General features: G+C 37.4%; 7 protein-coding genes across 15 annotated transcripts in view; 4 read left to right on the top strand and 3 right to left on the bottom strand.

Annotated features, from left to right (window-relative positions):
* Nucleotides 1–19,453, top strand: part of ttyh3b (tweety family member 3b) — a 51,045-nt gene extending 31,592 nt beyond the window's left edge. Inside the window, exons 6-15 of one of the 2 annotated variants that reach the window (XM_067442029.1) lie at nucleotides 646–741; nucleotides 4,088–4,160; nucleotides 4,898–4,973; nucleotides 8,255–8,310; nucleotides 8,588–8,680; nucleotides 9,349–9,441; nucleotides 10,497–10,633; nucleotides 12,711–12,890; nucleotides 14,231–14,306; nucleotides 16,758–19,453. In XM_067442029.1, the coding sequence (XP_067298130.1) occupies nucleotides 646–741; nucleotides 4,088–4,160; nucleotides 4,898–4,973; nucleotides 8,255–8,310; nucleotides 8,588–8,680; nucleotides 9,349–9,441; nucleotides 10,497–10,633; nucleotides 12,711–12,890; nucleotides 14,231–14,306; nucleotides 16,758–16,931 (1,054 nt within the window). In that variant the 3' untranslated portion in view covers nucleotides 16,932–19,453. The remainder of the gene's footprint in view (nucleotides 1–645; nucleotides 742–4,087; nucleotides 4,161–4,897; nucleotides 4,974–8,254; nucleotides 8,311–8,587; nucleotides 8,681–9,348; nucleotides 9,442–10,496; nucleotides 10,634–12,710; nucleotides 12,891–14,230; nucleotides 14,307–16,757) is intronic. The other variant, XM_067442030.1, reaches the window with a different exon arrangement.
* A 2,404-nt stretch (nucleotides 19,454–21,857) lies between these two features.
* zmp:0000001069 (neuropeptide FF receptor 1) lies at nucleotides 21,858–24,916 on the top strand. Its single transcript, XM_067442809.1, has 2 exons — nucleotides 21,858–21,995; nucleotides 22,636–24,916. The coding sequence occupies exon 2, from the start codon at nucleotides 23,016–23,018 to the stop codon at nucleotides 24,351–24,353; it is 1,338 nt and encodes a 445-aa protein (XP_067298910.1). The 5' UTR covers nucleotides 21,858–21,995; nucleotides 22,636–23,015; the 3' UTR covers nucleotides 24,354–24,916.
* A 35,209-nt stretch (nucleotides 24,917–60,125) lies between these two features.
* On the bottom strand, nucleotides 60,126–61,391 carry LOC137073806 (carbohydrate sulfotransferase 12-like). The gene has a single exon (XM_067442509.1). The coding sequence runs from the start codon at nucleotides 61,389–61,391 to the stop codon at nucleotides 60,303–60,305; it is 1,089 nt and encodes a 362-aa protein (XP_067298610.1). The 3' UTR covers nucleotides 60,126–60,302.
* Nucleotides 61,392–63,030: 1,639 nt separating this feature from the next.
* On the bottom strand, nucleotides 63,031–89,475 carry si:dkey-26i13.8 (kinesin-like protein KIF19). The gene is made up of 21 exons (XM_067442043.1): nucleotides 88,963–89,475; nucleotides 87,085–87,165; nucleotides 81,278–81,388; nucleotides 81,023–81,110; nucleotides 79,891–80,027; nucleotides 79,643–79,768; nucleotides 77,734–77,826; nucleotides 77,530–77,631; nucleotides 77,087–77,239; nucleotides 76,701–76,823; nucleotides 75,850–76,006; nucleotides 74,461–74,623; nucleotides 72,672–72,849; nucleotides 68,669–68,939; nucleotides 68,411–68,532; nucleotides 65,524–65,675; nucleotides 65,331–65,418; nucleotides 64,653–65,024; nucleotides 63,789–63,960; nucleotides 63,530–63,637; nucleotides 63,031–63,419 (listed from the first exon to the last, which is right to left on the bottom strand). The coding sequence occupies exons 1-21, from the start codon at nucleotides 89,002–89,004 to the stop codon at nucleotides 63,262–63,264; spliced, it is 2,997 nt and encodes a 998-aa protein (XP_067298144.1). The 5' UTR covers nucleotides 89,005–89,475; the 3' UTR covers nucleotides 63,031–63,261.
* A 906-nt stretch (nucleotides 89,476–90,381) lies between these two features.
* Nucleotides 90,382–106,488, bottom strand: LOC137073480 (eukaryotic translation initiation factor 3 subunit B-like). Of its 6 annotated transcripts, none has more exons than XM_067442034.1 (18): nucleotides 106,221–106,487; nucleotides 104,346–104,538; nucleotides 103,153–103,272; nucleotides 102,939–102,996; nucleotides 102,618–102,746; nucleotides 99,687–99,844; nucleotides 99,480–99,611; nucleotides 99,329–99,395; nucleotides 99,200–99,246; nucleotides 96,826–97,036; nucleotides 96,666–96,738; nucleotides 95,914–96,036; nucleotides 95,695–95,773; nucleotides 95,081–95,219; nucleotides 94,283–94,408; nucleotides 94,082–94,159; nucleotides 93,695–93,803; nucleotides 90,382–91,640 (listed from the first exon to the last, which is right to left on the bottom strand). In XM_067442034.1, exons 1-18 carry the CDS (start codon nucleotides 106,321–106,323, stop codon nucleotides 91,537–91,539), a joined length of 2,049 nt encoding a protein of 682 aa, XP_067298135.1. In that variant the 5' UTR covers nucleotides 106,324–106,487; the 3' UTR covers nucleotides 90,382–91,536. The 6 variants fall into 6 exon arrangements, with proteins under 6 accessions (XP_067298135.1, XP_067298139.1, XP_067298140.1 ...); XM_067442038.1 differs by having other exon boundaries at nucleotides 103,179–103,272; nucleotides 106,221–106,373; XM_067442039.1 differs by lacking the exon at nucleotides 106,221–106,487 and adding an exon at nucleotides 103,985–104,073 and having other exon boundaries at nucleotides 104,346–104,479.
* brat1 (BRCA1-associated ATM activator 1) lies at nucleotides 106,483–116,518 on the top strand. 3 transcript variants are annotated; one of them, XM_067442033.1, is made up of 14 exons: nucleotides 106,483–106,597; nucleotides 106,761–106,900; nucleotides 107,758–107,912; nucleotides 108,641–108,788; nucleotides 109,671–110,064; nucleotides 110,410–110,529; nucleotides 110,902–110,981; nucleotides 111,088–111,191; nucleotides 111,656–111,836; nucleotides 112,656–112,729; nucleotides 112,841–112,925; nucleotides 113,325–113,423; nucleotides 113,535–113,704; nucleotides 115,433–116,518. In XM_067442033.1, exons 2-14 carry the CDS (start codon nucleotides 106,774–106,776, stop codon nucleotides 116,147–116,149), a joined length of 2,454 nt encoding a protein of 817 aa, XP_067298134.1. In that variant the 5' UTR covers nucleotides 106,483–106,597; nucleotides 106,761–106,773; the 3' UTR covers nucleotides 116,150–116,518. The 3 variants fall into 3 exon arrangements, with proteins under 3 accessions (XP_067298134.1, XP_067298132.1, XP_067298133.1); XM_067442031.1 differs by having other exon boundaries at nucleotides 106,535–106,648; XM_067442032.1 differs by having other exon boundaries at nucleotides 106,586–106,636.
* Nucleotides 116,519–133,589: 17,071 nt separating this feature from the next.
* LOC137073807 (carbohydrate sulfotransferase 12-like) lies at nucleotides 133,590–134,630 on the top strand. The gene has a single exon (XM_067442510.1). It carries the CDS (start codon nucleotides 133,590–133,592, stop codon nucleotides 134,628–134,630), a length of 1,041 nt encoding a protein of 346 aa, XP_067298611.1.
* Nucleotides 134,631–142,696: the final 8,066 nt, after the last annotated feature.

A 142,696-nucleotide genomic window follows, 5' to 3' on the forward strand; every position in this document is an offset into this window, starting at 1 on the left:
ACAAATATATAAAAGAACATTTTGATAAATAAACCTAAAAAAATACCTGCCTAGAGAGGAAAAGAACACTTTGGGTGTGTTTATATGCACGTTCTTAAGCCGATTGTGCCTAAAGGGGGTCGCACACTGGACTGATGCTCAGCACCGTTTCTCAGGTATCTCACACCAGGCAGACGTGAACATTATATACGAGCAAGCTCAATTTTGAATCGACTTCTGACAGAAGAGCTGCACGATGAGTGTATCTTGTAGCAAAGGGTGAAATCAGTATGTACATTCATGATTTGAGGGAAATCTACATTTAATCACCGCGGACAGTCATCGAATGCCGGCGTCGGTGTATGTGTGTTCGAATTTTAAAGGCGCTTCTTTATAACACTAATATTGAGCACCCCCATATTGCCAAAATGGCATGATCCTCGTTTCATAACACCCGCGAAGATTCGACCATGAGATCAGTGGTCGAATCCGGTCCTGCATATCGATGCATCGAATCTTCGACTATTAGGGGTCACCCCTATAGAAGACACAATAGTTTTTCACTGATAAAGTCCAGAACTGTTCCAGAACTGTTCCTAATTTTGGGAAAGTATTAAACAAATTTCCAACCATCTGGAAGTGATCATGGGTATGTGTGTTTTGTAGGTGGTTGGGTTATCTGGGTCTGCTGCTCTTTGATGTTGTAATCTGCCTGCTCGTTTTGGTTGGTCTCATACGCAACTCTAGAAGCATCTTGATCAGGTGAGTGCAAAAATGATTAACAAATTATTAGTTAATATCACACACACACAATAGTTACTCATATAATCTATAACAAAGGAGTGCCTAACAAACCTTTTCTGTACCTTTAAAGGGTTAGTTCACCCAAAAATGAAAATTATTTCATTAATTACTCACCCTTGTGTCGTTGGATACCTGTAAGATCTTCGTTCATCTTTCGTTCAGATATTTTTGTTGAAAGCTGATGGCTGAGAAAGGCTTCAGAAAGGCCTTCATTGGCATTCAGTACATTTACACTCACAAGACCCATGAAGGCACTAAACACATCGATACAAAGTCCATCTCACTACAGTGGCTGTACAATAATGTGACGAAAATAATTGTTGTGCGCAAAAAAATCTAAATAATGACTTTATCTGCCAAGTTATTGTCTTCTGTGTAGGTCTCGGACGTGAACTCATGCGTTAGCGGCGCTCTTTTTTGCTTCCGGGTCATGTATCTGAACCATAGATCTGAACGGTGGAGCTGCGTCATATTCTCGCGCATGCGTCAAGTTCACGTCAATAACTTTGTGGATAAAGACGTTATTTTGATTTTTGTGCGCACAATAACTATTTTCGTCGCATTGTAAAATTATTGTACAGCCACTGTAGTGAGATGGACTTTGTATCGATGTGCTTAGTGCCTTCATGGGTCTTGTGAGTGCAAATGTACTGAATGCCAATAGAGGCCTTTTTGAAGCCTTTCTCAGCCATCAGCTTTCAACAAAAATATCTTCATTTGTGTTCCGAAGATGAATGAAGGTCTTCGGGGTGTCCAACGACACGAAGGTGAGTAATTAATGAAATAATTTTCATTTTTGGGTGAACTAACCCTTTAAGCTCTGTATTTAAACTGGGTAATTAATGTAGTAGAAATGTGAAGGAAGTTTTGAATTTGGTGCTTTCTAGACTGAGAAAAGACAGAAAATTTATTTTTGTCTAGTGTGGATGAAAGACAAGGCCACTCCCAAAGCCACCGCTACTGGATCACCGGATCACTTTCCCACAGCGTTCAGTTAGAGAACAGACACTACATTTAAAAACTGAACTTGTCTGTTCAATATGATGTGAGTGAGCCAACTGAGTGTCACAGCACAAACGCAGCAGGAGTCAGATTACGTTTGAGAGCTGAGGCAAGCGCGGCAGTCGTTCACAGCGTGTGTTCAGTCTGTCGTGTTTTCAGTTTATGCCTTTGGAAGCTTAACTTTCATAGGAATTGATTTGAAAAGTTGAAACACTCACTTTTTGCTCAACACAGCTCTGTTTACATAAATGCCCACAGTTGCCCGAGCTAAGTGCTGTAAACAGGCATTATTGAATTCAGCAGGGCAGTTGGAGACATGACTTTTCAATGTAGGGTAAAGAGCAGAATGAGATTGGAAAATTACCCAAAATTTAACATGTGTCAGAAGAATTTAAATAATCGACTTTGACTCACAACAAGGAAATATTGACGTGTAAGGAAAAAACAATGTCATTGTTACAATGTAAGATCACATTTTATTTCGGAATAAATTATATGGGCCTTTATCGTTTTCCTGGTGCATTGCAGAAGATGACTCAGGTTAAAATCCACTACTGAATTTACAGTTTTAGTTTGGAAATTTCCAGGTTTAAAATCGTTGTGTGAAAATGCCTATTTTTAGCCTGTAACTATGCAAAATTGAGATCCATTCTCTGAAAGCCTAGAAATGGAGAAAGAGAGAGAGAGAGAGAGAGAAAGGGAGAGCACGAATCAGAGAGAGTTGTCAGTGGAGAGATGGATTCAGGCGAAACAAAATCTATTTAGTATACAAGGAAGGGTGAAGATCTTCCCTTGATTCACTCTGACTCACTTTCTCACTCCTTCTGCTGCAATTAGACACCTCTTCTGCCGCATGTTGTGTACATGTTTGTGTTTGTAGTAGTGTTTGAGGGTGCATGTGTATCTAGAAGCACATTTGGTCAGTGGGAGTTTGTTTGAATCCCGAGAGATGTGTACTAACTGGGTTACTCACCATGAGCCTAAACAACAAAAATGAAACCAACCAGAAAATATCCATAAAAAGCAGAAACATTTAGTGTTTGTTTTACAGTAATAGCTCATTCGCCTTGTCCCAGCATTAAAACAAATCGAATAACATCCATTTTTGCACAGTTTTGTGCATTTAAGAAGGCCATTTTATGCTCTTGCTTTTGTTTTTGGGGTCTACTAGAATAGGTTTTCATGCTTAAAGGGTTACTTCAGCGATTAGCATATGGCTTTGTATCAGTAGAAACCCTGGAGTATATTCAAATTATTGTGCTTTCCCCCCTCATATCTCCCTGAGACAAGAGATTTATGCATTTTATTTCTGGAAAAATTCCTCCTATGATGCAAATTGACGATTTTTGCATCATAGGAGGAACGTTTGCCCAAAGGCTAAAGACTACAGCCAGCAGAGGGAGCCATTTCCGCATGTTTTGAACCCGCGCATGGGGGATGGGAGATTACACTCAGCTTGCAGGGAGAGCTCAGCTCAGCTACAGGCACTCATTTAAACGGACTATGGTACGCAATGTAAGTCTTTTAACTTCTCAAATTAATTTCTATGAAAGTTAAGCTTGTAAAGGCATGAACTGAAACGCGCCAGACTGAACTCGCGTTGTGAATGTATGCCGCGAGTGTAGTCGCGATTACCTCAGCTCTCATCACTCCTGCAGTTAGTGCTCAGCGCTGTGATACTGGCGCGGTGACTCACTCATTATATTGAACAGACACGTTCAGTTTTTAATTGTAGTGTCTCCTCTAACTCAGTCACTGTAATCAAGTTGGTGGCGTTGGGAATGGCACAGGGCAGCGAAGCATTCTGGGAATTGTAGTCTTTCATCCCCATGGGACAAAAATACATTTTCTGTCTTTTCTCAGTCTAGAAGACACCAAATTCAAAAATAATTTCACATTTCTACTGCATTGATGACCCAGTTTAAATACAGATTCATCTTCCCAGCGCTGAAGTACCCCTTTAAATGTTCAAAACATGTTTGCATTTGCATTTGACGGTCTGTTTAATTCCGGTCTCTATGAAGCCCCTCCTTCTGAAAAGTGCAAGGTGCTCTGATTGGTTGGCTGGACCAGTGTGTTGTGATTAGTCAACCATCTTCAAGCATGTTTTGGAAATTTCACGCCCCTTTACTATAACAGATTGTTTCAAATCACTACTGACATAACTTAATCAGGCCTTGCCCTTTTTTGGTGTATGCATTGTGTAGAAATTAAATGAGGGTATTGTGGACATACATAACAGGGATGAGTGCAAATTATTTTCTGTGGTAATTCTTAATCTTACTCTATTTCTCTCCTTCAGTGTTTGTTTGCTAGGTGTGCTGACACTTGTGATCAGCTGGGCTTCACTTGGGCTGGAGTTTTCTGTTGCCGTGGTGCGTAAATGATCAGAAACACATTTTAATTCTCGTCACCTTTATGCTGATATTTCGGGTTGTCTTTATAGCAGCCTAAAGAGAGTTTAAATTATAAACTCATGAAGTAGAGCCAAACTATGTGGAGCTTATTATTCAGGAAAATATCAAGTATGTACACTACTGTTCAAAAGTGTGGGCTCGGTAAGATTTTTTTATGTTTCTGAAAGTAGTCTATTACGCTAATAAGCAAGGCAGTATTTATGTTCAAAATCAAAAAATATAGTAAAAACAGTAATATTGTAAAATATTATTGCCTAAAATATCTTCTATTTTAATGTTAAACATAATGGCAAAATTCAGTGTCACATGATGATCCTTCAGAAATCATCCTAGTATGCTGATTTAGTGCTCAAAAAACATTTCTTATTATTAATCTTATTTCTTATTATTAAATGTTGAAAACTGTATACATTATTTTAAAATGTTTTGTGGAAAATCTTTAATGTTTTAATTGTCAGTTTTTGTCAATTTAATGCCTACTTGCTAAATAAAAATATAAATTGCTTAAAAAAAGTACTAACCCCAAACTTTTGAATGTAAGTGTATGTTTAATATGAGAATTATAGATAACTTAAACAAATATGTGGCATTTAGAGGTGCAAAAACATTTGAATGTTTGTGTCTTTGTGCCTGTATTTGAGTGTTTGTGTTTCGAGGGTGTCTAGCTGTGCTTCATGTCTTGTTCTCTTCCTTAGACTGCCAGTGATTTTTGTGTTGCCCCTGACTCTTACATCACCAAAGTGACACGTGAGAACGCCGTTATCAACCAAGGTATGTACTCCCAAGTCGAGTCCAGTTTATTAGCCTTTGTCAAAATTTACGCAGGGTTCACTGAGCATTTGAAATGCTTGTGACAAGGCTCACAAAAAGGCTCACATTTTTTTTCAGTAAAATATTAAAAAAAAACACCAGGCCTTTGTTATATATTTTGCTCGCTTGAGTACTTACAGTATCCCAAATGTTCCCAACTATTTGTAAATCGTGAAAAATTTGCTATTTTAACCAATGAACCTAGACGTGTGAGGGAGTCACAAGTCAGTTGCATCATATCTGCGTTACCCTCGGTTTCCGGTTTTACTATATTTTGCAGAAACATTTACTCAGTATTTCTTACTTTTTACTGCAGTGTGCAACTAGTATCATAGCAGCTGTCATAGCATTATTTTCAACACGCTCAAATGTATCTAATATGATGAACAGAGCTGCGTTACCTCATACTCATGATCGGAAAAGCGGAAATGGCGCAGTCGACTCTGGCATATTAAAAAAGTCCCGCGGCTCGCTAATCACAATCGCTCCAGCGACCTTACTCAGCTCCCACAACACTCTGCTCTGCTTCATACTACAGTAACGTAAATAATCACATCCATGAACATGATTTTTGCCCGAGTCCTATCCTGATGAGTAGAAGACCACATGTCCCAAGATTCTGCGCTCAAACTTGGCGTCATCAAAAGCCGACCACTAGCTGACGGAAAAGTTACATAGTGAACGTTTAACAAATATAGTATATAGTACAGATAAAAGCAAGTACTAAATGTTGGACTCATCAACACATTTCACAACACAAATTCACAACACATTTGTGGCATTATTTTTAAGCTGTATGTTTTATTTGCATTTTATTAGTTGCATTATAGACTGATAATTCAATACATATTAGGGGTGTAACGATTAATCTACTACATCAATGTATCGATTTATATTCCTATGATCCAACTACATCGAAAGGTAATCAACCGATTGTATTGAAAATAGGGAATAACACCTTTGATTTAAGCACATCAGACTTTATCTGGATGTTTTTTCTTAGCGCTTTTAACGATTAAGGCGTTAAACGTTATTCAGTCTGCCTATATGTGACGTTAGCCGCACGCGCCAGCAGCAGCCCAAAGAAAACAAAACATAACATGGCAGATGACAGAGGAGAAGCCAACGAGCGAGAAATTATCAAGCCACCATTGCGGTCCAAGGCGTGGATAGTTTGGAAACACTTTGGCTTTAGAAAAGACAGAGATGTTCTAAATAAGTCGCTCTCTGTTTGTAATTGTAACAGGTTCAGCCACTGCTCATTCAACCTGAAGAGATGTTGGTTGCACTTTATTTTTTTGATATTAATATTATATTTGTATTATTTTTATGTTGAAAACAACAGCAAAAGTAGCAGGTAAACCTACTGTTAATTAAACCTTTAAGAGATGTTAGTTGTACTTTATTTTTTGATATTAATATTGTAATATTTTTATTTTTAAAAACAAGCAAAAGTAGCAGTAGTAGTATGTTGGTTGTACTGTACTTTTATTGAAACTGACAGCAGAAACGGTTAACTTCCTGTTAATTCAACCTAAACTGTTGGTTGCACTTTATTCAAATAAAATGTGAACACATTTGCCATTAATTGTTTACTTGTTTTTTAATATTCATAATTAATTGATATCTGGTTCCCTTAAAAGAAACAACAGGAATCTAGGAAACTTCACCTGCACGTATTTATTTCAGTCACACTGATTCAAATTTTTGGCTAAAAAAATGACTGAATCGATTTCAAGTCACTGAATCGTTTCGGATTGTATAGTTCGAAATGAACCAATATTGTCCTTGAATCGTATAGACAACCTCAAATCGTGATACGAATCGAATTGTTGTTAAAACAAATCGTTACACCACTAATACAAATCATTATGTATCAAGTCTTGAACTCAAGGCTCCTCACAAAAAAAATGTGTATGCTTACAATCGCGCTCATTCATTCATTGCTTCAAAAGTTCTAAAGCATTGCTATGCAGAGGAGGCTTTCTTAAAGGGTGTTTATGTACAAAGCAGGTCTTGTATCCTGCTCTCAGACTGTGGCTTTCCTGAACAGACATGAATGTCATTTCTAATGAGTTCCCACAGGGGATACGATTCATGACCCTCTCAGCCCCTACACAGCACATTCACAATCAGCACTCATTCACACTTTACTGCTGAAGGCATTCACTTTTCCACTGTTGAAGGTAAAGGAATGGGAGGCATGTCTGCAGGCCAATATATCCTGTATTCTGTGCATTTACTCCATCCTGTATATTAATGTTTTAAATACTTTAATTCAGTAATGTGAAACTTAAAAAGAATAATAAACATAAAACATTTTATCACGGTTTGCACAAAAATATTAAACAGCACAGCCGTTTTCAACATTGATGTTGAACAAGAAATGTTTCTTGAGCACCAAATCATATTAGAATCATTTCTGAAGGATCATGTGACTCTGAAGATGAGTAATAATGCAGACAATTTAGCTTTGAATCACAGGAATAAATTGTATTTTAAAATATATTAAAATAGAAAATAGTTATTTTAAATATATAAATATTTCACAATATTTATTGCTATTTTTACTGTATTTTGATTATTTACAAATAAATGTGGCCTTGCTGAACTTAAGATTGTTCTTTTAAAAACGTATTAAACTGTTATTTTATTGCCAGTACATTTGGATTTCTCACAATGACTATTCATGATATATTTTTACATTCAAACCTACTAAGAGTGTGGTGATTTAGATAATACTGAGGTTAATTAATAATTCAACCTCTGCCACTTCCACTGCTGCTCCTCTTATTCTCTTTTTTTCTAGCACACAAACATGCAGTAATATGGTTCAGAACAATCCATTGTCGTTACAGTCATCTCTTTTGCATGCACACACTCACACAAAGACACAGAAAACAAACTTAATATCCTAACAAATGAAGCTAGTTGGCATTGTTTGTAATCTCAACCAGCTGGCTTAGTAAATAATGAACTGATGGGTCACAGTGACTCATGAGAGGCAGATTTATGTACTGCTACCAACAGATTCACTGCTGTGGTTTGTTAGTTTGGATCAGCTGTTTTCAATGCAGAGTGATTTCAAGAATAATTCAGTATCTAATTAAGAATGATCTGTTTGTTGACCAACGAAAGATGAGAGGACTAATGCAGAAACCGGTCATAATGTGAGGATGAGTAAAACAATGATCATATTTATTGGAATTCATATGCATTATTATTTATGCTTTATGTCTTAGATATCCTGCAGTATTATCTGAAGTGCAGCATGGGACAGACCAACCCATTTCAGCAGGTACATAATTCTCTCTCTCTCTCTCTCTCTCTCTCTCTCTCTCTCTCTCTCTCTTTCTCTCTTTCTCTCTCTCTCTCTCTCTCTCTCTCTCTCTCTCTCTCTCTCTCTCTCTCTCTCTCTCTCTCTCTCTCTCTCTCTCTCTCTCTCTCTCTCTCTCTCTCTCTCTCTCTCTCTCTCTCTCTCTCTCTCTCTCTCTCTCTCTCTCTCTCTCTCTCTCTCGTTTTCCACATGATCTTGTTTTCTTTCATGAATTATAAATTATTCTTCTGATTTGCAGAAACTCTCCGGGAGCCATAAATCTCTTGTGGAGATGCAAGATGATGTTTCTGAGCTCTTGCGTTCAGCTATCAGAGAATTCCCCAAGACAAAGGTGTGTGATTACGGATGTCTTTTAAATGGAGTTTCATTTAAAAAAAAAAAAACATTATCCCATAAATAACTCGCCCTCAAGCCATCCTAGGTGTATATGACATTCTCCTTTTCGAAGAAAAATATCCATATTTAACACGTTATGAAGTACAAAAGATTCAACTCGTACAGTGACGTGCCCCTTTCGATCGTAACGCAGTTCCCCTGCGAACGCCACTATAAGAAACTATAACGCCTATCACAGTTCAACTACGAGAGGAAGTTGAATACAGAAGGCGGTCTGCCGTAAGCTTGATATTTTACTTTATAACATGTTAAATATGGATATTTTTCTTACACAAACTCATCTATTCGCTTCAGAAGGCTGCTTTTTTTAACCCCCGGAGCCGTGTGGATTACTTTTATAATGGATGGATGCACTTTTTTTGCACTTCACATTTTGGCCTGCCATTCACTGCCATTATAATGCTTGGATTAGCCAGGGCATTTTTAAATATTACTCTGATTGTATTCGTCTGAAAGAAGAACATCATTTACACCTATGTTGGCTTGAGGGTGAGTAAATCATTCTGTAATTTTCACTTTAAGAGTAAAATTAAGTGTGGTTTTACATTGTATCTGGATGTTTATTGGTTAATCTTCTCTATCTCTCATTGGGTTGGTCATTAGAGTAACCTGGAGGAGATGCAGGGGGTGTTAAACTCCACTGAAGTCAGCCTCCACCACCTCACTGCCCTGGTCGATTGTCGGAGCCTGCACATGGTACATGTATTTTTTTTTGTAGGGCTTTTTTATGGCTCATCCCGATTAAAATATATTATTAGTATTAAAAAATATTTTGTTTACTTCACTTTAGATGTCTATACACTAGCAAGCTATTTCTGTGTAATGACAAAATATGATTGTAAAAGATAAAATACAGTTGCCTCTGACCCCTAGTCTTACAAAAAACTTTATTTAAGGCACAATTAATTTATTTCACTTTTATTATCTTTTGTTAAGAGCAGGGATGGGCAACTTGTCCTGGAGGGCCACTGTCCTGCAGAGTTTAGCTCTAACCCTAATCAAACACACCTGATCCAGCTAATTAATGTTTTAGGATTTCTAGAAATCTACAAGTGTGTGCGGGTTTTTGATTAGGGTTAGAGCTAAAATCTGCAGGACAGTGGCCCTCCAGGATCGAAGTTGCCCATCCCTGGTTTAGAGTATTATCATAGTTATTGTAAATGTGACTTTTATGATAGATTTTAAGTTTTACTCTTGTCTCAGACCCATATTTTAATTTCAAAATATGGGTCTGGGTTTAAATGCTTGCTGTAGCATTTAAAATAGCAAAAATAAATTATGTTAAATGTTTAAGACAAACTACCGTTCTTTTTTTTTTTAAGAGAGAGACAGAAATTAATACTTTTATTCAGCAAAGGCACATTAAATTATTCAAAAATGAGAGCAACCACATTTATAACTTAACAAAATAATTCCATTTCAAATAAATGCTGTTCTTTTAAACTTTCTACTCAAATTAATGCTTTTGTTTGCTTAAGGGACTTCTTCTTTGAAAACAATTAAAAAGTCTTGCCGACCCCAAACTTTTGATTGGTAGTGTATAAGCAAAAGAAAGACCATCTGTTCATTTTAATAAAAATCAACCCCAGGGAGAACCCGAAGTTGAAAGAACAGCCATATATTGCTTCCCATGATTGTTTGTGCTTTCTGTGCAAATAAATGTATGCTGCCTCCATTACTGTGTACAAAGACTTCTAGAACAAGACCAGATTGTTCATTTGACTGTTCATCTTTTTCTTTATGTCTCACAGGACTATGTCCAGGCTCTCACTGGACTGTGTTATGATGGAGTCGAGGGTCTCATTTATCTGGTCCTTTTCTCATTCGTCACTGCGCTAATGTTTAGCTCCATCGTTTGCAGTGTGCCTCACACCTGGCAGAGCAAGAGGTGAGAGTGCAGGGGTCAAAAGAGGGGGGGTGCAGGAGGGCAAAGTATCTTAAACGCAGCTTCAGTAGATAGACATGGACTTCATTTCATGGACAAGGAATTGACTGCCAGTCACGTATTTAATGCTTTTTTTCATATCTGCTCCTGTTTTCACATATTAATCATCTTCTCATGACTGTGTGTAGTTTCTGTTGTCTTGTCGTCCATTCCTCCGTGTCCTAGATTTGGAAAACCCACTGCCCCCTAGTATGTGTGAGCATAACGCTTGCTTTTGTAGTTCTCAATGGGTTACCCAAAAATAGCTTGCATATGAAAGAAAAATAGTAGTATATTTTGAAAGGAGTAATTTGAATTAAGGCGATGGCGGTATTTGCTATTTGACTCACGGTGTAGCATCTGTCTGCGTCAGTGCGTGTGTTTCTCTGTAAAGGGAAAGAACAAAGAAACCATATTCCAAATTCTGTGCAAAGGCAGACTGATATTTCTGTGGAAGACACTGCCTCCCCTTGGACTATCTTGAAACTGCAAGCAAGGCTGATATGCATTTGTAAAGTGTCATCATCATTTGAAACTATGCTGGTGATATGAAACTGTTCGTTTGCCTATATTACACATTTGGCAAGGTGGTTTGGAAAAGGTCTGTTAAGAGTTACCCGAACAAAAGCTATCTTGATCAAAGTGGCATCCAAATCTACACCTTCACTGATCCACTTGTGTTCTTTTTATTTATTCCTTTTCTTTAAATTGCCCCCAAACCCAACCCCCCCTCCCCTCCCCCCCACCCACCCCCACGCTTATCTTTCAAATCCAATTCATAGTTGGTGTTTGTTGATTTAATGCATGACCCGAATCACTGAGAGAAGGTTCAGTGGTTACTGAGGACAATCCATTGGACATGCAATGGACATCCACAGTAGTTTTTGTGAGATATTTGTTTTAAGTTCTCTTGAATTGATTTGACTAGCATCATTTTAGTACTTTAACGTTCTCTATGACTGTAGAATTGTTTTGCCTTTTATTTATTTACTTTATTTCATTTTTTTACATTGACTATGCACATGTATTAAAGCAAACACATATAAAAAAATTACATTGAGTTTCTGCCCCATTCTAAAATGACAGCATATTTTTTGGTTGGTTGTTTGTTTTGGCATCCCGACTGCCAATTTTACAGGTATTCTAAAAATGCACAGACTACTATATTTGGTTTAAAATGGATGTAATGAGCCTAGTTTTTCCATCAGTTGGCAGATAAACTGTTTCATAATTAGTTCAACCACAACATTCAGTCAACCATTAAAAATCATGAATATTAAAAGTGGCTTTTAAAATCAAAAGTTGAGAGCATCAAGATTTCATGCACATTGGATTTCCCAGTAAATAGTCAAAAAACTCAGAAGAGGTGAAATTATTTCATTTTAATTATTTTAATATAATATGTAATTTTATTTTATTATAAAAATGATCTAAAATATAATAACGTACACTATCACTCAAACGTTTGGGGTCAGTCATTTTATTTAAAAATGTTTTTGGAAGAAATTTTTGTTCACTAAGGCAGCAATTATTATTGTGAAATATTACTATTTAAACGAACTGATGTCGATTCAAATCTTTATTTTTTTTTTATTTTTTTACAGCTGTTACTAAAATATGATGCAGTATATCTCCAAAAGCGCATTGGTTGGCTAAAAGGTGTTGAGAGAATTGTATTTGTTGTACTCACTGTAAGTTGAGTAGAGTTGAATAAGATAAAAATTGTATCTGAATGCATTTAATTCATATATACATGCAATGACTATAGCTTAATTATTTTCATATCTCTAAAAAATAGGCCTACATATATATTTATACTTTCCCTTTTGTCATGTAAACCGACAGAGATGAAACTAGAAGAAAGAAAGCATTAAACGTCATTTTGACAGTAACCATCAGTATGCTGTTGAGTCAATATAAAGACGGCCTGAGAACTGGTTTTAAAGTGGTCTTCACCAAGTCTAGTGAGAGGAGAGAATTTTGCCCTGCCCTCCCCTCCGACCCAGGGGCACGTGTTTGACCTGTGCTACTTTGTCTGAAGGTCTGAGGAGGAGGATGGCGATGAGACTTCGGCCACACTCGGCCCGCGAGCACCGCACGATAACCTGTACCGCGTGCACATGCCTAGCCTGTACAGCTGTGGCAGCAGCACCTACGGCAGCGAGGCTAGTCTCCCCGCTGCGGCGCACACTGTCAGCAACGCACCAGTCACTGAGTACATGTGAGTGTAGCCATCCTAATGCATGGGCTGGAATTGAAGGACCGTACCGGTATTACAGGTCCTGTAGTATAGGTTCGCAAACATAGATTACTGCATGGGCTTTGCTGTATTTACCTTAGGTTTTCAGATTTCAGTTATTAATACTGCATGGGTTTTACTTCTTGATTGAAGTTATTATAAATATAGAGCCCGTAAACGGCGTGTAGATAAAAATATATTATGGCATGAGAAGTATAAGCAGATTAGGGCTGCACGATATTGGAAAAAAACACGGGGGAAAAAAATCTGCGGTGTATATATATTGCGCGATATGATAACTTGAATAGCTCTATTTGGAAGAAAAACTTGTAATTCTAGAATGATTGGAGTGATTTTGTAGGGGAGAGAAGCTACTTATAAAATAATCTAATTGCAAGCATACATAAATACAAAAGAAAATGGACAAATTAAATAACAGTGCTTTTGTGTTTTTCAGATAAGTCTAACAGTATTCAGGTACAGAAATATAATATATAAATATACTGCACTGTATAGTCTTTATAAATTAAGTATAATATTTTTTAAAGCTACAAAAGTGATTTTCTCTTTGTATTTTGTTGTTTGATTAACATTAATGACTCAGACAGCAGTGGATATATTAAGCTGTTGTCACTTTCAAAAAAGATGCACGGATCCAATATAATGATACGCATCTGTTCACATAAGCCATCCGTGAGTGTGTTTACGAGGACACATGTATGTACGTATCCGTGTATGTGTCTGTTCAAGCACAAATAGAGGTGAAAGGGAACTTATTTTGGTGTTCACGCGCTGTCTGCACTGCGCGCGTCCAGAAAACAGCTTGCAAGTTCCAAATTGAGTTCTCTTTTGCATTTTCTTGCGCCCGAATGGTTTAAAAAGGCTTGAACTGACAGGACCTAAACACGTGCAAATAATAAACTTTCGCTCTTAGATGGTTTCACTATGAAATTTAATCAGAGAATCACATGCGTTTTTGAAACTACAATCCCTATACTAAACTAAATAGAGATGCACACATTGCGATACCAATGCTAAAACACTATATTGTGCAGCCCTAAAGTAGATAATTCAGCTTGTTTAATGAGTTTTTCTCTGATTGATGATGTTTCACACATCCCAAGCGCAATCATGTACCTCTAAATATATAGTGGATATGACTCAATATAGTGCTTAGAGGTATCACTCAATGGCTTTGCGCATTACTCATACCCTGCAGTTTAAAGCTTTATGTCAGATTTGTAAAGTTTAGTGCTTCGCGGTGTGGAAATCCCTCCCATGAAGAGGGAGTCAGAGTAACTGGTGTCTCGTTTGTGACGCAGGAGCCAGAATGCTAACTTTCAGACCCCTCGGTGCGAGAACACGCCACTCATTGGCAGAGAATCCCCCCCGCCGTCAGTAAGTGCACAAGCACATTTACACAAACACACATGTCTGTAGATGTACAGTCGTTATTTAGCGCACTGTCACACATTCAGTTACTCTTTTATTAGATATCATGGATCTTCCTGCAACCCTGCCCCATGATTGACTTGTGATTTGTAGTTGCCCTAAATTGTTTAGATAATTTTAGATAATTCAGTAAACAGGATGTCACAGTGGTAGTATTTATGCCTGTCTCTTACTGATGGGTATGTAATTACCAGCTTTGACAAACTTCGATTTTAGCATAGTTATAGTATATTGATGAACACTGTCAACTCAAACACACACACAAAGAGTCTGGAAGGTCATTTTGGCAGCCTGTATGCGATGGTAATTACAAGTCGTCCTTGTAAAACCGCCACAAAAAAAGTCCTCACAAAAAAACAAAAAACAAGGTGAGATGGCACAAGCCAAATTTCAGTCATAATTTGCTTATTTTTTAAATAAAAGCTCTTTTCCATACAATAAATGTAAATGCCAATGGGAATGACGTGATCCAAACATAAAAACAACAACAAAAAGCTGTTTATACACCAGGAAAGTTTTACGATAGCTTTTTGTGAGGAACAGACCTAAATTGTAATTGTTATATGTAGTGTTACAATACTGGAGTTTCAAACGTCGGTACAGTACCATGAAAATATTGATATTCAATACCACTTTTAATAACATGGGGAATTATCATTAAGACAGAATTAAAATACTATTGTAATACATGCACTGTAAAAAAAAAAGCAAAAAAAACTTTACATTAAGTACATTTTACTCCACAAACGCAAATGGTTTACAAACGCTTCTCATTGCAAATCTGCTTGAAAGTATGAAATGCTATAATCATGTCCACAAAAATCTGAGAAGAGAGAGAGTGAGTACCAGTGTATCGGTGCTGTGGTAAAGGAGCATTAAAGCACTTTGAAATATTTACAATCAATTTGTATTGAAAAATCTATATTTATGATAACATTAGTGAGATGTAAAAAGGAAGATACTCTGCAAATAATGTGCATTTCAGTCTGTTCCTCACACAGTGCTTTTGTATGGCTTCAGGAGATTTGTAATATAATGCATGGTTTGTATAGACTATGTTTAGGGTATTTCTATGGTGCCTTTTTTGTCATTTTGGAGGTCCATTTCCATTCACATGCATTGATTGAAAAAAGGGCTGCATGAATATTTTGCTAACTTTCTCCTTTTGTGTTCTACGGAAGACGATTGTATGGGTTTGGAGTAAATGGTGGTAGATTATGCATTTTTGGGTAAACAATTCCTTTAAAGCAAATTCTGAAACGCATTCATTTTTTCCTCTTATTTTCCAAGTCAAGGCCCCTCATTGAGTGAAAGTGGGTTTTGCAATGTTTTACAAAATCTTGGAGTTTGCATGATTGCATGTATAGTCAATGACGAGACCAGAGAATGCTTCTCCTGGTTGAAGCGTGGTGAACAGGGGGGCATGGGTTTCTTTTTTTGAAGGAACAGGGCAGCTCTTTTAACCAGACTTGGCATGCAAGGGCATCCTTCATCCTCCTATTAGTGTGGGTTCAGAAAACAAGAACACTCTGAGTTCTAAGCATCGCTCTCACTCCGTCTTACTTTCTAGGTGTCTTTTTTTCCTTTTGATTCTGTGTTCATGGGCCCTGGACGTGACGCATGCGTATTCAAACTCCAGACTGGAGAGACCACCCAAGAAACCGTGTTTCTTTGAAAGGATGTTATCTGATTCTCAATAATGCCATGGTCCAGGATGCTGCTTTTTTGGTGCCTGTTCATGCTGGAATTGGAATAGCTGATATATTCTAAAATAGTCTCTCCTTCTCTGGATTTTATGATTCAAAATATGCATGAATTTTGTCTCTTTCTTACCCATCTGAAAAACATACCTCATGCATGTCTGTTTTGTCTCACATTATAACCCCACCCCTAAACAGCTATATATTCCCCCTCATATAGCTGTCATTCTCATTCACTGCTGTTTTCTTTTCCTATTTGTTATATGTCAAATTTTCTTCTTTTCTATTTATTTTCACAGTAATTGCACTCTTTTTAAAGGAATTTGCACTCAAAAGCCGATCTCGAGGTGTAAAGTATCTTATTGCATAATGTTAATATGCATCATCACAGTAATTTTTGGCTTTAAAAAAAACATCAGGCTGTCCAAATGACTGTCAGTTTGTCTGTAACGCTTGTGAGTGAGTTAGTGAGAGCGACAGAATGAGGTTCATATTTATATGTGCTTCATGTTTGCAAGACGCTATGGCTATACTCTGTCCTAATGGCCATGTAGACACTGTAACCTTTCCTTACTTTGACTAAATCATTTTATGAACCATATTCTGTTTTGCATTGTTTAGTAAAAAAAAACTCTTCAGAATGATGTGATGGTGTTTTCCCTCCCCTTTTTCCTTGTTTTCTCACCCTGTTTTACAGTACACCTCAAGCATGAGGGCCAAATATCTGGCAACCAGCCGTCCAGATCAGTCTAGGCCATCAGAATCCCAGAACGGTCTGGAGCCCAACATGCGACCAGACCTGATCAGCCGCTCCGCTCCCAATAGCCGACCAAATTCAGCTATCCACCGACCCCACTCGGCCATCCATTAACCATCATCGATTGCGTAACCAACATCGATCTACCTGTCAAGTCCACCAGTACAAAGTTTCTCCACCTCGATGTTCAGCCCTTTGCCAGTAAACAAATTCACCCTAAGATCTTTATCCGATTGGAATCAGCCATCCATGCTTATCTACTCTGGCTTTTTAAAGACTCCATTCAACCAAACTTTTGTTGAAACTGCCCTTTTTTACTCCTCTAATCGCACACAATGCATCACAGCAACTACACTGCCCTCTTCTGGAGGACTCCTCTCAGTCGTCTGCACAGTAACTCCCATACTACCCTCACAGAGAGTCTCTCAGGGCAGCCATATTGGCAAGGACTGCAGGACCACATTACCACAGCAGGATAATGGTTTATACCACTTCTTGCCGTGCTGTGCAAGAAATGTCACTATGACATTTGATTTTTTGATGGAGTTCTATTTTTAAGTATTTTGCAAAATTACACTGTTGTCGATATAGTTTAACAAGGTTTTAACAATGCAGCTTTTGCGCTTTCTCTGCAGTTCCTGACAATATGGCAGTGTTCTACTAGTACAGCCACAATCCAAGGTATCCATCATTGCAATTTAATGTAAACTGAGATGTTTACAAATGTTCACGAGTTCACTGCATACTTGTGACTCTGTGGATTGACAAATGTTCCTGTCATCGAAGGCCATTCTTTGTATTTACAGTACAGTGTAATCTATGGTGTACCACAGTGTGAATTGACAGCCATCAAGCCTTTGAGCCATTATGCACATTCAGTATCTTAATATAGAAGGGAAACTATTTCACAACACACTAACAATGTGTTTGTGTGCGTGGCATGTTTGCCTTGTGCATTAGTGAGTGTGTTTTAACACGGCACAACTCACAGCTTTGCTCTTTGTAAATAGTAAGTGTTTTTGTACTTTAAAAAATGTCTAAACGATCTACACTTGGTGCACTAATCTTCTGTGTAACAGTGCAGTGCGACATCTGCCGTGGCTTAAAGCTGCTGTGAAGAATACCTGTAAAAAAAAAAATGTCAATGAACTCCGTGATGAAATAATAGTACATGTTTTGTAGACATATCACTTGAATTTGTGAATACACTTGTGGGTGCTCGTGTGTATGTGCACACTTTAAATGTGAATATTTCTAACGGAGGAACATTTGCTCAGTGGGAAAGGAGAACAAGGGATACCCTGGACGGAAAGAGAAATGCCTCCCCGCTGCCCCACATGTAAATCTTTTTTTCTGTTCAAGCACGTTGTCCAGGCTTCACATTCTTTAGCAGGAGATTTTTCTTTGTCTTTGTCACCATGGTCAGCCTTTTTCTTTATTTCTGTTTTACATCAATGGGGAAACACTTCTCTGTGGTGTTGATGAATCTGCAATATGGACACTGGATGTGTGCCACCAACAGGACTTTTGTGGTTTCACCTCCTTTCCACCACAGATTTAAAACAAAATGGAAAGGAGGAAAAAAACTGATGGGACAATGAAACTGAGAAAAGTTCCTCCTTGTCATACAGTCACTAAGTAAGACTTGTGTGGATGTAGTGTAAGATAACCTAGCTGTCTTTACAAAGTGCAGTATTGTTGGTTTCATTTACTTGCATCCAGTGTCATAACGCTGACATAAGTGTTTAGACACTGACATGACACCGCCAATCAACGCCGCTAATGTTATCATGCGTAAAACATCGCAATTCTTGAACGTAGGTGTTTATGGATTCTTTTGATTTTAATAAATATCATCAATTACATTAGCAGGTAGAAATGTCGTTTTAAACTGGAAAATGCTATAATGCTGTATCTTCTCCGACTTTGTGACACCCTCAGTCAAATGAGGTTGCGTGTTGTTTGAAAAATTATTGTGTAACGATAGTGGGTGCTGTGTTTGGATGCAAACAGGAAAGGGCTTGTATCCCTAACCCTCAAAACTCATGCACAAATGTGCTTTGACCATGTAGTGTCAGGCAACCACAAAGTTACACTCATGCACAAAACACAACAATGCAACACTAGATGTTTCACATAAACACAGAAAATTACTGAAAAAGTCAAGCAATGTAGTGGATAAAGATGCACCTTACCACTCGGTAGACACCATGTAAAATTTCATATGTATTCAACCACTAACCATTATATAGAGACAATCCAAATGTTCGGATCTATGATTCTGTACCATATGATGCAGTTGCATGACTGAAGGAAATATGAGGAAGAAATATTCTGCCTTTCTTAACATTTTCATACAGTAACCTTTCTTTCTGTAAATGTACACATTTTTTCCCTAGTGTATTGTTAGCTTTCTATTGTATAGACCATAGCAAATGAGCCTACTCACTCCTTTCTAAATGTGAATAATGATTCGTCATAAATTGATGTTTTGATAACAATTCTTATGGATTTTTCATGTTTTTTTAATGTTTTTTTTTCATTTGTGATTTAAGATGTTGTACATGTCAAGAAAACTTGATTTTCTGAGCCTGGATTCAATGTTTTAATAATATATTAAAATGAACTTATCTGGTGCAGGGTGTTGAGCATCAGTGACTGAAGATGAAAAAAGAGAACAATTTCTCAAGGTATGCTCTACAAACAAAAAAACTTTAAAAAAAATTGATGTTTAAAATTGAAAGATAAGCTGAACGTATGCCAAAGTTCTTGAAGAGAATTTGTACACTTGTTTGTTTAAAAAGCTGCATGAAGTCTGTGAGGAGGTGTACATTTAAAAAAATAGATCATGTTGTAGTAGAACAACAAAATAAATGCAGTTGGGCTGTTAATAAACTGCTATATGTTTAAATGCCATAGAGATAAATAGTCTAAACTTGTGTGTTGTTCCTGGGATGCCATCTGTACAAAGCCAATATTATATAAAGCACTAAACACTAGAAAATACATTGGTATGGCTAGTATAAATATTGATTTGGTACTAAATGTATGGTGTGCCCAAAAAAAAAAAAAAAAAAAAATCATATTCACCCTCATGTCGTTAAAAGAATATATAGCGGATATTCCAGGGCCCAGGCTGCCTATCCTTTCAGGTACGTATATGTAAAACCAATTTAATTCTAAAAAAAAAAAATAACCTCTTTAAACCAGCTAATTATTGTATGTCAATGTTATATCCTTATATCGTTAATCATGCAGCTGAGGGAAAATCGTAGTGATTCCATGTTTATCTTAAGGCCACTAGGCCTACTACTCACCGTTCACACCATCTATAAAGATAAAGACATACTTCTAAAGATTGTTCTCAATATTTAAGAATAGCAGAGGTCACACCACAGAACGAAAACGGGTGTGACGTGAACGGGCCTTTTTAGTTGTGTGGAGTGCTATATTCTTTTATATTTATAACGATTTTTGGAACTCGTATTGTATTATCTGTATTCCCCACGTGCATATTTTTTTTAATCTTTGAAGCGAGAATGAGAGTAAATTCTTTGGATTAATAACCTTGATTTTATAATGAACTTTTGCTGCAGTTTTATTGCAGTTTGTATAGTTATCCTCAGAGAAGCCTTTGTTGACATTCGTGATGATTTAACGATAGCTATTGTTAGTCTGTTGTGTGTAGGCTCTAATGATGTTAATCGAGTCTTGGTTGTTTAAATTAAGATATGGTCCACCAACGCTGTGTATAATTTGCATCTTTAACACGGACGAATAATGCCCCAGAGAGATTGCAGTAGGCACAGACGGAGCACAGAAATTCCGCACAGATGGTGTTCCAGATAATGGAAACACTTCAGTATAACGAATTCAGAAAAAGGAGAAACCTCAAATGAAATGTGCTGACACTCAGGTGAAAGTAACATTGTCCAGAACAGAGTGGGAGGTTAATTAAAGGATACAGTCTGTGGGATGAACGGGTGCAGTCAGATCTAGCTATGTGAGCCCCATGCTTATTAATTAATAGGGCTATTTTTTTTTTAAATGGCCCATTAACATTTTGCAAGATGCAGTTATTTTCATGACAATATATGTTTTTTTTGTATGTGTGATGAGGAATTAGCTTACTGGATTTAACCACATAATTTTTTTGTGAATTTCTCTGACACCATTCCATGTCACAGTTTCAAGCCTAGATGTGATGCACATTCAGGGCTTTTGCAACTTATTGAATGGTCAAATGTAGCACTCATGAAAATATTATAGTATTTTGTAATTGTCATTTAAATCTGACAAATCAAACAGTTAAATCAACAGTATAAATCAAATAGTATAAATCAACATCTCAGGAAAATGTTATGGGGTTCTAATCAAAATATGACTCTGTTACGAAGCGGGGCATTAGAGGACTTAAATCATGTTTATCGGAAATTTTGGGTGACACAACAAAAGTGAATAGGGAAAGAAATTACATATCAATGTTCCTATAAAATAGATATAATTATGAAAAATGTTGCCAACTATTACTCTATTATTACACTTCTTTTTTCATTAGCTACATGTTGCTCAAAGAATACATTAATATGCAAATTAGATACATTGCATTGAATGGGAAAACCCATGTATGGCTACCGTATTTTACCCACATATTGCATAAAGTAAAATGTTATATCAATTAATTCTCTTCTTTATTTTCAAAACATAGTTGAGAATCATCTCCAAACTAAATTTGGTTACAAAAAAAAATCATGAAACCAAAAAATGTAAAAAACTTGGTTTTCCTGGGCCTTAGGAGGTTAAAATATGTAAAATGTTTTTAAATTATGTGTCTACAACTTAAGCATTTAAATGATTTTGCTAACCTAAGCATCTGGACACACTCTTAATTCTTGCCACAGGACATCACAGGTTAAATCATGAGGAAAGTATCAGTGAGTTCATGTTTCCGCGAGGGGGCGCATGTGCGCAGCGATCGAACACAGTTAAGACGAGGCTTGCCTTGAACCTCAGCAGATAACTCATCTTCTTTACCCAGAGGTCGTGAACAGGTAACTGACGGCTGACCGCGCGGGATTTAATGGAAGTCTTTTGGAAAATCTACGTTGATCCTTACATGGGGTACATATCTTAACTTTTGACCTATTGGAAGATACCTCAGAACACTTGATCGCTTGAGTAAGTATGATATCCATGCCAAATTCAACTGTGCCTAAAATTAGCTTTGTTCTGTGTCGACTGCTGAACTTCTCGTCATTTTACATGATATATATTTTATTTTGAAAATTATAATTGATAGCATTTAAATCGAGGGTGCAGTGTTTTAATAATCTATTCTAATCACTACATTTCTGCTTTAAATTATCTCTGTGATTTACCTTCATCAGCATAAACGTTATTATAAAAATTGTTATATTGTTGTATAATCCTAAAATAAAAATGGTTACCAATTGTACAAGAGTTTTTAAAATGAATGTATTTAATCATTATCAGCACCATTCATGACTATACCTCAGCATGACTGCATAACCATTTGACAGGTGAATTGGTGAAAATAATGATTTATACAAAGTAAAAACCTTTCTGTCTCATTTACTGCTGTTAGCACTTTAAATTGAGCACAATTTAATGAGGGAATCTCAATTCCCCAAATGCACACACACGATGCAGCGTGAGACTGAAGGTATGAATAAATGAAAGGATTTAGAAAGCTTTTACTTGTGAGTGTTTGCGGCTTTTCTACATTCTTTTCAGGGGTGTTTGAATAAATGTGTATGTCCGTGTACATCTGTGTGTAACTGCCTCTATCCTTTTTCAGGTCATACAAAGAAGATACAGATGACCTCAAGATGTGAAGGAAGAAATAAAGGGAATGAAGATGAGGTATACATATTAGTTAAAGAAGAGGATCTTATTTGTTTTTGTTGTCATCCATATTGTCTGGGGATGTAAAAGCAAATTGTGTATATAATACTGTGTGGAAGAAGAGATGCATTGGCTTTGAGTTAATGACACGACAAAGGAAAGAACAATGGATTTGAGATCATCTGCTTTGTTCCATCATGGCCTTCAAGCTTTTTTTGTGCATTTATGGCACCTGAAAAGTAAAGTAAACAATTCAAACTGTTACCATGTAGCTTTTTAGTCATTATGTAGTTCTGTTACAGTTTACCCACTCGATATCACGGGAAAACCATTATGAATCTGACCCCAGATCAGCCACCAATCCAGTTCTACGACCTTCCCAGGGCATTGGACCTTCGACGTGAACCTCAAAACAAGAGCAGGTCGACTCCAGCCAGCTTCTTCAACGGCTCCTTCTTCTTCCAGGATAATGCTGCTTTAGAATGGCAGCTGTTCCTCACCATCCGAGAGCCTGCCACCATTATATTAACTGTCCTTTACTCTATTTCCTTCCTTGTGGGTTTCTTTGGGAATGTCATGTCCATCAAAGTCCTACTTGGCCAGCATGGGAGTGTGCGTCTGTCTGGGGCGAGCGCCACCCGCTGCCTGCTGATAAACTTAGCGGTGTGCGACCTTGCGGTGGTTTGCGTGTGTATGCCCGTCACCTTGGGCCACCGCATCTACACGCCTTGGGTCTATGGTGACTTCCTGTGTCGCGCGGTGCCGTTCACACAAGCGGTGTCCGTTTCCGCCAGCGTCCTGAGCATCACGGTCATCAGTATCAGCCGGTACTATGCGGTTCACTCACCGCTACAGTCTCGAGCCTACTTCACTCGCCGACGCATTCTCGCCTCTGTCACAATCGTGTGGCTTATCTCCTCAGTGATCTGCATGCCAGTTGCAATAGTTACCAGGCGTGATGAAGTAGCTTTGATTGAAGGGCTGGCCATCGTGCTGCCTGTCTGCGGAGAGGTGTGGCCTCAGCCACTCTTGCGACAGGCCTACAACGTCCTGCTGTTCAGCGCACTCTACTGCCTACCTGTTGCGTTTAATCTCACCCTAGCCTTCCTCACATGTCGCCGGCTGCGCAGCACTGGCACCGAGGGTCGGTTCACAGAGCTGGACCCCCGTTCACAGGCCCTTCATGAAACGAGGTTACAGGGCCGCAGGCAGATCGCACGTATGGTCGCAGCTTTGGTGCTGCTGTTTGCTCTGTCATGGTTGCCTATGTATGTGACTGATATTTGGCTGGACCGCGAGCTGCGCCATCCACCGGACTGGCTCCTACACACAAGGCCCTTTGCACAATGGTTAGGCCTCACCAACTCTTCACTCAACCCCTTTTGCTACTGCTTTATTGGTGACCTCCACCGCTCAGCCAAGGCGTTGCGTTTGCGCCTCTGTGGCCCGTCTCCAGCCTCAGCTCTGGCTCTGGCCTCCCTCCCGAAAATATTCAGCCTGCAGAATCAAGACAAATCTCCAGGAGGAGCTACTGACAACACAACCAACTCCTGCGGGGAGGATGCTGGGAATCTGAATCTGTCGATGTGGTGGACTCAATCTCACACGTGTGAGTCAATGAACTTACCTTACCACTTAGGAATGACTGAGGCGATTGCACTGGATACATAGCAGACCTGATGCACCGCTGTGGACATTTGCTCACAGATGTGTTGTGCTTTGTCCTTCAACCCTTCGTTCTGAATCTGTCGACTGCCTTTCTTTTGGGGAATACAAAATATGATATTTTAAACTGGTTTTGTCCATGATGAAAGTCAGTGGGGTCCAAACCCTAACCTCATCAGACTGATCTCATGAAATGGCGTATGTATGACACGCCAATTCGTATGCCATTTTGGCGTGCTATAAAGACGCATAATCGCTTTTTACCGTGTTTATCAACGCCGTTTCTTTCTACCCCCCTACACTGCCCCTACCCCTAAACCTACCCATCACACACACACAGCCCCTAAACCTACCCATCACACACACACAGCCCCTAAACCTGCCCATCACACCAGGGGCGTAGCACCAAATTTTGGGCCCTGGGTACAAACCATCTTGCTGGGCCCCCGTACCATGTATGTGTATGTATAGAAAACTGACTTCTAAGGCCCCCCCCCTGCCTCGGGCCCTGGTTACTCAGTACCCTTTATCCCCCCAGTCCCACGCCCCTGCATCACACACACACAGCCCCTAAACCTACCCATCACAAGAAACATTCTGCATTTTTACATTTTCAAAAAAACATAATTTAGTATGTTTATAAATCCATTTACCTTGTGGACACATATATTCAGACACATTTTGAACGCGTAACTCAAACGCTTCCCTAAACCTACCCATTTGTGTATTATAAAAAACAGGATATAACAGGCAGATACGACTGCAGGCACAATTTATTCAGAAAGTACAAATATCCTAAGTGTTCCGAGGCCAAACGATTGATTTGTGTGAAGAAAATCCCCAAAAGCGATCAGTAACATCGAGTCCATCCACCAAAGATTAATACATTTCAAATATTGCCGCCGGAAGAACCGTCACGTCAGCTTTGACAGCATTGGCTGTCGTATGTCTCGTGACCAATTGCGTCATTACGTCAGCTTTGATTGTAAAATGCCATTGGCTCTCGTGTGTCTCGTGAACGATCACGTCATTCTCATCATTGTCGTCTCGTTTATCATTTGAATCAGAAATATTAACGAGTGTGTGTGTTCTGTTCACGAAGGGGCGCGATTATCATTTTAACGACTAAAACATTAAGATCAACTCTGTTCTTCACATGGAGATATCGTCTGACTTCCGTTTTTGCAATAAATACATGTGACTGTACATTTATTTGCCCGTTACGTGTTTTATATTGTTGAGAGTGGGTAGGTTTAGGGTAGGAGTGGAGTTAGTTGCTCCAAAATATAAAATTAGGCTCTAAATATTAATTCTGTCGGATCAGGTTGGCAGAATCACACGGCGTAGACATACACGTGGAGATGATTGTTCGTTTAGGCGTAGACATACACGCAGAATCACACGGCGTAGACATACACGTGGAGATGATGGTTCGTTTAGGCTTAGACATACACGCGGAATCACACGTTGTGCGTATACACGCGGATAGCTCAATGCGTATAGATAACACGCCACTTGCCTTTAGAAAGTGGCGTGTATGTTTACGCAAAGTCATGATGTCATGTTGACCTCATTGACTTTCATTATATGGACAAAAAAATTACTTTTCAGAATTTTGTGTTCCACAGAAAAAACAAAGTCACACTGTTTTGGCTATCCCCAATGACATTATGGTGAGTAAATGATGAATGAATGTTCAATGTTTTATGCTTAAAAAAAAATAGCTTTCACGGTTTGAGGAAAAAATTGAAAATCATTTTTTTGTGGAATATCCTCATGTGGGATTGGGTCATGTGTGAGCATTGAGCTTCTTTTCAAACACCACATGAATTGTTTGACTGCATAATGATTAAACATTTCAAATTCCATTTGGAGTAGATGTAACTCTCTTAGCAATGTTTAGATCTTCTGTAAATGTACTAATAATATGTAAAAAATGTCTTGCCATGTACAGCTTAAGTACCATGTAAGAAATCCATATTGTGAAGGAATAAAGTGGTTCAATGCAGAATGTATAAGGTTGTGCCTAGAGCAGTGTCTTAAAATAAACCACACGTCATTATATGCGTCTAGCAGAGCAGTAATTAAAATGATCATCTTAGCGAAACCGAGACATACGTGCATGTGCTCACACCTACAATCTCTGGTGTAAAAACGCTGTGTAAACGTCTTTCTGTGAACACACTCGCAGCTTCTCACCTTCTCTACTAAATGTGGAAACCATCTGCATCTCAAGTCATCACCCTCTTCTTAGTGTTACCTTACTTAAGTCAGAGCAGAAACTAAACCCTTCAAAAGTTTGGGGTCAGTAGGAAAGAAGTTAATACTTTTGTTCAGAAAGGGCGCATTATATTCATTAAAAGTGACAGTAAAGAAATGTATAATGTCAAAAAAGATTTATATTTTTGAAACAATATTCATCAAAGAATCCAAAAAAAGGTAAGCATCACAACTGTACTCAAAATGGACAATAATAAGAAGAAATGTTTCTTGAGCACCAAATCATCATATTAGAATGATTTCTGAAGGAACGTGACACTGAAGCCTGGAGGAGTGATGCTGAAAATTCAGCTTTCCATCACAGAAATAAATCAAATTTTCAAATATATTATAATAGAATAGTGATGATATTTTTCGCGCAGGTCGCACAGGTATATTTGTGGCAATAAACAACACTTTGTATAGGTCAAAATTATACATTTTTATTTGATGCCAAAAATCATTAGGATATTAAGTAAAGATCATGTTTCATGAAGATAATTTCCTACCGTAAACAAAACGTATATATATATAATATTAGTAATATGCATTGCTAAAGACTTCATTTGTACTTTTTTGCACCCTCAGATTCCAGATCAAATAGTTGTATCTGAGCCAGATACTGTCCAATCTTAAGCCATACATCAATGGAAAGTTGATTTATTATGTATATATCTCAATTTAAAAAAAATACCCTTATGACCAGAGTCATCTTTCACATTATCACTGCTTTACTGTGTGAGCGGAAACTAATTTTACTAGTAGTATATGTAGATATTACAGTGAATGCAGTAACTGATGAGTCAATAAATATCTTAAAAAGCCTTAAAATGTTCCTGCACAGCACTGTATAATGTCTGTCACAATATATTGAATATATTCCGTGAGGAGGGATGCCCTCTGGTGAAAATGCTCAATATTTTATTGACTTGGAAATATTATAGCAGCAGTTGCATAAGAAGCTACAGTAACTGAAAATCAATTTGACAGGTATTATGGAGGGATACCATCAAAAAACAGATATAAAGCGTACAAAGATATATATATATGTATATATATATATATATATATATATATATATATATATATATATATATATATATATATATATATAATCTTGTTCAAAATAATAGCAGTACAATGTGACTAACCAGAATAATCAAGGTTTTTAGTATAATTTTTATTGCTACGTGGCAAACAAGTTACCAGTAGGTTCAGTAGATTGTCAGAAAACAAACAAGACCCAGCATTCATGATATGCACGCTCTTAAGGCTGTGCAATTGGGCAATTAGTTGAAAGGGGTGTGTTCAAAAAAATAGCAGTGTCTACCTTTGACTGTACAAACTCAAAACTATTTTGTACAAACATTTTTTTTTTCTGGGATTTAGCAATCCTGTGAATCACTAAACTAATATTTAGTTGTATGACCACAGTTTTTTAAAACTGCTTGACATCTGTGTGGCATGGAGTCAACCAACTTGTGGCACCTCTCAGCTGTTATTCCACTCCATGATTCTTTAACAACATTCCACAATTCATTCACATTTCTTGGTTTTGCTTCAGAAACAGCATTTTTGATATCACCCCAGAAGTTCTCAATTGGATTAAGGTCTGGAGATTGGGCTGGCCACTCCATAACATTAATTTTGTTGGCTTGGAACCAAGACTTTGCCCGTTTACTAGTGTGTTTTGGGTCATTGTCTTGTTGAAACAACCGTTTCAAGGGCATGTCCTCTTCAGCATAGGGCAACATGACCTCTTCAAGTATTTTAACATATGCAAACTGATCCATGATCCCTGGTATGCGATAAATAGGCCCAACACCATAGTAGGAGAAACATGCCCATATCATGATGCTTGCACCTCCATGCTTCACTGTCTTCACTGTGTACTGTGGCTTGAATTCAGAGTTTGGGGGTCGTCTCACAAACTGCCTGTGGCCCTTGGACCCAAAAAGAACAATTTTACTCTCATCAGTCCACAAAATGTTCCTCCATTTCTCTTTAGGCCAGTTGATGTGTTCTTTGGCAAATTGTAACCTCTTCTGCACATGCCTTTTTTTTAACAGAGGGACTTTGTGGGGGATTCTTGAAAATAGATTAGCTTCACACAGACGTCTTCTAACTGTCACAGTACTTACAGGTAACTCCAGACTGTCTTTGATCATCCTGGAGGTGATCATTGGCTGAGCCTTTGCCATTCTGGTTATTCTTCTATCCATTGTGATGGTTGTCTTCCGTTTTCTTCCACGTCTCTCTGGTTTTGCTCTCCATTTTAAGGCATTGGAGATCATTTTAGCTGAACAGCCTATCATTTTTTGCACCTCTTTATAGGTTTTCCCCCTCTCTAATCAACTTTTTAATCAAAGAACGCTGTTCTTCTGAACAATGTCTTGAACGACCCATTTTCCTCAGCTTTCAAATGCATGTTCAACAAGTGTTGGCTTCATCCTTAAATAGGGGCCACCTGATTCACACCTGTTTCTTCACAAAATTGATGACCTCAGTGATTGAATGCCACACTGCTATTTTTTTGAACACACCCCTTTCAACTAATTCAACTAATTGCCCAATTGCACAGCCTTAAGAGCGTGCATATCATGAATGCTGGGTCTCATTTGTTTTCTGAGAATCTACTGAACCTACTGGTAACTTGTTTGCCACGTAGCAATAAAAAAATATACGAAAAACCTTGATTATTCTGGTTAGTCACATTGTACTGCTATTATTTTGAACAAGACTGTATATATATATATATATATATATATATATATATATATATATATATATATATATATATATATATATATATATATAATATTAGCTTACAAAAATACACTACACTGTAAAAAATTATATGTTCAATAAGTTATGACAACATATGTTTTTTCATTGTTTTAACTCATCAAAATAAGTTAATAAATGTTAAACTTGTTTTTATTAGTTATACAAGATTTAACTCATTTTTTAAAGTCAGTTTAACATAATTTAAGTTGAAATAACTTAAATATCCAAGTGGATTGTACTGCAAAAGTTCAAAATTTGCCTTTCTACAGTGTATGGTGTATTATAATGTATGATGTTATATATATATGTCCCTGTCCTATTTTGTTTTTTTACACACATTTATACATATTTTCCCATTAGTTCTGTAAATATGAATGTTTTCTGCAATATAGACATGATTAGTGTCTTGTGTATGCTAGTTCCATTATCTTGGCATTGCAATCTATGTTAAATGTACATTCAGCAATCAATAGCATAAAAGCATTATGTCTCAGAGAGGACATGACCTCAGATTTGTCAATAGAATTTATAATAAACAACTGCATTTCATTTTGTACCCTCTGCTCTGGCTCCTTGTACCCACATTCTCTCTCATGCGCTCTCCTAATCAGCCAGAAGCTTTCAAGTGACTTGTGGAGCCTGTGCACATTTGATTCTAACAGATTGAACAGATTGAAGTCTGCATTTAAGATGTGTCCACTTCTTGAGATGTACATTCTGTTCCGTTCTGTTGCACTCCATCCACCGACTAGGTCATTTTGAGGAAACAATTCCTTAGGCTCTGATACATTCAGCCATGAAAATGCAGTAGGGATTTTTCTGCATCTTTTTTTGTCACACTTACATCGTGTAATTATATGAACCTATAAATAACTGCATCTCCACTGCCAGAGTTGTGAAGAGTTGACAGTATCTCAGCATGATATAATACAGGGAGGGCCACTCTCCTGCAAAGTATAGCTCCAACCCCAATTAAACACACCTGAACCAGCTAATCAAGGTCTTAGTAGACATTCTAGAAACTTCCAGGCAGTTTTGTTGAGGCAAGTTGGAACTAAACTGTGCAGGACTGTGGCCCTCAAGGACCAGGTTTGGACACCCCTGATGTAATGTTTTCAGAATCTATGTTTATACACACATACACAATACAATTGCTAAAAGTATTGTATTAAATCAAGCACCTCAGCTTGCAGACTGCTTCTACCAACATTTTTGAAAGAATGAGTCCCTAGCCTAGAATCTAGACGCACCCTTGCAGCAGCAAATCTAATCTGCCGCAAGTGTCGTCTAGCAACTCTCAATACACTTCTGAGCTGTAAACGCCAAACTCTGGTCGGGCCAATCACATTGTGTATAGCTGGTGGGCGGGGCTTAACATTATGACGGCCGAGTTGCGTTTGCGTGCTTCTAGTAAAAACAGAAACTGGCGAATGGCTGTCTTTCGAATCAGCTTTACCAAGCCTTACATCACCAAGTGCAATGCAAAGCCATGGATGAAGTGGTGTAAAGCACACCACCACTGGACTGTAGATAGAGCAAAGGAGATGGGCACTCTAGAGTGACAGATTGGGTTTGGCGGTTAGAAGGGAAAACAGTACTTGCATGACTGCATTGTGCCAAGTGTAAAGTTTGGTGGATTATGGTGTGGTGGTGTTTTTCAGGGGTTGGGCTTGGCCCCTTAGTTCCAGCGAAAGTAACTCTTAGTTCTAAGACATTATGGACAATTTCATGCTCCCAACTTTGTGGGAACAGTTTGGGGAGCGATTCTTTTTTTCCCAGGATGGTAGGGGAAGGTTCCGCCTTTTTCGTCTATGATTGGCTAGAAGGGCTCTCCTTCGATTGGTTATATATCTCACGTTCATGGTAGGCTGTCAGCTAGTCTGTTTTGATCGTCTTTACAACGATCGAAGTCAATCCAACAAAAGAAGAGCACATATCCGTGTCTTCAGATTTATATTTCAAGTCCACAATTTCATTGGCAATTTTATAGAAGAGACCAATTTCATAGAAGAGACACCACAGTATGATACAAATATGACAGATTTTATTTATTGTGAACCTAACATTGCATAAACTTGCTAGTAATAGACAATTTAGTGCATGTTAAACATAGTAATTGTGTGTGTGCGTGCGTGTGTGTGTGTGTGTGTGTGTGTGTGTGGGCATGTTTTGTGACATATGACACAAATGTGTACGACATGGGTATGACAGGTTTTACAAGGAGAGGGTGAAATATGAAGACATTGGCCATGTCCCCAATTTCTAAATGCTTATAAATCATATATAGGATGATATTTTTTTTTGAGAAAGTAAAAATGCAGAATGTTTCCTGTGATGGGTAGGGTTAGGGACAGGGGCAGTGTAAGGGGATAGAAAATACGGTTATGTCACAAAAACAAACGTGTGTGTGTAGGCTATGTGATTGACTTCGTTTACTTCTGTTTTAAAGACGATCAAAACAGACTAGCTTACAGCCTGCCATGAGATGTATAACCAATCAGAGAAGAGCCCTTCTAGCCAATCATAGACGAAAAAGGCGGTACCTTCCCCTACCATCCTGGGGGAAAAAATATCGCGTTTGGGGATGGCTGCTTCCTGTTCCAACATGACTACGCACCAGTGCTCAAAACAAGGTCCATAAAGACACATATGAGCGAGTTTGGTGTGGATGAACTTGACTGGCATGCACAAAGTCCTGACCTCAACCCAATAGAACACCTCTGGGCTGAATTAGAGCGGAGACTGCGAGCCAGGCCTTTTCGCCCAACATCAGTGCCTGACCTCACAAATGCGCTTCTAGAAGAATATTAAAAAACTCCCATGAACACACTCCTAAACCTTGTGATAACCTTTCCAAGGAGAGTTGAAGCTGTTATAGCTGCAAAGGGTGGGCCAACTCAATATTAAACAGTACAGATTAAGAATGTCTTTAAAGTTCATGTGCATGTAAAGAAAGGCATCCCAAAACGTTTGGCAATACCGGTATGTACTACGGGCACATTTAGCCCAGCACACAGCATTGTTGTGTATGTTGGACAAGTTCTGATGCAAAATATGTTATAAAAGCAGTTTGTCATTCAAATTAGGTTCAGTGTTAATAATGACAATGTGAATGCTAAAGGAACCAGAACTATATACAGTATTTCTCTTTTTTGGTCCTGATCAAAAGAACCAAGAAAACTGAACTACAAATGTGAACACCCTAAAATCAAAACAAGGAGTCTGTAAATACAGCAGTATTCACTTCTCATCCCTGAAGTGATTTTGTAAACTAGAGTTTTTTCTTTTTCATCAGTCAAATTTCTTTATAAAGCGGGCGTCTGTGATTTCTGCAGTCCTGGCTCTCTCATACATTATCAATGATTTCATCTTCATCAGCACAGTCTCTGTGTAGATTGATAGTGACATTTTGCCCAAGGGATATGTGGCTAATTTTAGTATTTGTGTGTGTGAATTTATAACTAAACTTGGTCAAAGGTATGTGTACAGTACACCCAACCACTACACCTATATACTTGAGGACATTTAAATGTAAAAACTATGGGTTTTAATCACATTAAGGAACTGAACCTTGCATGAAAATAATATTTTTTCAAATAAAATTTTGATGGGGTTTACAGCAGTGACGATTGCATTATATAGTATAAAGAAATTCACACCTGTAAATTTTCAGGACTCACAATCGTATTTTTTGGCAAAGCCTGTACTGGACAGCTTTATCTGAAAGTTTTAGATTCAGTCTTTCATTGCTGCTTTAAAAACAAGAATCACTTAATATTAACGTGATAAACCTAAATGATTATGATTTAATTAAATAAAAATAAAAAAATTCAAAAGCATTTTCTTTTCATCCTTACACAGCAGGTCTTCTATGTATCTTCAGGCGCCACTGCTGTTAATAGATAATTGGACCTCCCTTTGCTGCCACTTTAATATCTTCCTTTCTTCTGGGAAGGTTTGACACTATAATGTTGGATGTTGGATGAAGAGATTTGCTCGCGTGAGCATCAGTGAGTTCAAGCGCTGATGTTAGGTGATTGCTCCTGCACTCGCAGTGTATTTCATTCCAGAGGTCTTCAGTGGGGTTCTGATCTGAACTTTGTGCAGGCAAGACGTGATTTTGTTCTTGTCTAAGAATTATTTGGCAGTATGCATTATTCTAGGTGCATTTCTTAAATGTTTACACTGTCTGTTATGCAAGTATCTGTGGGAATATTTCTGACAAATCCCCTGTGATGTTACATACCAACGTGTGTGTGTGTGTTCAGGTTTTTCTATCCCAGTGGGGACTTAAGAGCCTAATGGTGACTTGTGTCACCGTGGGGACCTAAATTGAGGTTCCCATGAGGAAACAAGCTTATACATCATAGAATAGATTGTGTGTATGTGTGTGTGTTTTACACGAGTTTTGTGTGATGGGTAGGTTTAGGGGTATATAGGGTTAGTGTTGGGGATAGAGTATATACAGTTTGTACAGTAAAACCATTATGGAGAGTCCCTAAAGACAGTGAACCAGACGTGTGTGTGTGTGTGTGTGTGTGTGTGTGTGTGTGTGTGTGTGTGTGTGTACCTGCTGTGGTCCTAATTCTGCCCTCCAGCATCAAACTGTCAGTGTTTTGTAACTGTGAGGTTTGAACAGCATTGAAAGCTAGTTACACAGACTACTGATAACAAGTTAAACTTTTAAAGAAATTGTTTTCTATACAAGCTAGAACAAAAAGTAATTACATTGGCTCAAAAAACCTCTTTAAATATTGCTATGAGAAGTATTTTTCACCTCTGCAATAAAATCATTGTTTATGACACAAGTTACACAGTATCTACTTTATGGCAGATTAAATATGAATGAATACAGCTTTTTAGAGTAATCAAATCAGTTATATAAAATGAGCCGCTTAACAGTGAATAATTTAAAATTAGTAACTGCAAATACATAAATCATAATTGAATTGTTGTGTTCAGGTAATTCTAAATTGTTTAATTCCAGACTTTTTACAATTAAATAACAATTAAACAAAGTATTAAATAATATAGTAATTTTTTTTAAATACTCAGGCCAGCCCGTCTGGCACCAACAACAATGCCACGCTCAACATTTCTTAAATCACCTTTCTTTCCCATTCTGACATTCAGTTTGGAGTTCAGGAGATTGTCTTGACCAGGACCACACCCCTAAATGCATTGCCATGTGATTGGTTGATTATATAATTGCATTAATGAGAAATTGAACAGGTGTTCCTAATAATCCCTTAGGTGACTATTATATATATATATATATATATATATAATAGTTTAATATATTATATATATATATATATATATATATATATATATATATATATATATATATATATATATATATATATATATATATATATATATAATAGTTTAATATATTTGATATTTAATTTCATTTAACATACTATTATGGATTAATTTAAAGGAAATGTTTAACTTTGGGATATACAGATTGTCAGTTATAATACTAAAAATGAAAAGAAATAAACTTTTGAAATATATCAGTCTGTGTAATGAATGAATATAATACAAGTTTCACGTTTTTAATAGTATTAGTGAAATAAAAAAAACTTTTTGATGATATTCTAATTATATGACCAGCACCTGAGAAATATGATACACTAAAACATCAACTCAAAGAGATTTGAAAGGCTTATAGTATTCACAGCAAGAGAAAAAGCTGCAGTGGCATTTAAAGGTTTGTGAGTCTTGAACAAGAACGAAAGTGCCTATGCACAGACAGCAATTATATTACGCAAATCAGCCAATTTAAAATCAACAGTATACCCAACTAGAGCAGAAAGTTTGATTGGAGATTATAATGCATTCATTTCAAGTTACAGACATCACACGTTACTTTAACAGATTGTCTCGAGACTCAGAGGCTTATTCTTTCAGTCTGTCTAAACCATGAAAGAGAGCAAGAGAACGTGTGATCCATCCATGAGTCCATACCCCCCCCCCATGAACACCACAGAGCTGTGAAGTCTGTCACAACTAATTGTAAGGCTGCCAATCTCACAATACATTCACACTGTATCTAAAAATTATGCACACAAATCTGATCTGAAAATCCAGCAATCAATTTACTCAGCCAGATGATGATGATGATGGTGATGTGAGTGCTGAAGTGGCATGCATTGTTTTCTATTGATCTGTGACGACTCAATATTTCACTTCAAGGGTGTCTTGAAATTTATTTTCCCTTTGGACTGATTACATTTTTCTGTCATGTAAGGTGAAAATGTAATTGAGATAATCGATAATCCTAGAGATAATTACAGACTAATATTATATATATATATATATATATATATATATATATATATATATATATATATATATATATATATATATATATATATATATATATATATATATATAATGATGATTTACATTTTAAATCGAAAAAGGTTATTGTAAATTGTAGTAATACTTCACATTATTATTGTATTCTGATGGAATACATGCAGCCTTCTTTTCAGACACTTAAAAAAATCTTACCAACCCCAAACCATAAACGTGTGTTTTGCAAAGCCCACAAATGAAGATAACTCAAAGGCATGACAATATTATCACAAAAACAAAGCGCTGAGGGACCATTAAAAGCTTTCAAGTTAGAGCAAAATGACTGAACTCTTAATTAAAGTTTTCAAAATTCCTCAGGGCATGCTGTGTGATCTCAGCATTTCTCACTTTAAAAATCTGATGAAAAATGATCAAATTGGCATCCAGCAGCATTTTGATTAGGTACACAAACAAAAAAAAACAAAAAACCCTTCTTTTTTTTTTTTTTTTAGATAATTACCAAACCGTATATTTGGATGGGGAATGGTGCTAAAAGTATTTGAAATGCATTATGTACTTGGCTCAGCTAAAACAGTTATTCTATGGGCAAAAAAATGTCCACAGGACCTCTCATTATATAATTATTTCATAAATAATATGTAAAATGATAAAGTAAATCTGAATGGTTAAGTAAATCTGTTTTATATATATAATCAAGTGTCTTGAATGACAAACACTTTTATTTGTTAAAGTGATTTCAGAAAAAATTCAATCCAAAAATTCAGTCATCATTTACTCACCCTCATGTTCTAAACTCTTGCATCTGCAGAACACCAAAGATGATATGTTGAAGAATGTTGGAAGTAGCCAAACAGAGTTGGTGACCACATTGACTAGTAGCCGAGTTAGTAGTTAGTAAACACAGAGACATTTAGCCTATACAAATATCTTATTTTGTGTTCCACAGGAGAAAGTCCTTCAGGTTTAGAACAAATATCTTCTTGGGATGAAGAATTGTCATATTTGGGTGAACTATCATCGTGATCACATATTATCACACAGCAATTCTGGTAAATTACCATAAAATAAACACTATATCTACACAGTGTTGGGGACAATTAGCCTAGAAATCTAGACGCACCCTAGCGGCAGCAAATCTAATCTGCGCGTGAGTGTCGTCTAGCAACTCTCAATACCCTTCTGAGATGTAATCCCCAAACTCTTGCCGGGCCAATCACATCGTGTAAAGAGTCGGTGGGCGGGGCCATAATGACGACGGCCGAGTTGCGTTTGCGTGCTTCTAGTAAACACAGAAACTGGCGAACAGCGGCGGTCTTTCGAATCAGCTTTGATCACGACTCTGGAAGACTTGAGTTAAGCTTTTCTCTGAGAAAAGAACAAAGAACGGCACTGAAGTCATTCTTAAAAAGGGAAGATGTGTTTCGGAGTTTAGCCGACCAGATACGGCGAATGTTTAATCAGTCAGCGAGCTCTGCTTCACCTTCGTTGCTCTGGTTGGTGTAGCGCTATCCTATCGTGTGCAGAGGGAGTTTGAAAGACAACCGTTTATCCCGCCCCTCGGATTGAGCCCTGTCTATGGTGTGTTTCCAGACCAAACATCTTGATGTGGGTCTGGCTTGTCAGGCTAGGGGACAATGCATTACAAGTTACATAATCAGATTACTTGTTCAGGTAACTAGTAAAGTTACGCATTAAATTTACAACAAAATATCTAAGGTTACTTTTTCAAATAAGTAACGCAATGTTTCCACATTCATTGACTGAAAACTCTCTTGTCCAAATGTTGAGAGAAATGTGTAAACATGATGGTTATTGTATGTCTCGACTAAATGTGATAAATGTGATCTTACTTGCACAAGATTCAGTATTCTCAAAATGAATAAGATCAGTCAAATACAAAATCAGAATACTACAAACCTCCAATAATAAAATATATTATATAAAACCAATATTTTTTCTGCATTTAATCTCACTTTATTGACCAGTGTACTTGCTGCTGACCTTTTTATTGATGAATTAAGTGTTAAACTTTCTTCTCCTGCATCCTTTTCTTTCATTATCTAGAATGGCAGCACAGCTGAAAGGTTTGTTTAAGCGGCGTCCTCTGCTATATTTGCATTTCCTTCAGCCTAAGGCTTATTATTTAAACTTGAAAGAGTGAAAGAGTCTATACATTTGTCCAAAAATATAACTTTTTTGTTATATAAAAAAATAAAAAAAAGCAAAAAAGCCAAGCCCAGGTGAGATAAAGGCCCCATTTCATTTACACTGCATGGTTCAAGTGACCAATGACGTGAACGTGTCAGCTGGAAAAAACCCCGCATGAATTCTGATATCCTCGGATCGGATTCAGGCCTCACTCATATGTGGTAGTATAAATCCAATATGATATGGATACTTGCATTTGTATCTGCCATGGAAGCGGTCTTTTTTTTTTTTACCAAATCGGAATTGTGCATCAAGACCTGCAGTGTAAATGGGGCCAAAGTAATGCAAAAGTAACGTAACACATTACTTTTCTTAAAAAGTAACACAATTAGTTACTTTTTAAGGGAGTAATACAATATTGTAATGCGTTACTTCTAAAAGTAACTTTCCCCAACACTGCCGGTAAATACACAAATGTGCTGTTCACACAAGAAATTGTGATCTGTCGTTTTACCGGTAAGATATACCGTTCACACATCAGTGCCAAAGTAAACTGTGATGTAAATCATTGAAAATGACCTTAAAACACTGAGTCCCTTTCTTCATCCAACTGGAAAGAAGAAGTGCTTTAGTTTCATTATTTGTCCACCTACATTTTTTATAACTTTTGAGTGACAGGCAAAAAGGGATGAATGTGATTTTGATCTTAAAAACAAAAAGTATACTATAGTAGACTATTGCAGTTATATCAGGTCTGTTGATGGGGAAGAAAACCTGAACCTGCAGTCAGCACTAGTGTCTCGCTTTAGTGCTCTTTAAAGTCTTGTCATTTCAAAACCGTGAAGAGGAAGCACCGAGCCAGCCACAGGAGGCGTTCCCACCATCTCTGTCAGCTTGGCCCTTTTAAGATGAGGTCACATCAGCCAGCTCTACCTCCTCAGGGTGTAAACTTTATCTGGATGTGCCTGCCATCGTGATCACAGCTCCTGCAGTGAAGTCTCACGAGTTTAAAGGTGTAAGATTGGCTCATTGTTGAAAACTGTTGGTGTGCGTCACTACAGCCGTAAGCCACGATATTATTCTCTGTAAACTGCATCACATAATATTTGTATTGCTGTATCTCATATAAGAGAATGGAGATGATGATTTAAGGCTTCTGAATTCTCTCGTATTTAACAGGTTCATCTATTTTTATTGCAAGAGGGTCTTATAATTAAGGAAGTTGAGGTTGACCCAAATTCAAAAAGCAAAATATTAAATTAGGAAATCATAGAACTTATATAATAAATATTATTTCTAACACCATATTTGCAATAATTAATTCCAAAAAAAACAAATGAGTATCATGCTATAGTCATGGTATCAGATGTTAATTTAGTAATTTGATGTATTGTACTGTATGATTACATGAACTTATTGGTATTTACAACTTCAACGATTCATGGTTCTACCATTTTGTGTATCTGTCATATGTTTTGTGTTTGTCCTTTTAACTTTTGTGATGCTTCCTGTTTTCTGTCAGATTTTGTAGTCATTTTGTAGTTTTTCCCCTTTATCCTCTTCACCAGGTGTGTCTCGTTATCTTGTTACCTTGGCCCTTGTGTTTCTATGGCTGCTGGGTCAGTCTTAAATATTTGAGGTCTTAAAGTGTTAAACACCCATAGGACTCCGATAAGCCATTCTGAAGCTTAAAATCGAGCTGGCCGTTGCCATCTTGCGAACGCATCATTGCGTGTCACTCGCGGATAACAAAAAATGGGCAAAAAGGCGGGATGTGCGCGGACCTTAGGTGACCCAATGACTATAGACGGCGGATAAATGGCTATCCACCTGCCACTCAAAGTAACCATACCCGTAATTATGCAGAACTTTAAGGCTTTATATAACGTAAACCAATGAGAAAATCACCCCCCACAGTTGTCATGAAGGTAAAAATTAGCTGTACAGACCAAAACCACAATTTGTACCAGGCTGTAAACTTGTTTTTTTCAGCTGTAAATTTGGGCATTTTAACATGCGGCTCAATGAGATTCTGCTCCCTTCTGGAGCCAGTCGATGAATTGCAGTTTACATTACTTTTTATATTCACGGGAGCTTGCCACTTGGGTAAAACATCAAAAGACATAAGAGACGATTTGTTTAGTTTCTTAAAGGCCACAGGTTTAATAGATAGGATATAGTTGACAGCTCAGAATTTTTTATTTGTGATGTAGTTCATCTCTGCCTAAGCGTCGGTCCACACTCCAGTACAGTAGGTGGCGGTAATGCACCATTGCAGTTGGATGCCAACCGCCGTTAAACATCATAGAAGAAGTCAGTCTTAAGCTGCAACCCAAATCAGAGACCGCATCTTTCGAAGGCCGCATTTGAAGGACTATTGCTACCGCGGCGAAGGCTGTCCCAATCGAAGGCTCCTTCAAGTGCGGCCTCCAAATGCGTCCTTTGTTTCCCGTGAAATGAAGAATACCACAGATGGATCCTTCACAACCTTGTCTATACCTCATTAATTCATTGCGTGCCAATGACGGCAGGAAAAAAATGGACCATGGTGAACATATTTATATATTATAAGTATAAATGTTGTTCTGTGGGTGGAAGGGATTTTAGTTTTACTGGCCCTACGGGATAAGCTCTCCTCAAAACTTTGCACCGCACCTACGACTCTAATAACTTCTTATTTGAATTATCTGTAGTTGTTTGTCGCTACTGTCACTCATCAACATCTACTGTCACAGTTGCTAGGCAACAAGAACAATCCTCCGTAGGCTAGACCTTCGTGGCCTTTGAAGGATGTAGCCTCTGAATTGGGACACAGCTGTTGTTCACTTTATTACAGATTTTCTATTTAAAATGCTATAATTAATGAGTAGGTGGTGCATTTTTTCAGTAATTAGAATGATTAAACTGTAGAGTCTAAACAGGTGTGACTATCAGCACTGACCTTCAATCACTGTCACATCCTCACACTTTCAAATGAGACACCATCCCACCTGTTCAACCATCCAGTCATTGACCTGTACTTCCTGCAGAAATTTGGGCATTGATAGACAGCTTCTTTAGGGAATGTTTTTTTCTCCTGTCACTCACTCATTATAGGAAATGTATGCAGATTTCCTGGAACAGATAAGGCATGGAAGGAAATCCAGAGAGCAGAGAGTATTTTACAGGAATATGTCTTCATCATACATTTCACTGTTAAAATTAGCAGTAAAAATGTAAAGGTATATTTGGAATCAACAGTGAGTATGCCATTTGTTTTATTTACAAACTATCCTTCAAAACTTTGGGGTCAGTTAATTTAAGTTATAAATTTTATTCAGCAAGGACACTATCAAAAGTGACAGTAAAGACATTTAGAATTTTACTAAATCTACAGATATTTAAAATATTTATATTTCTATTCAGCTTTCTATTCATCAAAGAATCCAATTTGTTTTGCTTTTAAAGAGAATGCACACCCATTTGTTTATGTCAAATCATTTTATACCACCAGACTACTTTGTGAATGAGGGCATATAAAAAGGGACAATAAAAAACAGAGGTTTTGTTAAAAAGTTGTTACACAAAGATCGATCAGTACTGTTCATGATCCAGCTTAGGGCGATAGCGGTCATGGCAGTCATGAAAGGGAAAACCATAGACTGTAAAAAAATATGGACGTAGTGTCCGTGACGTCACCCATAGGATTCTGATAAGCCGTTCTGAAGCTTAAAGTATGGGCGAGCTGGGCGTTGCCATCTTGTGAGCGAGTCATCGCGTGTCACTCCCGGATAACAGAAAATGGGCAAAAAGGCGGGATGTGCGCGGAGCTGAGGTGACGCAATAACTATAGACGGCATATAAATGGCTGTCCACTTGTAACCACGCCCTTAATTATGCAGAACCTTAAGGCTTTATATAACGTAAACGAATGAGTTATAAAAAAATTCACCCCCCTCAGAGTTGTCATGAAGATCAAAATTAGCCTTATAAGCCAAAACCACAATTTGTACCAGGCTGTAAACATGTTTTTTTCTGCTTTAAAGTTGAGAATTTTAACATGGGGCTCAATGAGATTTTGCTCCCTTCTGGAGCCTGTCCCTAGTGGCCAGTTGAGGAATTGCAGTTTACATTACTTCCGTATTGGCTTCAAGAGAGATCGCGGGAGGTTGCCGCTTGGGGAAAACGCGCACCTTACGGTTACAGTTCAAACAGGCTTGTACCAATAGTGGATAAAAGCAAGATGACAACATAAGTTATAACCATAATTAAACTCAACTATGCAATTTCTATCTCCATACATATATTCTCTGGCTCTGTAGGCATTATTGTCCAAATCGGGTTCGAACTTAAAAGGGTACTTCAGCGCTGGGAAGATGAATCTGTATTTAAACTGGGTCATTAATGTAGTAGAAATGTGAAATTATTTTTGTATTTGGTGCTTTGTAGACTGAGAAAACACAGAACTTATTTTTGTTTCATGGGGATTAATGAATAGATGGAATTCATAGATGGAAGACAACAATACGAGGCCACTTCCAAAGCCACCGCTACTGAATCACTGTGACTGGATCACTTTACCACCGCAATCATTTTCATAAAATCAGTTCAGTTAGAGAACAGACACTACAATTAAAAACTGAACATGTCTGTTCAATATAATGAGATTTAGCCGCTGAGGGAGTGTCACAGCACTAACACAGCAGGAGTCAGATTACATTCACCATGATGAATGAGCTCTTCTGATGAGAGCTGAGGTAAGAGCGACTGCACTCGCGGCATATACATTCACAACGCGTGTTCGGTCTGGCACGTTTTCAGTTCATGCCTTTGGAAGCTTAACTGTTATTAGAATTCATTTGAGATGTTGAAACACTCAGTTTGCTCCGCACTGCTCCGTTTATATGAATGCATGCAGCTGCGAGCTGAGCTGTGAGTGCGATCCCACTCCCCTAGCCTGACAAGCCAGACCCACATCAAGATGTTTGGTCTGGAAAATCACCTTTGACAGGGCTCAATCCAAGGGGCGGGATAAACGGTTGTCTTTCAAACTCCCTCTGCACGCGATAGGATAGCGCTACACCAACCAGAGCAACAAAGGTGAAACAGAGCTTGTTGATAGATTAAACATTCGCCGTATCCGGTCGGCAAAACTCCGAACACATCTTCCCTTTTTAAGAATGACTTCAGTGCCGTTCTTTGTTCTTTTCTCAGAGAAAAGCTTAACTCCAAGTCTTCCAGAGTCGCGGTCAAAGCTGATTCGAATGACCACCGTTCGCCAGTTTCTGTGTTTACTAGAAGCACGCAAACGCAACTCGGCCGTCGTCATTATGGCCCCGCCCACCGACTCTATACACGATGTTATTGGCCTGGCAAGAGTTTGGGGATTACAGCTCAGAAGGGTATTGAGAGTTGCTAGACGACACTCGGGGGCAGATTAAATTTGCTGCCGCTAGGGTGCGTCTAGATTTCTAGGCTACCACTCCCGATGGACCGGTTGAAAACATGTGAAAATAGCTCCCTCTACAGGCTGTAGTCTTTAACCCAAAAATTCCTCAGATTACGTAAATTGACGATATTTGTTTCATCAGAGGATTTTTTTCCCAGAAATAAAATGCATAAATCTCTTGTCTCAGCAAGATATGGGAGGGGGGTTCACTTTTTAAAAGGGGGTAGGGAACACCAGCTCATTTACATTTAACATGCTATAAAAAAATATCTGTGGGGTATTTTGAGCTAAAACTTCACATACACTTATTTTACATCTTGTAAAAGAGGGATAACTGTCAGGCTAGCTGTTTTCAACATGGACAATAATAATAAATGTTTCTTGAGCAGCAAATCAGCATATTAGAATCAATTCAGAAGGATCATGTGACACTGAAGACTAATAGTAATTATGCTGAAAATTAAGCTTTGCCATCACAGTAATAAATTGTATTTTTTAAAGTTATTTTAATCTTTAATAATATGCTATGGTATTTTTGAAGCATAAGTGAGCTTAAGAGACTTTTAAAAAAAACATAAAACATTCTTACCGACCCCAAAGTTGTATACAATCTCGATTTGTAACTGGGAGTGGTTTCCTTGGCATGCCATGAAAGGAGTTCTTTCTTTGACTCATTAAAAATTATTTGTGTGTTTTGAGACTAATTTGATAAACACCATGATATTTTCTTTCCTCTCAGCAATCTGTTTTCCTTCCTGCCTGTTAAAACACAAAGATTTACCACACTGAACTCACCAGGTCTACCTTTCCTTGATTCCATATTTTTTTTCTCTCTCTCTTTCCTGCCTTACTGGTTGTTTGTTTAGGAAGGCGCCTAAAGCTCTCTCCCTACTGGTGTTAGCATGCTGAGGGTGAGCATCTAATCGCAGCCTAAAGAAACCTGAAAACAAACACACATAGCCTCAAGACAACACTTCCCACACATTTGTACAAGACGCATACACCCTTACCCAAAATAAGCCTGAGAGACATTCAGTCACCACCAGTCACCTGACTCACCAGTGATAACATTTAGGGACAGGAAGCAGTGAGAACCACCCAATGACCATCCAGAGCCCTCGGGCATTGTCTTGGACGGTGTGCTGCTCTTATATTCTTCATGATCGCTCAAGTGAAGCATTCCCTGGCATTCAGGTCTCCAAATCTTATAAAATACAATCAAAAAATCTGTTTATATTGTCTGTTATTCGCTTATATCTTCATTCAGAAATCTGGTTTATTGGTGGATTTATTCCTCAATTTCAACACTTACAATTGATGCAAACAATCTTCATGATAATTCTAAATAAGACTGTTGTCACAAAGACAGTGTACAACTGTGGAAAGATCAAACCCTAAAAATGTTACTTTCAACAATATAGATGAAATGTATCATTTTCCAGATTTAAGTAGGCCTAAATGTATATATTACAGTTCTATTTATTCAGCGCTTCATATTTTTCATATGAATGTCTTTCTATTTTTTGCTGAGATTCATGGAAATGTGTGCAATTGGAGTTATTTGTGGAATTGCATCTTTGCGTGGGATGTGCATCGCCACAGCTCCTCAGCACTGATGGATCTAATGTTTTGAGGAGTGTCTGCTGTCATTCATTCACCGCACTGGTGTAGATACTGTACTTTGAAATCCCAGATTCTACGTTTTGGAGTATGACCAAAATGTCATCTGAACAAGTAGGTAACATGTCTGCCACTTTTGTTCTAAACAACTGAGAAAAAAAGCATCACATCAAACCATGCAGATTATTATTATTATTGTTATTTGCATTGAGTGTGTATTAGTGTTACCTGATTTAAATTTAAGTACAGTATAATCTTTTGCTTTTGACCATAGAAAATCTCCAGTTGTCACTGCTTATGGTTGTCATTTGGAACTTTATGGATCACAACAATCTATCTTCAAAATGATAAGTTTAATTATTCCAGCTGCTTTGAGAAAAAGCTATAAGTGATCCGCCACCTGCAGCATCCTCTCATAGGATACTTCTAGTCAGACTTCTTTTTATGTATACAGATGTGACGTAATGACGCAAAAAATGCTTGAATTTTGTGCTGAAATCCTCTAGTACATCTAAAGTTATAACACATTATTACAAGCTTACCGTTGTGAATCGGGCTAAGTTGAGGAGATCGTTTATTTACTTATTCAAAATTCTTTTGGATAATGTTTAACCTAAAGAGAGTCTTTAATAAAAAAATGAAAAAAAGTGAAAGTGACATGGAGGCCATGTAAGCATGGTAACTCATACTCAGAATTTGTCCTCGGCATTTAACCCATCCAAGTTAGTGCACACACATTATGGGTATATACTGCAAACCGTGGACACACACACACCCGGAGCAGTGACATTTGCCGCTGGCTCTGATGTCCCTGTAGTGGTTAACATGAGATGTAATTCGCTTTGGCTGAGGGAAAAGTTAGTTCATAACCTGATATTTTGAGCACTAGACAGTAGGCTACCTTTGTACATTTTACCAAATGATTTGCTTGTCTTTATTTTCCATTTATAAAAGCTTCTTACAGGCTATATAGGCCTACTCTTATAATAGCTATTATTGTTCATTCAAATCAACAGTTTTAAGTGAAAACAAGAAACAGGGTTGTTTTATATAATATTTAGTTTTGTTGTAAATATACATTACAAGAGTATGAAAGTAGGCAAATATAACCAAGACGAGCTGAGCGAAGTAAAACAATGTTACATTTGTAGAATGACCTGTATGCTCTGGAGTTCGTTCTCCTGAGTTGATATTGTCAAGTTCAAACTAATAAGGATGCAAGTCCGAACTCCGTGTACATGGTATTGAGAAACACTAAGAGTAATCAATATGCGAGGGAGTCAAGGATGGAGAAGGAGTGAAAAAAATAACTGAAACAAATTAGAATTAAGTTGCATTTGAAATGAATACTGTCTGAGTACAGATATAGGTATACATTTGAACTTACTTTGCGACCATTAATGTTCTAGTATGAATGTAATCGGACATACTATCCACCATTTTGTCATTATCACGTGTCCTACCAGCGATAGTTGCGTTGCTTCACTTGCGTTCATAAATGCTCTTCCTTATGGGATTGTAAAGTGTCTAATGTATACACATTTCAGAATCTCGCTGGAAGTAGTAGGTCATCCAGGGACTTTTTGCCTACTGTTTTTCGAATATTATGTATATTCGATATATATTATATATATGTATATTTGTATATATATATATATATATATATATATATATATATATATATATATATATATATATATATATATATATATATATATATATATATATATATATATATATATATATATATAGTAGGGAAGTATTGTATTTGTGGGACAAAGACCACACCGACCAACTGTCACAACATCAACAAATGACAACAAGAAGCATAATAACAGGACACAATAACTTAAAACAAGAGCCAGAGCAAATACTTTACCTTGTGTTGACATTTTTATAAACAATACAGAAACAAACTCTCTGTGAAACGAGATACTACTAAGACTTCTGTGGATATTCTGTATCATAGAAAGCAAACACATGGCCTTAGTGTCTTATAGCAAAAAACCTAGCATTAATTAGATTTCAAATGGATCCATTAAATAAGTTATAACTCCACCACCTGTGTGACATCATTAACCAAAGTGGTTGAACGAAATTTTGTGACAATATAGTTTCTGGAACTAACGAGTTGATTTCTTCCGCGATGCATCATACTTTTTGTAGTTAAGCAACAAGTTTTTCCTAGAGATACACTCCTGAACAAAATCTTAAGACCAGAGGATGCATTGCAAATTTTACACATTTCGCACTTGTGGATCATAACCAGGTTGTAAGTGCTGCTTCAAAATGGCAAAAGAAGAAACAGGAGCAAGAGACAAAAAATAGAGATTAGGCAATTTATTGAAAACTGCATTTAAACTGAAACAGGCCATTCATCAGCTGATCAAAAGTTTAAGACCATAGCCATAAAAAGGTCAAATCTGCACAAAAATATGGCTTTCATGTCATTGTTCTTCAAGCAGTCATACTGTCAAGATCTCCTGATGGCAAAGGCAAAAAGGCTTTCTCTCTTTGAACGTGGCAGGACTGTTGAGCTGCACAAGCAAGGCCTTTCGCAACGCACCATCACTGCTGAGGTTGGACGCAGTAAGACAGTCATTTTACATTTCTTAAAAAATCCTGAGTTATGGGACAAAAAAGTCAAGTGGTAGACCCAAAATGATTTCACCTGCACTGAGCCGCAGGATCCGACGTGTTGTCCGTGAAGACACAGGTCGATCCTCGAGCCAAATTAAGGCCCTTACTGATGCTGACTGCAGCTCAATAACCATAAGACATCATCTGCTAGAGAAGGGCTTCAAGAACAAAAAACGTCTTCAAAGGCCACGTCTCCTCCCACAACACAAACTCGCCCATTTGGAATTTTCAAGGGAGCACCAAACATGAGACATTGAAAGGTGGAAGAAAGTTTTATTCTCTGACGAGAATAAAATTTACATGGACGGTCCTCATGGTTTCTAATGTTACTGGCATGACAAGGAGATCCCACCTGAGATGTTTTCTACACGGCACAGTGGGGGAGGCTCTTTTGGGTGCTTTTTCCTTCAATGGGAAAATGGAGCTTCAGGTTGTGCCGAAACATGTTTTTGAAGTGATCAACAAGAACGGTGGGGCTACTCACTACTGAGTCCTTTTTTGACAGGTCTGTTGTGTGTTTATTTCTGGGCTATGGTCCTAAACTTTAGATCAGCTGATGAACGGCCTGTTTGAGTTTAAATGCAGTTTTTAATAAAAATGCCTACTCTTTTTTTTTTTTTTTTTTGTCTCTTGCTCCTGTTTCTTCTTTTGGCATTTTGAAGCAGCACTTACAACCCGGTTATGATCCACCAGTGTGAAATGTGTAAAATTTGCAATGCATCCCCTGGTCAAAAAAATAAATAATTTACTGCTGTAAATTTGGGTACTTTAAAATTGGGGAGGTCATACAGATTTGATCATACAGATTTGACTACCCTTTGGAGCCTTTCTCTAGTGGCCAGTCGATGAATTGCAGTTTAAATCACTTCCGTGTTGGCTTCAAGAGAGACCGCCAGAGGTTGCCCCTAGGTTTTAACAGTACTAACATGAATTAGCTTGTTTCTAGTGTTTTTGATCATAGGAATAATCATAAGCTTAAAAATAGTAGATTTATGTTGGCTTTGTCTAGAAGGAAAATTTAATCAAAGGGGCAATTTAAGAGAGAAGCTTTAATCATCTTGCACTGCCCCAGCCTAAGGATTTACATCTTTTTTATGTGATGGCCTGAAATTTGCCGTTGTCCAGTCTTGGAGATAAAGGTGTTCATGTGTGTGTGTGTGTGTGTGTGTGTGTGTGTGTGTGTGTGTGTGTGTGTGTGTGTGTGTGTGTGTTTGTGTTTGTGTGTGTGTGTGTGTGTGTTTACCCCCATAACAGCTATATGTGAAAGACCATAAATGTATGCTGCTGATTTAAATGACTTGACACCACTACTTCTAGCCATGGGATTTCTACTTCCTGTTTTTCAAATAATTAAAAAGCTTCCCAGAATAAAAGGAAAGGGCCCGAAGCCAGTGGTCACACAAAGCACACATACACTTGTTCTAACTGTTGCTGACACACAAGCAGGAAAGCACAAGAAATATACGTCACAATGTTGAAGAGGTTAAGGATTAAGGTATTGATTCTGTCAGTGCACATTTATTTGCCCTGAAATCAGGACTGAGTGGCTTGTTTCTTTAAATGGTTTAAGGAAGAGTAAATCTATTTAGGGTTGGACTAACAAGACCCTCATTTGATACTTCCTCACAGACATAAAGTAACACAACAATTTATCTGTTTTATATTAAAAAACATTGTCTTTAATTCTCCTCATTTGATATAGAAGCATTTGATGTTTTTTTGTTTGTGTGTGTCACTATACCACACACAATAGACATGTTCCTGTTACTGCTTTCTGCAGGAAAGTAACTTGGCAAGACATTAAATGAAAATCTAATTTAAATTGAGCTATCCAAATATGTAAATGTCAAAACATTTTGGTTCCATGAACAACCCTGGTTTTCCTACCACAGAGATATTTTATTAATTATATTTGCAAACAGCATTTGTTTTAAGTGTTTGATTACATTTTGATCGATGTTTTATCCAACTACACTTTAGGCAAGGCCCTATACCGATGCAGGTTAATGCGAAGGCTATTTTAAACCGTTCAAAGATGTGCAGTGTGCAGTCTGAAGATGCGTCCATGTTTAAATTTCCGTAATTACGAACTAAATAACTGGACTTAAATGCAGCCCCAGTCCAAGGATGTGAAGAGCTCCAAATAGAATGTCACGTGTTGTCATCTTGAGACTGTAGTCATGAGCACAAATTTGAGTTGTCAGAGATTGTATTATTTTAGGGAGATGAAAGGGTCTCCTTGTCTGGCTAATCACCAGACCAAGCTCAATCTAAAATTGAACATTGGTCTGGGGATTCTGCTCTGTATTTTCTACTGCACAAGAGGCGTGATCAACGAGCATTATTCAAAGGAATCTGTACGCAATTGAATAGTCCTTCAACCAGTCAAACCACAAGAGGCGTGATCAATGGGCAACGCCCCATCTCTTCTCTATCTGTCATCGGGTTAAACCCGCCAATAGCGCCCCAGGTGGATAAGCCAGTTTGTGATTGGTTCCCGCAAAAGTGTAACAGGCAGTAGAAATAAATGTACCAGACTGAGTTGTGGGGCAAAATCAAATCGCCGGATCAGGCTGGGTTTACCCGGTCTACGAGTCTGCGGTTTTTACCATTGAAAAAAGCTTAATGGCAAACTTGGGTTATGTGAGGCACCTTAGCCTATCATAATTCGGATGGGATTTGTTTAACATAGAGAGGTGGGGTAAAATAATTATTACCAGAGCTTCTCTGTGATTTTAGTCCCGTCTGACTGTGCCACCTCAGTAATCATTTCAGACAATGGGTGCGTTTGGGTAGCACAGCTGATTACTCACAAATATCAGCTAATTGAAATAATCAGTGTTCCCCATTTACATGCAAACCAGTAAACCGACAATGCACTTGTATTAATAAAGTCATTAATGATTTTATTAATAGACCGGGTTATTTCCTATTTCCTAGTGACGTCAAAAATAATAATGTCCGGAGTATTCCAAATGTTACGTAAGTTGTGATGTTAGATAAAGTGTGGACCGTGTCAGCTGGAGATTTACGATTTTTTCATATTATCCCTCATGCAGTTACAGATGCAGCGTTTTGACTGAACCTCTTCTACCTCTGCTGCTTGAGTAGAGAACACATCTTTACAATTTTCTGGGTCTTAAAAGAGTCTGCGTTTGTGATATATGTCCTTATTTCATGCAAAACACTAGCTCGCTCTGTCTGGATGCATTTAAATCTGCTCCAAATTTGCGTTTATGACCTTACTCCGATAAAAGAAAATGGGTTACCGCGTTTACATGACCATGTTCATTGTTGGCTTAAGAACCAGCATGTAAACGCACCGTACAATGACAGTAAAGATTAGTCTCCAGAAACTTTGACCTTCTGTAAAAAGGTCCAGAAAAAATTACCTCAGGTAGGCCTACCATTAATACAAATCCTGTGCAAATAGACCCCGCTGTAAATATTCCATAATTTCCTGTTTTAAATAAGTTTCCCATGGTTTTTATGGAGGTGCTTGAAAAATCATTCAGCTTCATTCTAGGCGGTAAGACAAGTCTGTGGCAAACCTCAAATGTTTTCTGTTTACCAGATTTAAAAAAAGGTTGAACGCACTTAAGAGGCACTAAACTAATTTTAGCTTTAGGTAAGTGCCTAACAGAATCCAATAATTTAAATAATTTAATTAATAAAGTGTTTGACTGGACTTGGCTCTTAGGTTGGATCATGTGTTTGCATGTGATACAGGAATCAACTTAGGCTAATAGGCCATTGCAGGGAGGTGACGGAGTTACTTCTCCCACTTCTGAGAGTTTTACTGAGATTTATTATCCCGTGCGCATTGGCCATTAATATAACAGACGTCCTATGGTACAATTACATTACTCCATCTGCCATTGTAAAACTAATCCCATCCTAATAGGGTTATATAATGGCAGTGACGTCAGTGGCAGTTCAGAGTTGCATGACAGTTGGTACACATATTGTGTATAAGCACTTTAATCTGGTAAATAATGTATAATATATATTAATAATAGATTCTGGGATCGTGATGTAAGCAACGCAATGCATTTTGGGACTTTAGGTCACGGAGGCCGCTGTCGATACTGTGTTGTATAGGAAATTGACGCTTTTAGTTCTAAAAGTAGAAGTTTTTAGAACTAAAAGTTTTAGAACCGCCCCACACATACGTAAACCCAGAGGCATCAACAGCTATGGCAGAATCTCTGTGTATCTAATCCAGGTCGAATATTCAATGAAAAAGTCATCCCTTCTATCACAAAAACACAAACCGTTCTTGTGACCAACTCGATAGTACACGAGCAAGACAGTCCAACTAACAAACATATTACAATTTTGACAAGATTAGAGTTACAGCAATCACAAAAACACACACAAACCGTTCTCATGAACAACTCGATAGTACACAACCACACAGTCCAGCTAACGACATATTACAATTATGACTGGATAAGGGTTATATAGATCATGAAAAGAGTAAGCAAACATATATTAGGAGTATAGTATCTTACTTGTCGGAGACATTGTGTGAGCTGATGCTTGAAGCACACAGTGATGAGATTTAGATGCTCCATACGGTGTGGAAATGAACGGGTCTTTATCATCGCTGAAGTGAGACATAATACGATCGCAAATGGACCAACAAGCGAACATGACACACGACACAAGCATAGTCAAGCAGCATATATTAGGCTAGTTCTCAGCTAATGTCCATCACGCGACTTGTGTGTTTTGAATAATGACGTGCACAGAGCGAGAGCGAGCGCTCTTCTCACCATCAATAGTAGACACGCCCCTTAGCTGCTGATTGGCTACAAGTTTGTTATTACACTCGGCCCGTGTCCTTTTTCTAAAACGGTTTTGAAATAAGACTTACCCCACCTTTAACTGACACAAAATGCAAATAAAATGTCTGTCCAACATTAACAGGTCCCTCCCACGACAACGAGATGCGTTTAGCCACTTAGCCATTGTTTAAATTCATCTAAACAGTGTGTTTGAAGGCTATCTGTATCTCGCGCTGTAGTCCCATGGGGACTCAGCGGTAGCCGAAAAAAAGGCAGTCCAGTGGGGAAGAGCGTCGTGTGTGTAAAGCACAATTATTTTGTTAAGTTACTGCACATCTTTCCTCAAGCCGTGTGTGCCCAAATGGAAGGATAAATAAAGTTTACATTACCTCCATAGTGGTTGCACCCGTCTTTAACCACGGAATGGCATTTTTCTTCAACCGGCCCGGCTGTGTTTTGTCTGTGTAAGTTAGTCAAGTGTTCGCTGCAAGTTTTCACAATTCGGAAAGGCACAAAGGCGAACCATTTCTTCTTCACTTGTGAGTCCGATCAGATCATCACTCTAGTGATGTCCGGTTCACGAACGAATCGTTCTTTTTAACCGGTTCTTTTAAGTGAACCAGGCGAACCAGTTCACCAAATCGGACTGAATCGTTCTAAACGGTCCGTGTCTCAAATCAGCGCTGATCAAACAAGTATGACCGAAAACCAACTCTGATGGATTGAACTTGAGAGATTCCTGTACAGTTTCTCGAATTGAAAATAAAAGCAATGGAACCCCTTCATCACACTCATTTCTTGTCTCTAAGCAATACTTCCTCATCATCGCTTTTAGGGTCTGGTGAAACCTTTCCAACATTCCCTGACTTTGGGGATGATATGCACTAGATGTACGGTGTGTGATGCCTAGTGACTTATAAACTTGTGAGCACAGCTTGGATAAAAAATTAGTGCCTTGGTCAGTTTGTACAATCCTTGGCAACCCGAAAGTTGAGAAAAACTTAGTTAAAGCTTTAACAACTACTTTGGCTGTAATCTTACATAGTGGAATAGCCTCTAGATACCTAGTAGCAGTACACATGATTATAAGCAGAAATTGATTACCGGATTTTGACTTTGGTAAAGGCCCTACACAGTCCACTATCACGTGTTCAAAAGGTTCCCCCAACACAGGGATTGGAGCTGGTGGTATCACCTGGTTAGGTTTTCCTGTATACATCCATCACCTGGTCACTGCCACGAAACTCGGTTTCCACAACCTCCTTAGTGTCCACATTTGCACATAAGAAAAAGTCCGATAAACCTAGATCAATGTCCTTCTTAGATTGGGCACGTGTGACAGGAAAAGCACTCGGATATTTCTGAGATAGCTCATCTTACTTAATCTGAACCAACGGATCATCCATCACCTCCAGTGAAGGTATCATCCTCCCTCCAGCTAAATCAATGCCTAAAATGAAAGACACCCCCTTCAAAGGCAATGCTGGATGTAATCCTACGTCCACAAAATCAGTTGAGTATCGGTTGAGTATACCTCCAATGCTTTACCAACTAACTTGCATTGTAAAAGTAATGACCAAACATCCTTTGGCCAACCCAAGGAAGTTGCGATTCTCTCAAAAGCGTTAAAATAACTATCCACTTCAGATTCTCTAACATTCAGAACTACAGCAATATGCCTGCCCCCATCAAATGTGGTAATACCAGAATTAGCCGAATTTTCACTCACCGACGAGAAGTTCTGCTGCACCGAGGAGACCGGAGTAACCTGGGCCGCTTCAATCTCCAACTTACTAAGCTTTACCTCTTTGTCAGCTTCAATTTCAAGCCTGCGGATTTGTAGACGCAGATCCAGCTCTGCTTGGCGGGTTTGTGCTCGTGCGTCCACCTCGATACATGCTATTCGCACCTTCGTCTGTAAATCCCCTCTTGTACTGGGGGTACCTGATGAAAAAGGGTCAAAGGGTGGTAAACCATCAGCCCCGACAGTGGCCTCCATCGCAACTGTATCTACCTCCTCTTTACCTACTTCATGCACATCTTGCCCCTCGCCAAAAGGATCGGAAGGACCTTTCCATCCAATTCAGGCCTAGTCCAAATTTCCAATTCGTACAGCCGATCTATCACTTCAGCTTTAATTAGGCTTTTTAGTGATTGTTTCGAAATAGAAATCTGAAAGTGGTTAGCAATTGTTAACAACTCATCCTTTCTACAAGTTTCAAGCAACTGTAATGAGGGATTATCAATGAAACACTTCAAATTAAATGCCATCAGGAAGCTTAATATTACCACAAATCGCGTTATCATGCTCTAGTGGAGAAATACCATAAGAGTTGACCTCAGCCAACTATACAGAGTCTCTGCCATTAATCAAATATCACACAAAGTTTTATTTACAGTAACAAACAACAACAAGCCCCCAATTATGTTACGTCTCCCTATTAAAAAAATATGTCTAGGAGTAACAGGGTCGGTAACATATGTATTAAAGTAAAATAAATTTAAACGAAAGAACGGGTTCAGTTACTGATAAATGTATGATAAGATGAATCAGGCAGAGGCAGATTTAAACTTTTAACTCTTTTAGTAATTCCAAAAATCATAAACAAACCAACAAACACCCGATTGATTTACAAAGTAATATAGTGGTCATAGGAAAGAATATTTACAGAAAATATATACAAAATAGTAAAACAAAAAGACGGAACAAAAAGCGTGGGACTTTGAGCGGTGCTAAAGCAAAGAAATCAACAAAACAAAAACCAGCTAACTTATTAATTAAAGTACTTAACTATCTTAAAAATAAAGACAGAAATAAACACCTAAACCAACTAAGCTACACTAACTAAAAAACATAAATACATAAGGTGGCAACCGCCCCTTACCTGGTGTGTATAAACAATTTCAAATACTACGTGTTGTATTATGTAGGTCACGTGACATGCTGACACTATCCGAAATGAGCAGTGTAAACACGCCACAAACAAGACGATGGTTCAAACTTAAAGTCGTAACCAAAACAAAGTCTTTCAAAACAAAGTTTCAATACCAAAATATCAATCGGGGAAAGTAGTAACAAATGATCAAAACAAACGATAGAAAACACGCTTTATATATGTATATACATATAGGCCTATTCGTAAATGCAGCAGGAAAAATGTCTTTCTGAAAAAGCACATTCAATAATGAATATATATATTTTTAAACATAACAACAGTGTGTGTGGAAAAGGTAATTGTGAAAAATATTAAACAATTTCATGTAATTTTACAAAATAAATAGATACATTTATTTATTTAATTAATACATTAAATATTTAATTATTTTAGAATAAACTGGTACATTTAATTGTTGTTTTATTGAATTCATTATTTATTTAATAATTTCATTTTGAGTAATTTGGTCCTCCATAGTTAATTGCTGCTTGCAGCTATATTCTTAATTGAGTGTTGACTAAATGGATATTTTTAAACAGCTTGCCGAAAAAATTAAGCAGCGTGGTGGCGACCCAATAGTTTATCCCTGCACTGGCCACAGCCACACTGACAGCGACAGCTGTAGTTGAAGAACTCTTTTAATAGTAAATGATAAGGGCCTTGGTCTCAGTGCCAGTTTAATAATGGACCTGAGGCCTGTTGCATAATGCTATTTGAACAAAATCTGAGTTTTAAAATAGGTTTAGACTTGACTAAACCATACAAATCCAACCTGGTTTAGAACAGGTTCAGCAGGCTGAATAAATACCACTAAAAACTTTGTTTAGACACCACAAGCCCAAACTGGACCAATCAGGCACCCTCAATCACTTCCAAGTATTGGGACCGCCTGTATAATTTGCTCCTCCTCTTCTTCTTCTGAATCAGTTCCTGGTTCAAACATACATGGCTGAAGTAAACCAATGTTTCCACTTGCCAATATCCAAATCATTTTGGGCTCTTTTTTGGTCCCTATGAGGAAATTTCACAAATGCCACAAAAAACATACTGCGGGATTTTAGTGTATGTGTGTGTGTGTGTGTGTGTGTGTGTGTGTGTGTGTGTGTGTGTGTGTGTGTGTGTGTGTGTGTGTGTGTGTGTGTGTGTGTGTGTGTGTGTGTGTGTGTGTGCGTGTGTGTGTGTGCGTGTTTAAGTGTCAAATATAATTTTAAAATGCAGAAGGTTTTCTGGGTGGGTTTAGGGAATCAAATAGCTTTGTATATATTTTCATAAAAACGCATAGTTATTTAGAGTGTAGGATAGAAGCCTATTATAAGTATCATGTATAAAAGTCTATGGGATATCACTAAGAAAGTTTGACCTCTTTGGATGAAGGTCAAGCAGTTCCTGACCACTTAGAAAATAACTTTTTCAATCCTATTTTGTTCACTGTTGATAGAAAAATAAATGCAACCACACTTTCTCTATTAGTCTGACTGATCTACATTTTAACTACATTTTACATTTAGTAGGATCCCTCGCGAAAAAATGTGCTGAACTTAAGGGAGAAATAATGGACATGAGTCAGCATGGGAAGGTAACAGTCAGGAAGCAAAAATGTACTTGCATCCTGTTCTTGTTGGTGACTACAGCAGTCCATTAGTATTGACCTTTATTCAAAAGCATCTCATAGAGGGGACGACATTAAAAGGACCTGCCACACAACCTTTCAAGCTGTCATACAGCAGAAACATAGGCAAGCTGAAGAGGACGAGAGTTGCGAAGACTTTACTCTGTGGTGAATTCGCCCTTGACCTTTTAGACCATCCAGTTCTAGTCAGTTTGATAGAGAACTAAATGGAGAAAGAGGACAAGACAAAACAATTTTTTAGCTTGATGCAATTTACAGTGAACTTTTCATGTCCTAATTTGTAATGAATTTGACTGTGAACAAAACTCCAAGTACCATTATTTATCGTAGCTCAGTTAGAGCACAGATTACAAACAAATAAAAGTACAACTCATGTATTCATTCAAATAAAATGTAGTATTTATTTTTATAGAGAGATAAAAAAATGAAATGTCATAGGCCTACTTTTCTAGATAATAGCTGACAGCACTTTCTGATGATGTGAGATGTCACTTTCAGTCTCCAATTAGCCATCATTTTATCGTTTGAGATGTCGTGTTTCAAATGCCTCTTTTCATAAATTCTAAATTAGCTTTTTTTTAGCATTAAAATTAAAATTTAATCAAATTTCATAACTTTGAGCGCTGCTCACATAGCTGCTTATTAGAATGGCTGCAACAAATCAACTGAGAAACACTGTACCCTTGTGGCCAAAACAAATCAATGCACTGGTTTGGTTAGAGAAATGGCTCTGGTCATTTCCAACCAGGGGTCCTTCATACGTGGATTACCTTTACTGTCTATGGGAGCTTCCTGGGTTTTTTTGTTGACATGTTTCAGGATTGTTAGGTTCTTCAAAGCTCATGGAGTTGCTGTCATAGCAGGTCCATAAAGCCAAACCTGCTTGGGAGCAGTTTATTTCAAATCTGCTTCACAGGTCGAATTAACCCTCAACGGACCTTCGGGACAAAAGGGGCCAAAACGTTTTTTTTTAATTTATTTTTAAAAATACTTCTCTTAATCTGAAAATGTTAAGTGTTAAAAAAAAAATCCTTAAATGGGCGTTCGTGGACAAAAATGTCCACCCATAGGAATGAATGGGAATTTAATAGATTTCAGAGGGGGTATTTAAAAAAAAAAAAAAAAAAATCCAACACAATGATGATCATTCATATACATAAATGAAGGGGTGAGTTTGTACAATATTCTGAATGTGGCACACACACCATATCCATAATAAAGGCTAGATGTCTCGTGCGCGGTGTTGGCCAATGGAAGTTTTTATGAGGTTGGCCAACTTATATATATTTAAATTAAAACAAAAAAACATGCAAACTAAGTTTATTTTAACTTGACAAAAGATTGGTTGTCATAAAATCGTTATTGGTGTCAATAAAACCTATATAATTGAACAGCTCAAATGTGGTCTCAGCCTTGATAACGTGCACGTATGTTATAGCCGTTATACACAAGCTGCACGATTAAGTCGTTTATCTAAACGAAAAGCTGCCATTTCAACGTGTTAAAGCACCCGGATTTGTAGCCATGTTAATAACGTTTGTAAGAAACCAAACCATTTGTAAATCTGTCAAGATTTCAGCGAGATAAGAGTATTTATGTTCGTACAGATCACTCATCTTACATCAGGTTCCACAGAGTCCGAGTGCCAGATCTTGCCAGTGACAAGATGGCCGCCGGTGATGACGATGGTGACTCCGCCGTAAGACATCTAGCCTTTATATCTATGTCACACACAAACACACACACACACACACACACACACACACACACACACACACACACACACACACACACACACACACACACACACACACACACACACACACACACACACACACACACACACACACACACACTTATTGCATGGTCAGATTTGTCTAAGCATGTTTTGGCATTTTTGTATAGTCTAAAACAACAAAGATGTTTTTTTTGTTGTTGTTTTTTTTAACTTTTTTATGTAAAACTTAAGAGGTTAAATTTGTTAAAACATAGGTTTATAGAGTTCAGCCTTTTTGCAGCTATCCATCGGGTAGGTTATAGCCATCTAGTGGCTATATTTTTTATTTATTTACATTTTGTACCAACATAGGTCCTCCAGATGTCACCAAAGTCAACTTTTAGGTTTTGGCTCTGTGAAAATACTGGAATTGTTTGTTTTACTCAAATTAAATTACTAATAAATATATAAAATAGGTATATTTTACATTAAAAATATGGTACTTTTTGTGGTAAATAAATTCAAAAATTCAACAACAACAACAACAACAACAAACTGCATAAATGGATAGTTTTTATATTATTGAAGATATCGATATAACATTAATTAAATAAAAAAATTGACGTCACACCTCGGACCTCCGAGGCCAAAAGTGTCCAAGAAGGACCAATTAAGAATAGCTAATTACAACATTAAAACAATCAATGTAAACAAAGCCTGTAATAACCTTCTAGAAATCATGAAATAATGGAAATAATTAATTGGGAATCATGTAAAAAACAGTCAAAGACCAGCTGTTATGAACAGCTTTTCCTCTCTAAAAGCAATCAGCAGCAGGCAGCAGTGGTTTGAGGGAGAAAATTACACGCTATTATCAAGTCCGTCTCCCTTGGTCCGGAAGGGGCATACAAGATCCCCTGGCTGACCCCCTCTGGTTCCAGGCCTGGTTTTGTGTGGTTTTAGCGGCATTCACGCTGCACCAATGCTGCATCAGGCCGGTCTTTTGCCACTCAGTGTGGGAGTGACAGTAAATCTTTCTCTCTTCTGACCGCTTTATCAATCTCACTCTACTTCTCCTCTTTTTGAAAGTTGTGAAAACGCTATGGTTGAGTTTTTCTTTTGCTATCTGAGCAAATCGGAATCCAAAACATATATTTAATGTATTCTCTCATTCACTGCTATAAATGTTTACCCAGCTATGACGCTTCTGAGAAACCCGGAAACGTGAAAAGAGAACGTGCAGTAGGCTAATCCAGTAAGCCCCAAATTCCAAGTATTTAAATTAAATTTGTTTGAAGAACCAAATTAGAGATCCCTTATCAGGATTAGAAGATCTGGCATTCGTCAAATCATCAGATGCATTAAGCAAGGTATGAAGTACGGACTCCTGTATGGAATTACCTTTAGAATTTCATGTACGTGTTCTTATTTTCAGTACTGTCCAACATCGTTTGTACGAACAAATATTACTGAAAGATTTTCTATGAGGGCAATATGAAAATCTAAACATTGAGCAAATCAATAAAAAACGGCAACCATTTAACTATAAAAACAAAAATATACACGTAATAATTCACTGTTTAGACAAACAAATGAAAATCATGTTTAACCAAAGTAGTTTTACAATCAACTTTTTTATTACTATAGTCATGTAATCCCTTTTGAAGAAACTGTCACTCATCCAGAAGTGTCTCAGGTTTGTCATATCCGAATAATCTGAAGTCTGCTTCATAAAGATTGTAAAGTTGTCTCCTGTCAGCCTTTGAAATGTTTGCAAACCAGTCTTGTTCCCAGTTTGCAGCGGTCCTATTGCGGTACCCGGAGGGAAAGTGAATCTGATTATCCACCTTTAGAATCTTTAACAAATGTTCTGTATCTTCATGAAGAGTTTCCAGCTTCCCAACAAAGTCATAGTCAATTTGGCACGGATGGCAGAGTCTGTACACCTGCTGCCAGTGTTCATTGAATGGCTTCTCCTTCTCAGTCTGTGGATCTAACAGGTACTGAATAAAGTGAGTGAAGGACGGTCTGTTACCTGCGGCGAAGGCCTCTTGAGCGGAGTCAGGGGGGGTTGAAATATTAGCAAAACGCTTAAGCATTATGGAGCCAAACTGTCCATAGAAATCCTCATTTGGCTTAGCAAACTTGTTCCGGAAAGCAGAAATAAGTCGTACAAAAGGATCCCGTACAAAAAGGAACTTAGTGTAATTCTTTAGTCTGGTATGCATTAAAGGACGTGAGAGACTACCATAAAGCTTCCAAAACTTGTTAAACGTCAGATGCAGAGTAGCATTGTGGGATATTGCTGATGGTATGTCAAGAGGATCCAGATATGGAGTTCCATTAGGTGCCTTCAGGTTCTGGCTGAGCACAATCATGACTCGTTTCCAGTTGGTACACGCCACCTTCGGTACATAACAGTAAATAACTCCATGATGATCATCCACAATGAGATGGTCCAGGGCTTTGTTCGGAATCTGGTCGAATGTCTTAAATTTCCCTGGGAAGTCTAAACTGCTATTGGCTGAGCAAAGCTCTCTTATAGTACGCCTACGATGTGCTTGGCGCAGTTGGAGTTGTGTGGACTGCGTAAACGTGTGCATTAGCTTGTTTGGACCCTGATCGTGTTCTAGGTTTGGTTTGACCGACCTGCTTGACTCTTTCCAGATAAATGAATCTTCACTTGACCTACGTCCTGAGGACGTCATGTTAGTGGGGACTTCAGGTGATGATGATGCCACATGCAGAAAAATATTTCTCATCCCAGTAAACTATTATGAAGAATATGAAAAATACTATTCCCAACAGAAAGAACAATTGGAGCTTCCTCAGCATTTTCACTGAAAACATGTCTGGAACAGTTCCCGACTTGAATGCATAACATTATCATCTCTGGAATGAGTCGTGAGCCGTGGGAATGGAGCGAGGCCGGTGACGCGAGTGATAAAGAGCATCACCTGAAGGCCAATCCTGATGCGAGTCCCACAGAGGAGATCCAGAATGATAAAAGAAGTTTGTGCTGAACCTTCACTGGTTCCTCTCCGCTTCTTCCCATATCAACGATCCTTTACATACCGGTTGTCAAGTTGTGAATTCTGGAGAAAAATATAAAAATAGTAGGGCATTCATGTTGAAGTTTCAATTGAAAATGAATCCCACAAAAGATGATCCAGCACTCACCCATATTTTGTCCTCTTGTGCACGACATTTCAAAATGTTCCACATGAAAACTTTGAAGAGGACAGGAATGCTTGAAGTTACATATGTAAACTCACACTAGGGTGTGACTGTCAACTCGGGAGAGAAATGCTCCGCCTTTTAGCCAGAACTAATAATATGCTGTTATTTCAGAAAGTTCAGCAACTACCACAACTATTCACAGGAAACCACAGCTGAAAATAAACCAACACGCTTGCAGTGACGACTCTAGAATGAACAAATACCAACAAAAACCTTGTCACACAATAACTCTTATGAGTTATTTCATTTCAAAATAAAATGAAAAGGTTCACTCGTGTGCTATAGGTTAGAAAAATAGCTGAACCCCTGAGATCGAGTTGCCTCTTGTGAGATTTCAGAGGGATTGTTTTTATGTGAAAGAGAAGGGACACAGACACAATCTACACACAGATCATTCAGTCACATATTATGATTGAATTCTTACTTTATATTTATGAATCTAAATTCATTCCCATTTAATTTAACTTTTCTTTTCTTTATACTTTCATTTATTGTCATGATTTCTTTGCCGTTTCTTATAATTCCATATTCTTTGATTTTTTTTTACTCTAAATTTCCTTTTCTTTTACTATGTCCATTTTGATTTCCTTTTAATTTTTTGATATCTTGTTTAATTAACATTCAGTTTTTGAGTTTTGATGAGCCTACGGTGATTAGCATTTATTACTTTAAGTGATTTATTACTTCTTTGTGTCTAAATTCATTCTCTAGTGAAAATGAACTATACCAATGTTATTTATGTTCAGTGTACTACAAATACATTTACATATTGATGTACTTAATATAAATACGCTGCAATTGTACATTTGGTATACAAAATTGATATACTTGCAACAATGCCAAAAAGACATCACTGTTTTTTAAGAGTATGAAATGCAATGATCCATGAATATCATGAATTTACTTCAGACCTTCTTCCCTGTCTAGCCCTATCAGATTGATATATTATTATGGTTCCATTAATAAAAGTACTTTTTAAATAATGGAACAACTGCTGTATTTGATAGTATTTCACACAAATTTGTTTATAATTTGTATTATTATAAAACAATTAATTAATCACAAGTAATCAATTATTTTATCAGTGGAAAAAATTAAGCCATTCTGAATCATGCTTTATTTCCAAGCTTATTTACATGTTGTATTTATATGATTCTCGCCAAATAAATTTGCTTCAAATGTGACTTATCAAACAGTATGCATTCAGCAAACCATATACAATCTCTATTTAATATCTCAAAAAGGGTTTATTGAATTATGAGATTTTCAATACATATCTGAGAAAATGCTATAATAAAATTCAAATAATGCTATAATAAAATCAAAATTCACAACATAGTCTCAACTGTACATTTTAGTGCAAAAATAGATCAAACATGTTCTCTTGTATAATCAAACATAAGACTTTTTTACAGTAAGTTTGTTTTTTTGCTGTGCTTCATTCTTTCTGTTGACATCGTTCATTCCTTTTTGTCTAGGATTTTCATTGGTGGACTTCTTGTAATTGCCTGGTTGCTGTAGGAGATTGCTGGGGTAGGCAACATCTGGGCCTAAAAACATTTTTATTAACTGAGATTGGATTACAAAACAATCCACAGCTGTCAACTTCATTTCACAATTAAAAATAACATGCCGTTGAATAGCAAGTAAGAAATCTCACCTCGCTGTCGTTTGTAGATTGCCTGTCCTCGTTTAACATCAGAGTGTTTTTGATGGATGGTGCTGGGTGGTGTTCCCCTGATCTCTAACTTCTGAAGCTGCACATCTCCTAAATTCATATTGAAAAAATATCAAAATATGCTCATTTTTAGGCCACACATCTGCATTTTCTATCAAAGATCCAAACGCTAGCCTGAATGACAATTTTGCTCGACTTTGGAAAATAAATCGGTGAAACTGAAACTGCTGTCAAGCTGCACCTGTAAAGTGAGAGACGGGGTTCTTCATTTTAGACACTGGGGGTGTTAAAGGATTTCCAACATTACGGTTGAGTGGCTGGACCTTGTTTGATGTTGGTCGCACAAGGCGGTTGTCTGAGATGCTCTCCAAAGCTGGATATCTGGAAGGGTTTTGTTGTGGTTTTTGTACCTGCTGTGATAAAAAACAGATCAAATTAAGGCACCTCCTTTAAGAGTGCCATCTGAAATTTACATAGAAACCTGTTCTCTTAATGTAGTTATTAGGTTATCATAGCACATTGTAAAAAGTGATAGTTTTTTTGATGTAATGGAAAAAGTTTATGGGATATTAATTATAATAAATGAAATAACTGATCTCAAAATTATTTAAAGACAGCCAATGTCAACAGTGCCATGATAAAATTCATAAATGCCAAATTTGAAAGCTGCATTTTTTTCTTCTTCCTGCAATTCAAGTTTGAGGTTAGTAAGATATTTGTCTCACAGAGACTGCACTTTTTTGATAAAAAAATACAGTATAAGTGTGAAATATTATTATAATTTTAAATTGTTTCAATGTTTTAATACATTGAAATGTAATTCATTCCTGTGATGGCATTTTCAGTATCATTACTCCAGTGTTCAGTGCCACATGAGCCAATCATTCTAATATCTGGATTTGCTGCTCAAGAAATTTCTTATTATTATCAATGTTGAAAACAGTTGTGCTGCTTAATATTTTTGTGGAAAATAAATGTATTTATTATTAAGTTTTAAGTTTTTACTGTCACTATTTTTAATCAATCTAACGTGTCTTTGGTGAATATAAGTAGTGTATATATTTAGCATAACCAAAGCTCACAGGAACATCAGATGGACTCATACCCTTTTGCTCGCTTCAAAAGATCTGGACCGCTTCTTGCGCTGTTGTTTCTCAGGCAGCACAATTCCGCCTACTGTTCTCTTTGAGTCCTGCTTTGATTGGAAACTGCCTCGATGTCTTGGGATGTTTCTTTTGACTTCTGCGGACTCATCTACCAAAGTAGAAACTAGACTCTCCATGCTCAATGAAGACTTGAGTCCTGCGGCCAAATCCACACCGGCCACCCTGGAACTGGACTTCTTTGCTTGAAGGTGTGAGCGGCGTTTAGCAGCAATGACCGAGATGCTCTTGGTGTCACTGACAATTTCCTTCAGAGTGTCAGGACTCACAGCTTCAGCAAGACATGCAGGAGTCGCATTCTTAACAGCACAAGCCTGCTCAAAGACATTCAGCCACATTACAATCTTCACAAAACCGACATGAAAATGTATCTATGGCGCACAAACGAAAAACGTCAAAGTATCACAATCAATCACCGTGCAATGTCATCTAAATCAATTGTAGACTAGTTTCAGATCTGGGAATAATATAGTCACATCAAGTTGAGTTCATGTTGACCTGTTCATTAACACTGATCATTTTCATTCTGATGGTCAAAGTGTTTCTTATGTAAAACTGTTTAATGGATGAGTCTGACGGTCAGGATGACTCAGTGTCTACGAGCACTTCTGTGTGTTTACCTTCACCACAAGAGTTGGGCTAGAAGATAAGTGTCTTCGTGTCTGAATTTTAGACAGCGATTTGAAAACTCTGTTACTGTTACTGTCACTGTCACGAAAAGAAAGAGAGAAAATAGGATGAAAGCATACTACTTCTGTTATTATACCAGATGAACATACAGTAGCAGTTTACTTTTGCCATTACATACTGTACCTGTCATAATCCAGGCCAGAGGAAGCAGAATCATGGACATGTTTATCTAAAGGACTGAACTTCATGCTGTTTGGCTGTGTTTTCTCCATCTCTTCTAAGTCGGAGATGACATCAAGTCTCAGTTTCCTTGCCATAATCATAATAGAGGTGTCCTGTATAAACAGAAATAAATGTATACACTTTTTTTTAAAGGTTTAGGGCCAGTAAGTTTTTTTTTAAATGTATTTATTTATTTATTTTAAGAAATATATATATATATATATATATATATATATATATATATATATATATATATATATATATATATATATATATATATATATATATATATATATATATATAATTATACACTTTTATTCCTTAACAATGCAATACATTGTTTTATTAAAGTGTATTAAATTAAAGTGTTTTGTGCTAGTTTCAGCCCAACGCAGTTATCATTTTCATGTTATTTATCAAATGCACTCATGGCCATCTGCCCATGTTCTGAAAACGAGGTGTGTTCAGGCACATTTGTTGGTGCGTTGCTATTTTGAGGAACTGAAAATGACTGCACCGTTGACCAGCAAAAACCTGGTCTAAAGTCAATAGTGATTTTTTTAGTCAATAGTATTTTTTTTTGTAGGGGTTCGTTAGTAATATGCGCCTATACATTCTGCTTATTACACAACCAGTAACATGCAGCTAAACACAAACATGTTTAAATATTAAAAATAAAAGGATTCCTCTCTGAAGAAGCGTTCAGTCTTTCTGCTTAAATAGTGACTCTGCCATGGTGCGAGTGCAACTGGCTTTTAAAGGGAAGGGGAGATGAGACTCTGATTGGTTTATAAGCACAAAACACCCTGATGACTCATTAAGTCTCATTTTTCTGTTGTTAAAATAGCAAAAGTGGATTCCTAAGTGCATCTGTGCCACATGCTTCAGACCATGTGCTCAGATCATAAATTAGGGCCCTTATAATGTTGAAGATTTCTATTTTAAATAAATCATGTACTTTTGAATTTTTTATCTAACGAAGAATCCTGAAAGTAAATGCATCATGGATTCCCAAAAAGTTATTACGCAGCACAACTGTTTTCAACTTTGAAAAATTAAATGTGACACTGAAGACTGGAATAAAGCCCAAAGTATAATAATATAAGCCCAAAGGCGGTCCGTGTTCCTGTCTTTGACATCATTTTCACAATTTTCCATCAGGAGAGTCCTTGGACGTCCATGCACAGGCCATTTTTTGTGTGTGGACGGTGTACGTACAACAGCACATGTGCAAGTGACTTGAGTGCTTGGGGGAAAAAAAAGTCCACTAGATAGTGTGCACACACTAAATGAGTCTTTCCATGCTCGCTGCCAAATGAGTAAACGTTAAAAGGCTTGTGCTCTTAACTCTGCGTTTTGCCCAGGCCTTAATGGCTGCTAAAAATTCAGCTTTGCCATCACAGAAATAAATTACATTTTAAAAGACACTGTCTGGCCCCCAAAAAAAAAAAAAAAATCGCAATGGCCATATTCCAGAATGATAATGTCAAGATTCACCAGGCTCAAACTGTGAAAGATTGGGATGGAGCATGAAGAATCATTTTCACACATGAATTGGCTTTGTGATGTGCTGGAGGAGACTTCATAAAGTGCTTGCATTGTCGTATACAAGATCTTGGGCAAAAATGGATGTACCTCTTGATGGAAATATCATCACAACATTTATTTCCAAAAATGGCCATGATGTGTCTTCCTACATGGTAGTTTAAGAAATGAAAAGCTACAGACGCCATCAGTTAATGTAAACTGTTAACATATAACATGCTAGAATCATAACAATAACTGCAATAATGAGCCAGTCATAGGCAGTTAAAGTGTTACTTCAGCGATTAACATATGGCTTTGTATCAGTAGAAACGCTGGAGTATTCAAATGATTGTGCTTTCCCCCCTCATATCCCCCTGAGACAAGAGATTTATGCATTTTATTTCTGGAAAAATTCTACCTATGATGCAAATTGACGATATTTGCATCATAGGAGGAATGTTTGGCCAAAGGCTAAAGACTACAGCCAGCAGAGGGAGCCATTTCAACCCGTTTTCAACCCGCACATGGGAGATGGAGATCACACTCAGAGTTCAGCTCGCAGCTAATGGCACTTAAACGGAGCTATGGTGAGCAATGTAAGTGTTTTAACTTCTCAAATTAATTTCTATGAAAGTTAAGCTTGCAAAGGCATGAACTGAAACGCGCCAGACTGAACTCGCGTTGTGAATGTATGCCGCGAGTGTAGTCGCGATTACCTCAGCTCTCATCATGAGAGCTCATCAGCTCATTTATCTCACTCCTGCAGTTAGTGCTCAGTGCTGTGAGACTCGTGCGGTGACTCACTCATTATATTGAATGTTCAGTTTTTAATTGTAGTGTCTTCTCCAACTCAGTCACAGTAATCCAGTATCGGTGGCTTTGGGAATGGCCTCACAGGGCAGTGAAGCATTCTGGGAATTGTAGTCTTTCATCCCCATTAGAAAAAAATAAATTTTCTGTCTTTTCTCAGTCTAGAAGGCACCAAATTCAAAAATAATTTCACATTTCTACTACACCGATGACCCAGTTTAAATACAGATTCAGCCTCCCTGGGCTGAAGTACTCCTTTAAGCATTTGCCAATTTAAATCCAAACAGCAACTTTTTTGTACAGGCAGTGTATATCATGATAGAAATCAATTGTAAAATGATTCACAATATTTCTGTTTTTACTGTATTTTTAATCAAGTGACCCCAAAGTAGAGTATATTTAAACATAAAAAAAAAAGATTTTTGAAACTGAATGAAAAGGGATAAGAAAATGAGAAAGCAACAGAGCAAATAGTAAAAAATAAAAATAAAATAAAAATATTACTGCTTACTGCTCTGGGGTTTGTGGCGAAAGTGTGAAGGTTGAGAATTTGGTCGAAGCTTGTGTCACTTAATTCCCCAAAGTATAGTGAATAAAGCTCTTGTAATTCCTCTGGTACACCAAGTCCTTGATCTGTGGAGAGAATTCATAAATAAATACATTAGATGAAATAATCTGAAATTTCCTAATGTTTATTTAACAAATATCAGATGCTACTATCTGTCTTTTTAAAGGCATCTGCTCATTTCAGAGACCCACAGTCCCACACCTTCAATTAGAGCCTTTTGCTGGTGTATGATGTCATCACAGAGTGTCCGCTGCTGCTCATGGCGCTGAATGATGAAGTCTTTTGTTCGGAGAACGTTTTCTTTACAGAGAACAGCTGACTGGATTTCAGTTTTTTCAAGCTCCAGCTCATGGACTTTACAAAGCAGTGTCAGAATGTCTCTCTGCTCTCTGTTACTTATGCGTTTAGGGAGCAACTCCTCAATCTTAGATGACTTCAGTTTCATGTTCAATAATTTTTCCTCCAGTTCACGCTGAAAAAAAAGAATGGAAAACAATAGGGAAATACATTTTAGCAAACAAAAAGTAAGTATTTTAAAATGCCTCTTAGTTAAGTAATGTTTAAAATTAATGTTAATGTATAAAAAATAACTAAACTGTTGTCATTGTTTTACATATCAGATGTCCATTTGCTTTTAAAGGACAACTCCGATGAGAAATGAACCTAGGGGTAATTAACAGATGGTTACAGAGTAGATCGTTCTCTGAGATGCGTTTTCATGGAAATCGAATGTAAAGAGTTTTATCTTTAAAAACAGATTAGCTTATAACACTAGTCTATAGGGCACACAGTAGTGAAATTAAATCGCTAGTTAATACCACTAACAAGGCTCAAAATAGCCTCACACTAACACGGTAGCATAATGACGGTCCCTACATGCAAACCGAAGCATTGAGAACTTTGTAAGAGTACAAACAGTTTAATAAAAAGACACTTTATAAACATAGTACATTACGCGTTCACGGACAGGCGCCGTGAAAACAGGAAAACAGTCTCGACTCATCGAGCCACGAGCGCTCTGCTAAGTGATGAACTGTGACTTGGAATCTCATATGGTCCGTTGTTTCCGGAAGAAAACACTGAACACAACAGAGAAAATAAATAAATAAAACTAAAAATGTCCATGTTATTACATTTCACAAACTTAATTCCTATCGACCAGCCAAGGTTATTATAGTTTTGCTTTTTGAAATTAGTTTTTATTTTAGTATCGTTTTCAATTTTGCTACAAATTTCAGTTTAGTTTTAGTTAGTTTTACAAATGGTTTTGCTAGTTTTAGTTTAGTTTTTATTTTGCAAATACATTTCTATTTAGTTTTTATTTATTTAGTTTCAGTTTTAGTTTTAGTAATTATAGTTTAGCAGAGTTACCATAATGAAGTGGAGACCAAATCAATGTTTTTAATTTCAGCAAAGTTTAATGTTTGCACAGATTAGAGTTTAATCTTACATCCTTAAGTGAAATCACTTGATAAACAAGCATTATTGTTTAAACCCAGGAAGGTCTTACAAAACATGCATAAAGTTGGGTCTTCACCTTTGAGCAAAAAAGCTTGAGTCAAACTATGACCTACAAACAATGATCTGGAGATTAAAAATGAAATAAATTATATTTTGATATTAAAAAAATTATATTTGACATTTTTGACATAGGCTAATACTCAGAGGATCTATCTTAAAGAACAAAATAAATGCAACGTAAAATATAAAAGTAAAAATTATAAATTCCAGACAAACTCATTCATAACAAAGATGAAATATTCCAGACAAACTCATTCATAACAAAGATGAAATATTGTTAAACAATTAAAAGCTTATTTTAATTTCCTCAGTAGTACAATGTAGGCTAGCTAAAGTCATCTGAATACAGCCAACACACACTGTTGTGGTGTGTGTGTGTGTGTGTGTGTGTGTGTGTGTGTGTGTGTGTGTGTGTGTGTGTGTGTGTGTGTGTTGTGCTATAATTGTAAAGGGGACCAATGTCCTCATTTATCTAGTAAAATATTACGATAACTTTATTATTATTTATAAGCCTTTTTAACTAGTGAGGACCAGTCAAATGTGCTCACTAGTTAAAAAGGCTTATAAATCGGCCAAAACATGTTTTTATTTAAATCTATTGTTTTGCACGTTCTTGGGATGGGTAGGTTTAGGGATTGGGTTAGGGGATATAAAATATCATTAACCTGATATAAAATCAATGGAAGTCCATGCAATGTCCTCAGGGTGCGAACTACGGGGGAGCTAGGGGGAGCTCGGCTCCCCTAAATAAGACATGGGCTCCCCTGAAAACGTGATTTGAGAAATTTTGGGGGGTCTCAAAAATATTGACACCGTGTTATTTTGAGGTGCAATTTCAGTTTTCTGTAATGTGATCATCGTGGATTATTATATGTAAAATTGCTAAAAATATATAATTAATTCATGCATGACGGCAATTTAAATCTAATTCACTTCCATAAAGATAGCTATTCATGCTGTTCTTGTCATGACCATCAAGGTGTGGTGGCGCTGCGGTGCAAATTCCACTCATGTTTAGTACATGTCAACGCTAAGATTCGTAGAAAAAACTAAAACGAATATCCACTTCTTGATCTTGGATTTCTGGAAGAACAGCAAAGGAAGCTGACCCCATGCCTCTGTGGTCGATTCTGTGATAAGGCATGTTATTCCCAATTATGTGTTGTGGCTGGGTTGATATAGGTCTGCGCGACTATCGATGTCCTAATAAGACTAACGTTAATTAAATGGAGGAATTATGGTATTCTTCTGTATGACGAGTAACTTCAACCGTTCATGTGAACTCAAAGACAGCCGGATGCTTTGTTTATAGACTATTTGTGGGCTTTTTGACCTATCAATTCTTGTTTTTTCTTCCTTCATTAAAATCAAAGATGTTCTTTAATGATTGTAAATTGTATATTAAGAGTCTCCGCAATGCATTAAGCAATAGATTGACCCGTTCACCAGTGTGTGAAGGAATATACACGTCTTCTCTTCCACGCGCGCACCCCCCCCCCCCCCACACACACACACACCCGAAAAGTGGGCTCCCCCAAAGGCCACGATATAGTTCGAACACTGAATGTCCTCACTTATAGTGAAACGTGTGTGTGTGTCCTGGTATTCCCTACTTTGTGGGGAAATGTCTCCACACAGATAATAATATTATTAGAAGTAAATGATTATGATAACACCTTTGAGCCTGTCAATATTATGCAAACATGAAATCTCAAACGCACAGTAGGCTAGTACTTGCTACTAGTTGCTGACTTTTGCACCTGCGTCTATCGTCGCGTATGAAACGGCATTCTAAAACAGTGAGCTTAAGTTAAAAGAAGTTCAACGTGCATCTCATTACCTTGTGTTATTTCCCATTTCACTGCCACGGACGAGTTGATTCTTTGTGAACTGCCGTTTAGGACTAGCGTGTTGACTGTCTGCACGCGTCCGTCACAGGACAGCGGTTAATCTCCTCCTCAGATCACTTCACGCGCCGTAGCGCAATATTCAGACACTCCCTCAACCGCCACAGTCAGATTTTCCACCACATTAAATAGGGCTTATTAATAACGAAAACGAATATTTATTTTTGCTAATTATTATTTTATTTCAGTTAGTTTTTTAGTAAGAGTAGTTAGTTTCGTTTAGTTTTAGTTTTTTATTTATTCAGATTTTTTAATTTTATTTCAGTTTACGAAAATGTTTTTTGACCAATAGTTTTAGTCTTCGTTTCAGTTTTCGTTTACGAAAATAACCTTGCGACCAGCTCACTTAGAACAGCGCTCGTGGATCGATTAGTCGAGACTGTTTTCCAAGACGGCGCCTGTCTGTGAACGCGTAAGGCACTATGTTTATAAATTATCTTCTTATTAAACTGTTTGTACACTTACAAAGTTCTCAATTCTTCAGTTTGCATGTAGGGACCCTCATTATGCTACCGTGTTAGTGTGAGGCTATTTTGAGCCTTGTTAGTGGTATTAACTAGCGATTTAATTTTACCACCCTGTGTCTACCCTGTGCCCCATAGACTAGTGTTATAAGCTAATCTGTTTTTAGAGATAAAACTCTTTACATTCGATTTTCATTAAAACGCATCCCAGAGAACGATCTACTCGGTAACCATCTGTTAATTACCCCTAGGTTCATTTCTCACCGGAGTTGTCCTTTAAGACTCAAAATGAGTCTCGATAAACGTATTTACTTTGAGTTCCATTGTTTTACTCTGTTCAGCCAGTAGGGGGCCGATCTCCTCTCGAGCTGCTGTCACATACTGTGGCTCCTCTGGCCCACTCTCTTGCTCTTCTTCCTTATCTCTGTCTCTTTTCTCTCCGGTTACCTCGTCTCTCCCTCGCTGTGCACGTGCTCGATCACGCTCCCAACTACCAGATGAGGAAAAGAGAAAGAGAAATAAAAATAAGATACTACATAATGTAATAAGGAATATTTTTTACTACTTAAAATAAATAAGAAACATTTAGCGTTTAAAACATTTATCAAATGCCCTGTTAAAATTTCAAGTGGATTTTGGTAAAATGTGTGATGGTGTCGATTTTTAATTATGTGTGAGATGATATAAGGTGATAATGACATATTTCGAGGACAAGCCCAAAATAGACAGAATTGCAACACTCTTAAAAATATAGGGAAAGTAATTAAAGAGATACAATAACATTTTAAAGTTATTAAACTTTGAAATATTATTAAACATTAAATTGACATTAAACCCTAAAGCATTGTTTTAAGATACTATTATAGTTTTTATGAATATTTTTAATTAGTGTGCATTTTAATATTTCCATTTTAATGTTAAAGTTTTTGTAATTTTGTGTTTCGCATTTTTATTTTATATGTCTGTATTGTTTTATTTCATTTATATTTCAGTTTTAGTTATTTTAGTACATAAAGTTAAAGGGGCACTATGCAAGAGGGCGCCTATTCTAAACAAAGGCATAGTTTAATGACGGCAAGTGTGAGCGCAGCATCTTGGGACATGTGGTCTTCACCTCACCGCCGGTGGAAAATAGGACTCGGGCAGAAATCATGTTCATGCATGCGGTTATTAACGTTACTGTAGTGTAAAGCAGAGCAGGACCGAGTGTTGTGGAGCTGAGCACGGCCGCTGGAGCGATTGTTACACAAACACACGGCTCGCGAGCACCGGGACTTTTATTATGACGGGACGGGACACAGTCACTGGGAGCCCTCACTTCTGCTTTTTTCTGTCATGATTATAAGGTAAAGCAGCTCTGTTTATCATATTAGATACATTTAAGTGTGTTTAAAATTATGTTATGACGTTACTCTGTGCGTTCACTTGGCGCTGCTGTGACATGTTCACACAGCTAAGAGAAAAGCGCTTCTGCAGAATAAAACCGAGGGTAACGCAGGTATGATGCGATTGACAGGCGACTCGCTCAAACACTATGCTGAAACGTCCCGGTCCTTAGTTAAAATAGCAATTTTCTCATAATTTACAAATAGTTGGAAACATTTGGGATATTGTAAGTACTCAACTGAACAAAATATATAACACTGGCCTAGTGGTTTTTGGATATTTTACTGCAAAAACACTACATAGTGCACCTTTAAATGAAAACAAGAAATGTTGAAGTTTATTTATGTTTTAAACGTTCAAGCCGGTTCAACAGTTCCTTATATCTGGCTTTCAAACAAGTAAAATAGTAGAGTGGGACTTGATGTTGTCCATCAGGAATTGATTGGGTTGTTGTGGTTTGCTATTGCTGTGATGTTATGTGAGTGACAGGTTGTAAACACATCATCAAGAGAAGAGATGTTGCTACAAGAGGGAGGGAAAGATATTTTGATAAATTATGTGGCCATATGAATATGAATTTAAAAAATGGTGCAAGGATAAATTATTTAGAATAAGTAAAATAAAAAATGTTGCTTTAGTTTTCGGTAACTATAATAACCCTGCCCCTAGTTGAAAACTCTCTGATCAGTGTTTATATGTGTAAGTTTGTGTTTACTCAGAGATGGTGAGTAGATGTCTGGATGTGTCTATGTGGAGTTCCATATTGCATTTCTCCAGCTCCATCAGGCTGCGTCTGATCTCCATCTGCTCCCTGAAGGCAGACAAGAGCTGCTCCTGCAGTAAAGCCATCTCACCATGACTGTACTGTTGCACCTCAGCTAAGAACAGCCCATATAGAGAAATCAGTACTAGGCAATCATAAAAATGACCCTTTTAGTGCTCTTTCAAGAAAGAATGACCTCATTAGCCGCTTTTCCACTGCCAAGCCAGGGCTTTCAACCTGCCGGGCTGGGCTAATAGTCTCAGCCCTATAGCACCGAGCCCAAAACCACACTGCATTTCCACTGATTTAAATCCCAAGCATTTATATTTTACCGCAATTTTACAATAATAAGTGATACATTGATCATAATGAATTCATTTTTGTCAAGACTGCACATTAGTCACACAGAAATTGTGGTATTCACTGTTATTTCACAATAGAAAGAGGACACACATACTTATTCAGTCACGTCTGATTTTGTTTATTTGTAGTCAAAGGACAGTATGTTTACACCACATTGAGAAAGAATGATAATTTCTAGGAATTTTACACCAAAAAATAGCCTGGGGAGCTTTAACACTCTCTCTAGTGTCAGTCCCAATACAGTTAAGCTCCCGAAAAATCGGAATTGCTTTATTTTATGAAATATGTGGCGATAAATATGGATATTACAGTCTGGTATAAAGAGACATACTGACAGATAAAATAAATACACAATGGTTAAGGTTACCGCACATAGAATAATTATTTCAGAATCCACATCAGATCACACACACGAGTTATTTTAAACACTTTGTGCAGTCTAAAAGTGAGTTCTGAGCTAAAAATTATTATACAAGTCTTTAATCTTGATGTTAGCTGGTATATGAAATCATCTGCGGTGCTACTGTCTCCAGACTTTGCCTTTGCTTGTAACCACTCAAACCCGAGCTGGGCGCTTTGGTATTCGGCGGGCCACGAAGATGCCTCAGTGAGGCTCAATCAAGCCCGGAAGTGACAGTTTAAATGCGCCTGGCCCTGACACAAACTTACATGACCGATTTTGACCCGACAGTGGAAATGTGGCTTTTGATGATTTTTTGGATGATTTCTTGTCCAGTGTGTACATTTTTAAGTAAATAATCATGATGTTAAAGGAACACTATGAAAAAGCAGTTAATACACTAACATTTTGAAGAAGGATTTATAATGACTGTTTAATGATATTGACTCATTATTTAAATGTAGTTCATTTTGAACAAAAAACCTTAAATAGCCTACCTTTGCCTAAATAGTTTATTTAAATATCAATTGTCAGTTACTGTACCCAAATACAAAAAAAAAAAAAAAAATCGAACAAACCTTGGATGTCACGAATGTCCGCTTTCTCTCCTTTCTGTTGCTCTTGACTCTGTTGGTCAATCTTTGCACGAAGTCGGTCTATTTCACTGCGCAGATCAGCAATAATGCTGGTGTATTGGGCCAGGTGATATGAAACATTCATCAAATTACGTTTCACCTAGAAGAGTTAAAACAGAAATAGCTATAGGACCTGTGCTGCACCTTGACACGATGAAATCACTAAAGCAAACACAAGCGGGCAATCAAACAATGAACATTAAGAGAAGATTGCATTAAAAAAATCAGATTGTAAACATAATGAAAGATAATGTCAATGTGTAATGTTAAATTAATCATGTTAAACCATTAACAGAAAATAATTGATCAGTGAAATATACACTACTGTTCAATAGTTTGTGGTCAATAAGATAAAAATAAAGATAAATAAATGATTCAGCAGGGAAGGATTAAATTGGTTAAAAGTGACAGTAAAAGTCTTTGCAGTTTTAAATGTAATCACAGTTTCCACGAAAATATCACAGGAATAAATTGCATATATATATATATATATATATATATATATATATATATATATATATATATATATATATATATATATATATATATATATATATATATATATATACATATATATATATATATATAGTTAGAGGCTTTATTCAAAAACACTGAAAAAATCTTTATGACCCCAAACTTAAAAAGACCTGAATGTAATACATTTTAATACTTACTTTTGTTAGTGTCATATTTATTCAATGGTTATTTTTAAATAGAAACATCCATAGTTTTACATTTTTCCCAGTGTTATTGATAAAGATTTTCTAGACAAATAATTTTAAGTATGTGTTTACCTTGTTTCGTATATTTTTGGCTTTGTCAGCATAAACCAGTGTGTTTCTTGACTCCTCAAAGTTGGAGCTGGCAGGACTAATATGGGTAATCATGACTGTGCGACTGTTTCCTCCTAAAGCATCCTGAAATCCACATCAAAACTTACAACTGTGTGATAACTGTGCAAACCAAGTCTTTTAACAATTAAGACGATTGTGAACATTTGGTGATACGAGTACATATAGCCTGTTTGTTTATAGCATATAGCCTGTTTGTTTATTTGTTTATAGAGTACATATAGCCTGTTTGTTTATTTGTTTATAGAGTACATATAGCCTGCTTGTTTATATTACAAAATCTATTTTTGATTTATTAAACATGTAGTAGCCTGGCTGGTTTTGCCCACCTTAAGAAGTCGAGTGAGTTTGCTGTCTCTGTAGTTGACAAACTGAGCACCTTTCCCACCCTTCTCACTCAAGGCATTGATGCAGTTGGCCAGTGCTAACAGGGAACGGTTTATATGTGCTCCTTCTTTCATTCTCTTTCCTCTGTTTTGAGTCTGAGAGAAGAGAATATGTACTTCAGTACATTACATCTGTTGGTGTTCATATAGACAAAACAATTGTGTGTAAGAATGTTTGGCTGATGTTTTGGCTGACATATGAGATGTGACATGCTCAAATTCCTTCATTAGTCTCACATTATTTGCATATGAATAATAAAGGATAACTTAAATATTTATTTCAATGAAAGATGAGAGAGGGCACTGGACTATAAAATCTGGCAACCATGAGGAATTTGAAAGCTTGTGTTTCCACTTCAGCACGCCTACATATACACAGCACGTACCTGTGATGCTCGCTCAGTTCCTGCCAAGTCTACCATGAACAGCTTCCCCACCCTGACCTCCTCGTTGATATCCTTTACGCGACTCTTTTGCTTGACTGTCACCTGTAGAGCAGACAAAGCAGGAGGCGCACACTCAAGCTACAATGCCAATTTGAGGTCATGCACATGATTATTGTGTGTGTATGTCTCTGTTTTGAGGCCTGCCTGAAGTATAGCATGAGAGCGAGATGACGTCTTGTTTGCAGCTGTCGACTCCTGGGTCCTCTGTTTATTCCCTTTGGTTAAAAGAGCCATTATCTAAAATCACAAGCAAACACCAGGTTCAGAAAGACATCATTCTTTATTGGAGACAGACAGGAGTAGACAGACTCCGGACATGGATGATGCAACGGCATATAGGGATGATTAGGAGGCAATGATGATGGACAGAGGCCAATAGGCAAATTTGGCCAGGATGCCGGGGTTAAACCCCTAGTCCTCTTCTCTTTTTTTTCGAAGGACATCCTGGGATTTTTAATGACCAATGAGAGTCAGGACCTAAGGGTGAGCCTCACTAACACCTCTTTCAGCAGCAACCTAGTTTTCCCAGGAGGTCTCCCATCCTGGGGGGTATTCCAGAATGCAGGTTATGTGACATACCCGGGTATGTTTAAGAGTAAGTAAGCGTATAACCTCAACTTCTGATTACAAAAACAAAGGTAACTTTCAGGCTTCAGGTATGCAGCCATAGCATCTCACTCTCTGTACATAACCAGCTCCGAATAAGGTTATGTTCCATTCAGATGCATGTTATATAATTAATATAGTTATATTAATATAATTAAATGTTATAAAGTTACAGTTAGAATATGCAATAGTATAATTCTAAAGCACTATTATAAGGTGTTAATTCAATTCAAATATATTTATTATTTATTTTATTGTCATCTCACACATGGATCTGCTTTCAATTAATTAGCATCAAAAACAATATAATCCTTATTCTCAGTGAATAAAGATTACTTATTAAACAAAAAAAGAAAAAGTCATTATTTTTCACGTGACGTCACACCATTATAGGAACGCCCACCTGGAGTGCAAAACAAGGCTTTCCTCCATAGCCCGCCAGTCATTTTCTACCAGGATTGTAGTATGTTTTAATGCAGTAAGACAGTGATATTAAAATACCAAATTCAGTATATACCTTATTGATTATGCATACTTTGTACAGGGATGCAAATAAACACAGAATATTAATGCAAAACTAGGTTTCTCGTTTAGGGTTTTTTTTCCATCGAAAACCATTATAAAGAAAATTCGCTGTATTCATATTCTTGGCTCATCTACTCACCTGTATATAGTATGCATCGTCAAAAATGTCATTTTTAAAAAATCTTTTAATATCACTGTTTTAGTACATTAAGGCACATTAAGGTGGTTTGCACTAATAAGGATTCTTAGCCTGGCGTTGGATCAGCCCTTTAATTCTAACGGTCTTTCTGCGTAGTTAATCTGTGGTTTAAAATTAAGTGGTGCAACACAACACAATTTCAAATAAAACCCAGATCAACAAACCCTAGATTAGCATTAAACTTTACTTAATTTAATCCTTATTGATGCAATCTCCACCCTAAGTATTTTTCAAATCAAGCGTTTTAGAACGTCCCGCTGTTTTAAGTGATTCAAATACTGCAGAGGGTGCTATGTATGGATCACAAATTCCCAAAACTTGCATGTTGTTCACATATTTTTATAAAAATTCACAGGCTTGTGCTGTAGTTCTATGGCTATTCTGCCCTCCAGGTCTCTGCCACAGTCATGTGACTGAAAACTTTAAATAGGCTGATTTGTTCCTCAAGAAACATTTAATGTTCTTTTTCTTCTTATTATTATTATCATCATGCTTAATATTTTTTTGTGGTAAATAGGATAAATTTCCCCCCCAAAATTCTTTAATGAATAAAAAGCAAAATAGAACGTCATTTATTTGAAAGAGACATCTTTTGTAACATAATACATGTCTCTACTTTCACTTTTGAGCAATTTAATGCAGGCTTGCTTAAGGAAAATTATAATAAAATCTTACTGATTTCAAACTTTCGCATAGTAATGTATTTTAGGTAATTAAAAGTACCTCTTTAGCATTACATGTAGAGAATTCAGTGATGCCTGCAATTCGTATTTCCCCTTTAGCGTCCTCACGCAGCTCAAGGTATCCAGAAGAAGGATTCAACAGATCTCTGATCATCTCATTATAAATCTACAAAGAAGTTCATTAGTGTTTAGTACATTCAGGACACGCTCTAAATGTAGAAAGTCCTAAAATGACAGTACCAAAATGTATGTGATATATTTTAATCTCTTCAAAACAATAAACCTGACCTCTATATATGACATATAAACACTGCAATTCAGGTCCTCAGTGCTGTCTTCAATGGCCATGAAGAGATCATTGAGAGTTCGGATGTAAATGCCAGGCTCAGAATCTAAGCCTAACATAGTGTATGTCTTTCCAGCTCCTAAAAATGAATAGATTGTCACAATAAGTTTGTAGGAAATGTAAATGCCAGCATCCTGGTTCGTTTCTTGTTCCCTGCTTAGTAATATGCTTAAATTAAGAGGGTTATGTCATGGGATCTGAGGTTGTATGTCGTAAGTTGCAGATCTGATCAATGCTATTAAAGGTGCACTGTGTAGTATTTTTGCAGTAATTTATCCAAAAACCACTAGGCCGGTGTTCGGTTCGGTTGAGTACCAACAATATCCCAAATGTTTCCAACTATTTGTAAATTGTGAGAAAATTGCTATTTTAACTAAGGACCATAGTTTCAGCATAGAGTTTAAGGAAGTCGCCTGTCAATTGCGTCATATCTGCGCTACCCTCGGTTTCGGCTTTTATTTGACAGGAGCGCTTTACTCTTAGCAGTGTGACCAAGTGAACGCACGGAGTAACGTCATAACATCATTTTCAACACACTTAAATGTATCTAATATGATTAACAGAGCTGCATTACCTCATAATCATAACCAGAAAAGCGGAAATACTGGCGCCCGGCGAATGTGTCCTGTCCCGTCATAATAAAAGCCCCGCTGCTCGCGAGGCGGGTATTTGTATAACAATCTCTCCAGCGGCCATGCTCAGCTCCACAACACTCGGTCCTGTTCTGCTTTACACTACAGAAACGTTAATAACCGCATGCATGAATGTGATTTCTGCCCGAGTCCTATTTTCCAAAAGCAGTGAGGTGAGCACATGTCCCAACTCCCAAGACACTGCGCTCAAACTTTGCATCATCAAACTACGCATTTGTTTTGAATAGGCGACCTCTAGTGGACGGAAAGTTGCATAGTGCCCCTTTAAGTAGACTTCAAAAAGTCATGGAACATTTAGAATAGTCATTTTTATTTAGTGTAATCACAATTTTGTAGGGTATTGGTATATACGGTATGTTTTTTTTGTTTTTTTTACCAAACAACACTAAAAATAAACAAGAAAAATTCACCTCTACCTTACCTGTGGGTCCATATGCAAAGACAGTAGCATTATAACCAGCGATGACACCATCAATAAGATTTTTTGTTGTTGCCACATAAACATCCTCCTGAAGTAAAGAAAAAAGTAAATAACATTTAGGAGTGATCGTGCTGAATCTTTCAAAAACCTTAAATGACCAAAACACAAAAACTAATTTGTAGGATGAGGATCAAGTATGCCATGACCTACATAAACTGTAAATATTTTGTGTGGAAGAGCATCGCTACTACACACCTGGGTTGCAGTATAATCAAATGCCACATCAAACATGTATGTTTTTTCACGTGAGCGGTTGGCCCTCAGGACGTTGTCAGCATCCTCACAGGGGTCCATCAACACCACCATCTGAAAAAGGTAATTAGGCATGAGAATGAACTTCAACTATTAGATCAATTCACCAATGTTTAAACTAACTCACTGCAAAATGAATGACCTGAAATACAGAATTTTGAGACTGATGTCCACACTCAATGTAACATATTCACTTTCCATTCAAAAGTTTGGGCTTGGTAAGATTTTTTTAATGTTTTTCAAAGAAGACTCTTATACTAACCAATTTTTCATTTATTTGATAAAAATACATAATATTATGAAATATTATACTGGGTAAACCCAGCCTGATCTGCCGGCGATTTGATTTCGAAACTCAGTCTGGAAACATGTACATTAATTTCTACAGCGTCTGTTACACTTTTGCGGGAACCAATCACAGACTGGATAATCCACCTGGCACGCTGTTCAATTTCAATTTTAATTTGAACTTGGTCTGGTGATAGCCAAACAAGTGAAATATTACAATTTAAAATAACTGTTTTGCATACTATTTGATGGAAAAGCTGATTTTTCAGCAGTATATGGGAGCTTTAACGCAGTTCTTCCTGGAAGACTCAAATGTCACATCATTCATTAATTATCTACTGTATCTCTGTAGTATATAAGTTCTGTTCCCACATTCATAGATACTGACGCCGACGTTCAACCCCATCCACCCTACCACCACAAGGTCGATCCCTGTCCATACATCATCAGGGGGTGGGCTCCGCTCCTGCCTTCATCTTCAAGCAGGAACTGCAAGCGTCCGCTACCCTCCGGATTCGAACTATGGACTACGCCAAAGAACACTTTCATTTCCTCTATTCTAACCCTACTCATTGTATACAAATAAATCTTATTGAAATGTTATTCTTACCTCCTGAGTGTTTCGGGTAGAACATTCATTATCAATACTAAAACAGTTGTGCTTAATATTTTTGTGGAAAGAGGATGCTCTGATTAATAGGCAAGTAGGTTCAAAACGACAGCATTTAATTAAAATAGTTTTTGTAATAATGTGTCACATGCCTGTCCTGTCGTGTGTGCACTTGTGGGTTTTGTTATGTTGAGCATGTGCTCGTGTCCCTGTCAGTTCCCTCCCCCTTGTTATCTGATTATTGGTTAATTTGCCCCACCTGTTCTCCCTCATTATCTGCCTTGTTTGTTCCCTTTATAATCTCCTTGTGTTTGTCAGTCTGTGTTGGATCCTTGTGTAATGTCTGCGTCTCCCGTTCCCCCAGTGACTTCTGTTGGTATGTTTTGAGTTTTAGTTTATGTTCTATTATGTGTTTTGCCCCCTCGTGGGTGTTTGTTTTGTATTTATGTTTTATTTGTTATAAATATATATCCTTTTCTGCACTTGAGTCCTCGCACCATTTTCCCTTGTGTCTGTGACGTGACAGAAGGATCCAACCAATATGAGGACTCAGCGGAGAAAGAGGTCACCGCAATCCCCTCCCTCTGCTATCTCCTGTCCCCTCTGGGACCGTATAGTCCAGTTTAGCTCCCTTAGAGCTATGCGGCAACAAGGAACTGATCTGAGGGAATTTGCACAGGAGTTTAAGAGGGCTGCAGAGGGACTGGGATACAGAGATGAAACTCTTAAGGAGCTCTTCAATTATGCCCTCGACAAACCATTCGATTGGACTGTAATGAGGGCACTGGAGGGGGCAACATTCGAGGTGACTGTGGATTATTTCATTGGACAGCGGAGGAGGGCCCCTCTCCGGAGTCCGGTGGTACCTATGGATCCACTTCCGGTGGACCCTGTGCCGGTGGTCCCGGTGCCGGTGGATCGTGTTCCGGTGGTCCCAATGCCGATGGACCCAGTTCTGGTGGTCTTGAAACGGAGGAGGAGAAGGAAGGCTCCCTCCGTGCCTGTTCCAGTGGTCCCAGTTCAGGTGGATTATGTTCCGGTGGTCCCTGTGCCGGTGGATCGTGCTCCGGTGGTCCCTGTGCCGGTGGATCGTGCTCCGATGGTCCCTTTGCCGGTGGATCGTGCTCCGGTAGTCCCTGTGCCGGTGGATCGTGCTCCGGTAGTCCCTGTGCCGGTGGATCGTGCTCCGGTGGTCCCTGTGCCGGTGGATCGTGTTCCGGTGGTCCCTGTGCCGGTGGACTCCGTTCCGGTGGTCCCGAGTCCGGAAACGGCCTGGAAGGCTGTGATGGGATGCTTTGTGGTGGCAGTCCTGCATGCGTGGAAGGAGCACAGGGCTTTATCCGAAGCCCCGGAGGCAGTTCCGGTGGTCCCAATGCCAGCAGATCGTATTCCGGTGGTCCCAGTGCCGGTGGATACTGCTGGACTGGAGAAGTTTCCCCAACGCCCTGCCTGCGCCGCTGAGGCGCCCTGCTCTCCCTGCGCCGCTGAGGCGCCCTGCTCTCCCTGCGCCGCTGAGGCGCCCTGCTCTCCCTGCGCCGCTGAGGCGCCCTGCTCTCCCTGCGCCGCTGAGGCGCCCTGCTCTCCCTGCGCCGCTGAGGCGCCCTGCTCTCCCTGCGCCGCTGAGGCGCCCTGCTCTCCCTGCGCCGCTGAGGCGCCCTGCTCTCCCTGCGCCGCTGAGGCGCCCTGCTCTCCCTGCGCCGCTGAGGCGCCCTGCTCTCCCTGCGCCGCTGAGGCGCCCTGCTCTCCGTGCGCCGCTGAGGCGCCCTGCTCTCCGTGCGCCGCTGAGGCGTCCTGCTCTCCGTGCGCCGCTGAGGCGTCCTGCTCTCCGTGCGCCGCTGAGGCGTCCTGCTCTCCGTGCGCCGCTGAGGCGTCCTGCTCTCCGTGCGCCGCTGAGGCGTCCTGCTCTCCGTGCGCCGCTGAGGCGTCCTGCTCTCCGTGCGCCGCTGAGGCGTCCTGCTCTCCGTGCGCCGCTGAGGCGTCCTGCTCTCCGTGCGCCGCTGAGGCGTCCTGCTCTCCGTGCGCCGCTGAGGCGTCCTGCTCTCCGTGCGCCGCTGAGGCGTCCTGCTCTCCGTGCGCCGCTGAGGCGTCCTGCTCTCCGTGCGCCGCTGAGGCGTCCTGCTCTCCGTGCGCCGCTGAGGCGTCCTGCTCTCCGTGCGCCGCTGAGGCGTCCTGCTCTCCGTGCGCCGCTGAGGCGTCCTGCTCTCCGTGCGCCGCTGAGGCGTCCTGCTCTCCGTGCGCCGCTGAGGCGTCCTGCTCTCCGTGCGCCGCTGAGGCGTCCTGCTCTCCGTGCGCCGCTGAGGCGTCCTGCTCTCCGTGCGCCGCTGAGGCGTTCTGCTCTCACCGCGCCTCCCTGGCGCCCCCTGCACTCACCGCGCCTCTCTGGCACCCTGCTCTCACCGCGCCTCCCTGGCGTCCTGCTCTACCCGCACTGCCCTGGCTGCCTGAACTCTATGGGCCGCCCCGGCCGCTTGAACTTGGTGGGCCTCCCGAACTCGGTGGGCCGCCCTGGCCATTCGAACTTTGTGGGCCACCATGGCCTCCTGAACTTTTTGTTTTCCTCGTTCCTCCCTTGTTTACCCCTCCCTTGTCTGTACCTTCTTTGTCTGTCCCTCCCGTGCCCCCCTGGTCTGTCCCTCCCGTGCCCCCCTGGTCTGTCCCTCCCGTGCCCCCCTGGTCTGTCCCTCCCGTCCCTCCCTGGTCTGTCCCTCCCGTCCCTCCCTGGTCTGTCCCTCCCGTCCCTCCCGTCCCTCCCTGGTCTGTCCCTCCCGTCCCTCCCTGGTCTGTCCCTCCCGTCCCGCCCGGGTCTGTCCCTCCCGTCCCTAGTGGAGCGTCTGGTAGCCGCTCCTTAAGGAGGGGGTAATGTCACATGCCTGTCCTGTCGTGTGTGCACTTGTGGGTTTTGTTATGTTGAGCATGTGCTCGTGTCCCTGTCAGTTCCCTCCCCCTTGTTATCTGATTATTGGTTAATTTGCCCCACCTGTTCTCCCTCATTATCTGCCTTGTTTGTTCCCTTTATAATCTCCTTGTGTTTGTCAGTCTGTGTTGGATCCTTGTGTAATGTCTGCGTCTCCCGTTCCCCCAGTGACTTCTGTTGGTATGTTTTGAGTTTTAGTTTATGTTCTATTATGTGTTTTGCCCCCTCGTGGGTGTTTGTTTTGTATTTATGTTTTATTTGTTATAAATATATATCCTTTTCTGCACTTGAGTCCTCGCACCATTTTCCCTTGTGTCTGTGACGTGACATAATGTGAAAGTGTTTACTGTCACTTTTGATCAATTTAATGCTTCCTTGCTGTAAAAAAGTATTATTTGCCCCTCTTTGTGTTTTTTTTTTAAATAAATGACTGACCTCAAACTTTTGCATGGCAAGAATTATGTTGTGCTGTTGGAATTGGGTTCTAAATGGGGGTTGTGTTTCAGTCTTTCTTCTCTTATCAAATCCTCTTTTCCACCGTTGGGCCAAACCGTTTTCGTTCTCATTACCGATCCAGACCAGCTGGTATGGATATGGTTTAATTTTCCACTGTGGGCTGATAACAAATCTTTTTGGAATGTAATAAACGCGTCAGTTGTTGCCAACCGTACCAATAATTCTGGGCTGAGAACAGTTTGTGATCGTGCTGTGCCAAACCAAGCTCAAGTGGAAATAAAACTGGAACCATTCTTTCAAGTCATGTCAAGTAACGTTTATTTATATAGTGCTTTATTGCTGTCAGTTCAGTGTTGATTTAGTTCCATCGCAAAGATCATCAATTATTAAATTAATTAATTTATGCATAAACATTTATGCAAAAAAAAGTCATCGTCCAGCTCAGTTCAGTTCTCATACAACAGTGTCAGTTCACTCAGATCAATAATATTGCTGAATATTAAGTGTTCCCAAGCAAGCCAGAGGCAACAGTGGCAAGGAACTCATCTGAGGGGCCAGTTTTCCTCTGGCCAACAAACAAACACGGTGTCATTATAATTCAGGTTGCATCACATTCAAATACTCAATTATTCATCCAGTACTTTGTACTTGAAGTCCGGATTCATCACGCCGGTACACGCCGAGTTCTCAAATGCTTATAAAGTTAACTTCTACCTACTTCAAGTTGACAGTTCTGGAAAATAGGGTCATGCATAGATTACATTATAAAAAGTTCCTTGTGGCTTTTTCACTTAATTTGCAGTTAACAAGTTAACTACTCCAATCTTATGCTGTATCAACGCCTGCTTTCTAAACAGACAAGATCAAAATACGCCTCAGCTAGTGCCACGCTAGAATATACTAGTGATTTATGTAGCTATTTTTTTTGTGCAAACGTCTATGATGTTGCACTCTTTCATAACCTGTAGTAAAAATACATCTAAATACATCTTAACATAAACATAAGGTGCTCTATACCCTCCCTCATTAGCAGTTAAATATCATTATGCTCAATAATTATTACGATTGATTTCCTTTGAAATTGGAGAAAAATATGCTTGGAAATTATATAAAATGAGAATATTAACTTGCCTAATAATCATGCACACGAAGACATGTTTGTTGCATGTTTCATTGCCTTTGACAATCCTGAGACATCAAGCATAAGCAAAGAGGACAGTAAACCTTATTTACTGACTGTAAACAGGATTTACTGCAGATGAAAGGAAGGATTAGGTCTTTAGACCATCATTCATCATGACAGGTTCTGCAACAGACTCCTAATCTGGAGTTGTGAATATTATGCATTTGTTTTCTAAATGTATACAAAAATAATATATTGGGGAGACCGGGGCTCAAAAGTCACTAGATTAACCATTTCTCACAGGGATTATAGATAATGCTGCTAGTCTCACTGGTTCTTTGTGTTGATTTTTTGCCTACCTGATTGTCAATCTTGTGCGCCACTGTGGTTGCACCCTCCTCAATCTCTGCATCGTTCAGAGGCCGGATACGCAGAGCAACCTTAAATCATTGCACATCATTTATTTCAAAATATAACTTGAAATAAATCTGCCTTCATCCTAGTAATAGGTGCAAAAGACATTAACAAAGTATGTTCATTTCACTGAAAATGCCATGAATTCATTTGATATTCATATTTGAATCTACACACTGTAAAAAATTATTTAGAAAAAAAGTTACCTGGTTGCCTTAAAATTTTGAGTTAATACAATGACAATTTTTTGAGATTCGACCACCTTTATTAAAATATTATTAAAAGATTTTGTAAGCATATTGGGTATTGTGTGGGTTTTATTTCTGATGATGCTGTGAAACATGCCAAATAGTGCTATTTTTATGATTTATCAAAAATTTTATGTGGTTCAGATACAAAAATATTTTGAGTTTCTATTTATTAAACAAATTTCCTTCATTGTATCAACTCACATTTTTATAGAGTTTGAGGGAGTCGCCTGTCAATCGCAAACTCAAATAATTTCAATAAACTCTAAATTTTAAGGCAACCAGGTTACTTACTTTTTTAAGTTAAACCAACAAAAACCAACCAAATTTTTTTACAGTGCATGAACGCTGATCTGTTAAGCACTATAGGAGACTGGGGCAAGTTGTCACTAAGAAACTGTTTACTGTAATGTTATATACACTGATCTATATAGAGATCAGTGGTTATATCTCAGTTACTGCATGGCGTTGACACACTACACTAACATAAATTGTGACAAAGGTCAACTCTTTATTAATAATAGTTTTTAACCAAATGGTCAAACTTTGTTCTCAGGACAAGGGTATGTCAGGTAAGTGCAAGTCACATGGTTATGTTTATATATATTTTTAAATATTACAATTCACCACAACCTCAAACCCTTTTGACAGAAGGCTCTAACGCTCACCAAGGCTACCTTTATTGATAAAATGTAAAATCATAAGGCTAATATTGTGATTAAAAATATTTTTATTTTAATGTATTAAAATATTTATTTTAAAATGTAAATTATTCATGTGATGGCAAAAAAAAAAAAAAAATCTGCATAATTCAGTGTCACAATGGTGCTCAAGAAACATTTCTTATTATCAAAGTTGAAAACAATTGTGCAGCTTAATATATTGAAATTGTTCAAAGGAACATTTATTTGAAACTGAAATCTTTTCTAACATAAATGTCTTTAATGACACATTTGGTCATGTTAATGACTCCTTGCTGAACAAAAGTATTGATTTATTTAATAAATAAATAGTGACCACACAATTTTTAATGGTGTAATAATAATTTTGCATTTCATAATTGTTTGTTTTGTTGATAAACCATTCATACAAACCAAATATAATACATTTTAAATACATACTATATTGTGAAAGTTGGCCTTTAGAATTTTCCCTCTTAAATCTGCCAAACCACTAGGCTCCCTTTTGAAAACTTACCACTAAAGGTCACATTTTTTTTTTGTAATAGGATATTTTTTGTTTGTAGCCACGACTTTTATGTGCATGTCACTGACTATCAACATTAAAGTACAATGAGAATATTGACAGTGAGAGACTGAGAAGCCCCACTGACAACTGTAGCACTAGTCTCCACATGTGACGTACTAACGCATGTTACTGTATAAAGTTTTGTCATTTATCACAAGTGGAACGTTCTGTTCACTTGTTGACTATTGTCCCACAGCATCTCTAAGAGAAGCCTGTACATTTTCCTAAGGGACATTCATCGCCCAAGTAGCCTAATCTTGGCGCGTGCAAGTGACATGTGTTATGTTGAATGAACTGTGGTGCTTTAATAACAGATAGACAGCCTACCGTGAGCTGATGGTCCTTCCACTCTCCTGGCAAATCCTTCATTTTTTTTGACTCCCAAGTTAACTACTCCAATCTTATGCTGTAGCTGTATCAACGCCTGCTTTTATATAGACAAGATCAAAATACGCCTCAGCTAGTGTCACGCTAGAATAAATTGGTGATTTACCCCGGGTAAGTTTAGTTAATCTTCTTGGTGGCTAGGTAATCTCATTCTGAGGCAGGACTTGAGCTGGCCCCTGCGGAGGTCCTGGATTCACCAGCGGACGGTTGTTATCGGTGATGAAACCCCTAGAGAGGTGAAACAACCCAACGCGTTCCTAGCATGCTGGGACTAAGTTATGTCAAGCCGTCCTCTCCAGTGCAGCTAAAATAACATTTTCATTAGTCCAAACTATAGTCATCCTCATGAATACGCTAATATTTAAGAACAAACGTGTGTGTGAAGGATTTAACAAGTAGAGGATAAAGGTTTTTGAGGAGCGCCTCTTTAAACCAGCCAAGACACTCGCACAGTTTAGCGAGTGCTGGCGCGAGAAAACTGTTACTGTTGCCATGGAGACAGGTACACACTCGTTTGATTACTTGGGCAAGTTTTTGAGCCAAAATCAAATGAGCCAGCCCAGCAACTAATATATATTTCTTATAATTTGTCGTTTTATTAATTTGCTCAAATCACAATTGCAACAATTAATAAAAACGTCCATTTGCAAAGAAAAAAAATGTCTTTGATAAAAATGATAAAATAGAAAAAAATGATAAATATAAGGGTTAGTGTTAAAGATTTATTTATATATATATATATATATATATATATATATATATATATATATTATTGTTTAATTATTATTATTATTATTTGTAGAAGGAGCATTGTCCCTGTGTAAATGAGATAGATAAATTACATGTGAGATTTCAGAGCAATTTTTATCACTTGAACTAGTAAATGTCCTTGGTTTCCATTTTAGAAATGTCACATTTCAAGATATAAAGAAGATTTTATGTTTATATCATTACATGTTCACTGTTATCTTATCACATTTCAAATAATAGCCCTTAGTTGGGCCTTATAGTCTCAGCCTCCCTCAGAAGTCACACGCACAGACCTTTGCCAGTCTACGCGAGACTAGGCAAACTAGACTGTTTTTGTGCAAAACAACCACAACGTCAATGCAGTAAATTATAGTTTTAAAATATCAAACCACCGGAGAAACTTTTAGTCGTTTACATTTATTATAGAGGAATAAAAACACAATCTTGTATGTTTTTATGGAAGCTTTAAAACAATATCAGTTTATAGAAAATTCAAGTAAAATACAAATTTAAATTAATAATAAGAAAAAAAGTTCCATATATATATATATATATATATATATATGCAATATATATATATATATATATATATAGAGAGAGAGAGAGAGAGAGAGAGAGAGAGAGAGAGAGAGAGAGAGAGAGAGAGAGAAGACCAAAGAACAAAAGAAATTCCTCTCCAGTATCAGAAATATTTTTTGAGAAGTGATAACCCACAAAATAGTACCATTGGACTTTGAGAAGTATCTCGTTCTTTCAGAAGAAAAAAAGCAAATGATAAATCGCTGCCCTTTACTCCTTTCAATGAATGCTAAAAGAAAATTGTATGAAGGGGAATTGAGGTATATGAGCTCTTACTTACCAAAATGAAACATCCATTCTCAGCAGGAATATGTAAATCAGTAAGAGTGTTTAAATGCATTTCAAACTTTCGAATTAAGTCAGACTAAAAGAACAGTTCATCATTTTTAAATGTCCTGTAGCTTTAGTCGAATGAAGTCGTGCCAGTCAGTTTTTGCGAAGTCAACAGAGCTAGCTCGGCTTCACCCAGTATGTATAAGTGTTAAGAGACTACAGTTGGCCTCAGCTGGCTCCAAAACAAAGAAGTGATGCATAATGTGTATTTCATTCCTTAAAGTCACAATGAAATCAAAATTGAATGTAATATTGCATGCAGTATATATTATAAATTATTTACCCGTGCACATAATTTCATTTTATTCATGTGCCTTTGTGCTAAAAGATACATCATCAGTGATGTGTCTTGGGCTCATTGGGTATTTCGGGTGTCTCAACATCAGACACCCTTGCCCAGACGACCCGGCCGGAGTTGATCAGACCCCGGCCTGTTTCCCAGCAGCATTTGTCCACAGTTCTGCCCACTTCCCCTCCCTCTTGCAGCAACATCTCTTCTCTGATCACATGTTTGATGTGAGGGCGGGACAACTTGTCACTTATATGACATCACAGCAATAGCAAACCACAACCATCAAATCAAGTCCCTCCCAATAATTTTTCTTGTTAGATAAGCTTTGGATATACATCAAAATAGGAGAGAAAATACAATCGCAACTCGTGTTTCATGGCGACTTTATGTGTTTAATTTGCTTACTTGTGTGAACTTTTTGCTCGACTATGCTAAACCCCGCTGCATTATAACTGTGCATGTCAACATACTTCTGTCTCTCATACAAAGAACTTGAGGCGGTGACCTATGGGGGTAAATATTTTATCTCACAGCTGGAAACGTGTGCTTTCCATGTAGGTCTACTCCAGTTCTCCGAGAGGAATGATCTCTTCATTGATGAAGAACTCAATGGTTTCTTCTTCCCAGTCCTCCACATTACTGTCCAGTTCATCTGTGTCCACACCTGAGAGATGATAATTCAGTGCAACTCATGAACTTCTAACTTGAATTATTTATTTAGTTGCAAAATATCTGCGGCTCATCTGTAAGGGCAGCTATTCATCCAAACATAGACCTCTATATAGACTGAATTAATAATAAATTGTAAATGTTCAGCATTCTGTAACAAATATTTTATGGATTTTCAAGACTATTATAAGTCATAAAGTGAACAGGATATATTCAAATTGAATGCTTGGCTTCAGCAGGCATGTATCATGATACATGTCCCTATCATAGACGCAAGTGTTTTTTGTGCTAGTTTCAGCCCGACACAGCCCGACACATTTAAAACATTTTTAAATTTGTTTTTGTGCTTTCCCCCCCCCTCTCTTTCCCAGTTAAAAAAACATTGCCTACATTGCTCCGATGAGCCTACAATCAATCAGTTCTAAAAATAGCTTAAAAATTATTAAATCAAATATTTGGTGATAACACAAGATGCTCCCAGTTTCTCTTAAAATCAATACGGAAGTAACTTAAACTGCTATTTATTGACTGGCCGCTAGAGACAGGCTCCAGAAGGGAGCCGAATCTCATTAAACTCCATGTTAAAATGCCCAACTTTATAGCAAAAAATAAAATAATAATATAGCAAAAAATAAAATAATAATAATGTTTACAGCTGGTACAAATTGTGGTTTTGGTCTATACAGAAAATTTTGGCCTTCCTGACAACTGTGAGAGGGGTGCATTTTTTTTTTATAACTCATTTGTTTAAATTATATAAAGCCTTAAATGTCTGTATAATTAAGGGTGTGGCCACTTGAGTGACAGGTGGATTGCCGTTTGTCTGCTGTCTGTTAGTCATCTCCTCAGCTCCAGCCACGTCCCGCCTCTTTACCCATTGTCAGTTATCCGGGAGTGATGTGCGATGACGCGCTGCCAAAATGGCAACGACCAGCTCGACCCTACTTTGCTCTTCAGAATCCTATGGGTGACATCACGGACACAACGTCCATATTTTTTTACAGTCTATGTGATAACTAGCCTGACAAGCCAGACCCACATCAAGATGTTTGGTCTGGAAACTCACCATAGTACAGGGCTCAATCCGAGGGGCGGGATCAATCAACTTTATTTATATAGCGCTTTTACAATCACGATTGTGTCAAACAGGATAATATTGCAACAAAATTAGATTTGGCTGTACAGTCTTTCTGGAGAAAACAGTGATGTTATCAGCTTATTTTAATTTATCATATAGCGACAATTTTGGCAGATCAGTATTATAGTTTATAGAATTAAATAAGACCTAATTCATACATTTTATTTGTATAATAAGTTGAATAACTTTGATCATATTTTTAGTGTCCCCAATAAACGGTTAAACGGGATAAACGGTTGTCTTTCAAACTCCCTCTGCACGCGATAGGATAGCGCTACACCAACCAGAGAAATAAAGGTGAAGCAGGGCTCGTTGATAGATTAAACATTCACCGTATCCGGTCGGCTAAACTCCGAACACATCTTCACTTTTTAAGAATGACTTCAGTGCCGTTCTTTGTTCTTTTCTCAGAGAAAAGCTTAACTCCAAGTCTTCCTGAGTTGTGGTCAAAGCTGATTAGAAAGACCGCCGCCGTTCGCCAGTTTCTGTGTTTACTAGAAGCACGCAAATGCAACTCGGCCGTCGTCATTATGGCCCCGCCTACCGACTCTATACACAATGTGATTGGCCCGACAAGAGTTTGGCGTTTACAGCTCAGAAGGGTATTGAGAGTTTGCTAGAAGACACTCGTGGGCAGATTAGATTTGCTTCCGCGAGGGTGCGTCTAGATTTCTAGGCTATGTGATAACAGCATAATGAGAGAATTCAAATAAATTTAAAAGGCTGGTCGTTTTTGACAGGGAACACCAAATTAGGTAAAGGATTTTCAATACAGAACAAGTGTTTATTATGGACAAAGACAATAGCTATATATAGAGAGAAGAAAGAGGTGTTCAGACATGATGGAAATGTCAATAGACAATAAAAACACTAGAGAGAAAGAACAAAGGGAAGACAGAGTTGTTTCTCACCTCCTCTGAGCTGAAGGCGCAGCTCTCTCTGCTGGTTGTAAAGCTGAATGGCACTGTCTTTGTACTGCCTATATTCCTCCATCATCAGACGACGTTTGTCCACTAACTCCTGCATCAAGAAGATTGCAGAAACAATGTATAAACATATGCATACATTTTTTTAAATTACACAGATGTTAATAAACAGCTAAATTAATCAAGGAATAATCAAAACCAATTAAACATATTTATATTTTTGTTTTTGTTAGTTTTTTTAAAGAAAGAAAGAGAGAAAGAGAGAAAGAAAGAAAGAAAGAAAGAAAGAAAGAAAGAAAGAAAGAAAGAAAGAAAGAAAGAAAGAAAGAAAGAAAGAAAGAAAGAAAGAAAGAAAGAAAGAAAGAGACTTACCTTGGAAGCTTTGGACTGGCTCAATCTATCCTTTTGCTCAAAGATTTTTGAATACTTCTTGAGGTCCTTTTTAATGGCCTGTTAAAAATGAAGAAAACCCCAGACACCATGGTTACATTTTTCAGGGTAAAGCTCTTATAACTTTCACATTTAAATCGGTGTGTAGATGTTACAAATGTAAACAGTGGAAAAGACAGTGACCTTTATTTGCTCTTGACTGAGTAAAGAAGGAGGGCGTGGTCTCCATAACAACTGGCAGAATCTGTCTTTGTTGTTCTTTTGCAGAAGGCGTCCCTGGAATGTCCAAAGCCAGTATGCATTGTCCACCTGTATGCAGTGAATAAAAGTATGCAGAGTAAAAAAAAAGAAAAGCCTATTAAGGATAAACACATAGTAACTTAAAGTGCCCCTATTATGCCTTTTCGAATATTAACTTTCATGCAACGTATAATGTAAACAATCTTCAAAGTTGTGAAGGCAAATGTGCACAATAAAAAAAAGTGTCTCTCAAAAGAAAGAATGAACGACTCTGAGTCAACAATAATTGGAATCCCACACATCACTGCGTAACACATTTGTTATGGTCTTTGGTCTCATTAGTTGCCAGCAAACAATATTACTTCGACCTGCCCTCAAACACTGTAACTGGTGTTGTGTACATGTCAAGAAGACGCTGTTTTCTACTCTGCAAAAACAAATCCTCTTTGTAAACACTTCTAAAGGATGAGGATGTGTAGAGTCAGTGGTTAAAATTACCACGATACAACACCAGTATAAACTTTTTGACTTTTGAACTTTATGGTTTATTTGGACCAACTCTTAGTGCGACTGAATCATCAGAAAAGTCGTTTGACAATCATTGAAAAATGTGGTAATGTGCAATGTAAAAAAATAAAATAATATTTTTTCTCATTTTGATGCATGTAAACCTGTTATAGAAAACATCAAACATTAATATAACATCATATGGGCACTTTAAGGAAGTGAATGTCAGATTACTTTGTGGCTCCACCAGGAAACAGAAGTGACCACATATCTGCCTGTAGGGTCCCATTCCACATCAGAGGCCATGTAATGCTCCGCCATATACATAATGGTACAATCTGACGTGTCCACAAATGTAAGTGCACCGTTCATACTGTACAGGAAAAAAATCAACAGAAATATCACATGTAAGAGCTGAGCAATTAAGATTTTTAAGAAAAAGATTTGTCCATGAACACAGATCACTATCATTCAAAAGTGGGGAGTCAGTAGGATTTAATTTTGGTTTTTAAAGAAACGGATCACTGAACGCATTAAGTTGATCGAAAGTTGTAAATATGTAAATAAATATTACATTATTCTCATCACAGAATCCTAAAAAAAAAAAAAAGGTTGCCATCACAGAAATTAATTACATTTATAAATATATTAAAATAGTAAATAATTATTTAAAAATGTAATAATATTTTACAATATTGTTTTTACTAATATTTTCTACCAAATAAATACAGCCTTGGTGAGCATGAGACTTTAGAAAAACAATAAAAAAAATCTTACCAACCCCCACATTTTGTACTGTATCTAATTTAATTTAAAACGTATAAATATATAGATATATATAAATTTACCTCCGCAGTCCTGCCAGTACCATGAACTGACCCTGAGGACTCCAAAAGATACTGTTGGCCTGCTGCTTATCAAACATCTCTGGAAAACCACAGAATAGTCACACCAAAAAAAAAAAAATCCCTGCGAGTACTAAATTAATGACATATATTTACATAGTATTAGATATACTAACATAGATCAGTCTTTATTTCATGAGTGACATTAAAATTGGCACTTACTGATGAGCTCAATCTTGCCGTTGCTTTTGACGTGGTAAAATGATGCGTTTATTCTGGGTGATTCTCCATGTAGTACTGCAAACTTGCTGCCATTGGGCTCCCAGGCAAATGCAATGATGCTCTCTAATAAAGATCAGATGTTCCATTTAGTCCCCCTCAGATGAAAACTAATGTGACCTTGGACCACAAAACACCTTGGTCATAGTTTGCACGGGTATATTTGTGGCAATAGCCAACAATACATTGTATGGGTCAAAATTATACATTTTCTTTTATGCCATTTATGGTAATGCTAGTATACTGGTAATGCCATTGCTCGTATATAATGCATGTCAATGGGGTCTAATTCTAAATAAACCACATTGCATTATACAAGCAACGGTTGTTAAAAATCTTCATTTGTGTCCTACTGAAGAAACAAACACACCTACATCTTTGATGCCCTGGGGGTAAGCAGATAAACATCACATTTTCCTTTTTGGGTGAACTATCCCTTTAAGTAAAGATCATGTTTCATGAAGATATTTTATACATTTCCTACTGTAAATATAAATGTATTATTATTAAGTAATTAAGACTTAATTTGGATAACTTTAAAAGCAATTTTCTCAATATTTTTTGTACCCTCATATTCCAGATTTTTAAAAATGTACACGCATGACTGGGTCATGGGTCATCCAGGGTCACATATTTTGTGATTATATTTGATTAAATGCTCTAAGACTTTTAGGAGCATTGAAGACCTTGGTTACCTTTCATCTCCACCACATCAACAGGAACCTGTTTCTCTCTCATGCGGAAAATCTCAAAGTTTGTAACGACACCCTAATAAAGAGCAGAAAACAAATTGTGGATGTATAAAAACAGGTGATAAAAGAGCTATTATGAAATGATTAGAAGACTTTCTTTCACCTGTGTTCCTCTGGGCGTTCGATCCACCTTCACACACAAGTAGTCACCTTGCCGTTGCCAGTGTAGCTTGCAGTCCACCACGTTGAAAAGATTCCGCACCCGAATCTCTAAACGGGATGGGAACTGCATGAGCGTTACCCTGGCTGGAATGTCCTTCTCTTCAGGGACCCAAAAGGCAATGATATTGTCTCCCGGTGACCAGGAGAAATCTCTATCGGACAGGAAAAAAACTTCAGGGCTCTATTTCATAATCACCTGACTTTCTGGAAACGCTCAAAGATCATTTTTAATAATTCAAATGTTGCTCTAATACTGTAGAAATTATCTAAAGGAATAATGTTCAACCTCATGTTATTCTGTGTGTGAAATAATGACAGAATTTTATTTTTTGAATCAGGCTGATTAAAGGTAATTACAACTATAAAACGCATTTCTGTCGTTTAAAATAACATAAACATTAATTGAAATAAAATAAGCATTTATAATAATATATTATTTTTTATGTACATTTTATATTATTATTATTATTATATTATTATTTTTTTAATTATATTTAAACATAACCAAACATTTATTTTCATTTAGTTTAACTTGATTTACTAAAATAACTAAAACGGAAATAAAAAGAAATAAAAACTATGTAGACATTTAAAAAAAAAAAAAAGCTCATCAAGCCTGCATTTATTTGATCAAAAATACAGATTTTTTTTTAAATATTGTGATATATTATTACAATTTTAAATAATTTATTATACTTTAAATTATAATTTATTTATGTGATACACAGCTGAATTTTCAGTATCATTCCTCCAGTCTTCAGTGTGACATGATCCTTCAGAAATCATTCTAATATGATGATTCCTTTTCAAAGTTGGAAACAGGTCTGCTGCTTAATATTTTTTCATAACCTGTGATACTTTTTTATAATACTTTGATGAATAAAAAGTAAACAAAAAATACAAATAAAAAAAAGAAGAAAATGTTTTAAAAATAGAAATATTTTGTAACAACAATATACACTACTGGTCAGTAATTTGGGGTCAGTCTTTTAAAAAAAAAAAAAAAAAAATTTTTTAATTGAAATAAATCAACAATTTTATTCAGCAAGGATGTGTTAAACTGATTGATAGTAAAGGAGATTTATATTATTTGAAAATGTTTTTATTTTGAATAAATGCAGTTATTTTGAACCTTTTATTCATCAAATATATTAGGCAGCAGAACTCTGCCTTTCCAACACTCATAATAAATCAGAATATTAGAATGATTTCTGAAGGATCATGTGACACTGAAGACTGGAGTAACGATCCTGAAAATTCAGCTTTGCATCACAGAAATATATGATAATTTAAAATATAATAAATTGAAAACCAAATATTTTAACCAAATAAATTGTAAAAATATATCACAATATTTAAAAAAAAAAATGTATTTTTGATTAAAGGTGCACTATGTAGTATTTTTGCAGTAAAATATCCAAAAACCACTGGGTCGGTGTTATATATTTTGTTCAGTTGAGTTCTTACAATATCCCAGATGTTTCCAACTATTTGTAAATGGTGAGAAAATTGCTATTTTAACTAAGGACCGGGACGTTTCAGCATAGCGTTTGAGTGAGTGGCCTGTCAATCGCGCCATACCTGCGTTACCCTCGGTTTTATTCTGCAGAAGCGCTTTTCTCTTAGCAGTGTGAACAAGCCACAGCAGCGCCTAGCGAACGCACAGAGTAACGTCATAACATCATTTTAAACACACTTAAATGTATCTAATATGATAAACAGAGCTGCTGTACCTTATAATCATGACCGGAAAAAGCGGAAGTGCGCGCGCCCGGCGACTGTGTCCCGTCATAATAAAAGTCCCGGTGCTCGCGAGCCGTGTGTTTGTGTAACAGCGGCCGTGCTCAGCTCCACAACAATCTGTCCTGCTCTGCTTTACACTACAGTAACGTTAATAACCGCATGCATGAACGTGATTTCTGCCCGAGTCCTATTTTCCACCGGCTGTGAGGTGAAGACCACATGTCCCAAGATACTGTGCTCACACTTGGCGTCATCAAACTACACATTTGTTTAGAATAGGCGACCTCAAGTGGATGGAAAGTTGCATAGTGCCCCTTTAAATAAATGCAGGCTTAATGAGCAGAAGAAACTTCTTTCAAAAACAAAAACTTTTGGCCTGTACTATGTATGTGTGTGTATATATATATATATATATATATATATATATATATATATATATATATATATATATATATATATATATATATATATATATACACACACACATCTTAAGTATCTTAATGATACTAAAACAACACTGGGCTGATTTATGCCTTTATTTACTTTCTATAACCCTGAATAGGTTTACTTACTTTATTCCACTTATTTTCAAACTCTTCTTATCTAGCAGACCCATTGACTGGAAGAAATGAACAAGGTAATATTAAAAACAAATTAAGTACAGGAACTATATATTAATTGAAAATAAAAGCTTATCTTACTGGGGTTTCATAGATGCTGAGAGTATCTTGTGTCATTCTGGCAAAGAATTTTCCATCCTGACTCCACCTGTGAGAGAAGCATTTTAGAAGTTCTTATTTTTTAATAAAAGTACATGATCACAGACAAACAAAGTGTAATTAATTCACTCACTTAAAAATAGGCCAGTGTGCCGAACTCTCACAATGGAAGCCTCGTTTCTTATGTCCGGTCAGGATGTCCCAGATGATGATGGCTTGAGGGTCCTCTTTAGTGTCCATCAGTGGGCTGAACGTCACCACGTACCTGACAGATATTTTTGTGTGTTATTCACATCTGTAACTCTGTAACAGCTACTCTCGCATTCACACTGATGTTTACCTCTCGCACGGGGAGAAGTCAATGAGAGACACACCCTGGTGGCTGAATCTTTGTATCTGCTTGAATTTCTCTCCACCCCACAATGCAATTCCTCGTTGGTGAAAAGTGGCCAGGTACGTCCCTTTGGGTGACCAGCGGACATAAGTCTCTGTCCAGCGCTGTAGAAAGAAAAAAGTAGCCTACTGTTAGATCGCAATTGTTGTGTAGAATGACATGACAACATGTAATGTAGATGCCATTACTTCATAACAGACTATTGATCAACAGGTTTGTAAAAAATACTGTAGATGAATCACTGTGGAAGTTTAATAACCGTGACGAAAAACTCTAGTGTCTAGCCCATGATTTACTCACCCTCAAGCCATCCTAGGTGTATATGACATTCTTTTCTCAGACGAATACAATCGGAGTTATATAAAAAAAAATGTCCTGTCTCTTTCTGTTACAGAAGTACTCAGAACACAGGATATTGGAATGCATGAAGTTTATTGACAATAACAGAAGTTGAAGAACCGTGGATGATAAGTAAGCAGGTTGAAGATACTTTAACTGTGCTGATTATGAAGATAGTAAAGATGATCCTTGCCTTATAGGACCAGGAGATTGTGGATGTTGATGGCGGCTAACACACATGGCGAGTCTACGAAAGAGTCCACAAAGTAAAGCCTAAACGAGACCAGACACTGGAGTGAGGTGAGGTGTGTGCTTTTGTAGCCATCTTGATGAGAAGGAAGATGAGGTGCAGGTGTGCGTGATTAGAACTCAGGGGATGGTGTGTGCTCGGGGGATGTGGTGAGTGAACCTGTCAGGGGTGCGTTTCCCATACAACGACGTAACTCACTGCTGAACTACCATAGTACGTTGCATCATTGAAGAAATCAACTAGCTAGGCACGACTGTTTCCCAAAAGCCTATTGTCACAAATCGGTCGTTCAACCACGTTTAATGTCCCGAAAGTGGTTTTAACTGCTTTTAAAGGAAGTATATGTAAGATTGTGGCCAAAACCGGTACTGCAATCACTGTCAAATGACTGTAGAGCGGTGTATCCCCTTTCCCCTCTCCCTCTCCCCCTGACTCGAGGTTGTCAGACAGGCTGCAGGATCCAGCAGGAATGTTTGTATCTGCAGCTGTGGTTACTAGAGCAGAGCCGGCAACCCGGATGCTGAAACACTACTGACTTTGTGATTGGTCGATAGGTGGAGGGTGGAGCTTCAGGCCAAAACACAACATGTCAACATCAACATCAGCTGAAGTTCTGCAACAACAACTTTTAAATGACAATATCCTGGCCGGACTACTGTTGTCAGTGATATAAGTATTTGAAATTAACATGATTTCTTAATGTCTAGTGACATATCAGGGCCATTTTATGATTAATTGAAATACATTTCTTACATACAGTTCTTTAATTAATTATTTTGAGATCGAATTCATGCTAGAATTTTTGGCTGTAAATGATGGACATGGCATCTGAGGACTAATTCTTTTTATTTATTTTTCCAGATTCAAATAGGCTCGTTCTTACATACTAGAGCATATCCGCACATGCGCACTCTTCAAAAAAGGTGCTTTAAATCTCTTGAAAAACTTAAAAGACATAAATGACATTTGCATGTATTCAAAATAAAAGATATAGGTTTTTCTGAATGTCAGCTTGCTTATTTTGCTCAAGATAAAGATCCACGTCATGCAAAAAGTCCACGTCATGCAAACAAGAAACTATGCTTCTAACCACGGTTTGAGAGCTGTCGTTGCAACCACACAAGTTTACAATGCTGTTTGCGAACGTTAGTTGGAACGATGGTTTTGGGAAACAAACCCCAGATCTGTCAAACTTCCAAGCTTTATAATGGCAGTGAATGGCTGTTTCTTTAATGAAGTCCATACAAGTGTATCTAGCCATAATAAAAGATATCCACACGACTCCGAGGGGTTAATAGAGTCCTTCTGAAACGAGGAGAAGCGATGGGTTTGTGTGAGAAAAATATTTTTAGGACTGGGCAACAAACTCAAGTCAACTCTTTAAAAATTCTCATGACCGGTGTTTTGTTGTGCTCTATCCTCCGCACTTCTGCATTCATCAATACGTCATGCGTCAGGTCAGGGGTTACTCTTTCTCTGTAAATCGATGGGTACAGCCGTCTGTCTTAAGATAGTTATTTTAGTTTATAAAGTTTTAAATATGGATATATTTCTCACACAAGTGCATGGCTTTGCTTCAGAAGGCCTTTATTAACCCCCCGGAGCAGTGTGAATATCTTTTATGATGGAATGGATATATGGACTGTTTTATGAACTTCAAAACAGATCAGACATTCACTGCCATTATAAATGGCAGTATAGAAGAGCTAGGACATTTTTTAATATAAATAAGATTGCATTCATCTGAAAAAAGAATGTCATATACACCTAGAATGGCTTAAGGGTGAGTAAATCATGGGATATATACAATTTTGGGGTGAACTCATCCTTTAAATGCTCAAGCTATTTGTTTCTATCATTCATCAGCTGGAAAAAATACTTCTGAAAATTATTCTAACAATAACGTTCCTCTGTGCTTTTATTGTTATAGTTGTGGTGTGGACGGCTATTCATTTATATTTGTAACTATTTTTATAACTATATCTGTATTCTTTATTCTATATACCAAATCTTTGTTCTATCAAAAAAACTCTTGACTTTCAAGATTGTTTCCTACTGGGTTTTGAACACTTACAAATTTAAAGAAAATCAATGTTGTTATTGTTAACTAAATGCATTAAAATAAAAAAAGATAAAATACTGTAAAATACATTAAAGCTAAATAGAAATATAAACAAAAATTACTACAAATTAAAATTAAAAGTAAATCGTATATTTATTTACTTAATAGTATATAATTAATACTTAAATAAAACTGAGCTAATCGGTTTAAAAAGAAACATGCTCACAGCTCTCTCTTCATCCAGCATCGGCTCCTTCGGGTCATTGGAAAATATGGCAGTTCTTTCTCCCGATTCATAGATTACACTGTACTGATCCCGACAGTCGGCATCCTCAAGCCAGTGCCTCATGTTTCCCTGTAAAAAGTGACAGAAAATTATGTAATCCCAAGATGTCACTGGCTAGGTTACTATTGCAGTAATCTTTGAATGTCTCATTCAGTGTTTTTTTAAAACCAAATTTTTAAGTAAACAGACACAGCAGGCACAAATAAATAATTAACACCAAGCTTAACTTTTTTCCCTAATAACATATGCAGAACTACGTACAAAGTCTTTAAATGGCTGTTTTTCAGGGGTTTCCCACTGGTCACTGATGTTCATGTACCTGAAACACACAGATAAATGGCCCATAAGCACTGAACCTCAATATTTTGTATAGTAACTGAACGTTTTTTTTTTTTTGCAGTTCAGAAATAGTCATAAACCAGTTATAACCAGTTGTGTTCTACTTCTAAACATATAAACCCTTTCAAAAACTTACTTATCAAAATCGGTGAACAGATTTACTCTGAATGTGTGTTGTTTGTCCAGCTTGTAACCATCTGCATTCTTAACTGCTTCCAGAGCCTGGTTAGGGGACGCAAACTCCAGAAAGACATACCTGAGAACAGGTAACAGCAATTTTTTCCACAATTGTCACTAGATCGTGTTCTGTAAAGAATCAGCTTCATTGCAATTGGACATTGCACAATTCGATTCAATTCAATAAAATTTGATTTGGATTTAGTAGTTAGATTTATATATCCAAAAACTCATAGTCAGCAAACGTTTTGCTAAATATATTGTGTGTGTGTGTGTGTGTGTGTGTTTTATTATTATTATTACAACGTGTTATTATAATTTAAAAAAAACTTCCTTGTGTGCATTTTTTTAATTATAATAACACGTTGTAATAATAATAATAAAACACACACACACACACACACACACACACACACACACACACACACACACACACACACACACACACACACACACACACACACACACACACAATGTTTATACTTGTTTTTTTTAAATATATAAACATTTAACTGGTGGCTGTCATAAAAACATGACTTATTTATTCGAACATATTTATTTATTTAAACATAAATATTGAAGAATAGGTTAAGTAAAACAAATATAATGAATATGCAATATATATGCATATATTTAGCAAAACGTTTGCTGACTAATGAGTTTTTGGATACATAAATCTAACTACTTGACATTGTGAACAAGCTGTTTTACTGACGCCATTATGTGGTTGATATGCAATGACATGATCATGATATGCATTTCTGTAAGTTGTCCTATATCTTTCAACATACCTTCTGATGTTCATTCATGTTTATTGCGTGCTGCAACTAGTAGTAAAGAGGTTCCATTCACATGCACTTCAACTGAGGCCTACAGCGATCTGTCGTGCCACATTAAAGAGCGCAAAAAAAACTATATTCATTGTTTGAATTTCTTAATAAAATTTACAGATTTTGAAAGCTGACACTTTGTCATATCAAAAGTAACAGCACAAAGCTTATTACGATTTATTGGATGGGAGGCGTTATACAAAGGTTTGTTTATTCAGTAACAGATTGATTCTTGGGATTTAAGAATGGTTCTTCAAAATAAGAATTGATTAAAATTGATAAATGAATGGTTAAATGTATAATCCTTAAGTCAGCATCTCACCCTTTGGTGGTCCCAGCCGCTTCAGGGTAAAAGTCGTTAGTGATTTTTCCAAACTTGGAGAAGATTTTATGGATGACATTTTTCAGTTTCTCCTGACGTTCAGGGCCCACCTGTGGAACATTGTCCACCACGACCACCGAATCAATCCCATCAGCCTCCAAAGGTCTCTCCGTTAAAACGTCCTCCAACAATTCTGTATAATACGACACAGATAACTTACAAGTACAAATTGGCTGGAAACTGTTACTGTACATGTGCATTATGATATTTAAAGTTCAACCAAAAAATATAATTTTGTCAACACTTACACTCACCCTCAACTTGTTTCAAACCTGTATGAGTCTCTGTCTCCTGTTGAACACAAATGAAGCTGGTAACCAAACAGTCGACAGTAGCTATTGATTATAAACATAAAATCTCATTTTGTGTTTAACAGAAGAAAGAAACACATACAGGTTTGGAACAACATACGGGTGAGAAAGAGATGACAGAATTTTCTTATTTAGGTGAACTAATCCCTGAATTGAAAAATGTAATGTTTTATATAGATCAGGTACAGAATGTAGAGAAAAAATCAGCCAGCTGTTGTACACAGAAGTCATAAAAGCTTCTCAGGTTTTCCCTTCAATAACATCAAAATATTATAGTTACTATTATACAATCACAATAAAATGTAATATAATCTCTTCAAAAGTGTACACTTTAAGTGAGGTAAGGTATATTTGACCTGTTCTGTAGATTTAGTGTAAACTCAAGTTGATTAATTAGTTTTATGTTTTATAGTTTTGAATGAAATATAACCAGTTAATTTAGAGCATTTTAGTATCATATTAATAAACAAAAAAATTTAATTGCATTAATACACATGTACCTGTCAAAAGTTTAGATTTTTTTTCTGATGAAAGAAGTCTCTCATGTAAATGGCTGCATTATTTAATCAAAAATGCAGTAAATATTTTAAGAAATATTGTGAAATATTATTACAAATAATTTCATTCTCAATAATTCTCATGTTTTGAGCAGCAAATCTGCATATTATACAAATTTGTTTATATTTTAAAATGTAATATATTCCTGTGATGGTAAAGCTGAATTTTCAGCATCACTCCTCCAGTCTTTAGTGTCACATGATCCTTCAGAAATCATTTTAATATGCAGATTTGCTGCTCAAAACATTTCTCATTATCAATGTTGAAAAGTTGTGCTTCTTAATATTTTTAGGGTTCTTTGATGAATAAAAAATGGAATGTACAGCATTTATTTGCATTTATTACGAACCCTCTACAATAAAGTCTCACTAGTTAACATTAATATTAACTAAATAACATGAACTAACAATGTGCAATACATTTGTTGCAGTATTTATTCATATTTGTTAATGTTAGTAAATAAAAACACAGTTCTTTATTGGTTGTTCATGTTAGTTCAGTGCATTAATGTTAGCAAATAGAACTTTTGATTTTAATAATGTATTAATAAATGTTGAAAATTAACTAGTGTTAACTAATAAAATATTATAGTAATTTTCTACCAATTGATTAAAGCATTTACTAAATAGAAATCTTTTGTAACCTTATACAATTCTTCACTGTCAATTATGAACTTGTTTAAAGAATAAAAGTATTAATTTCTCTCTTTTTAATTTTACAACGGTTTTCAACTTTGATACTAACAGTAAATCACGTTTGTCTGATTGCTGTCAAATCAGCAGATGGTCTTATTATTCTATGGGCATAGAAAAAAGCTGCAATGCAAAATGTCAAAATATTATTGCGCAGGAAAAATATTTTTAAAATCCCAATTTGAGCCGATGTGCATGGTGACTGTCTCATGTCGAGGTCGCGCGCATAGCGGATTTCATTGCAGCCTCTTCACCTTCATCATCGGTGTCTTCCACAAAATCCTCCGGATCGCTGAACAAAGGCTCCTCTTCTTCATCAAATTCAGATTCAGCCGCCATATTTAAAGTATACTGCATTTGATGAGCAGGAATCGTTGAATTTGAATGCAGTACGTTTGCTTTAAGTTAGACAACTAGTAGAAATGCGTCAGATAATATTGATGCTGACTGCCTCCTATTTGCGCAGTTTAGGAACTCTAAAAGCGTCCGCTGTAACCATGCGTGTGTGTGAGTGGCGGTTCCGTCATTGAAGAACATTAAAGTGCGCATTATTTGCGCATACCTAACAGGAAGCGTCAACACTCTGCTCCTTTTACTTTTTGTCCTTTCCCGCACGCCGTACGGAGCGAAAGTAAGCGCAGCAAACTTTTGACACCAAGCTGCTTTAAATGTGAATGAAAAGGTTTTTGATACGTTATGAGTATATATGGGTTTCTTCTTACTTTTGAATGTCTTGAAAAATTTCTCTATAATTGTGATGGTATCTAATGTATATTTTCTGTTGCCACTTGCAGGGATTTTCATATAATGGACAGTGACTGTTTGTCTTTGCTACCGGCGGTCTGTCTGGTACTGGCCGACCCGAAACAGTCTCCACCTGATGACACCTCGTTAGAGAAGCTGCTGGATTGGTTCAAAGATCTGCACAGCCAAAGTATGTATGTATGTATTATCTATCTATCTATCTATCTATCTATCTATCTATCTATCTATCTATCTATCTATCTATCTATCTATCTATCTATCTATCTATCTATCTATCTATCTATCTATCTATCTATCTATCTATCTATCTATCTATCTATCTATCTATCGACTTACATAAATACATATACATATTAGTGCTGTCAATAAAAAAAATCACCTAACATTTGTAATATCGTTATATATTTTAATACATATTTTCATATTGACTCTCAAATTAATATAAAAACAATATAGATGATGGTATATTTTACATATTTGTTTAATGGCATGTTTTTTACTAAGTAGGCTACTATAAATGAAGGTCAGTATCATCAATACCAATACTGCTACTGAATTATTTTTTCTTTCAATTTCTGGGGATGAAATGAGTAATTGTAGTAGCCATTAACATTACAGTATAATTGAAATCCATTATTTATTTATTATTATTATTTACATTTAATAGGCTTAAAATATTATTCACTTTTAATGTAAGTGTACTTGAAGCAGTGTTCACAAAGCATTTATAATAAATGTCACATTTAGCTGTGCTTTTAATATAGTGCTTTATAGTGTGTAGTGATGTCTCTTTCAATATCAGCTCTCTGTTTTAATGAAAGCTGTCAATTCATTCAACTTTATTTTGTGTGTTAATTTGACTATTTAGCATTACTGAAAGCTGTTTTAAAATATATATATATATATATATATATATATATATATATATATATATATATATATATATATATATATATATATATATAAATAACAGAAATGAACACTATTTGCATATACTGTATGATAGTAATTACTGTGTTTCCTCAGGTAATGAACAGGTGCTTTTGCAGCAGCAGCCGTGCCTAAAGGAGTTCATTTCCAGTGTCTGTACATCTAAAACTACAGATCCTGCTATCCTGTCTTTCGCCCTCAAACTCACTGGACTTTTGGCTGGCACCAAGCAGGATTTCCACTTGCTTGAGGTGAGACAGTTTCCACTATATTGTTACAATATCAGTGATGGATTACTTGCTCACAGTACAGTGGTTCTTAACATTTCTGAATCCAAGACCCCCCAATGTTTTAGACAATATTTGAAGGCCACCTTGATGATGCTTGTTTTCAAAAAAAAAAAAAAAAAAATACAGAATCTAGTGGCAATATATTAAAATAACTCAATAGAATAATTATAAATAAAATAATTAAATACCATAATTCTAGAAGTGTATCCTTTTACACCAATTAATTTACATGGGATTGCAGTTTTTTTTTTTAACTTTTACTAATTTTTTAACTCACAAATAGCAATTTCTACCCAATGAAATATTTTAAAGCTTGACATGTATATTCATTAAAAAATGCCCATGACATTTTAGTATTGTATTAATGGGCATGACTTTTCCTGGTCTAGATATCACACCTCCCATCTAAAAATGCTCCTGGTTCTTCATTCATTCCCTCTGAACAACTGTATTTTTAATGATGTGGTTATTATGTTTTAATGGTTGTATTTTATTCTATTTAAATCATTTCAAGTAATTTTATTTAATTAAAATTCTACCTCCTTGGAATTTTGCAGACGCTCCTTTGTTGAGAACCACTGTGCTAGCACTAACAGCTAAAAGTACTATGATATTCTTTGAAGTTTGCTGCATTTTCCAGTCACAGTTACATTCATCATGTTTTTGTGTTCTCTGTTTTTGGAAATTAGGAGGGAGGTCTTTTGGTGTGTGTGTTTGAGCGTGAAGCCTGGTGTGCGTGCGATCTTTGGGAGGATGCCTCAGTTCGCAGTGGCTGGCTGCAGGGGTTGTTGAATATGCTGAAACACCGGCAAGCTCTAGATTTCATCCATGGAAACGGTGAGGATCGTCATCACCTATCATCCAAAATTATTCTGAAAGTGCCAAATGTGCATAAAATGGACAATAATAAGAGAGTTATGGGTCAGTAAATGTATTATAGGAAATGCAACATAATATATGCTTTAACTCATCCATCCCTCAGGACCCAAAACTCATTTTCAAAAAGCATAAATAATTGAGTGTTCATTGGAGTGGTCGAACGCCCTATGACTTGTGTCCCACTTGCACCACTAATACACAAAAAAACATTATTGGATTAAAGGAGTTTTGTGGTTGAAATTTAAAAAAGTAACAAATCCTTCCCTCACGGGTTAATTTTACCCCCTTAGAAATGAATGGAATGTGGGGAATGCTTCAGTACACATAGAAAAACATAAAATGCTCAAAATAAAAATGCTTCAGTATGCTAAAAAGGGATACTGACGTGTACTGACTTTAGGACCCAGTGGTGCTATAAGGCCATCTAGTGGCAAGAGTCATGAAATATTATGTTATATTGTTTTTTTCCACAAGAGGTCGGACAGCCAATGTAAGATATTTTGAGCTGAATTGAACAGTTATGCATGAAATTGTGTTATTTTGAATTTAAGTTGAAATAATGTGAAGCATGTGCTTAAATTATCATCACATTATACACTTTTTTTTTTACCAGGCTATAAACATATTTTTTATTTTATATGTTATTTATAGATTATATATAATCACATTATAATCGCAACAATTTTGAACACGTTGTGTACGTGCCTGTAAGATTTAAAATAGTAATAAGAAATGAATATTCAGCAAGGATGCAGTACATTGATCTAAAGTGTCATTAAAGACTTTTACATTGTTACAAAACTTTTCAAGTCTTAAGTCTGTTTTCTGTTCTATCCACAGGACTAATCGAAGCAATTCTCCAGCTGCAGAACGACGGGAGTCTGTTTGTTGCCTGTTTGGCTAATCAGCTTTTAGTACACATCCTAAACTTCCTCACATCATCAAACATGACCAATGGCTGTGATGCTGTGGGATCAACTGAATCATCTTTAAGCCCTGAATGGGTCTCAGTCTCCTCAGAGATTTTGAAAGGCGTGGTTGAGGCGTTGAGCTCAGATGACCTTCCTCGGGTCCTCCAGGGCTTACGGCTCCTGTCATCGGTTCCCTCTCAGTGTGGAGAGCCTATCAGAAGCACACTATGGAAAGATGTGCTAGTACCTCTGAAAGTCTTGATCAACAGGGGGTCTGAATCATTGACTCAGCCTCTGATGACTGTTCTTCAAGCTGCTGTGAGGTGAGCTGAATAGGACATTTCTTACATTTCATGTATCTATTAATTTGAGTGGAAATATTTTTTCATGTTCAATGTTAAATGCTAATACAATTCTTTAATTCTGCTTTGCTTTTAGGTTTATTCCACAATAATGAAATAATATTATCTCTTACATATTTTATAAATTATATTTTATATAATTTAAAAGCATTTTTTAATAAATAAGCAAAAATAATGTAAATATTATTATATTATATAATAGTTTAATTGCTCATTATGGAGAGTACATACTGTTTTATTGTCTTCCCTAAAATATGTATGCAGTGTAATGCAAGGATGCAGAGAATTGTTTATCGTCTGTTACAGGACGCCTCTGCTCGGACAATCAGAGTATAAAGTGGAGGAATTATTGGAAGCCATGTTGGGTTCTGGAAACAAAAAGGAGAGTTTTCAGTGTGCTGCACTAATCATAAAACTGGAGAAATGGTGACTACCAAAGACTTCACATGTAGATGCAGCATTAGGGGTGGGCGATATACTGGTCGACAAGATAAACCGGTAAAAATGTAAGATTGTCATCTCTATCGTGGTAACGCTCAGGTGGCTTTGCAGTTCTGCGTCATCTTGAAAGTTTTGATTTAGATTTTACTCGCACTTTGTTAACTTCTGACAGGTGGTTTTCTGAGAGCTCACAGAAAGCCAGCTTTCATTTCCAGCAAAAATAAGCATTATTAAAGTGATCTAAAATTCAACGATTTTAGATCACGTCCACCCCTATGCAACATATACACATTTGAAATAGCAGTGAGTCATGCATTGTTATTTCGCTTTATTTCTCTCTCTCTCTTTATACTTTAGTCCTGAGGTTTTAAAGAGCAAGGCCATTGATATCGTCTTGTTCCCCCTGCAGTGTGTGTCAGCACAGTCTCAAGACACTGGTATCACACATTTATAGAATTGCGCTAATTTATTTATATAAATGTGTATATGTGTAAATGTATAATAACCATGCACTTGTACTTACGGAAGTCTTCATATCTCCAGCAGAAAAGATGAGTTTAGTCCTGAAGGAACAGCTATCTCAGAAAGTCTCATGTATTTCCTTCCTCATGCAAAGTTTATCAAGTCTAGAAGAGCTGGCAAACACAGTAAGTAGACATTTGATTCACTAAAGACTTTGGGCCGGCGCACACAGAAATCCAGCGTAGTGTTAGTTCTGGCAGGTCACGTTAGTCAAGCATCCCATCATCTGACTGTCAACTGATCACATCTACCTATAGGAATAGTATGCCTATTACACCATACACACACACACACACACACACACACACACACACACACACACACACACACACACACACACACACACACACACACACATATATATAATGCGTTGCAATAGGCATCTTATTCCTATAGGAATAAGCTTCAGTGCTATCAGCTGCTATTGAGGTTATATAAAATGAGTTTTTGCCTAAAACAGAACCATACCGCCAATCCAAACTATATGCTATTTGTCACTTTGACGATAGTGATCCTGACAGAACCTGATTTGTTTCCTGCATTGTTTTAAATTTGTTCCACAATTAAATATGTCCCTTTCTTTTGTTAGAAATACCAGTTTGAAGGCGTTTCCATTCATTCGGTTACCAGCTCTGTGGTGTTGCTTCTGAGAATTTGCTCTGGGCATCGCCCCTCCTCTTTACATATTAATACCTCCACTCATCTGATTGGCTGCTGCAAGGTTCAGAGGTGTGGCCTGGATACATTAGGTGCTCTCAGTGTGTATGAAGGTAAAGACTTAAGATAGTTTCACCTTAAGTTGTTATTGATATAACAGGGGTGAGTATAATTAATTACAAAAGATAGCATTATCAATATACATAATATTTGTGTATAAATACACTACTCTTTTAATGGCATTTTTTACAAAGTCTCTTATGCTTACCAAGGCTGCATTTATTTAAGAAAAAATACTGTAAAAACAGTAATAGAGAACCATTATTTTAAACTGTAATAATATTTAAAATGAAATGTATTCCTGTGATGACTGATGAATTTTTAGCATCATCACTCCAGTCTTCAGTGTCACATGATCCTTCAGAAATCATTATAATATGCTGATTTGATGACCGTTGTACTGGTTAATATTTTTTTTACACAGTACATTTCATGATTTTAAGAGAGCATTTATTTGAAATATTTAAACATTGTAAATCTCTTTACAGTTACATTTGATCAATTGAATAAATCCTTGCTGAATAAAAGTATTAATTTCTAGATAAAGTATTTGTATATAAAAACCTTACTGACCCCAAAGTTTTGGACAGCAGTGTACATGAAATATGTTGAGTAGATACATGAAACAACCTGATGACACAATACAGCTTGGTGGAGAGCAATGTATGTGTTTTATAGTTACATGACAGATGCTATATGCTAGCAGAACTATCCTTTTAAATTGACCTGGTCTATTAATTATGAATCCGTATTTGTTATTAGTAAAAAAAAAAAAAAAAAAGTGAGTCCGTAGTCCGGAGCTTACTGACCATCATTGACCTTGAAAGTGATTGGTATTGGCTCTAATATCTGATTAATCTTTCTAAATGTAGAAAATAAGGACACAAGGAAGGACATATTTGGTGTCCTCTTGGACTATCTACAGAGTCCAGATTCCCATGCCACAGTAAGTATGCAGACTTCCTTATATCTTGCTAATATTACTAAGATGTTTGCCTTCAAAGCACATCTGTGGTTGAAACTCATGATTTACTTGAAGCTTCCTGTGATTTCCAAGGTCTTGAAGAAAACATATCAAGCCACTGTGAGGTGGATTGATGCGTGTTCGCTTTTCCCTGATCTCCTGCATTTCATCAGCCATGGTGAGGAGCACTCCAGTGTCTTTTTCTTAATGCAATACTGAGATTTTTATAATTTAGAGGGATAGTCCAACAAAAAATTAAAATTCTGTCATCATTTACTCACCCTCATGTTGTACCGAACTTGTATGACTTATATAATATAATTGAAGTCAATGGGAACTGAAACAATTTGGCAACCAACATTCTTCAAAATCGTCAAAAAAATTCTCCAAAATCTTATTTTGTGTTCCACAGAAGAAAGAAAGTATAGATAGAAAAATGATACTATTGTTTTTGGAAGATTTGGCAACAGAATGCGCATTTCAAAATTAGATTGACAGTGCCAAAATGCCACCATGGTGAGCAATTGTGAATATTCTCACAGTATATCGTGATGAAGTGAGCATATGTATTCTGCAGACCTCTTTCCTGTATTGAAGAAACGGATGTGTGATTTGCGATGGGAAGTGAGAGATTCCACACTAGAGTTCATCACCCAGCTGATTGTTGCCCTCAACGGTACCACAAGCATTTGTCATTATGTTTTTACTATTTCATCCTATTGCTCTGCAGAGTAGATTAGTGATCATTTTCAATGTGATTGTACTTTTTGTCTCTTTTTTGCCCCAGGTAACAGTGGTTTCATTGAAGCTCTCCACACCAGCGGTATGGTCTCTATTCTCCTCTCTTCACTAGCTGATACAGAAGGCTATGTAAGAGCTAGCGCTGTGGCTGCTGTTGGAGAGGCAGTTACCTCTTCTTTCCATCACATGGTGCTTGTGAGCAACAGCAACCTGCTAGTGAGACAATTATTAACTTTTGCAACTGTCCATGTCACTATTAAGGAAACTGTTACAAGGGCAAAAAACAATCACAACAGACTGAGCCAGCTGACCAATTAGATCAGACTGTGCTTTTTGGAGAGGCAGGCTTTAAAGAGACAGGAACTAAATCAGAGGATTGCAGGCAGAGTGTGAAAAATACAATACATAATATATGAACAGTATGAGAAATGTGTTCTTTGTCATATACAGTAGTTTTAAGGAAAATAAATGGAAAATAACACTGCAAAATATTAACAATGAATGCAGTAATTGTTTTTGAAGAGGAGAAATCTCGAAAGAATATGAGTGTTTCAGATAATACAGTCATAGTCAATAATGTCTGTGAAGCTGGACAATGAGTGAACACCGGTTCACTCATTGTTTTATATATATATATATATATATATATATATATATATATATATATATATATATATATATATATATATATGTATGTATGTATGTATGTATGTATGTATGTATGTATGTATATATGTATGTATGTATGTATGTATGTATGTATGTATGTATGTATGTATGTATGTATATATATATATATATATATATATATATATATATATATATATATATATATTGATTAATTAAATTAAAAATAAACAATAATAATAAATGAAAAAAATGTGTGTGTGTATATATATATATATATATATATATATATATATATATATATATATATATATATATATAAAATAGAATATAGAATATAATATATATAAATAAAGTACATTTCCATCAAAAAAAATGGTGCTGACAATTTAACAAGATAAACAACTGATAAGAAGTGAACTGTTCACCAAGCAATATCTCAATACTGACTGTTGTATCCATAGACCGTAAAAAAAATATGGACGACTCGACATCATCCGTTTCCGCTTGCCATATTTGAAGCTTTTAGGCGGCCTTGCACGGCGCTGACATCTTGGGACCGAGTCTGCGCAGTAGCGATTTCGGGACCGGAGTTGCGCAGTAGAGCGCAGGAAGTAGAGCAGGAAGTACAGCTGCGATATCAAAAGCCCGCCCACACTCTCGCAGATGCAGAACAATTAATTATGTTGGTGTGAAATAAACAGTTATGGAAATGTAGAAATTAAAGCTAAAGCACCAATCTGCTCCGAAAAAAGTCCATTAGTGCCTCAGTGACAACTTCACTCAGAGAAGACGTCAGTCTCAGCTGTCAATCATGACGTCACACCCCCCGTTTTTAAAGCGTCAGGTAACTAAGTAAAACTAAACTTATTTTAAAAACGAACACTTGAAATGAAATCATCGTGATGATAACTGCCTTCAATGACATAAACTAACTTTGGGGGAAAAATATTTGAAGTGTAATTTTATTGTTTAGTTCGTCTCGTGTCCATTAGAAAACACGGGGGGCCAGCTATACCGGGACCGGTCACCGGGGGGCGATCGAGGCGCGAAAGCTTCAGTAAATGAGAGGGAGACTGCAGGCTTGGTTGTGTCCCACGAGCTGAGAAGCAGTCGTTCGGACCACAAAAACCAAACACGTGTTCAACTCAAATGTTTTTAAAAATTGTATTTTGGGAATTCTGTTCAATTTTGAGAATCGCCATTCTGACCTCAATTCTGATTGTAACTCATTGATGCTCATTTTAATGGATCGTGATGTTGACATTCTTGTTTAATTTTCGTCTAATCTCATGTTCTTCACGTGTTGAACTTTAGGAGGAGGCCTTGAAACAGATGATGACCATTCTTTCTCAGGACACAGAGGGATTCCCACGTAGAGCAGTGGTCAAAGCCTTCACATCATGGCTGAAAGGATCAGCCGTGTACCCGTCCCTAAGCTCCGTCCTGTCACTGGGAGGCAACGATTTTGACTGGGAAGTGAAAATGCACACGCTGGATCTGGCAGAAGTGTTGATGGAGAAGACACTGACTGCCTGTCCCTATTCAGTCCAGAACTTGGGTTCCTCTGAAAACACGCACTTGACACAGGCCTTGAGCAAGCTGAAAGAATTTGGGCTGTTTGACTTGCTGTTTAACAGCTTGTTTGACTGCGACAGACCAGTGTGTGAGAAAGCCTGCGCACTCTTGCTCAAACTCAGAACACTTACATCTGAGTGCGCAGACACTGATTTCACTCTTGTCTTAAATGTAAATGGGAACAGATGGGAGGACGAGGTGCAGAGTAGATACCTCAACAAAGGATCTGTGCACGGGACTAATGGAGTTACAGTATCTGATGAGAGAACCGACAGTGATCTACACCTCATCAAAGACATTAGCCTACCCATGCTACTGCACATGCTCGATCTAGATGACATGCAGAGGATGTTGAGGTTGAGTAGCGATCATGTCGTGAATTCGCCCCGATCGCTAATGCAGGACATTCTTTCAGCAGCCCAGCAGAGTGAGGAGAATACAGTAGATTGCTATTGAGAATATAATGTTACAGTTTGAGACTTTTTTAAGGCCATTTAATAAAGCAGAATTTACAGTCTGTTCAATATGTTGTATAGTCATATGGTCCGTTTAATGTTTACAACCTGTATTTTCAGAGTTTTTTTATTGTTGCAATTTTCATTTTATTTTTAATGTATAGGGCTGCACAACTTCACCAAAGGATTATATTGTCCTATATTGTGATTCAATGTATTGTGAGGATCACCTTGGAACTCAGGAAAATGCTTCTTGATATCTGCAGTCTGTACTTTTTCTGCCAGCAGGTCCATTTTGTTAAAGAAGAGGATGATGGTGCTGTTGAGGAATCTACTGTCATTGCAGATGTGCTCAAATAAATTCAACGACTTAACCAAGCAGTTGTAATCCTGAAATATTTGTTCATAATCACTGGATCCAATAATATAGATGATTGGATTTTCGACATAAAATATTCCCAGCCACAGATTTCTGCAACAATGAGACTGTCACAGATCAAAATGCTTCTCATCCCCAGGGTTTTTTCCAGAATGCAGGTTATGTGACATACCCTGGTATGTTTAAGAGTAAGCAGATAACCTTAAATGGGTGATGAATTGAGGAATCAACTTTCCCTTGAGCTTTTGATATATAAAAGGTCATGGTATTATAAGAATATCCTGTAAATTTCAGATCTGAAAACTTCCTTGTTAGTCAAAGTAAATCTTTTAGAGACACCAGGCTCAGAAAATGGTCCTGTGCTTTATACTGACGTCATTGCGCGATGAAACACCACCTCTACAGCGCGTCTAATCCAGTAGCCTCGCCCACCGACTCATGGAGGGCTTGTCAACAACAATTTCATGCTGAGGAAGATTAAGATATTGCGCTATTCCTGGTTGTGGAAGAACACAGTCACGGCATAAACTTCCTTCTGGTCCTAATATTAGGAATGAGTGGTTGAACTTTATTTTTAATGAAGCTCCAGATCACGTGGGAAAGATGTGTTCACTTCAGTTCACTAGGGAATCATTTGTAAACAAATCTCCGGTTGAGCTGGATTTGGATCCGACAGGAATGGTGCAACACACGTGAGTAAAATGTGTTTTTATATTTAATAGTGTTGCATAGTTATAGATCGTTTTGCTTATGTGTACGTGTGTAACAGAAACATACCTTTAGTACGCTGGACTCGTTTGGGCCGGGGCTCACAAAGCCCGGCAGGCCGATCAATCTCATTATATTCCGTTCTTGTTCTTGAGAGATTCTCTCTCTCTCATTGAGATCTGAAGGGCGGCGCACGTGTCAAACTTGTGTGTGTGCGTGCGGTTCGCGCTTATATCGTCAGATATAAGTGGCTCAGTGGTTCATGTAGGTTGTCTATAAATCAGAAGGTTGGTGGTTCGATCCCTGGTTCCACCTGACCAAGTGTTGAGGTGTCCTTGAGCAAGACACCTAACCCCAACTGCTCCCGACGAGCTGGATGGTGCCTTACATGGCTGACATTGAAAGTGAAGCAAACAATAGGTTTGGATGTGGCTTGATGCCTTCCTGCCTTCAAATGTGTCCTTCGAAGGCAGTATTTTCCAGGTTTTGGACGTAGCCAAGAAAAGATGCAGCAGCCAACAGTAAATTTAAATGGCATCACAGGTGATTTCCATGTGCACACTAACTTCCTCTTCTTTATTACTTTTAAGTAAAGTCGAACAACATTAGATTGCCCCCTACAGGTTAATCAAGAACAGCTCAATCTAACATCCCCTTCCACCCAAGTTGAAAAAATACTATCCACCATCATATAACCGCAATTTTTAGTTACCTACTTACATCCCCAAAACCCATCAAAATTCACAGATCCCCCCCCCCCCCCACAATCTTTCAAATCTGTCAATAAGAGTTCACCTTTTAAAAAAAAATTCTTTTAATTTTTTACTTCAGTTTATAATCTTTCAAATGACCAGGCAATTTCCTTGTTCTATGTGACCGTCTCACAACAGGGCTAATGGATTTGTCAGTGTCAGTGGTCCTCTCAGAAGTTTGAGAGGAATTCCCAGCTGGTTCAAAGGGAGTGGTTTTACAAGGAATGTCCTCAGCCCCCTTTTCCTCAGTCTCTTTAGCAACTATCGGAGCAGAGTGATCAGAGAAGTCAAAATCAGGATCTCTATGTGATACACCCTTATGTGATAACACAATTTAGTGTTTATTTGATATGCATTTAAGTAAAGCAATGCAGTGTTTAATATAATTGCAGTTTGCATCGTGTAGTTATATTAATAGTAATATTAATGTTAGGGGGGAACCAAAGAAAGCTAGGTACCGCGATGCGGGTATGGTTGCATCGCGGTACCTAGGTGACGGACTCCTTCCTCATCTCTCATACAGAGATTTGTATGAATATGGAGGTTCATTCTTTCACTCTCTGGTTTTATCATTCTGTTTTCCAGGCTGTCAACTAAGAGAGCTGAGAGTAGTGAACCCCAATCAAAATAATTGTTACTGCAGTTACATTATTTGAAACTCGTAACAAACGGTGGGGGCTCATCTGGGATCTCTCATCATAACCAAGGGGAGTAGATCCAGAGATATTTGGACCATGCAACCAAGGTGATAAGAGGCTGCTACCAGCCAGGAGTCAACCCGTGGGTGTCCGAGGAGGGAGACAAAAAGAAAAGGGATCTCAACCTCACTTAGGAGCCGCACACGCTACTTACCCGAGGGCTACACGCTGAACTTGTGTTAATCCCACACCAGCATCAGGAGATTTCATCTGGGATCGGGAGGTCGTCACACACACACACACACACACACACACACACACACACACACACACACACACACACACACACACACACACACACACGCCACTTACCAAATCACTACACAGCTGACTTATTGAACTCATAAACCACAAGGTGACAACAGGACTACACACCATGTCACAAGCACGTAAAGAACTAGTATGGGGCATCAAGAAACAAAAGCAACGACAACAGGTTGCAAAAGACATTGCAAACAACTACCCACATGAAGCAGAGCTGAATGCGAATGATGAGGAAGGTTGCATGGAGTATGTAGTCTCCTACATGCAATCTGACACCTTACTAGGACTTGAGGATGAGGGTATGGGTCAGTTGTTGGTTTTGAATGATTTGATAGGTAAAATAATTAATGCCGGTTCTCCTGTTAATTTGCCTCTGGGGACATTGAGTGATAGTAGCATACACATTACACCTAGTCACAGTCCCATCCACTGCAATCACACACTCTGCACCACAACCTCATTCTCACCCTTACAGTGCAGTTATGCAAACACAACCTCACTCTAACACTCATACAAAACAGCAACACAGTCATTAGAAGAACTGAGACAAGTGTATGAAGAGCTGGGTGAGAAACTGCGGCGAAGTGCATTTACAGAGGCCCCATTACCCACAACTTACCACCACCAGGGTGACACTGTATGCCACAGATGATCTCGGAGAGACCAGTAATGCAGAAGGACCTCTCCTACCTGCAGCGCAGAGACTTCAAGTTGAGGGACCAGAACTCTGATTTAAATTACAACAATATCAGTAAACAAATCGACGAGGGAGTGAAAGAGGGCTTTGCAGAAGCAGAGGTGGTCAGAGGGGTGTTGAGGATCATCAAACCAGGGGCTTTTAAAGATATGCTTGTTAACCAAGATTCAGTGACAGTATCTGAGCTCAAAGGCTTCCTCAGGTCCCACCTCGGAGAGAAAGCAACAACTGAAATGTTCCAGCAGTTGATGTGTGCAAGGCAATCAGATCAAGAATCACCACAGCAGTTTTTTTTACCGCATGATTGGGCTCAAGCAGAAAATCCTGTTCCAGTCCCGACAGTCCAGTGGAGATATTTCATATGATCCCAAGACCATCCAGGAGGTTTATCAAAAATGTTCAGGGTTTGGGTACAAAACATGCTGACTTCCGACAGAGACTGAGACCTCTGATCTCAAAAAGTCAAGTCACAGATGAGGAAATCCTTCGCCAGGTCATGAAAATAATAAGTGATGAGAACGAGCACCAGCGCAGACTGGGCCAACTTCCCCGGCAAAAGGTAACACAAGCACACAGCGTCAAGGTCGAGACGGAAGATCGTAACAACAAGAACAAGTCATAAGATACACCATCAGATGATGGAAATCTCCAGACAATAAAACTGCTCACTTCTCAGGTAGAGACCCTGACACACATGGTGGCTTCTTTGATGGTGCAGCGGAAAAATATACTCGGGCGTCTTACTCTCCTTCTCAGCCAACCTCTATTAGACCGGTCCAACCACAGCTGGGACAACCTGCAGTCCAAGTGAGAGGAAGGACAGCTCGTTGTCCAAAATGTACCGAACAGAATGCCCAGGAGTGTAACCATTGCTTTGTGTGTGTGGAGAGGGAGGACATAGAGCCGTCGCATGTCTGCATTGAGTCAGGATGCAGGGAAACGGGGCTCGGTCTTTGTGGAGGGACGCCCAGAGACTGGAGAGCAGCTTCAGTCCCAAATAGTAACAACTAACAAACAAATAACAAGACACACCAAGCAAAACAAACAGCAAAATCCACATGTACTGACCAGCCAGAGTAACATCGCCTGCAAGGCACCCCTAATTGGGAAGAAGAGTCTGCTGAAATGTTTGATTGGTGGGTACTCTGCTAGCGTCCTGTTTGATTCAGGCTCGCAGGTGAGCATATTTGACCAACAATGGACTGACACTCACAATCCTAATCATATCTTGAGACCTCTTTCTGAGCTTTTAGAGGAAGAACTTGGAGTCTTTGCAGTCACTGGCCATGCTGTCCCCTACAGTGGGTCGGTTGAGCTCACTGTTAATCTTGCAGGGAATGAAGACTCAAATCTCACCATACAGGCTCCTTTCTTAGTCGGCCCACTGCCACTGCCCCAACCCCTTCTAGGAGCCAATTTACTCCAAGAGACAAGAGATAATCAGAAGGAAAGAGTCCTCGGGTGATGCAGTTGCTACGGTGGTCAGCCTTCTCTGCAGTGCATTTGGAATAGAAGAGAAACAGGTGGAGGCCATTGTGAATTTCATCCAGGTATCTCCTAGGACATACTGTGATCCAGTCACTATAAGAGTGACTTTTTTCTCTAAAGTTTATTTTAACTAGACAAAAGATTGGTTGTCATCAAATCATTATTGGTGTCAATAAAACCTATATAATTGAACAGCTCGATTGTGGTCTCAGCCCCCTTGATAACGTGCATGTAAGTTATACACAAGCTGCACGATTAAGTCGTTTATCGAAAAGAAAAGCTGCAATTTCAACGTGTTAAAGCATCCAGATTTGTAGCCATGTTAATAACGTTTGTAAGAAACCAAACCATCCGTCAAGATTTCATAGAGATAAGAGTATTTATGTTCGTACAGATCACTCATCTTACATCAGGTTCCACAGAGCCCGACAGAAAGCTTGCCTGTGACAAGATGGCCGCTGATGATGACGATGGTGACTACGCTGTAAGATATCTAGTCCTTATTATTGATATCTATGGCAACAACGTCAAGACCACCCACTATTATCGCATTTTTCAAAAAAATGAGTACTAGACCAAAAACCTTATTTGTCCCATTTTAGCTGATGTCCCACTTTTGCATCAAATTACACTTCAAATATTTTTTCCCTAAAGTTAGTTTAAAAATAAAACAAAACAAAAATTGAAGCTTAGATTGGAATTAAAATGATACATAGCCAGGCAAAGAATACAACAACTAGAAAAGGATAAACTGTTGGGTTTTTGGGGAATTGATAGTTGGACAGAACACAAAAATAATATTGTTATCAGAATGGAATTGTGATTACGTCAATCAGGACACATTAAAAATAGTAACAGTGTCATTAATATTATGTCACTTGTTATACGGCACCAAGGTGTGGTTTTTCTAAAAAATTTCTTGATAAAAATGGCTTGACTATAATACAAGTTGTGCCAAATAAAGCTGCAAGACTTGTTTTGGGCTGCTCAATTAAAACAAGTAGAGAGCAGTTGCAAAATGAATTTTTGTCTCAGTGCATGCATTGTTTTAGTTTGGCAGGGTCGCTGCTAGCTTAGCTTAGCATTATGAATGGAATCCTATGTTGCCAGCTAGCATGTCCCGAGTAAAAGTGATCAAGAAAAAAACAGTGTTCCTCAGTTCCTCAGGCCCCAGTGTTTCTTTAAGATACATGTATGTGATATGTTTCAAGAGATAGTCGTCATTTACAACGCTTGGTAATCTAGCGCTAGGAAAGCGTTCCACCCCTAGGGGCTGCCATTGCTAACCAAGCCATCACCTGCAGTTAGCATCCCATTGACTCCCATTCATTTTTGAGTCACTTTGACAGTGAATAACTTTACATCTGAGGCGTTTAAAGACTCCATTTGTCCATTGTTTATTTCTAAAGAAACACGACAATGTATAAAAGGCTCCATTACCTTGTATCTTACACTATCGCCCCGCAGAAGCTGTTTTTGTAAAAATAGGCTAACGATTGCGTCATAACCAACGTGACTCTGTCGCACAGTTGAGAAATTACCGTATAGACTTGAGGAGACGCTCGCAGGCAATCTTTTACTGTCTATGAGACAGTCAGGGGGACGTGGAGACATAAAGTCTGATAAAGTCAAGGGGGAAGAATGGGGAGAAGCCCATAGTGAGCCAAAAGCAACGGGAGAAAATATTTAAACAACGTGATTCAGCTTTCACTTTCCACATCTACTAGAAGACTCACAGCTGTCAGACAGGTTACTCACGTCACATCTACGTCGTCAAGCTCAGTCTGAGCCTGCGCAGTTCGCTCAGCCATCAGGAAGTGAGTGCCCCTAGGTTGACTTCATTCTTTCGCCATTGACGTCAATGGGATCGCTCGGTCCATTTCTTTTACTGTCTATGGGAAGTATCTGACATTTCCAAAACAGCTCCCAGAGATTGTTAGATCGCTATTTTATGCAGATAGACACGTTTTAAGACCATAAACACACAATCGCGGCAATATATGGTTGGTCTGTGTTCTTTGGGTGCCATGTTGGGTGGTTTCATAATAGATGATATTTATAATGCAATGCTATTCCACATAGCTTTTAGCATTGTATATTTTCTGTCAGATTTTTTGACCCGAAGCTATATGAGATCACATATTGTTATATAAAACACTCTACATATAAATTATAAAGTGATATGAAGCAAGTTTTGAATAAAACATGATTTTAATCGTATAAATTGTTGTTTTGCTGGTGTGCTAAGCTAACATGCTAGCTTGCTCTAGATGCACCTGCCACTGAGTAAATACTTATTTTTATGAACATTTTCTAAATGTAAAACTACTGAAATGCTTATTTGGACGAAATGCATTCAATAGAGTCTCAGTGAGGGTATAGTGAGAGGTTTGATTTAGAAATGAGGTTTGAATAGAACAGTTTGAATAGAGAATCGTTAGTAATTATAATGCAGACAAAAGAATAATAATTGGAGCCATAACCAGTCCGCAGAAGTGTGAATGTGTGCCGGGGAGACAAACTGAATGGGGCAGTTTGCACCTCTAAACAATAGAGGCAAAATAGTGAATGAAAGCTGAGAAGACATGGCAATAAACATCAGTTGATATTTCAGCGATATCTCAAAATAAAATCACATGAAACGATCTTGTAAAACGTTTAATAAAATTCAGAGTTTTAGACTGATCATCTTCAGATCTGAAATATAACATGGTCAGACTTGTGGCTTTAGCTGTAGTGCATTTCTAGATTTCTCCAAGGCCCACTTCAATTTTATTTTCATAAAGATATTTCATACAAATAAATTTCTAATAACTTTACAAAACTTTGAAGCTTATTATAGCTTTTTTTGATTATAAAAATATTATCATTTTGACTTTACAGTAAACTGCCAGGTGTCTGCTTTCAAATGAGACCATAATTATGCTTTTAGTGCAAAGGATTCACAAACTGTATTTGTTTTAGTCTGAGTATACATTTCTTAGGATTTTTTCAAAATTTGGAAGTCAGCTTAACAGGTTAACCTTTGCACCCTTGAGTCCTTCATCTCTTGCATCACCTGACAATAAGTAACATTATAAATATTTTATATTTTAAATGTCATTTGTTTTATAGTATAGATTTTAAGACTCTACGACATTTGACAGTGATAGTGATTTGTCACATACTGTATATAATTTAAACATATATATGTGGTCTAAAGATATATGTCAATATATGGAATTTCTGATGCTGTGCATATATGTGCATTTATGTTTTTACTCTATATGAGCATATTTGGATATTTTATATGAGACCTATATGTCAAAATATGTATTATAAATACGTAAACATATATAATATATGGGATACATTTATATGTCAATATATGGAATTGTTCCAATTTCTAATATGTTTCATATATGTTTTTTTTTAAATTTATATATCACATATATCGCATATATTGATACTTCATACACATATATTACATATCTGTATGGGTAGGTTTTAACCCAGGTATGTTTTCATTTAGATTGATCTTACTCTGGTTAATCAGGTTTATGAAGTTGGATTGTTTTTTTTTTCACTACATGACTAACCTGCTCGGGAGCAATTTTAATCGGGGTTAGAGATTGCAAACCCAAAATGAATAAGTCAGCTGCAAGTAAAACCCACAGCCAAGCATAGGTAAGCACCTAGTCATGATCATGTTCATTTGAATTCTTTAATTGTGAGAAACCCCCCTAAAACATCTATGATACAAAAGAATAGATTTAGTCCAGGCAAAATAGCGTTTTACGACAGACTAATTGTAAAATAATTTTTTCCATCTTAGATCTTTTCTATAAGGTGTCCAGAACAACATACTAAAAGTCCTAAGAAATCATAGTTGAGGAAATATGTTAAATTCTCATCAATCCGAGATGTGTGCCAGTAAGGCCAGACAACAATAGACCCCGATGGGACTATTTTTTTCCTTTACTTCTATCAAAATTAAACTTTACACAATGAAAGTACACATGAAAAGTATTTTTTGTTTTGTTTTACAAGTTTCTTTGAAAATGAATTATACTATGCAAATGAGCTATACACCAATCAAATATGCCCAAAATACACCCAAATAGGCTTTTTTTCCTTTACTCCAACCACAATTCAACTTTACACAGTAAAAGTATACATGAAAAGTAACTTTTTTTGTATAACAAGTTTCTTTTTAAATGACTTTGAATATGTACAGCAGCATCACACTTATTGAATACTGTATGTCCAAACAACCGATGTGTTTTCATCACTGAATGACTCATTACATATTTTATACTTCTCCATTTCTCCCTGAAAAAGCTGTCAAAGTGTTGTCTAGCAATGAAATTAGGCTCAATATAATTTGAAGTCGGATGTGTGGCCTGCCTGATTTAAAATACTTGCTATCTACAAAATGGCAAAATTATTTTAAAGAGCTGGAATGTCTGGAAAGTATGCCTATCTCAGGGTGTCCGCGGGGTTTTAAAAAGTATTAAAAAGTGATAAATCAAAATTGTCAAATTTAAGGCCATTAAAAGTGTTAAATGTGGTCTCAGAGGTATTATTTTTTTCCAAATTAGGTATTATTTTTTCAGACTATCAGGTGTCCTATTCTGATTGCAATTCTATCTGCGTTCGCGTTAGTTCGTTTAAATATGGGCCTTAGCATATCTGGGCACATAATCAAAGATCCGTCTCAACGTATGTTTGATGCCGACGTCATATTCAGCGGTCGTTCGGCATCATCTCAGAGCACTGCGCGCTCATCAGAAGTGGCTGACTTACGTTTTATTTTAGACTTGCTTCAAGGCATATCTTCAACGACTATCCTCATAAGAGCAATCTTAAATGATTTATAGAAAGTCTAAAATGAACAAAAAGAGTTGAGAGAATGAGGCGCGATCCATAGACAGTATATAAACAGTGAGATCCGCGTGTCTGTCTGCTCTTAAAGGGACAGCAGCCAATAAAGCTTCCTGTCAGTAAAGTTAAAGAACAAAGGGAACAGAGAAAATGACTCGCTGCTCTTGACTAAATGACTTTTGTAGCTTTAATAAGGATTACCTATTTCATTTATAGTTTATGCAGTGCAGACTGCATTTAACTTTGATACCTTTATTAAATATCTGTATATTTCCTAACTGTTAAGACAGGAAGGGCAGGAGTAAACATGACATTTATTATGGGTTTATGTTAGCATTGTTTTAAGTTTACTTAAATTAAAAACTGTTATATTTTTGAAGCCTAATAATAAATGTAAAAAAAGTAGCTGTATTAATATCAGTAATACTGGCCTTCATTCATAAAAAGATGCCATTTAAACAAGTATTTAAAATATACTGTCTTTATGTTGTTTCTACATTAATTTGATTAACAATGAAATTATTATATAAAAAAATATATTAAAAACGTACAAAACATTTTTTTTATTGCGATTAATTGCAATTAATCACAGAAAATAAATTTCAACAACTTATCACAGTTATAGAAATGTAATATTTGGCTCAGGTTTTGTTGTTGGAAAAAAAACACTAAATAATTTAATTGCTGAATTACCAATTATTAATGGAAATCAAATGTGTGTGCAGTAATACTTCTCCTTAACCTTTGTGAATGTTGAGATGTGTTTTACTGTGTCTGAATGATAACTTATAACAGCTTTCCTCCTGGTGTCGATTCTAAATCTATTCTTTTTTGTATGTTATATATGTCAAAATCTGTGTAAATAATAGAAAGTTCGCTGATTAACACTTGCAATTCAGTGTCGTGATGGTTTTAAAAATATTCTGAAGGTAGTAAAAAAGGTATTAAAAAGTAGTAAATTTAACTTAAGGATTGCTGTATATACCCTGCTATCTGGTTTTTCATCTGTCTTCTGAGAATCATTTAATTGGTAAGAATGACTTCTGCCTGTAATCTCATAATCTTACCTACAATTCCAATAATTTGTAAATCTACCAGCCCAAAATGTAATCTCACCATGTTACTAATGACTAATATGGCTATTCTGACTTTCTTCTGATGTTATCTGTGGGGGAATGTCATTAGGTAAGGCTTGTTTGCAAATTAAAAAAAAAAAAGAATTTAGAAAAAAACTGGAGGCAAGATTGGGCATTCAATTCCTAAGCTCAATATACAATCACCTAAATGAATATTAGGAACACCTGTTCAATTTCTCATTAATGAAATCTACTCAGTTACTGGGATTTTCACATACAACCATTTCTAGGGTTTACAAAGAATGGTGTGAAAAGGAAAAACATCCAATTTGTTCACTCTACAGTATACAATGCACTGTACGTATATTGGTTATGTCTCATCATTTTAAACAGGTTAAACCAATTTTAATTGTTTGTGTTCAATCAATGACATTTGTTCTCTATTTGTATTTGATTGTTGTCACTTGTGTTTACCCGCATGGATGACGTGTGCATTAGAATGCAGAATGTGTCTTAAGAATGAGGATGTGTTTAGAGTTTTGCTGAAAAGTCTAACGCCGCATTCACACGGGGCGTAGGCGTTAACGCTTGACGGCTATCCCATTGACTTCAACGGCGGAAAGTGATGTCAGTAAAAAAGCACTCATTTCCTGATGGCTGAGCGAACTGCGCAGGCTCAGACTGAGCTTGACGACGTAGATGTGACGTGAGTAACCTGTCTGACAGCTGTAGGTCTTCTAGTAGTTGTGGAAAGTGAAAGCTGAATCACGTTGTTTAAATATTTTCTCCCGTTGCTTTTGGCTCACTATGGGCTTCTCCCCATTCTTCTCCCTTGACTTTATCAGACTTTATGTCTCCACGTCCCCCCGACTGTCTCATAGACAGTAAAAGATTGCCTGCGAGCGTCTCCTCAAGTCTATACGGTAATTTCTCAACTGTGCGACAGAGTCGCGTTGGTTATGACGCAATCGTTAGCCTATTTTTACAAAAACAGCTTCTGCGGGGCGATAGTGTAAGATACAAGGAAATGGAGCCTTTTATACATTGTCGTGTTTCTTTAGAAATAAACAATGGACAAATGGAGTCTTTAAACGCCTCAGATGTAAAGTTATTCACTGTCAAAGTTACTCAAAAATGAATGGGAGTCAATGGGATGCTAACAGCAGGTGATGGCTTGGTTAGCAATGGCAGCCCCTATAGGTGGAACGCTTTCCGAGCGCTAGATTACCCCCTTGGTGCTGACGCGATCGTCATAGTGACAACAGCCAATCAAATTAACTTGCCGCTTGGACCAAAACACAATACAAAAAAGCGTCTTTTTATGACAGCTTATCTGTAAGATGAAATGGATGCCGATTTGGTTGTATGTGTGAGTGCGATTGTCGTTTAGTTGTTGTCAGTGCACTGCACAGGTGCACGAAGCTGTTAAGTACATTAAATCCTGAAAAAGCGCAGACAGCGGGAAGAATATCACATAGTGGTCCGGGAGCTGCGTCTGGATGGTTCACGGAGCAGTAATAAACGCAATTGGCTAGCGTCTGCTGTAGGATATTTGCATACGGCGATCTGATTGGATGACGCCTGCGCTGGCGCTTGAAAAGTTGAGAAATCTTCAACTTCTGCCGCTTGCAACACGAGTGAAGCGTTGCGACGGAACCCACACTTCAGTTCGGCAACAGATGATGTCACCCATTCAAATGAGAAGCGTTAACGCCTACGCCCCGTGTGAATGCGGCGTAAGGCCCCGTCCACACGTAGCCAGAGCTTTCCCATCCAATCTTTTTTTCCCCCTCGTTTCAAGAAATATCTGTGTACACACAAGACTGAAACCGACTCAAAACGATGTAGATTTTGCCACAGAAATACACTAAAAATGAAGAAGAGTAAAAAAAAAACATGCTTAGACTAGATCATTTTGTGCGAGAAATCAAGCCGTATTTATGTCTTTTTTTAACCTCAAATACAACACTATATCCAACAGTCTGGAATGCGCTTCACTTCCGATAAGGTCAATATACACGCTCTGGCATTGTGTACATGTAAAGACATAACTTCCGGTATACACAAGCTGGCGTAGTTTATGCCAACGGCAGAAGTGAATCGCGTACGCGACACTAGAGCGTGTATATTGACCTTATCGGAAGTAAAGCGCGTTTCAGGCTTTTGGATATAGCGAAACTAAGATCCCACACTGCAGAGTTGAATCATTGTGGATAGCAAATCTTTAAAATGTTTGAGAGAAGACTATTTGAGATATTCTAAATGCTTTAGTATTTTTTCTTTCTTAACAAAAATTATTATGATGACTTTGCCTTTTATTTTCTGATGTTAAACAACTATAACATTTTCTTCCTATAGGATATTGGTCTAGGTCTTGTTTTTCTGTCATGGCAAACTGTAAAACAAACAATTTTTGAATTTATTTTGTGTAAATCTGTAAATGTATATAATTTTTATATAAGTGCGTGAGAGCTGCATGTTTACTCTGGTTTCTGCCAAGTATTTGTCTCTGCAGGTTATTAAAAGTTACCACATCAGTGGGCATAGCCATAAACATACAGACGGTTTCATTTGTGTTCATTGATTTGCCCAAGTCACAGTGTGGGTAGGGTTTAGGGGTGGGGTCAGGTGAAGATAAATCATTTTCATTTTCATATATACATCATTCAAACAACTACTGGATGAGGACATAGGTTCTATTGAAGGTCAGTGATGATTAAAGTTTAATTTTAATCAGAAGTATATATGCTGGTATGTATGCTGGTTTGTTGTTTATGTTGTAAATTAGGCTTGTATCACTTTAAATGCATAGCATTACTACGTTTAGGCATAACACTGACACTATAATTGAACAAGATCTAAAAAAAACTGAAATCATGGACGACTAACAATCACTAGTCTGGTAAAACACGTATTCGTGGATAGGAAACATTGTAATGTCTCCAATTAAAAATGTTCTAGTGACTGATCACATGTAAATTTTTCAGTTAGCCAAATGGAATTTCTGTGAATTGATGCAATTTAGTGAACAGAAATTCAATTTGCCCAAGTGAAAAATTTAAATGTGATCACTCACTGGAAAAATTTCAATTAGAGACCTGAATTTTTTTTTTTTACAGTGTATGATCAATCATTTTCTTTTTAAGTATTTAAAAATGCTCTTATTATATATAACAAAATATTTATTTTTTCTTGGATTTTTTTTCCATTGTATCAGAGAACATTTTAAGCTGTCATTTGGTCATGTTACAATGTGCCTCTGACGTTACAACATGCTCCTATAGACCATTTCAGAATGTTTGTAAACAATCGCCTCAAGATACTTCCGGGTGGCAGAACGCGAGCGGCTTCTACTGACAAACTGAAGAGATCAGCCGGCTACTGTAAATAGTAACATAGTTAAGAACATTGCTGTTGTTTAAAGTTGAAACTATGACGAAAACGTGTTGTGTTTGGGGTTGCGCCATCAGATATACAGGAAAAGGTGTAGGATTTTATCGATTTCATTCAGAAAGAAGTAAATATATCCAGCAAAACCTGTGGGTGAGGAGGCTAAAGCGAGTGGACGTCGTCAAAAGTGGCGCTACAGAGAAGTATTCTCAAAATGGTCCATCTACAAAATCATAGCAGAGCATAATTATCTTCAGCTGGGGAATTTCGAGACTAATATTAGTAAACTTTAGATCTCTTTTAACCCCTTACGATTCAAAGATCATACGGCCTCAGATTACTATTGTTCAACATTCACTGCTCATCACACATTATCTGGACAAACTCAGTATCATCAGAAAGATTAAAGACTCCAGCTTTGATATTTGAACACTGTTTATGATAAAACTGGGTTGCAGTGACATTCAATTCTTAATTTATGTCAGGAGTGCATTATTATCGATCCGTTATGAACGATATTTTGAATAGATTATCAGACGCACTTTATTCTCTCGTCTTCACTGGCTCATTTGTGTTCACAGAGATCGCAAAGAACAGCTTTCAGTTTAGCTCTTAGTTTAAAAGTCCTCATATTTGGAGAAATATTGACATATCACGTTTGCAAAATATTTCGTCATACAGAATACCATTTCTATTCATTTCTCACGGAATTATTCGATATAAAAGAGTTAAAACATGCGCAGACCTCTCTCCACTGTCTCGGACATTTCCTCATTCTGGCTCGAACGGGCCTATTCTAAATTTCTACGCGTGAACTAAGAAGCTAATAAACACACGATAACTATGGAATAAGGTTTTTGTGTGATTGTTCATGTGATTTCGGCTATTTTATATCAATAATGGATGTTTACATGACTGCTAACAGGTGTAGTGATTAGTTCCATATAAAATTATAAATATAACATATTTTAACATCGGGAGTTTGTGAGATATTGCAGATGCCACGAGTCATTAAAGTGGATCATTGCATCAAATCAGCTGGGAAACAGCATGACTGCACCGCGAGCCGGCCGCAATCACACAAGGTTTCGTGTTAAACACAGACACCGGAACTTTCAATGTTGCTGCTATAGCTTCAGATACAAAAAATAAAGAAAAAATGTGTGCAAAGGATTTGTTGAAAAGCAGAGAACAGGGAAATAGACTATCTACGATAGCCTAACATATTGTAATTCAAACAGCAACAGTCACTAAAATAACTACTCAATGGTAGGCTGAAGCTCATTTAAAAATTGTGGTATTAGACTAGCACTACATCTACTAGACCAAGGTTAGGCATTTCATGTATTGCTATCTCCTGAATTAATTAATCTGTCCCTCAATAATCATGTTAACTATGTCTGAATACTAGCGTTGCCATAGGAACGCTTCGGCTTTTGCCACCCGGAAGAACGTTTATTACTGTTGTGACGTCATGGTGAATTGTCGTATAACAAAGGTTAGAATCCTATATGACATACAGGAAAAAATATAATTTCTAAATAATTATAATTCTAACAAAATGCAAAAAGATTACATTTAATGTTGCTTAAAGTCATTGCAGTTTAATATAATAATAATATAAATAATAAAATGACTAAAAGCTGAAATGATATATTCAGTTCAAACTGCGACCGCGCGTGACGTTATGGAGACAAGACGTGGAAGCAGTGAGAAGCACACGCGTTGCTGATCGCGAGCGAGCAAGAGAAAAAAAGAAGCAAGATCAATCTAAGAATGAGTTCGTTGATATTTCCACTGACGATCGCTGATTGAGAACCCCTGTAAAATTCGATGCGGTTGGTAAATGCATATGAAACGCCTCGGATTTGGTCAGGTTTTTTTTGATTGGACGACACAACACAACACAACGCAACACAACATGGCCTGGGGGGGCTCTGGCAACAGAATGTTCCCAAATGGCAGCTCTACTACCCTTCCTTAAATACTCAGACCAGAACAAAGGATTGTAAACATTTGCAACACAACACCTGGTTTCGGGGGAGATGTTTTAGATGTCTTTGAAGAGACCACTCAAAGAGGAGCCCAGAATTCTCAAACGTTTCAATCTTTCTCATCCTACTAGTGACTACAGTGAAACTGAGACTACCCATCGCACTGAGACTTTTAAAAAGACACTAAACATGGAAGGAATAAAACAATAGATTCACAAAATACATCATATGTAGTATATTTGCATTCTGTGACTTGAATTAGGGAAAGGGGAGAGGGGAATAAAATATATTATTATTATTATTAAAGGGAGAGGGGAAAGGGAGAGGGGAAAGGTAGGATCTTCTCTCCAGAATATAGTGAGTTTTATTGCTTTATTGCAGGGCGTTGGATCTCCACTTTTGTCTTAGCCGTAAAACCCATTCTTACAGAGCCAGAGCCTAGTTTCAAATCGTTTCTTTGTCTTTCCACACCCAAAGCACCAGGTCCGAGCCAGGAAAAGCGGTTCTTAAGTAGCACCGAAACATTGCTGGCCTAGAAGTAAGAACCAATTGCGTCAGCGGCTGGGGGCAGAGTTACCGTGACCAACAAGACGAACACAAACTTGTGACCGCCATTTTTTAAATAGCAGCTAATCACGCTAATAGCTGAAACAACTTCGAACTGACACTAGCACTGGCTCTGAACTAGCACCCGGTTTATCTGGTGGAAAAGGGATATATAACGTGCCACAACATATGGTGGAATGTTCCGTCACACAGTGTCAGTGTTCAGCAATGTTGTCTGTGACACATGCCTTTAACACTGCTGCATGTGTCACAAGTTTTAAGTGATACAGGTTTCACTGACGCATGCAAATGAAAACAAAACCAGATGTGCCAATCAGCTGTCTCGGCAGCTCATGATCACAATGTTTTATTTATTTATTTAGTCTGCCGGAAAGACATAGAATGCTACTTTAGAAATTGTGATAAATCATTTTTGTGGTATTAGATTGTAAATTCAGACTTCAACATAAAATCCCTTTTTTTGTGTGTGTGTTTTTCCCCAGAATTCTCAATTTGAATAATTCCAGAGACAATAATATTTATCATTCAATCTATTTTGTGGATCTGGAGTAGATGTCCACCGAAGATGGGAAAGCAGAGTCAGCTCCAATTCTTCTTTCTTTTGACAACAGTATTAGTCGGATTCTTCATAATTTGCTGGGTTGAGATTAGAGATGGGTATTTTCCCCTACACACAGCTTTATCACGAGATCTCACACACCTCAAACTGCGTCAAGCACATCGGAGACGTATTATACAAGAGCTTTGCTCAGCCCAAAGCAGCCTGAATTTTACAGAGAAATTAATCACATTTGACCAGATTACAAACGAAGCCCTGGACCATCTCATTGTGGATGATCATCATGGTGTTATTTACTGTTTTGTACCGAAGATAGCGTGTACCAACTGGAAACGAGTCATGATTGTGCTCAGCCAGAACCTGAAGGCACCTAATGGAACTCCATATGTGAATCCTCTTGACGTACCATTATGGGCAATCCATAATTATAGAATGCATACGACATTTAAGAACCTTTGGGAGAAGTTTGGTAATCTCTCACGTCCTTTGATGCATCACAAACTAAAGAATTACACAAAGTTTCTTTTTGTACGAGATCCTTTTGTACGACTTATTTCTGCTTTCCGGGACAAGTTTGCAAAGCCAGATGAGCATTTCTACAGGAAGTTTGGCTCCACAATGCTTAAGCGTTTTGCTAATATTTCAACCCCACCTGACTCCGTCCAAGAGGCCTTCGCCGCAGGTAACAGACCGTCCTTCACTCACTTTATTCAGTACCTGTTAGATCCACAGACTGAGAAGGAGAAGCCATTCAATGAACACTGGCAGCAGGTGTACAAACTCTGCAATCCGTGCCAAATTGACTATGACTTTGTTGGGAAGCTGGAAACTCTTGATGAAGATACAGAACATTTGTTGAGGATTCTTGGGCTGGATAACTATATTCACTTTCCCCCTGGGTACGAGAATAGGACATCCGAAGACTGGGTGAAAGGCTGGTTTGCAAACATTTCCATAGCTGACAGGAGAAAGCTGTACAATCTTTATGAAGCAGACTTCAGATTATTTGACTACAAGAAACCCAAGACACTTCTGGATGAGTTATGAGTGTATAAGCTAATTTCTCTTATGATTTTACATTACCTCACATGCAAATTCACATCTCGGCCTGTTCGGTATATTTAAATTTAATGTGTGAGTGATTTTCTATTTATTCCAGAAAGTCAGGATCCATTATCATAATGAAGATGACAAACAGACAGTTTAAGGTTCTTAAGCAGTTTGGTAACATACTTAAAGATAATTCATTATCATTAATTATTATTATTATTATTATTATTATTATTATTATTGTTGTTTTGTTGTTGTTGTTGTTAAATTCAAACTCTGTATGATTCTAATCTAGTTTCTTTTTATAGATTGTTTTATTTAATTCCTAACCTATAACCTACTTCCGTTTTGTGATCAAGTCTTCCGTTTTGTGATCAAATAAAAATGTTTATCTTTGTTGAAAATCAATATACTGATCAAATGATGTGCTGACACATGCTGGATCCAACTGTATTATCACCTCTAAGTTACACATACACTCTATATATGTCTTATATATTAAACAGAAGCCATCATATTCTGCATGTTACCAAAACCTGACAAAGAACACATTTTATCAAACACATTTTATCCAAGAGCTTTCATGAAAACCAGATCACTCCCAGTATACTGAAAATACTGAGAAAAAAAGTGGTTTAGGATTTACTCAATAGTTTTCACTCATAAATTGCAAGTAAATGTCACAAAAAATGACAAAGAAACAGCTAGAATTAAAAGTTAACTTTTAAAGTAGAAAGCCTAAAACAGTATTTTCTTGTAAATCCTGCTCCAACAATCTTTGTTTTTCATTTATAAATCCCCTTTACTTTCTATAATTTCCTGTAGATCAAATATTAATTATAAAAAAAATAAGCAATGGGGTCAAAGGCAGTTTCAGGTTTTTAAAATCATGTTTAATAAAAAAAATGTCAACCTTCCAGTATTCTCTTTAGCTTTACTCGCAGAATAAAACTGTATTTTGTAGGATAGTATTCACAGTTCTTTCTATTAACCTTGCCATAGTGAAATAATAAGAGTTCAGTACATGGACATCACATATAGTGAGTCTCAAACACCATTGCCTTCTCCTTCATATGTAAATCTCATGCATGAAAGACACCACGGAACAATAAGTGATTCTCCACATAACGCCAACTGTGATGCAATCGCTGGGATCATTTGTATGTAAGCCCCCAACATTTGCATATGTCCAAACATGTTCATTGTCAGGTGGAACTGACGGAGCCGAATCATCGGAACTGCAGGTAAACAAGCTACACTCGAAGATAGCGAAAACGGCAGCTCTCATGGACACAAATGTCCTGTTCCAGGCTGTGCAGGGGAAGTGAGGACTTTTCATTTTCTTCCCACAGACAAAAAATGTCAACAGTCTTGTTTGATGTTTATTATAATCAATTATAATTTAATTCAAAATCATTAGTTTGCTTTGCCCACTTCAAGCAAGCTTCGCTCAGCGTCTTAAGTGGCAATTACAACTGTATTCCTGCAAGCAGTAAGTAGTGATTTATCTACTTATTGACTGTTTAATCAATATCTGATATAATTGAAAGTTTCTTAGAGAGACAGCATTGTCTAGCTAACACAATATGCTAGTACAGTAACAATAGGAAACAAGTACCATGTATAACCAAATAACACCGGATACCAAAACACCAGATAGTATACTGGTTTTGGTTTTGTTGGGGGGAAAGAAGAGTGTTCATGCTTGCGCTTGCCAGATTTCAGTAATTTAAATCCAAAAAGAGCTTTTCTGTAAAAAGAACACATATACCATTCAGTGTTTTATCTAAACATGTCCAACCATATGCACCCAAGATCTCTCGGGCACTCGGATGATCTGAAAACACCAATAACTCTTTTAGGTCAAAAATAAAGTACATAACCAACCAGTGTTCAAAACCTCTTGCCTAAGCTTGTAATTTGTGTGTATACATGAAGGAGTAATGGCTAGTAGGCTATATAGCATGTGATGATGTTGCAGCTTGTGTATCATTTATAGCCTTTTCTCACAGCAGCTGCAATAATTAAATGTATAATTTTGATGGAGGATTTTAATCCAGAAAGGTCCAAAAGACCATATGAAGCAGCAAACTACTTCCGACTGCAGAGTGGATACAGGGAAAGAATCTGTATTTCAAAGAGAACCATGTTGTTACTTGTTCAGATAACATTTTCGAGTGACGATTCTTATTCTCGTCACACATCCAAGACATAGAATCTGTGATTCCAAAGTACAGTATGCAGTATATAGCCAATATGTGTGACTGACAGCCACATACCCCTCAAAACATTAGATTCATTCATGCTGAAGAGCCATGCTGATGTACAGACCATGTAAAGTTGATAATTCTGCAAATAACTCCATTTGCAGGTTTCAAACAAAGATGGCGACAAAGAGGCAAAACTTATGGACTGCAGCTTTAAAGGGGTAGTTCACCCAAACATGAAAATTGGATGTTTATCTGCTTACCCCAAGGGTATCCAAGATGTAGATGTGTTTGTTTCTTCAGTAGAACACAAATTAGGATTTTTACCTGAAACCGTTGTTTGTATGATGCATGTCAATAGGGCGTATTTTTATGAGAGCCATGACAGCAAAAAACACATTTACAAATGAATCCATATTTAACCCTGCAGCTTGTGGCGACATATAGACATGAAACAATCGGTTTCTGCAAGAAACCGAACAGTATTTGTGCTTTTTTTTCCCCCTCATATCAGATGAATCTCATTTACTATTCCCAATGCCATTACTTCTGTCAAATATATATATATATATATATATATATATATATATATATATATATATATATATATATATATATATATATATATATATATATATATATATATATATATTTTTTTTTTTTTTTTTTTTTTTTTTAAATAATTAAAACATCATAGAGTTGTTTGTGGTGGGGTAAATTAAACGCGATATGCGGTGACGTCACAATTGTGCTGCATTGTGGTATATGAAGCTGCCTGAAGTGTACATATGAAGTAGACTCGTTCCCTCGAGTCTGTTCCTAATAATCCCTAAAGGTGAGTATATATATACATATATATTCATTCCCCAGAGCTGACAGAAAAGCGAAATGTAAAAGCACATAAACCTCTTAAGGTTCAGGAGGACGGTGACTCACTGAAGCTCTCTTTGCTTAAAATAGCTCAAAATTACTATCAGATGTAAGTAATTACATTGACAAACTATAGATCATTAAAAAGATCTAAGACTAAAGTTAAAATTTTTTTATTTCTGTTTTATTCTCAAAGTCTTATAGTGACCGTAATGTACGCCAGGAATTATGAATATGATCATGGGCGTCGCACCCTTTTGACTGTAATATACGCCATTTGCTCCCATTCATAAAAAAAACTCCTCTGTGGTCGTCATGAAGACAAAACAACTTCCCTCAGGGCTTTTACTTCAAATGTGTGCAGATGTGGAGAAATATTGATAGATTCTCATGTTTGAGTCAAATTTCTATACAGAGAAGTATTATTTATTCAATATTTATCCAAAATCAGCGGATGTATCATTATGAGCGCAGTAGACTGTGATGTGTTGTGTTTTCAATTCATTCTGGCAGCCGGAGGGCGCTGGAAAGCTGTACTACTGAACATTCACTCCATATATGGCTCATGAAGAACAGACACACCATGTGACATTCAGGAAATATCTGATATCCAAAACAGCTTTCAGAGATCGTTAGATCGCTATTTCATGCAGATAGACACGTTTGAAGACAATAAACACACAATCGCAATATATGGTTGGGCTGTGTTCTTTATGCCATGTTGGGTGGTTTCATAATAGATTATATTTAAAATTCAATGCTATTACATAGCTTTTAGCATTGTGTATTTTCTGTCTGATTTTTTGATGAAACTACATCACAGATTGTTATATAAAACACTCGACTTATAAATTATAAAGTGATATGAAATAAGTTTTGAATAAAACATGATTTTAATCGTATAAATTGTTGTTTTGCTGGTGTGCTAAGCTAACATGCTAGCTTGCTCTAGATGCACCTGCCACTGAGCAAATACTTATACTTTTTATGAAAATTTTCTAAATGTAAAACTACTGAAATGCTTATTTGGACGAAATACATTTGATAGAGTCAGGGAAGGTAAAGTGAGAGGTTTGATTTAGAAATGAGGTTTGAATAGAACAGTTTGAATAGAGAGTCGTTAGTAATTATAATGCAGACAAAAGAATAATAATTAGAGCCATAACCAGTCCGCAGAAGTGTGAATGTGTGCCGGGGATCGGAGACAAACTGAATGCGGCAGTTTGCAGATCTAAACAATAGAGGCAATACACTGTATAAAAAGCTCATTTAATTTTGACTTTACTGTAAACTGCCAGGTGTCTGCTTTCAAATGAGACCATAATTATGCTTTTAGTGCAAAGGATTCACAAACTGTATTTGTTTTAGTCTGAGTATGCATTTCTTAGGATTTTTTCAAAAGTTGTCATTCAGCTTAACAGGTTAAGGGAGTTTACCATTGTACTCTTGATTTTTTCCCCCCAGTTTTTATTTTTAATAAATTTGCAAAAATTACAAGCAAAGTTCTTTTATGTCATTATGGGGTATTGTTAGTAGAATTTCAAGGAAAATAATGAAATTAATCCATTCTGGAATAAGGCTTAAACTGTGGAAAAGGTAAAGTGCCGTGAATACTTTCTGGATTAACCCCTAAACTGCCTAGCCTACACAAGATAGGAAAGTCAAAGTGGTTGTCTTGTCTGCAGGCAGCATAATAAAAGCTCTGCGAAATCCAGGCTTTATAGCACTGTAACGTTTGGCAAGCTCTTTGCACTTATTGATGTGATGTTATCCTAACTTATTGCAAATAGAAATGCATGCTATGTAGAGAAAGGGAAATCAATGTGTAGTCCCGTGTGTGGTGCGATTGACGACCGTATGTTTTCTGATTGTATGAAATGAGATGAATATGTGCAATGTCCTGGCATTACGACTGAGTGCTCATGTACGCAAGAGATTCAAATATTAGTACATTCATTCCAAGCGAGTGCAAGCAGTTCTTAAAAAACGCGAATACAGTCGTTTTTCCTCTAGGCTAGTGATTCGTATTTGTTATCATTGTCATAGATCATTGTACGCTCCTGAGCGTGACCTAAAACATGGTGGCGACTGCCCAGAATGCAAAGCGCAGTGACGTTGATTCCCAGACTCTATTTTCTTTGCACTAAGTGTAGATTCTGTTTATACTTAGTCCAAATAGTGTCAGATACTATGTACCTGTAGTACTATTTGTATTGTAGGCCAGTAGCCTACATTATAAAACACTATGCAATAATAACATATTCAGTGTAGGCTATATGATTATATTTATTAAAATAATAAATGGATGCTCCCTTATTGGGGCATTTAGTATTTGTCCCTGTCCCTAAAGGCCACCTTCTCCTAATATTACCTGATAATAAAAAAAAGAAAATAAAAAAAATCATGACATGATACCCTGCATATTTTGTATCTTAGAGTTCGAGGCAGGACTGGCCTGAAGAAGTTTTTTCAGTTTTTCACAACACTACCAAACGCACTGCTGATGTGCTGCAGTAACACAGTTTAGCCAACGGGTGGCGCACTATGCCCACGGATCTGATCACAGCGAGGGACAATCACCTAACTGCCATTAACCACCTATGGGATTTTATTTATTTATAAAATGGCTGAATTATCTAACAACTGGCTTAGAAAGACTGTAGTATTTTATTTTATTATTTAGTTCATTTTTACCATATCATTCAAAATTTAGCCTTGACTTGCAACGTATTTTACCAGCCAGATGTTTCTTATTATCACCAGATGTGAAATTATAAACACTTCTGAAGTCTGTATATCAAGAAAATGATTAGAAAAAAATCAATATACAGTCAGATGTACATAAGAGTGGAAGGAAGTATTCTGTTCATTCACTGCTTTATTACATTTTAGACAAGAGCTTGGCTAATGAAAAAGCTTTCAGGCTAATTAGCATGTATGAGTGCTTTTTATGAACCTTTTTATGAACCATTCTGATTCTGCATGTGATTCTCTCACTCCGTGTGTGAGTAAGTGTGCGCTCATGTGAACGCACGTGTGAAATGCTCCACCTAAATATGGCTTTTTAAAGCCTCTTGGTCACACATAACTCCTGTGTCCACAACAAATACATTTTTAAAATTAAAAATGAATATGCTCCTATCTTGTTGTAAGGCCTTAATGGGCTTTTCATCACGTTCTTAGTACCATCATTACATGACAGATGACTGCACAGACACGCTTTCTCCCTCCCGGTCTGCAGGTCAAATCACAGCTTGGAGTGACCCAAGGGCGACGTACAGCATGGCATGATTACAGTTCCTGCACCGCTGAGGTGCAAAGTGCATCAGTTAGTAACAACTGGCTTAGAAAGACGGTGTTAAAAAAGCTCTTTCCTGATCTTTTGCACATTTGCAATGCAAGACTATCCTAAACATATATATATTATCTATTTCTGATTTATGCCTTAAAAAAATCATATACATTTTTATTTAAAAAATGTCAAGAACTAAAAAATAGTTCTCTTCTGTGCCAAGCATAATTTACCATTTGCTCTTTATTTCAAGGGTCAATTCACCCCAAAATTAAAACGCTGTCATCATTTATGTTACTCCATACTTTTTTTCCCCTCTGTGGAACGCAAAACAAGACAAAACAAAACTTTTGCCCACACACTGAAAGTCAGTGGGGTCAGAAACAACTTTTGTTGAGTGAACTATCTATTTAATATCATTGCGGTTTTCAACTTATCGGTTGTGACTCAAAATGGGTTGTACATCTGTTTTGAAAGGGGAAAAAAAGCAAACAATGCACCAATAAAATGCAATTAAACACACGAAAAAGGTTTATCATCTATAGATTTTGTTGTTAAAGGTCCCGTTTTTCGTGTGTTTTTGAAGCCTTGATTGTGTTTACAGTGTGCAATATAACATGAGTTCATGTTTCGTGTGTAAAAAAACAGTCTTTTTCACACAATTTACTATCTGTACACTGCTGTTTTCTCTGTCCTAAAAACCATAGACAGTAAAAGAAATGGACAGAGCGTTCCCATAGACTTCAACAGCGGAAAATGAGGTCAATTAGAGGCACTCACTTCCTGATGGCTGAGTGAACTGCACAGGCTCAGACTGAGCTTGACGACGTAGATGTGATGTAAGCAACCTGTCTGACAGCTGTAGGTCTTCTAGTAGTTGTGGAAAGTGAATTCTGAATCATGTTGTTTAAATATTTTCTTCTGTTGCTTTTGGCTCACTATCGGCTTCTCCCCATTCTTCTCCCTTGACTTTATCAGACTTTATGTTTCCACGTCCCCCTGACTGCCTCAAAGACAGTAAAAGATTTCCTGCGAGCGTCTCCTCAGGTCTATACGGTAATTTCTAAACTGTGCGACAGAGTCGCGTTGGTTATGACGCAATCGTTAGCCTATTTTTACAAAAACAGCTTCTACGGGGCGATAGTGTAAGATACAAGGTAATGGAGCCTTTTTATGCATTGTCGTGTTTCTTTAGAAATAAACAATGGACAAATGGAGTCTTTAAACGCCTCAGATGTAAAGTTATTCACTGTCAAAGTGACTCAAAAATGAATGGGAGTCAATGGGATGCGGACAGCAGCGTAGCGTACTTTGCCCAGAAAGGTCCCGCCTCTTACCATAAGGCTGTGTGTGCACCAAAGCGTTTTTAAAATGCTAGGCGCTCAGCTGAAAACGCCTCGCTGTGAACGCTTGAGAGCGTTTTGGCAGGCAGCATTTTTTTCTCCTCAGTTGAGACTTGCTTATTGTTATGATACGGAAAATCCACGGAGGTCTTTCTAATTTCACAGGTAGTTTGTTCTGTATTGATTCTATATAAAATTGCAGATACAATGTAAAGTATTTGTTTTGGAATTTGTTTTAAATCATTTTGTTCTGTTATTATTGCTTGTTGTCATCTGATGACGACAAGCAGAATGTGGCGGTTGGTCTGTGTTGTGTTTGTCCCGCCCCTCCTCCACTGTGATTGGACGGCT

The sequence above is a fragment of the Pseudorasbora parva genome, chromosome 4 (assembly GCF_024679245.1).
Source record: "Pseudorasbora parva isolate DD20220531a chromosome 4, ASM2467924v1, whole genome shotgun sequence".
In the NCBI taxonomy this organism is placed as follows: domain Eukaryota; kingdom Metazoa; phylum Chordata; class Actinopteri; order Cypriniformes; family Gobionidae; genus Pseudorasbora; species Pseudorasbora parva.

Coding starts and splice junctions, on each gene's coding strand:
- zmp:0000001069 (XM_067442809.1), top strand. CDS start 23,016: ATGAATCTGACCCCAGATCAGCCACCAATCCAGTTCTACGACCTTCCC.
- LOC137073806 (XM_067442509.1), bottom strand. CDS start 61,391: ATGAGAAATATTTTTCTGCATGTGGCATCATCATCACCTGAAGTCCCC.
- si:dkey-26i13.8 (XM_067442043.1), bottom strand. CDS start 89,004: ATGAAGGATTTGCCAGGAGAGTGGAAGGACCATCAGCTCACG. Junction 74,624..75,849: donor GGACATTCGTGACATCCAAG/GTTTGTTCGATT, acceptor GGCTGTTCTTAG/CTGAGGTGCAACAGTACAGT. Junction 68,533..68,668: donor GCAAAAGGCTCTAATTGAAG/GTGTGGGACTGT, acceptor TTCTCTCCACAG/ATCAAGGACTTGGTGTACCA.
- LOC137073480 (XM_067442034.1), bottom strand. CDS start 106,323: ATGCAGTATACTTTAAATATGGCGGCTGAATCTGAATTTGATGAAGAA. Junction 104,539..106,220: donor GGAAGACACCGATGATGAAG/GTGAAGAGGCTG, acceptor CGTATTATACAG/AATTGTTGGAGGACGTTTTA. Junction 95,220..95,694: donor GTACTGGCAGGACTGCGGAG/GTAAATTTATAT, acceptor TTTCCTGTACAG/TATGAACGGTGCACTTACAT.
- brat1 (XM_067442031.1), top strand. Junction 107,913..108,640: donor AGGATTTCCACTTGCTTGAG/GTGAGACAGTTT, acceptor TTTGGAAATTAG/GAGGGAGGTCTTTTGGTGTG. Junction 112,926..113,324: donor CCTGCATTTCATCAGCCATG/GTGAGGAGCACT, acceptor TGTATTCTGCAG/ACCTCTTTCCTGTATTGAAG.
- LOC137073807 (XM_067442510.1), top strand. CDS start 133,590: ATGGGAAAGCAGAGTCAGCTCCAATTCTTCTTTCTTTTGACAACAGTA.